Here is a 144179-nt window from a genome sequence, read left to right on the forward strand (position 1 = left end):
CAATGTCATTTTTCTTTGCTATGTTCAAAGCGTTTACCGAAATATATGATCCATGATTGTCGAGGGTCACTAGCTTTTTTCGCTCGGGTGAGGCGCACGAATACTTCACTAAATGGTGAAAGTACTTACAGAATGCCTCTTGTGACATCCACCCGGACGGGTTTGCTCCAGAAGCTGACCCATTTGGACTCCCATTTAGGATGGCCGTATGGAAGTTCTTTCTTGGAAAGACAAAATAAGGCAGTAAGAAATTTCCACTCGCTAACTAAAGGGTCTCGTTCGCCTGAAGTAACTTTGCTGACTATTTTCTGATCTATATCATAGGTCATCAGGATATCCTGGTGATCAAATTATCATGTCTGCCATATTTTGAGAACGGGTGATGATAGGGACTTGGACTTGTTTAAAAGTCTAAGTTGTTTATAGACTTGGGTAATTTTTGCAGGCGTACTTTTGTTTTGTCGTGTTTTCTTAATCTTTTTCTAAGCATTTTTCTCATGTAAAGAAGGTAACAATAAGTTTTAGAGGGTAAACAATGCTATGGTACATAGTGAGTCAGTGGCTCACTATATACCACCTTATGCTGGTGCAATTTGCACCATCCGCCCTTTAGCCACCAAACCAAAATTTGGTGAGACTGGGGCATTATACAAAGGAAGGATGGCGCTATTTACAATGTCTGGTCATCAAGGATTTTTACAAGCCAATAAAAACGTTTCTAGGATCAATCGAACTAAGAGATAAATGCAAAAGTATGGGCACAAAATATTTTCTATGGCGTAGCAAAAACTTTAAAGATAGCTAGCCAAAAGCCAAGGTTGTAAATTATCTCTAAAACTGGATAATTAGGTCAACCACGCTATATACAATATCACCTGGGTTAGGCAAATTGTTTCCACTTGAATATATGGCAGTTAAGGTCAATGGCTCACTATGGACATACGCCAAGCATATATATATATATATATATATATATATATATATATTTCACTACTTAATAAAATCAAGTAGTTGCGGACATCAAGTCATGGCTAATTTTATAAAAAGCCAAGACAGTTAACGGTCACGTACATACGGGGAGGAGGGAGAAGACGTCTAAATTTATGTATGACTATTGCAACTTTCCCAACTTTTGTCTATACTTATTAGCTTAGTTTTTTCTAATTTGCCCGCCCCCCCCCCCTCATAGATTTTGAAAAACATACTTTGCAACCCCCATCGTTTTGAGAATTGGCGACACTGGATGAAATACGTGTCTATTATGTTTTTGAAATGGGATATTGAAAAAGATGTTATAAAGGTAGGTTGAGAAACAGCTAAAGACATAGATAATTGCTGTTCCTGGGAGATGTAGGAAGTAGAATGTACAAGTATGTAGAAAATAGAAAATAAAAATCCTATTGCTCAACTTGAGTAGTATGAATGGACGAGCAAAGTAATCGGAATAACGCTGGAATAAATCCAGGGTACTGGAGAAGGCAGAAATGATTTTAGATAATCATGGCAAGAATCTTGACCACTGAGAAAAATAAGAAAATGTGCTTAGCTCTTCGTGCTACGAAGTCAACCCTAGTATTACCCAGTAGGTTCTCCTTCCTGGGTATGACTGTTTATACATCACTTGCAAGCAATTAAATTGAAAGAAGAAAAAATGTGGTCGCTGCTATGCAAAGGACATCCAATCCATAAGATAGAAACAAGAATTGAGTTAAAAGCATAGTCGTACGCTAGGAGTCAAATTTTGATTACGCAGGAAACGTCGAAAGTCTACACTATGCAAAAGAGACATCAGTGCTTCCCATACGCAAAAGTGATTTTCCTTGTCAATCAAGATGTGGGACTGTAATTCCCTGATAGGGTATTTTTAACCCTGATGAATCAATGGTGCAATTTTCTCTTCGGTCCGACACCATTACTGAGCAGTTTCGGTCTCTTTTTCAAAATTTGTTTCGCAATAAACTTTCTCAAAATGTCTTCTGGTTACTATGGGCCGTTTTCACTCATATAATAAAACTAAATTGTAATGTTCTTTTTGAAATTTAAGTTGCAGGTCAATTTGATTGTTGATGGTATAGAATAATTTGTCGTTGAAAACATGCAGTAAAGCTTGCCGAATGAAATAGTTAAAGTTGTTTTGCAAAAGAGATTTAACAAAATCTGTTGTTCTTTTTATCGAGCGAAGCTCTGTCCCCTATTACTACAATTTAAGCGTTGATTTAATTTCCTTATTAGCGCAAGTGCGGTTTCTTAAATAAACCACTTTTTTTCGTGTTGGCCTCTGATTATAATTATTATCTGTCCAAAAAGTGCAGGTGTCTATTCATTCAGGTAAGACTCTCATTATACTACCCCAATACCATTTTTTGCAAGTATCTCTGTTCACTGGTATCTTATTTTAGTCAGCAGACAATTTATAAAAAATATTAAGGGTCTTGGGAGAGGGAAACGAATTTCCCCAAAGTCGTGGACTATCTAGTAGTGTTGGGCAATATTGAATATCGGTGTATCGCACAAAATAACGATATCGAATATCGAAATGTAGATATCAAAAACGATATTATTTCGATTATCGTTTTTTTAACTCATCTTTGTTCTAAGATCTTACAGCTCGCTGATGTTAACTAAAAGCGTGAAGAACGCCATTATTCTGCCGTATAGAACAATGATGAGAGAACTGATGATATACTGATTGTTCTCAGACCGCTGATCAGAGCAGAATGATGAAAGACGTTTGCATAAAAACGACAAAAGATGTAAGATCTTAGTTCAAAGATTTCACTTTTAAGCGTTTTCTTACATAAGATGCAAGATTGTAGCACATGGATGAGTGAAAAAACGGCCCTATCAAGTGAATTGGTTTTTACGCCAATTCCAGATATATAATATTCATCATGTCTCATGTACCCATCACAAGCCATAGAAGTCTGAGACAATTTTTATAACTTTTGAGGAAGGGCGAAAACGCCCCTAAACAGTCAAAGAATATTAATAAAAATCGCATCATGAGATTAGGCATATCAGAAAACCTTACTGTAAGGGTTTCTAGCTTCCATATGAAAAAGGTGAAATTTTTGCCAGAAGAAAGATCATGTGTGTGTGTGTTTTTTGTTTGTTTGTTGTTTTTTTTGTCAGGGTGATCGTATCGGACCAATGGTCATATAAGATCGGGAGAGGGCCTGTCCAAACGGAAATTACATTTCTGTTTCCCAAAACGATTTTCTGACCAAAACGATTGGCGGGCAGATACCCCTCCCACGCCTATTTTTTCCCAAAGTCATCCGATCAAAATTTTGAGACAGCCACATTGATCAGGATAGTTGAAAAGTCAAGTAATCATGCCTTTGGGCATAACACGGCCCTGCAAGTCCCGGGGGAAAAGGTTGTAAGTTATGAAAAATGTCTAGTGTCTACATTTAGTATTTGTTTTTGGGAAGTAAACAGCCATTTTTTGGGAAAGGGAATTTTCTGCAGAGGAGATTTTTTCATGGGAAGGGAAGTTTCCGGGGTGAACTTTCAAACGGAAACCAAACACAGGGGAATTTACCAGAATTCTTATACTAAATTATTTTTGTTTGACTTGCTTTCTCTTTGCCAATTTAATTTTACATGTGGAGATATACCGAGGAAATTGCCCAGGAAAAATTTTCGAAGGAGTTGAAATTGTCTGAGGGATTTTTCCATAGGGGGGGATTTTTCACGGGAGAGATTCTCTATGGCGAAATTTTACGCGGGAGAAACTTTCCATTGAGACATTGGGAGGGGAGCATTTCCAGGAAACATTTTCTGGCTTTGGGAGGGGAGAATTTCTGGCATGATTTGAAAAACAATTAGAGATTAAAAGAAAAACAAGTCTTTTTTCAAACGAAAGTTGGCTCAAAAGAATTTTCCAGGCGGAATTGCCCGGAAGAAGTTTTCTGGGGGAATGTTCACCAGGGATGGAATTGTTTGGGATGAAGGGAGACCTTACTCGGGAGTAATTTTCTTGGGGGGGGGGGGGTTTCCATGGAGAGAAAAGATGGATTTTCCGGCATTATTTGAAAAACAGTTAAATAAAAAAGCAAATTTTGTCAACTAAAAGTAAGGAGCAACATCCAAAGTTAAGAACCGAAATTGTCTCGTGTATGAGGAGTGGGTCCCTCTCCTCAATACCTCGTTTTTTGCGCTTATTGTAACTTTTTTTTTCCCCAATTATTTAAGAACAACTCCTGAAACAAAAGAGCCCGTTTAATTAGAGTAAGGATATTTTTTAAATACAAAAAGAAATTTTGGCGTGAAGAGTGAGGTATTGAGGAGGGGTTATACCCCTCATACACGGAAAAATTTCTGTTTCTTTTGAGTTATAATGTTGCTCCGTACTTTCAGTGGAAAAACAAATTTGATCGCTGAAAGGCAGAACCAACTCTCGGGGAAAACTATTGACATGCAGCTGACTTTGAATAGCCAAACATAGCCAGTATCTTTTTTTTCCTTATCCTGAGCCCGAGTAATTCCAAATCAGGGTTTTGTAATATTAATTCATGTAATGGAAGTTTGTTTGTATTTTATTCAAAATTTGGAAAACATTACGCAACATACTCTTTAATTACAATTTTTTTTTATTGAATTTTGGTAAAACCTAAAGCTAATCTGAGCAAAAAAACGGGTCAAAAATATCGAAAGTAAAAATATCGATATATCGTTTAATCAAATTATCGCCCATCACTAGCATCTAGATCGTTTTTTGTTTTTTTTACACCGCCAAATGACAGTATCTAGACTTCCACTTCTTGGGAAATTACGCTATTTTAGGGGGAAATAACTTTAGGGTAACTTATTTTGAATCTAGGGACTCGGGTTATCTGCAGTGATTGGCAAGGATTTTTAGGAATATTAAGGAAAGTAATTTTTTTTCAAACAAAGTTTTAAACACTTTCATAGATTGCATATGCTTATTTGTCCTGAAAAAAACTTATGTTGCCTCACTGGTTTACGTTGTGAAGATCAAGGTAAAAAAACAAGCATGGAATATTATGATGTTCAATACGTATGTAGTAACTTAGGTAGCCTAGTATTTAGTTTTTTTTTAAGCAATGATTTTGATTGGTGCAAACTGCCGAATTAAGGGATTATCGGTGTGGTTATACAACAATTGTAGAATAGGAGCATGCACACTTAAAAATTCTTTTAGTCTTCCGGTAAGCTTTTTTTTTAATTTTCCACTGGCATGTAGGCCTATAGTCTTGCTGGATAAGTCGAATAATAGTCTCGCTTTCGATCGTATCCTTTACAGACTATTTAAACCCAATTGTACTTTTCTTTATTTTTTTTTATAGAAAAATTTTTAACCTCGGAAGTGTTTGCCCCTGAAAACGACCACAGTTCACTAAGTTTATTTACTCGAAGATAGAGACTATTCAAAACGGTTGTTACTACTTTGGAACTTACACAGTGTTGCCTGGCAACTGCAACTTCTTAAAGTTTGATTCCTTGAAGCTCAGCCTTTTCTTTAATCTTAACAATCAAATAATTTTTAGTATTCTCCTGTTCTTTGTAACCTCATTCTTCATGAAGAATTTAATTCGAGAATCTTCTCACCCTATAAGAAAAGCTTTTTTGGAATCTTTTCACTATTGTTGTGCAATTACAGGATGTATAGGGTCAAACGTTTTTTAGGAAACCGCTAGGTTGAGCGCAATGATTCATGCAGACGCCATGCAGATTTTCTTTTTGGCAGACAGTAGCTGATTTTTAGGGAAAATGGTGGTGTTCTCCTGGCTGACACCGATTTCTCTTGTTAGGAAAGTGTTCCAATTCTGTTCAAAATACAAAAGTGACATGTCGTTCAAATCTGAATAAATAGACGAGTCTTTTAAAGCACTTTAGAACTCAAAAGGCATGTACTACATAATGACACACATAAATTCGATGAGAAAACAACACAAGCAACAACACTTAAAAATCTGTGGGATCAAGAGTCTTTTCTTCAGACTTTTTAATCTCTGGCTATTCAACGAACGGCAGCGTTCGCTTCCTTCCGTGTCTGTGTTTTCATGATACCTTCCATTAGATACAATGAAACCCAATAATCACAGTGTCATACCTTTCAACACAGTTCGTGTCAGGATAGTGAAGCAGCATCTTTTGTTCTTCGTGTGCAGCAGAACGCAGAAGGAGCTAAAAACTCAGTTTGTTTACAGAAAGAGGAAAAACTACAACAAACAACAAAGTCTTGCAGATGTCTTATATAATTTAAATTAGACCCAGTTTGGAGACCGTAACTAAGGCAAAATTTTACTAATAGAAGCTTTAATGAATGCAAAAGCAAATGGATACTGCTTTATTGCTTGTGCTTCAATGTATGCATAAACAAGTGGATACTGCTTTCTTTTCCCATTCTAGTATGCAAGGGCATGGCAACGGAGGGAGGGAGCATCCCAAACTTTTCGTATTATTAATATTTTTAATAATATTTGGTCCAAATTTAAACTCAATTCGATGAAAAACGGAGTTGTTACAGCGAAATCTCAGCGAGTAAAAACTCTCAATCTGATTTCAATACCAATTCCAAGATCTGGCAGAGAAGGTCCAAAATTCAGTAGTACAATTTATAAATTCCGTGAAGGATCTCTCATAATGATATTTCTAGCTATTACATATAGTTAAAGCCGAATCATAGTCTAAAGTCGTTCCGCAAATTTGAGAAAAAGTTGAAGATTTGGCTGAATTTTGCATAAGATTTTAATCTTATTCCTCTCTTCTCTTTAAAATCCAAGTGAGTTTCTGGAACAGATATAGTAAAATCTAAAATGTGTTAATTTTGCATTTTCGTAGTTTTGCCCATTCAGTTCAATTTAATCTAAAAGTAAAATCGGTTTCTGACCTCAAATAACTTATTTGCTTACTGAATTTACTGTTTTTAGATTGGTTTGACCTATTTTATTATTTTTTAACCGAAGATGAACAGTGAGCAATAAAGCAAAATATGGCGTTGGTTGCAAGATTCAAAACTATACTTTCAACTCACGGCTGCTAAGACATATTCTTAACTTAAAATCGTTGTACTAAGCTAATGTATTCATCTGCATATTAAAACAAAAATGGCGATTGAACGTATTATCCCACCAGTTTTCAATATGCCAAACTTAAAACAATTAAAACTGCAGTGGCTTTTTTAATATTATCATAGAACCAAGCAGTTCAAATTTGTGTTAATACCTGACATTGTAAGGTCATTTTATAAAGGAAGAAAATTTTTACGGAGAAAATCACTTTGTAATTCTTTAAATTTCAAATATTTTGCCACTTGGCGATATACTGAGTTACTTGAAAGTAAGAAGCTGATAATCCTTAATCCTGAGATTAGGATTAAGAAAAATAAAAATCTTTGAAATGAATGCACTGGAAACTATAGCACAGGGATGGAATGGCCGAGAAAATGACAAATTAAGGCTCAAGACGTGAGATAGATTTAAAAAGTAAGTAATCTTAATAGATTTATTAAAGTAAAATAAGATCTGGTATAAGGAAAATTTTTATTGCTGTGGGTCACTTCAAATAAATTATCAAATTATAATACAAGAAATTAAGAGGTGTTCTGCAAGTGAGGGGACAAGCTCTTTAAAAAGAACCAGTGAAATTTCTGGAAGGTAACCACTCTAAATATTCCACTGCTAACTCTGTCTGCAAGGTCTTATTCCCATTTTGTGGTTAGAATTCAATGGTGATAGACTTTTACAAAGTTACTTAGTAGACAAAAATTAATAAACCATTCCAAAAACATAAGGCTGAATATAAACAGACTGACGGCACGCTGCAAAACTTTTTCTCTACGCTGGCGCGTCTTTTATCAGCGGCACGCCGCTAATAAATCGGCTTGATGTCGGGCTCTACATTCATGCTGTAAAAAAGTCTAGAATTGTGAAAAACGCTGGCAATATAGGGATGGTTACTTATTTTATAATGAATTCAAATACTTACAGCCTCAGATAATTCAGTCAAGGTTCTGTCCGTTTTAGATCAAAATACAGTTTATTTGCCTTCAAAATTTAAAATACAGGAAATGTTTATTCAATATCCATAAGAATAGGCATGTTCTGCAAGCAACCACCTCCATATGGAAAAAGAACGGTGCTGCATATAAAATAATTGCAGCTTGGTGAAATTTCCATATTTGGCTAAAATTTTGTGTGACAGCTGGTTTTCGGAAAGAATAGAACCTGCTGGACAGGTGTTTTGGCAGGGCTAGCTTCAACAAGAAACTGAGTAAAAAGTGGATTAATTTTACTGCCAGCCCTTGCAAAAGTAAATGGTACTGCTTTAGTAGCATTTTTGAGATGTACCAAAATAAAGGTAGTTTATTCACTTATTGGAAGCCATGTCTATCAGAAGGGAAGGTGCTTAATAGATATTCTTAAGAAATTTTTAGCAGGTTCAGACTCTAGGCTAATTGGACACAAGAAGCCAGTAGTCAAGCTAATGGTCATGATCAAGTAACCTAAGGCTAGTCACTTTGGTGAAACTGAATTTCTTCAAGTCTAGACAGCCTAGACTGGAGTTAGGCTAAAATCCACTGTTGGCTAGGCTACTCAGCCAATTACTAATCTTGGACAGACATAGCCTACTGATTTAAAAATATTTTTCCCATAGGCTACAGAGAAAACAGGTTCTTTATCTTGAATATTAGGTATTAATGTTTAGATAATTGGGATTGGTCAATAGGCTAGTTAGGACTAGGCTAGGCTGGATTGGCTGTCTACAATCTTAGAAAACTTCTGGTTTTTAACATTTAAACTTAGAAAAATAGTTACCCCTACAGTTCAGTCTATGGTATAGATGTATGAGCAGTCCACCACATAAGGAGACATGATAAGAAAACAATTCTTACTTCATAATATGCACAATAATCCTAGTTCCTATATTTTTCAGTGGGAGAACCTTTATCCTCACTTTTCAGTCAATATATACAAAATCATATTATTGATTTAGGACTAAAGTGAATACACCATTTGATGCCTTTTTTTATGCTGATTACAAATATAATAAGCATTTCTATTGGAAATTAATTTCAGCCCCCCCCCCCTAGAGAGGTCCCTTGAGGGGTAGGTTTGGTATAGCCTCTATAGGGGGGGGGGCTGAAATTCATTTCTGATAGAAATGCTTATTATATTTGTAATCAGAATAAAAAAAGGCATTGAATGGTGTATTCACTTTAGTCCTAACTCAATAATATGATTTTATATATATTGACTCACTTTTCTCTTGTATAAGTGTATGACCAGTCCTGGTCATAAGGAGACATGTTAAGAAAACAAGGCTAATTTTTACCAAATTATATTATTGACTTGCAAATAAAGTAAACATACCACTCAATGCTTTTTTTTATGCTCTTTCCAAATATAATAGGCTAATCATTTTTGTCAGAAATGAATTTTGGTCAATATCTACGAATTCATATTATTGAGGAAGGACAGAAGGTAATACACCATTCCATACCTTTTTTTATGATTATTACGAATATAATAAGCTTTTCTATCGGAAATTAATTTCAGCCCCCCCCCCTAATTATGCCCCTTACGGATTAGGTTAGGTTAGGTATTGCCAATATAGGGGGGGTGGGGGCTGAAATTAATTTCCGATAGAAATGCTTTGGCTATTATATTTGTAATCAGCATAAAAAATGGCATCAAATGGTGTATTCACTTTATTCCTAACTCTATAATATGATTTCATAGATATTGACCTGAATTTTACCCCTACCCCTATTTATACCAATTCAGGGTATATATTTGCACATTAGGGGGTTGGGGTAAATTTTATTTCTGATTTAAATGAGAGGTAAGATTAAACTTTCCCCCACCCCCCTAATGTGCAAATATATACCCTGAATCGGTATATTGGGGTGGGGGCTAAAATTAATTTCCAACAAAAAAGATTATTATATTCATAAAGAGCATAAAAAGGGCATCAAGTGGTATATTCACTTTGTTTGTAAGTTAATAATATGATTTTGTAAAAATTTACTGAAAACAATTCTTGCTTCATAATATAGCCTACCTACTTATCCTAGTTAACATATATTCAAGGGGGGGGGGACCTTTACCCTCACTTCTTTCCCTGTTGTGCATTTTTTTTTTAATTGTGAAAAATTAACAGATTTCACTGTATTTATCTGTTTAAATATTTTGTATATGAAAGTTAAACACCATCATTGCCCATCTATTGAAAAAATATAAATAGGCTAATATTGATAAATTTAGGTTATGTTAGTTTAGGTTAGATAGATGGCTCTTTGGTGGTTTGTTTTAAAACAATTTTCAAGACTCAGAGAATTGACATAAATATTGAAAAAGGTGATTAAAAAACTGGAAAGATAAGGAAAATAGTGAGGATAAGGGTTCTCCCCTGGAAAATGTGGTAACTAGGATTATTATGCATATTATGATGTAAGAATTGTTTTCTTAACATGTCTCCTTATGACCAGGACTGGTCATACACTTCTACTTTCTCTTCTTTTTTTTCAGTTTGTCTAAGAAATTCATGAATTTCTTAGAACCTATATATTAATAGAGTATATACCTCCATGCCCCTAACCCTAATTTGTAAATATATACCCTGAATTGCATTCTGAATCTAAATATAACCTTCATTGCATCACAAATGAACTTTACCCCCACCCCCATGTAAATATATAGACTACCCTGATTTGGATATATTTAGGGGTGGGGGGGGGTGAAATTCATTGTTGATACAAATGAAGGTTATATTTAGATTCAGAATGCCATTCTGGGTATACATTTTCACATTAGACAGGTGGGGCTATATACTCTGTTAATATATAGGTTCTAAGAAATTCATGAATTTCTTAGAAAAAGTGGAAAAACCTGGAAAGAAATGAAGATAAAGGTTTTCCTGCTGCAAAATATATTAATTAGGGTTATGGTGCATACCCTTGCAGGGGGTATGCAAAGGTCCCAAAATTAATTTAGTCTACATCTTTAAATCTTTTTTCTGACTCAGTTCCAACATTTTCCTCAAAATCAGATAACCCATTGTACATAATTTCAGACTCATTTTCAAAACTTTGGCTTTCAGTAACCCGCTAATTTTTCTCCATAGCTGTAAGGTCTTGTTCACTTTTGCTTTCAGTAACCTGCTAATTTTTCTCCATAGTCATAAGGTCTTGATCAGTTCAGTCACAGACAATTTGAACCCAGCAATTTCATTATCTTGTCATCTGTTGAAACACAAAGTTTGTGAATTGTGGTTGAAAACAAAGATAGATGGATTCCTGATCAGGAATAACAAGAAGCCAAATGATGGTACCCCAAACTCAGAACCTGCACCTAAGAAGAAAAAATATGACAAATCATGTTCAGTCAAAGTGTGTCAATATTTGTCAGAATACCTAGGGCTCAAATTTAGTGTGACAAAGTCTGACCCAGTGAATGCAAACTGCATTCTTTGTGGTCAAGTCTTGGCCAACAGCTCCATGAAACCTGCGCATATGAACTGGCATCTCAGTAATATGCACCCTTCTCATGTCGGTAAGCCAATAGAGTTTTTCAAGCATAAACAAGAAGCATTTGCTAGTAACTGTTGGGAAATTGCAAAAGTGGCATCATTTTCTTCCAAGGCTCTCCAGGCTTCATATGCTGTGTCCTATTTAATTGAGAACCTTCTTCCAGCAATTGGTTAAATTGTATGGTACTGCAGAGTACCATCATAGGAGGATCCTCTTCAGGAGGACAACTGCAAAAGGGCAGAAGATCCAGAATTGGCCAACAGCCTTTGTAAGTTGACAGAGAGGACTGGCTTGCCACCATCAATGAATCAGCCAAGAAACCATATCTTTTCAAAATATGAATATGAACACAGGCTCAAAAGATCAAAGTAGAAGTGCTACTGCATCTGGGGAAACCAATGACCTTTGCAATTTGATGCCAATATGGAATGGGAATAATGAATATGAATTTTGCTACTGTGTACAGGGAAGCCAACAACCATCATAGGCCTAGGATGACTCCCAGATGGGATGAGAGTTTAATATTGGCAAAAAACACTCTCAATATTGGTACACTAAATACCCGGACTTTAGCTAAACCTGGCAAAATTGATCTGGTATTGAAAGAGATTGATAGATACAAGTGGGATATAGTCAGTATGTCTGAAATGCACCTTCCTTGAATTGGATATGAAAACATCCTTGGAACCACTTTCCTACTGTCAGGACATACTGATGGTGTTCATTGGCAGGGTGTTGGCTTCATTCTCTCTCTGGCCACCAAAAGGTCATTAATGAACTTTACTCCTGTATCGGAAAGAAAAGCAACCATCTGCCTGAAAGGGCCCATCAAAAATCTCTCAGTCATCCAGATATATGCTCCAGATTCAGCCCAAAGTGAAGAGGAGTGCAACCAATTCTACTTCCAGCTTCAAAGCATCACTGACCAGATCCCAAAGAATGATATACTTATTGTGTTGGGCAACTTTAATGTGATAGTTGGCAGTTGCCATGCTGGTCAAGAAGGTGTCATGGGCCTACACAGACATGGCCGTCTTAATGCAAGGGGAGAATGGCTTATTGACTCCTGCAGGGAGAATGAACTCTACATCACCAATACCACCTTTAAGCACAGACACTGCCAAAAGGTAACATGGAGATCCCCTAATGGAGTTACCAAAAGTATGATCAACTATGTCCTGATATCCAAATGTTGGAAGTCATCTGTAATGGACACTGTTGCACTCCCTGGTGGAGATTTTGACTCGGACCACACACTCCTGATATCCATTTTCTAGCTGAGGTTAAAATGTCTTCCAAAAATCCCAAGATTCCAAACAAAACCCCTCCAAGACCCCACCAAAAAAGCCACATACAACTCAAGCCTGTCTACAAAATTCCATGACATCCTGAGGGCATCCACTCTACTACCAACTCCCAAAAAGATCAATTGCTTGGCTAAACATGCCACCTCAGCAATCCTCAAGACTGCAAGCGATATCCTTGGTAGAAAAGCCAAAGACAAAAAGCCTTGGATCACTGAAGAAATAATTCGATTATGTGACCAGAAACGCCTACATAACAACAAATCTGACCAAAACAGCTGAGATACCTACAAACGTCTCAAACGGAAAGTTGAGCATGAAATCAGGAAGGCATTCTGCAACCATATTGGTGAAAATTGCAAAGACTGTGAAACCCAGTTCATGAAAAGCAACAGCCACAAGCTCTTTAAAACAGTCAGCAAGCTATCCTTCAAAAAAGATCCATCAATGCCTGTAATCCTAGACAAGCAGGGGAACAACATCAATGACGCCAAAATGAAGCTCAAACAATGGAAGGAATACTTTGAGGAGAAACTGAACCCTGAAGTAATGACCAACCCAAATGTCCTAAACTCCTTCCCAATCATAGATTGAGACCCCCTTCACCCCTACTTAGAAGCAAGACAAAAGTGGCCATAGAATCCCTAAAGCAAGGCAAAGCTCCGGGGACAGACAGTGTCACTGCTGAACTGATAAATGTTGGTTCAGAAGATGTCAACCTATACCACAGTCTTGTATCAGCCACCTGGTCTACTGGACATGTCCTGCAGCAGTGGTGCAAGGCAGCAATAGCCCCAATACACAAAAAAGGCTTGAAGAAAGAATTTGAAAATAACTGACCCATCAGCCTCACAACCCACCAAACCAAAATCCTGACCAAGATCCTGCTCTGCAGAATTCAAGCAATCACCACCTCTGTTCTTGGCAAGTATCAAGCTGGCTTTTGATCAGAACAATCAACTATTGACCAGATCTTTACTGTGTGTCAGCTGATGGAATGGTTCATCAAGTTTAACAGAGCTTCCAACAGGCCTTTGACCTAATATGGAGGAAAGGCTTGTGGCATATTCTAAGACACTACAGTGTCCCATATGAAATAGTCAGAATCACTGAGTACATGTACAATCAATTCAAAAGTCAAATACTAACCACTGGTGGGCTCCCTGGTGAATTCCCAACAACTTCTGGAGTCCTGCCAGGATGCATCCTCTTGCCACACTTGTTTAACCTGTTTCTGCGTGCCAACCTCTCCCTGATACCTGTCAAATATGGAACCAGAATTGGAGGAATCCTAATTGACAAACTAGCATATGCAGATGATATTGACCTGATGTCCACTACCACCCAAGAACTCCAGAGTCAGGCTGACTACATCTCCTAAGCAACACAGCCGTTTGTTATGCAGATTAATGCAAACAAGACCAAAATCATGGTCACATCACAACAGGAGACACATCACAACAGGAGATAACAAAGCCCCCCCACAATAGTAATAGATGGTGGACAAGTGGAAACAGTGGATAAATTCCTTTACCTTGGCAGGTTTTTGATGGCTGACAACTGTCGACATTAAACGCCACCTTGGTCTTGCCAGCTCTAGCTTCAAAAGACTATCAAAGATCTGGAAATCTAGCCACCTTTCAAACCATCTTAAAGTGCATCTATTCAACAGTCTGATCATACCCATTGCTCTGTATGGGTGTGAAACCTGGACACTAAAAGCTGAAAACAAGTGCAACCTCCTTGCATTTGAAATGATATGTCTGCACCAGATAGCCAAGATCAGATATACTGACCATGTCACAAATGAAGAAGGCTGAAGTTGCAAGACACTATCCTGATCAAAATCCGAAAACAGCAGCTGCGCTGGTTTGGCCAGGTAAAGCAAATAAATCCGAAGCACCTGCCCAAGATCGCGCTGAAGGGACAACTGAAGGACTTCGACCATGGGGAAGACTGCGCAAAAGGTGGATCAAAAACTTTGACTGACAATGCATTGCCCAACTATCCCAAACTGCGCTTGACAGAACAGCATATCAAGCCCAATAAAGCTGGTAATAAAGCAGCAAATAAAGCTGGTAAATTCATTGAGCATATGACTTCAAATAATAATGAATTAGCTGTTGCTACCCCTCCAAACCTGAATACATATTTCAACCCCAAAAGTGGCAGATTCTCCACAATTGACCTCCAAATTTTGTCATTAATTTTCTTGGGTAAAATTTTCATAGATAAAATTGATAGTCTATGTACTGACCACTTTGCTGTAGTTTGCTCCCTAGATGAACCTTCTGAAACTTTATCTCATACTTCCAAATAAATCAGCACTAAAGCAAATTGGTCTATGTTCCAAAATAAGCTAAATGATGAAATTACAAGTTTCACCCAAATTTCATGCATTTCTAACACAGCAGTTGACAGACATGATGAAACCTTCACATCTTTACTGATAAATACAGCTAATCATGCTAGCCCCAGGACAACACATAAGAAAACATTCACTGAACAAATTCCTAAAGCATTGTGGACAAAGGAGTACCTAAATAAATGGAAAATAAAAAAGGCAGCTAGGACAGAATTCATAAAAAAACCATCACCTACTACATATTTAAAAAAATTGCAAGCAGAATCTAATCTAAAAAGGACTATAATAGATGCTAAATATAAATACTGGAATAATTTTGCAAATAGTCTCTCCAGAGAAACACATGAGCCAATTATACATAAAGTCATAAGCCATATCTGTGGGAAACAGACTTCCCCCGACCCACTCCTGTATGAGCTTATACATAATAATACCCATTATGACAATGATAATGAAAAAGCTAACCTATTTGCAACTCTTTTTGTTAATAAGCTAACATCAAATAATCAGAGCAAACTGTCCAAGATTCCTAAGAATCAAAGTTACCAACCCTTCCCAGGATCCATTTACAAACCTCATTCATGTTCGATACTGGAATTGAATAATGCAATATCTCGTATTAAAGCTAAAACTAGTGGCAGCTATGATAATATACACCCTACATGGAAAAAGAAAATCACACCTTCATACAAACAAGAACTGCTAAATTGTTATAATCACACTTGGGCATCTTCTATGTTCCCCAATATATGGAAATGTTTGTCCCTCCTACCAATCCTAAAGAAAAATAAACCCAAAGATAACCCTGAGTCTTATAGGCCCATAATGATTACTCCTGTGATGGGGAAAATAATGGAGAAAATGATCTATCACAGACTCCTCTGGTTTGTTGAAAAAAATAATATGGTCCCTCACACTCAAACTGGATTCAGGATACACCACTCCTCAACAGATGCTTTTTTTGCGAACAAATGCAATAAATGAATCTTTCTCAAAAAATAATGTCCTAGTTGCAGCTTTCCTAGATTTTGAAGGGCAGATTTTGCAGCTTTCCTTTTAAACAAACTTGCAAACCTTGGAGTACCCCCTAAGCTAGTATCTTTTATTAAATCCTTCATAGAAGTGCGAAGTTTCATCGTTTGTGTTGGTTCAGCCTCTTCACCCCAAAAGACAATAACCAAAGGCCTACCTCAGGGAGCAGTCCTTAGTTGCCTCCTATTTGCCCTATATCTCTCGGATATGAACATACCCCACACGAATCTACAATATGCTAATGATCTGGTGCTATGGTCATCTGGCAACATCTTTCAGATAGCACAGTCAAATATGCAAAAGTCACTTTTCCAGTTTGAAAAATTCTCTCAACATTCAGATTTACCCATTGCACCCACCAAGTCAAAAATAATCCAATTTCACCGGAAGCGAAACCATGTTAATGCAAAACTAACTCTAAATAAAACAACTATTCCAGAAGATAATCATATTAATTACCTAGGTCTCATGCTTGACCAAAAACTTAATTTCCACCTCCACATTTCAAACACAATAAAAATATGCTAGAGAAAAACAAATATACTAAAAAGACTTCTTTCCACTCCCTGGGGTTGTAAGGAGAAAACCTTACTCCAGGTTTATAAATCACATATAAGACCTAATATTGACTATGGGCTCATCATCTATGGTGCATGTGCAAAGACCCAGGTGCAAAAAATTGAAACAATACAAAATGATATAATATGCCTCATATTTGGTCTTAGGAAACCCACAAGCACTAAGTTTCTGCTTATGGAGAGTTGATTAACAACAATAAGGGAGAGACATAGCTTTCTCTTGACAAAACATCTTACAAAAATTGAATCGAATAGCTCACACACACTACATAGTTGGTTAAGAAATCCAGCCATGTATAGAGGCATTGCAGATGAGTATGCCAATATCCAGAAGAAGTTCCCTATACCAGCAAAGTCTATTGCATCCACTTTCCCCCAATCCCCCCCATGGAATTGGCCAAGTCCCATAATAAATAATGACTTCTCAAAGTGGAATAAAGATTTAACCCCCATTGCTTTTGTCCAGAAAAAATTTGCAGAACTTAATACAATTACCTATAAAAATCACTTCCAAATATTTGTTGATGGGTCAAAAATGAATGAGAAGGTTGCCAGTGGTGTTTTCCTTCCTCACCTGAAAATTGCAATGGGCGAGAGATTATTTAATAATTTATCTATAATGTCTGCTGAGTTAAATGCCATAATCATGGCATTAGAACACCTTAAGGTAAACCAACCTTTGATTGCAAATTCAAATAATATTATCATATATTCCGACTCTCTATTAAGCCTTGACTGGCTGGCCTCAGCTCCTCAATTTAAGTTGGACATTGGCACTTATCCTTGTCACAGTATTATAGATAATCGTGCTTCAAGTGGCATAAGAACTTATTTTCAGTACATTCCTAGCCCCTCTGGCATAAGTGGTAATCATCAGGTTGATGAAATAGCAAAAAATGCTATAAATATTGACCAGCCAAGTGGGAGACCAATCCCAATTAGAGATATGTACCGATGGAGGCTATCAGATATTGATTTTAATAACATTAATCCTATCCTTTTACCCTTTCTAAATAAGTATCTTTCTAAAATTTTTCATAGAATTCGTTCTGGAACAAATGGACTAAGTTTTTTTGCATTCTCGTATAAGTTTCCGAATTTTAGTAGTTCATTCCTCCTATGCCGTCTTTGCACGCATTGTAATATGAATAATGAAACAATTGAACATTGCCTATTTGAATGTAATATGCTGACGTCTGCACAATACAGCTTGCTTTGCAAACTGTTAAAATGCTTCAAACACCACAAAATATCACTATCAGCCAAGAGCCTAGCCAACTATACCTGCACACAGAGCACAGAAATCGATATCTATCATCTTATATTTGAACTCCTTGAGTCAAAAGATCTACTGAAAGATATCTGAGAATATCTAATAAATAAGAGACAACCAAGCCAGTAGCTCTGTAGCCCACAGAGTGAAGCAAAAAGAAAAGGGCTAAATAGTACTAACTGAATAGCCCGCCTGCTGTGAATTAGAAGAAGAAAGAAGCCCTAGTTCATCAGATTCTGGAAGGAGTGGCCCCAAGATGTCCCATGAGGATGTATGGGAATTAAGTAAGTAAGTATTAATTTAGTTGCAAAACAAAAAATCTGCACACCATTGCCAAAAGTCTGATATTACCAGCACTAGTGAAAGTGAGTGAAATAATATTTGATACAAAAACTACTACTGCCCTTTAGTCTATGCCTGTGTTGAACAATACTGTTTCAAGAAGGACAGGAGAAGAACTATTCAAGGTGATTGGTAAATTCTTTGCAGAAAGGGGTATCTTGTGGGAATGGTGTCTATCAGTTTGTAGTGATGGGGCTGCCATTCTAACAGGGAAGAATAATTGGCTCATGGCCTGGATAAGGAGAAAAATACAAAGGTGAAGTGGTTGCACTGCATCATCCACAGGCAAGCTCTTGTATCGAAAAGGATGAACGCACATCTGTACAAGAACCTCGACGAGACTGTGAAAGTGATAAACTTCATCAAAGCCCAACCACTGAACTCAAGACTGTCCAAGTTGCTCTGCCAAGAGATGGGTTTAGAACATCAACATTCACTTCTGCACACAGAAGTTTGCTGGCTGTCGTGTGGGAAGATATTAAACAGAGTTTTTGAGCTTTGACAAAAAGTTCATATGTTTCTTCTGGAGCAAAAGTCTGCATTCAGTTCACTTTTTGAAAACCAGGACTGGGTTTGCAGGCTGGCCTATCTTGTGGATGTTTTTGACAAACTGAATGACTTGAATCTCTCAATGCAAGGTTTCCAGATGGACGAACTCTCCCTGATTTCGAAGATGTGTGCTTTTGTCAAGAAATTGGAGTTCTGGCTTAAAAAGGCTCAAAGAAACAGCATTAGTGTCTTCTCTACCCTTGACAAGTTTGTGAACGATAGTGAAATTAATAACCTCAACACAATCTGTGATTGTATTTAGAAACATCTGACAAAGTTGTGAGATGAACTTGTGTCAAATTTCCCATCGATTATGACCCAAGATAGAACCCAGGATTGGATCCAAAATCCATTTATTGGAGACGTGACCTCAAGCTCTGGCCTTAGTGACAAGCTTACAGAGAATCTGATTGAACTTGCCTGTAATGGTGCTGTTGAGCTGAAATTCCAAAATGTAACTGTTTCCCAGTTTTGGATAGAGGTGAAAGCAGAATACAAGGAACTAAGTGAAATCGCCATGTCTGTTTTGTTGCCATTTGGATCCACTTACCTTTGTGAAGTGTCATTTTCGGCAATGTCATTGATCAAAACCAAACACAGAAACAGACTGAGTGTACAAAATGACCTTATAATTGCTGTTAGTGACACCAGGCCAAGGTTTGGTAATATTTAAGGTAAAAAGCAGTCTCAAGTTTCTCATTGATTTTGTACATACTTTTACACATTTGTGCACCATCATATATGACAATAAATCGCGTGTTATTGAAAATCTAATTTTAGTTAAGAGAAAATTTAGTTGAGAAAAACGATTCTCAAGAATGGGGTATGCAACCCTTTTGGGCCTTGATTAGGGGCATGTAGAACGAAAAAGGTTGAAAACCACTGTTCTAGACCTTTCCACAAAAATGAAAAGCTCTAAGACAATGATCAGGTGTTTGACTACTGCAAATTGAGTTTTTAAAGACAAAAAAGAAAATCGATCATCAGGTAAATAGACCAACTGCAATATTTGCAGACTAAAAAACACACTATTACTATCTTTTCTGATTGGTATATATATAAATTTTACAAGAGTTAGAAGAAGATGGCTATTTTTCTTGTCCTTAGCAATTGTTTGGCTGAGTAGACTGTGTCCAATCATGATTAGGCAATTATTACAGTTAAACCCAGCTAATATATTTTTTCTATTTGTGTTTTTCTTTTTACATTAATAAAATTTATCTGATAGTAAGTTTTTATATTGGCATATGTATTTCGGGTACTTGTGTATTATATGCCACTCAAGTTTACCCTGTGTAAAACTCAAGAACAAACCAGTTTCTTTGTTAGTTTCTTTCAGCTTAGTGTGAGACAAGACAAAGAGAAGTGACAGAATAGATTAGAAAATTAAAATTTGGGCTATATATTTGCACATTAGGGGTAGGGGGGGTGTTGGTAAATTATTTGAACAGTTTGAAGTTAGAAAACAATTCTTACTTCATAATATGCAGAATAATTGTACCTAACACATTTTGCATGCAGAGCCACTATACTTTACCCCCTCCCCCTCCATAATGTGCAAATATATAGCCCAAATTTGTTTCTAAAGTATTAGATTTTCATCATATTTTGGGATATTTTATTAGGATTGAGCATCAAAGAAACAGGTTCTAATTAGATGAAGCCCTTTGTGGCATATAATACACAAGTACTGTATTTCCAATTTAGTTTAATAGATGTTTCTGAAAATTCTTTATTTGCCCTTTATATTCCAAAAGAATTATGTTTTTTGTTTTTTTTTAATTGAGGTAGGGCTAGGAAGTACTCAGTAGATTTATCAGGCAGTTAGAGTTTTATGAACTGTAAGTAAGAAGTAACTTAGGCCAAAAGTAACTAAAAAAAAAAAAAAAAAAAAAAAAAAAAAAAAAAAATGATAGCAGTTAAAACATCAAAGAATTGGTTTTTATGCTGACTCCTAATATAAAACTCACCAAGTTTAATGTTACTTATTAAGAGGCACAAGCCAGAGAATATTTGCCTGATTATTAAAAAAGGGGACAAACACCCCTACAATGACAAGCAATTCTGACACCATTAGGTCCAACATATCAGAGAACCCACATGTAGATTTTTTCAGCTCCTATCTGCAAAAATTCAAAATTTTGCTTTATTTTCCCAAAAGAAAGATCATGGATGTATGTTTATTTGTTGTTTTAGTAAAATTCCACTTTAGCTACTTTTTGGTATCTTGGAAAGGGGTTAGATTAGTAAAATGAAACTTTCAGGGATGGGTCTATAGTCTAAAGTATGTCCGGGAAGGTATTTTGAAGTGCCTACCTCCACCCCTTCTCCCACTAGAGGGCCCTTACATTTGATGACCATTAAAAATCTTTGTGTTATAAAAGTGAAACCTTGAAAACAGATCATCTACTTAAACAAAGTACAACAAAAATGTTTTCAGCTTCACAACTTTGCTCAATCCCAATTTATGATGTTTCAAAGATCTGCAAATACATTTCCCAAATTTAGAAAAAAAAACCCATTGATATGGCTTAAAATTCTACCCAAATAACAGGAATTGTATTTTAAGAACTAAAACCAGAGAAAAAGAAACCAATAACTGAAAATTAAGGTAAAATTTTGTTTTGTCAAAGTTTCAACCTGTCAAGTAGGCAAATTTCTATGACTTAGAAATCAGAAGAGAGTTAACATCGAAGCTTGGAAATACTTTCCCAGAGTATGTTTTTAACCCTGGATTCATTACTGAAAGTTTCATTTTCCTAACCTAACCCCTTTCCAAGATAGCGAAAAGTAGCTAAACTAGAATGTTACCAATGTTTTTTTCTCCAAGGGGTGATGGGGTAAAAAAAAAACTATAAACAAACTATAAATGGTCTGAAACTGATCACTTAAATGCCCAGGGTATTGACGTTTGAGAGATAAAACATTTGTTCCTAAAAAGTAATATGAGAGAGAGAGAGTGATAAGCTTTTATTTTCACCAAAATTTTCATTGCACTGCCAAATTTCTTTGGTATAGTCACATTAAGCGAATAGTCATATTAAGCAAATACATTAAAAACACTGATCAACCCTCCTGATTTCCGTTATACATTTTTACAAAACGAGGTATAAAACCTTTTGCTAACTGCTGATGGGCACAGCATGCCAGCTGAAGTTTGTGGATTGGGTGGATCAGAGATTTTCTTCCAGAATCCATGCAGAGTTTCTCTCTTCTTTTTTTTCAGAGTTTGCATTTTAAACTTTGTCAGCAGCTCTTCATACAACATTTCTGCCTGCTTTGATACTATCATTAGAGCTCTTTTCTGAACTCTTTTGAGCCTGGTGCTTTGCTCAGCCGTCAGTCCAAAATGCCATACAGGAGCTGTATATTCTAGAATTACATGAGTAAAAGATGTAAATATTCGGAGGAGGTGATCTGGAGGGGTGCCATGTTTTGACATAAGCTTGAGCATCTGCAGCCCAGCACTACCCCTTTTTACTAGACTCAATGTGTTTGCTTCCTCTTTTGAATCACTGGTAATAATAACTCCCAAGACTTTAATCTTCCTGACTTTAAGAGAATCAGAGATAGTTGGTGGTAAATTTGGTTCCGAAGAATTTAAAAATGCAATAGTTGAAATAGGAGATTTACTGTCATATTTGAACTGGAAGCTTTAGTCTTCATGCTATCAATTAAAATTTGAGCTTTGCTACATTCATTTGCTTCACAAATTTCTCCAAGGGTAAGGTTGTCAACATATTTCCAGCTGTCTTCACAATCATTAGCAATATCATTGATCATAACTAGAAAAAGGATAGGACCCAGAAAGGTAGATTGAGGCACACCAAAAAAAAACTGGCTCAGGTTCAAAGAAAGACTTCCTATATTTTAAACTTTGAAACCTTTTTATTAAAAAACTCTGAATGATTTTCACAACAGCAGGATTCACTCTAAAATCAATCAAAAGCTTAGAAATTAAAATGTTATGATCAATCAAATCGAAACCCTTTTTAAAATCAATTGTTATTAAGTTTAGCCATTTACCAGGTTCATCGACATACTTAAAAATAAAATGTAAAAGACTGACTAAATAATGGAATGTTGATGTATTCTTTTTGCTACCATACTGATGAGGATCAAGGAGGGGTTCAACTTCAGCTTTTGGCCAATTTGCTACAAAACTTTTGTACATTTTGCTGAAGAAGGGGGTCAAAGGGATTGGCTTCACACCATTGAAATTAAGTTCAGTATCTTTTTTAGGGATTGGAGTAACATACCCTGTTTTCCATATCTATGGGTAAACTGAAGAAGTTGAAATGCAATTAAAAATTTGTTTTAGGGTATTAGTCAATTTTTCAGGAAATGCTTTTATAACTTTAATCAGAATATTTATGGGAGTTATACTAATTTGTTCAAGTTTCTTTATTTTACTAAAAACTTGATCCTCAGAAATAGTAGGTAAAGGTACGCCATCATCTGGAATTTTCTGATACTCTTGGTTTGTTTTATTTACATCAAGAGGCAGCAAAGACTGGATTATTCTGGCCAAATGACCATTTAACTGGTTAGCAACTGTTTCATCATTAGAATCATAGGCAGCACAATCGTGCTGCCTAAGTAAAGAACAATGTTGGCACAATGTATTATTTATTTGTTGTTTTTTTTTGTTCTAGACCAGGGCACTTTGTATTGAAGGAGTTGTTGTAGAAACTTCGAAAAGGGGTCATTTGATTGGAAATTGGAATTGCTAGTGCACTTTTTAATAGTTGAAAGTGATTGGAAGGCAACTAATACCCCTACCATACCCACCATTTCCCCAAACACATCCAATCAAAATTTTGAGATAGCCATTTTGTTCAGCATAGTTGATATCCAGATATAAATTAGGGTTTTGAGGAGGACACTCCCCCACAGCCCTCAGGGCAAGGGTTGTAAGTTATGCCCTGGGGGCATATAAGATTTTTATAGAAAGCATTGTTGTAGAAACTTCAAAAAAGGTTCATCCGATTGGAAATTCAAAGGGCTAGTGTCCTTTTTAATAGTCGAAAATGATTGGAGGGCAACTAACCCCCCTCTCATGCCCATCTTTTTCCCAAAGAAATCTAATCAAATTTTTCAGATAACCGTTTTGTTCAACGTAGTTGAAAGTTCTGAAAATTAGGTCTTTGAGGATGACAACCCCCCCCCCCCCCACAGCCCTCAGGGCAAGGGTTATAAGGTTTTGCCCTGGGGGTGTTTAAGGTTTTCATAGAAAGCGTTGTCATAGAAACTTCAAAAGGGGCTCATTTGATTGGAAATTGAAATGGCTAGTGCCCTTTTGGCTAGTCGAAAGGGATTGGAAGGCAACTAATACCCCTTCCACGCCCACCATTTCTCCAAACACATCCAATCAAAATTTTGAGATAGCCATTATGTTTAATGAGTTGAAAGTTCTGGAAATTAGGCCCTTGAGGATGATAACCCCCTCAGAGCCCTCAGGGCAAGGGTTGTAACTTATACCCTGGGGGCATATAAGGTTTTTATTGAAAGTTTTTTTTGTAGAAACTTGAAATGGGCGCATTCGATTGAAAATTCATAGGGCTAGTGTCCTTTTTAATAGTCAAAAGTGATTGGAGGGCAACTACTCATGCCCGCCTTTTTCCCAAACACATGCAATTAAAGTTTTAGATAGCCATTTTGTTCAAAATAGTCGGAAGTTTTGGAAATTGGATCTTTAAAGATGACAACCCCCCCCCTGCCCACACACAGCCCTCAAGGCAAGGGCTGTAAGTTATGCCCTGGGGGCATATAAGGTTTTTATAGAAAGCGATGTCATAGAAACTTCAAAAAGGGCTCATTCCATTGGAAATTGAAATGGCTAGTGGCCTTTTTAATAGTCGAAAGTAATTGGAGGGCAACTAACTCCCCTCTCACGCCCACCATTTCCCCAAACACATAAAATCAAAATTTTGAGACAGCCATTTTTTTCATCATAGTTAAAAGGTCTGGAAATTATGTCTGAGGATGACAACCCCCCACAGCCCTCAGGGCAAGGGTTGTAAGTTATGACCTGAGGGCATATGAGGTTTTTATAGAAAGCATTGTCATAAAACTTCAAAAAGGGCTCATTTAATTGAAAATTGAAAGGGCTAATGCCCTTTTTAACAGTTGAAAGGAATTGGAGGGCAACTAACCCCCCTCTCAATCCCACCTTTCCCAAACACATCCAATCAAAATTTTGAGATATTCATTTTGTTCAACGTAGTTAAAAGTTCTGGAAATTAGCTCTTTTAGGATGACAACCCCCCTCAGAGCCCTCTTGGCAAGGGTTGTAAGTTATATCCTGGAGCCATATAAGGTTTTTATAGAAAGTGTTGTCATAGAAACTTCAAAAAGGGCTCATTTGATTGGAAATTGAAAGGACTAGTGCCATTTTTAATAGTCGAAAGTGAATGGAGAGCAACTAACCCCCCTCTCACGCCCACCATTTTCCCAAACACATTCAATTAAAATTTTAAGATAGCTATTTTGTTCAACGTAGTTGAAAGTTCTGGAAATTGTGATTTTGAGGATGACAAACCCCCCAAACCCCTCAGGGCAAGGGTTGTAAGTTATGCCCTGGGGGCATATAAGGTTTTTATACAAAGCGTTTTAGTAGAGACTTCAAAAAGGGCTCATTCGATTTGAAATTGAAAGGGCTAGTGCCCTTTTTAATAGTCGAAAGTGATTGGAAGGCAACTAGCCCCCCCCCCCCTCTTAAGCTCACCATTTCCCCAAACACATTCAATCAAAATTTTGAGATATTCATTTTGTTCAACGTAGATGAACGTTCTGGAAATTAGGTCTTTGAGGATGACACTCCCCCCAGAGCCCTCAGGGCTAAGATTGTAAGTTATGCCCTGGGTGCATTTAAGGTTATTTATAGAAAATGTTGTTGTAGAAACTTCAAAAAAGACTCATTCAATTGGAAATTCAAAGGGCTAGTGCCCTTTTTAATAGTCAAAAGTGATCGGAGGGCGAATGCCCCCCTCCATACCCATCATTTCCCCAAACACGATCAACATTTTGATATAGCTATTTTGTTGAACGTAGTTGAAGGGTCCAGAAATTATGTTTTTGAGTATAATAACCCCCAACAGCCCTCAGGGCTAGAGTTGTAAGTTATGCCCTGGAGGCATGCTGTCGTAAAAACTTCAAAAAGGGCTCTTTCGATTGGAAATTGGGTGGGCTATTGCCCTTTTTAATTGTCGAAAGTAATCCGAGGGAGAATCGCCCCCCCCCCCCAACGCCCATAATTTCCCCAAACATTTCCCATGACCATTTTGATACGGCCATTTTATTCAACGTAGTTAGAAGGTTTGGATATTATGTATTCTAGGAGGAACACCCTTCCTCCATAGCCTTCATGACAAGGGTTACAAGTAATGCCCTTGGGGCGTAGGACATTTTTATAGAAAATTTAGTCGTAGAGGTTTCAAAAAGGGCTCATTGGATAGGAAATAGAGAGGATTAGTGCCTTTTTTATTAGTCAAAAGGTATCAGAGGGCAAAATTCTTTTAAATGTGTTCACTTATAACTTTAAGAAAACTAAAATTAATTAAGATTTTAAGGAATAAATTTCAGCATATGTATATTAAACTGACAATTCACATTTTTTTCAGTAAAGTACTAATTATATTTTGGCTTTTAGAAAGCATAGGGTTTAGAATCCTACTCAGATTAATATCTGCTCGTTTTGAGTTTTACTTATTTTAATATCTGTTTGTTTGGGTTTCATTTATTTATTGATACTAATTTGTGGTAGTTGTATGCTTGGTAGATTATTTGATTCTATTTTTGTTCATTTTTGGTTTAATGGAGTTCTTTTCTTTTTTTTGAAAAACTTATTTTGTGCAAAAAGTTTTTTTGATTAATCTGAACAAAAATCAACACCACTAGGGGATTTCCCACAAATTCGTTTTATTTTCTTATACCACATGGTAGGCTTTGATTCAAATAGATTATCAATTTTGTGTGGTAATACTCAGCCACAGCTTTTCTTGTCATTTTACGTACTTGTTGTGGAGCATATTAGCATTTACTATTTTCTCTTGTTTTCTTAGTTGAATTTTATACTGAATAAAATCTTTAATTTCTTGGATTATGTAAGGATGATCTCTGTTGCACTGCTTGAAAGTTTTCTCAGTAAAGCATTCTTCATATTTGTTTTTCAATTTATCTTGCAAAAATTTGCATGGTCTGTACAAGATTAATTATTAATATGGATATCTTATCTACCTTAATGCTTGATTTAGCTAAGTTGATTCATGAAATTTTTTAAAAATAAAACTACATTTAATAAGGTGTAATTGTGCACTTGCTATTATAAAGGAGGCACAGTGAGTCATTGTGTAAGCAGTGAGGCAAATGCCTATTTCTAATATTTCTTTTAAAGTTTAAGCAATATTAAATAAAGCTAAAGCTTGAATTAAAGCTAAAAATAAAGCTTGAATTAAAATCAAGTTACCAACAAGCCATGGCTAATTGGAGATAAAGCCAAGACAGATAGTCTGAGCAAGAGGCAAAGCTGGTGCAAGCATTTAACTAAACATTTAACATATGCTCCACATTTAACTAAACTGATTTACTCATATTTCAAGAAGTTTTGTACACGGATTTGCAAGGGCTCATCAGCTATTATGAAGGAGCAACAGTGGGTCATTTTGTAGGCAGGGGCAGATGCTTCAAACAGTTCAATTTAATGCCCAGATATTTTACCTCTCAATAAGCCTCCAGAGAAATATTGAGTAGATTTAGGGGAAGGGAATGAGGTGAAATTGATGTCTATTTTTTCTCGATTCCTAGGACTATTTTCGGTCTATGCCTTTTTTATTGGGGTTAGGGAAGGGGGATAATCATGCCATTTCTATTGCGACAGTTTTTTTTTATGTAGCATAAAACATTTTCATTCAATGCCGAAAAAAAATTGTTAAGAGCCTTAATTTTGAAAAAGAAATTCATATAAGTGACGTCATATTTATGAGCATATTTCAATAGCATAAATACATCATTTCTGCCTCAGCAGGGATTGGATTGTTAATAATATGTAACTCTTCAAAGGATCCTTTTGTTTTATTGTCTCTGCTAAAGATAAATGTGTTGCATCATCGTGCATATGATCAATTGTTTTAACTGGGTTACAGCTACCCTGCAACCATGATAAATGGTAACACTACCCCAGAGAAGCAACTAGTCAAAAGATGCTTGTGTTGTATTCAAAAGATACTTGTATTATATTAGCTTTCAGTTATTACAGACTATTGGTTGTTCTTTACTAGGTTCACATCAGATATCTCTATAATCATGATACCAATAAACCCTACATAATATGAAACTAATTACAACAGGTTGACTTGAACTTCGATTCCCCTTTCCCTCAGGAGAGTCACATAGGCATGTTTAATGTGATATATAGTAATGTTTGACAAGACACATTTTTCAAAGACAATAACAAATGGGATAAAACCTACGGCTTTTCTTAGTTGGATTAGTAAGCAACTATTTCTACTACTACTAACAACTCACAGCTGCACCAAGCCCCCTGAGGTGGCTTGGTATTCCTTTTTTTTTGGTGTTTTTGTAGAAAAATGCCTTATGGGGATTTTTCTAAACAATAAATGCATGAAATATCATATACAAGATTTTTCATAATTATTAATACCTTGTGACCGTACAGGGGATCAGACCTTGTGCCAAACCTAAGGGCACTCAGGTTCAACTCTGACCGTTGTAAGGAGGAACATTAATAATTCCAGTTGTAAATAATTTTTATAATTCATTATTTATAAGTCATTCATAATAATTTGTTGATTTAATTTTGTTTTTATCTTGGTTGTAAAAGATTTTTACCAAACAAAAAAAGAAAATTTAGCGCAAATTACTATTGTTTTTTTTTGTATTTGCTGGATATTAGTTGATAAATTTATATACAGCCTAGTTTTAACAAAAATACCCCCCCCCCAAATTGATTTGTTCTATTTCTGTAATAAAATAGAGCAAATTTGTATGCGGGAAAATTTTGAATTAACTACTAACGAGATTAAAATACATAACCAATTTTGGGTGCTAGTTGGAGGCACCAATAACACTCTCTAACTTTTGAACAATAACTTTTTGACCATCTCATTGAAGAAGTGAAAAATTCAATAAAATTTGAAAACGTTTAATTCAACTCCTAGAATCAAAAGATTTACTGAAAGAAATCTGAGGAGATTCAATAAATAAGAAACAACCAATTCAGTAGCTATTTTCATCTCACAGAGTGAGTGAAGCAAAAGGAAAAGGCCCGAATAGTCTCGACTAAAAAGCCCCGCCTGCTGAAATAGATGAAAAATTACCTCTGAAATTTGCTTCACACAATGTAAGTATAAAATACCAAGTTTCAAACAAAGGTGAAGAAAAACCCTATAAGGACTCCATCAGTTTCTTAATGTGGCACAATAACTTTTAAAAAATGGTAATTTTTTCCTTATGGCAATTTAAATATTCGTACATTTTATTAGTCTAGCACGTTTATCTTAGACAAATTAAACCAGATTCAATTTAGCTAAGACACTTAGGTTTAGAAGACTTGTTTTGCTTAAAACCACTTTATTAATTTCGCACTATAACTTCGAAAGAAAGGGTAATTGCAAAAAATTCCTTATGACACTTTAAATATTTAATCCCTATTTTGTGCCATAATAAGTAAAACCATGCCTACAGGACGACCCAAAAAATACAGATTTATAATTATTAGTATAAAATACCAAGTGAGCAGCCACAGAGAAAGTACAAAATAGGTACCTCAAAATGTGGATCAGATGTCCTAAGGGTAACAAGCCGAATATCAAAAGCAGTTTCAGGACAGACACTGGTTGGTCTCCAGCATTTTTCGACTTAAAAAATAAAACCCTCTATTTCCGATCGAATGAGCATCCTCGGAAGTTCTTACGACCACGAAGGGGAGGTTAAGGATGAAGGAGGGGGCAGCAACTTTCCCTGATATTATACTATTCACTATGTGAGTGAACCTTTAATGCCAATAAAATTTGTATTTTACTCAAGGACAAGTTTTATCTGTAGCTTTTCAAAGACACTGATGGTAAACATTCACCCCAACACTCTCATTAATCTGACAAAATCACATATGTTTTGTTATAAAGTCACAGAGATAAGAAGTAAATCCTTTGTGTAATGCTCTTCCTTAACAATAACTCATGTTGACTTTTTTAGTTTCATCACCTAAGCTAAACAACTGTGTTTTTGTCAGGTTTATTGTATAATTTAAGAAGACAATTGTTTTCTGATGAAAAAGAGCAAATTTGAATATATCTTATACAAGTACTTAAACTACCTGACTCATGATGCATCCCTGTTTGTATAGAATTCTAAATAACTGGTGCTTTTCTAAAAACTTAGCTTCATTGAGTTTTTTAGAGAATTTAGATATGTTAAAGGCTACCAGTATCATTGGTGGTGAACCACTAGCCTATTAAGTGCCTCATAAATCATTCTGCCGGATTGTTAAGGACTTTACTGTTCCTAAGAGGACATCGTGTTTCTTCTGTGGTTTTTGTGTTTTTAGTAAAGTGCTTGTTTTTCAGAATTTGAAAAAATATACGGTCCTTCATTTTTACAATTCAAAACAAGGATTTTGATTACCATATGTGAAAATGAATGCTTTATTATTTTTTTAAACTTTCTGTTTCTTATTTCGTTTTGGTTGGTGAATTTCAGTTATATTAGTAGATACAACCAATGATTTTGTTGGGTGCGTAAAAAAAACACGAACAAATTTACTTTAAGGCCAATATTTACATACTTCAGAACAATCTTGGAAGTAGTCGATAATCCTGTACCCCCCCCCCCCCTACTATTTGTTTACAGGTATGGTTTAGCCTCAAGCTCGTTTTGGCCTATTTCATGCTTGTAAAATAAATCAACGAGTTAGCTCTGCATGATTGCGTGATGTTTGTTGTAAATTTATAACTTACCTTTCCTTTTACTACGAGGTTTTGTATCATTGCATGATGTTTATTGTGAATTTCAAAATTACTTTTCATTTTAGGCCTTTTACTGTAATTACAGTAGTATACGATACTCCCATTCGCTTGTGCTTCAACTAATGTCCATATGCTTTTTACCCACAATGAGAATAATATCAGTATTGAGAATGTAAAAACTTATAACCTGAATAGTTGTAACTAAAAAAGAAGTTTACTAGAAAAACACCTCTTTCTCGGTAGTGGGTTATCAAGACGTCTGCTTACACTTAGAGTAAATTGCTTCTTTCTCTTCTCTGCCTTATAAAGGGGTATAATTTTATTTTCTTTTACTGGTGGATGTGCAGTGGATACGTATTGACTAATAAAAATGCTGAATTGCTTGTCTATGTATATGAAAAGAAAAATTTTATTTGGCAAGAAGCAAGAGAAAGTGGCCATTCTTTTAACACTGTATAAACTGTGCTCAATAAGGAGCTTAAATCGCCTTCTGAATAGACACTCTATTGAAGACCGAAGAATATGGCAAACATACAAGAGAGCAAACTGGCGCTTGTGTCGAAAAAACATCAATGCCATCTATCGTTCGGCGTCCCTTTATATTTTTTTCCGGTGTAATAATAAGAATAATTAGTTTAATTGGTTTTGTTTGTAAAATTAGTGTAGTAATAACTGTCTGATCTCATTTCCTGACAGAAAAAACGATTACAAAGCTTGAAAAATGACAAGAGATGCCAAAATCTAGATGGTGTTTATGTTTTTTGTTCACACTAGCACCAGTTTCCATTCTTATAAGTTACCCATACTCTTTGGTGAAGACTGCAACATTCGCACGGAGCTGGTGGGAAATTACTCCGGGTTAGAAAAAAATGGCCACAGCTTTTTTAATATGGATTTAATAACCGTTAATTAACATTCTGCACATATGAAGATATTATTGTCTCAACAAAATTTCTGTACCCACCCAAGATGAAAGTGTGATAGGATTGTGAAGAATTCATCTTTTGTAATGCTATCAATGCCAAAAGGTACCTAGCCATGCTGAATAGTGAAGCCTGAATAACTATGAATACTTGTGGGCAAAAGCGTATCCAGGGGGGGTACCGGGTTGTGACCCCCCCCTCCCCCCCACAATCTTGGTTGGACTCGTAAAAAAGGCAGCAAAACACTTTTTGTTGTGTCTTGTTTTTTTGGAGCTTCCTGCGAAAAGAATACCCCCCCTCTTCCTTGAGCAAAAATAGTAGATACGCCATTGCGTGTTGGAATATCGATGTTGTATATATATATATATATATATATATATATATATATATATATATATATATATATATATATATATATATATATATATATATATATATATATATATATATATATATATATATATATATGCGACATGCTCCGTGTGATCTTATTAGTGTTCGTGAATGGGTTAATGGCTTTTTCCTGGGAGAAGAAATAAAATTAAAACAATTGACATGTCAATGGCTAAGGCAAGGAAAATAGGGAAGGCCTTTTGATCTTACTTCCGCTCCCGAAGTCTTGTGATTTTTTGCGGTTTTTCATGGTCCGTCTTCTATTTACCATATAATTACGATTCAACCGTTCTTGAAGTGTAAATAATAATGCGAAACAGCAAAATAACCAAATTTATGCACGGTATGTAGCGTGAGGCTATGTCCAGGCTTTTTTTCAGGGGGGGGGGGTCCTGGACGCAATGAGAGCCTGTACTCTTTGTATATACGAGTATCTACTCTCTTTAAACGAGCAATCGTGTATGTATTTATTTATGTATTTTTCTTCTCGAAAACGGCTTCATATTTTTTAAAATGGCCCTCTTAGATTATCTGGCCTAAAAAAAATGATCTATTATTACAAACGATATGTAGGTCATTATTTTGAGAAAATTCGTTTAGAGCCTTAATTAAAAAAAAAAAAACATTTTCGTGTAAATGCCGTCCTAAGGACGACTCAAAAAACCCAAATTAACAATTGCTGAAAATTAGCAACATGGACCATGAAACGTGACAAGATCAGTCCTTACAGCTAAAGCGAAGGCCATGCAAAAAGTGTTGAAGGTAATGATGAAGGCATGGAAAAACCGTTCAAGGTAATAATGAAAGAAAATAAAGCACAAAGAAATATGAGGTTAGAAGACATGCAACAAAGAGTCTCATGATGAATCACAAATGAAAATGAATCACAAAGAAATCTCTGGTTAGAAGACAACTGAAATCGTGAATCGCAACGAATCAAAGCAATAGTACACATTTTGTTAAAATCCTTGTTACATACAAACTACACATACTATTTTGGAACGTTCCCTTTAAGTTAAAACTAGAATGTGTATTACATGAAGGAACTGGATGTTTTCAGTTGATGGTGGTTTTACAACTTTTATAGTTCTCTGAAGCTATTACAAGCATGACGAGACCAAGAGGGCGCAAGTTTATAATTGTTGAAAATGAACAACTTGAACCATCAAACATGACAAGACCAATCTGAATAGCTAAAGCAAAGGTTATTTAAATATGCCTGAGGTAATGATAAACAAAAGTGAAGAACAAAGACATGTGTGATTAGAAGAAGAGCGATAGCGAAAATCGCAACGAATCAAAAACGAAAATGAAGCACAACAAATATTTCGTTAGAAGACATGTGACAACGAGAATCACAACAAGTCAAAACGAAATAGCGCAAACCTTTACCCTGTAGCCTCATATCCCATTCTTAATATGTGTTGGTATCGATATTTGTTCCCTTAATGTCCGTTCTATGGGATATGACCCAGAAAAGCTTATTCATTTAATTAATTAAACTCAGGATTGTACGCCATTTCCTCGTACCCCAATCGTTACCACGTACCTTTATAATTTTGGCCACTAGTAATTTTAAACTACCGTATGTCATTTGGGAAGTTTTGCTTTATTTCAGATATGGATTTGTTTCCTCCGTTCGAGGGTAAGAGGCTAGTTGAGCCAATCCCTCATGACGCCTGGTATCATACCATATACCATGGTACTATTTTCCATTTCTCTCAAATGTAAGTTGGAGAGAACAAGAAAATTTCAAATTTAATCGTGTTATAAGTCCATGATAGTGATCCTATTGTCTCTTTTGATTTTCGCATTTTCCTGGTGGGTTGATAGATATGTAAACTCCTCCCTCAAGAAAGGCGCGAGAATTGCATAGCTATATGTCCCACTGATATATATAAAAATATCTACAATTATGTCCCACTGATAACGTGGATTCCCTTCCTCAAAATTCCTAACCAGGTTGCGATGGTTATACAACCAATTATCCCAATTGTTCTACACTGCAGACATGTTGGACGGTGGTAGGTCCTGTAGTCAAACTGTTCCCTAGCTGTAGTTGAGATTGGCGAGAGATGGAAAATTATTGGGTATTTTCAAATTAGCTTTTTGTGCATTGGGTTTTCTTTTTTGAAATACTGGCCAGTGTGGCGTTGTGGCGGGGATGGCATTTTATCTTTGGGGAAGGTGTTGGGCTCGTGGCCCGAATTATCAAATCAATGTTTTGGATCTCCTTATATATATATATATATATATATATATATATATATATATATATATATATATATATATATATATATATATATATATATATATATATATATATATATATATATATATATATATATATATATATATATATATATATATATATATACAAGGTCAGATATATATATATATATATATATATATATATATATATATATATATATATATATATATACATGCGGATTTAACCTGTGCTGCAAGGTCAGACAATAGGGCCGTTACTTGTCTCTGTAAAAGAGATCAAATTTCTGAAACATGGGTTAGACCCTATTCGGTGTTAGAACTATCGATATATAGGTATATGCAGGGGCGTCACGAGGCTAATTTTATTGGAGGGGGGGGTGATCTTCGTAAATTTTACCGAATTGCTACCTGATTTATGCCGAATTTTCTGCAGAAATCAAGAATTTTGCTAAATTTCTGCCGATTTTACGAAATTATTGCTGAAGTATTCGCCTTTGGCGAAAATTTTACCGAATGCCAAGAAAGTTGGGGGGGCCCTCCTCGCCCCTTGGTATATACATATATATATATATATATATATATATATATATATATATATATATATATATATATATATATATATATATATATATATATATATATATATATATATATATATATATATAGATTGATTATGTGGTTGATATATAGTGATTATGGCCTGAGGTTGTGAAATTACCTACTATTAATTGCTCTTATTTCAGGAAATACTAGTCCTGATGATCGGAAAAAGAAATTGCGACTTTCATTTGGAAGCCCAACAGATGCAAGGAAAACGCCTAGTTTTGGAACTCCAACATCCATTCCATCTGCAGGATCCACTGCCAGTCTTTCTCAACTGTAAGTGTCAAACTTGCAGATTAGGTAGATGTTTTGTCGAAATTGCAAGGGAAAAGGTAAACATAAAGCAAGAGACAAAGTAAAGCGAGGTGTAATAAATTAACAGCATCGAATGTATTTATTTTGAAGTAAACTGCTTTTAACTTTAATCCCTAGCTAATCATAGACTTATATTTTCCGCAGTGTTTATTGAGATGATGCTGTATTTTGCATCAATATTAAAAGTGTAGTTTAAAGTAACATCTGACTTTCACTTAAGAACCCTTTTTTAAGCAAGTGCACGAACTTTTTATTTATTATTGTTGTAAACCAATCAGACCTAACCCACTTTTGTATTTTCCCTCAGAATGAGTCGCAGGTATTTTTTTAACTTTTTATTTATTACTGCTATAAACCAATCAGACCTAATCCACTTTTGTATTTTCCCCCAAAATGAGTCGCAGCTATTTTTTTCTCAAAATAAGGGCTAGTACCGAAAAGTCCCTGATATTTTTGTCACAAAACATAAAGAATATTTTTTTGAGAAATGATTTTGACAAGTTCACTAAAGCACAGCTATGCAAGTTCAAATTGTCTATGCTTTAGGAGATAAGCAAAAAAAGACTTGAATTTTTTACTAATAGATCAAATGGTGACAATCAAACCTAATTTTGAAATTTTCCCTATTTTTTCATAGATTTGGTCAAATGGAACTCTGAAATGTTCATTTGTAATTATCTCAAGGTAATTGATTGTATTTGGAAGCAATAAAAATTAGCACTGTAGTAAACACATGGGCTCGTAAGCTAGAGGGCGCAGGTATTAATTACTCAGAAACTGTATATTCTAACAATTCCGAAAATTGGAAATTACGAAACACAATTTTCAAAAATATAATTGTGGTACCTTTTTGATAAATCTTTCCAAAACTTTACCCATCCCTTGTATGCTCTATTTTTCTGCTTACTCCTTGAACTGAAAGTTTTTGATGAAAAATACTCATAAATACCCATACTCATAAATACCCATATTTGACGTAGATAATTTCGGAGACCACACTGTCTTTCCATGACGATAAAATAAAAGTTCAAAATAGGGATATAATCCTTTCTAATAGACAGTTTATAGAAATTCACAGACAATACAAGATATTTCGGTCACATATACAGTGACCGTCATCAGTAGTAAAACTAGTGATGACGGTCACTGTATATGTGACCGAAATATCTGGTAGTTTTGTGAATTTCTGTACACTGTCTATTAAAAAGGATTTTATCCCTATTTTGAACTTTTATTTTATACCCATATTTGTATATTTATGAAGTTTAGGGATGTGCAAGTTTAAGGGTAAGATATCTTCAAGAAAATTAAGGGAATTGCCTTTCCAATTCTTTTCAAGGAAACATATTTTCAGGTTTTTTTCATCTTCAAGTCTTGTTCAAGTTTGCTCATATATAGCAGTGTATACTTCAAACATTCTTCACACGTAATTTATAATCTAGGTTTTTTATTATTCATGTTAAATATGGCAATTTCTTTCTTTCTCTTTCCTTGAATGATTTGGAAGAGCACCAGCAACCACCGTTAAGCGTAGGATTAACAACCACTGAGGTTGTTGGATTGAGAACAACCACTTACGAGCAGAGGAGTAGAAACAGTTCTTGACGTATTTTCAGAGGCTGTTTTAGGGGGGGGGGCAGATGTGCCACTTGTCCCAGGTGCAGAATTTTTAAGGGAGTACTATTTTAAATAGTACTTTTTATTAAAGTAATTTTTATTAATTTTATTTTTATTAAAGTAATTTTTATTAATTGTATTTTTATTAAAGTAAAATAGAGGGCGTAGTTAATAAATTATTAATTAATTAATAAAATAAAAATAAAGGTACCTGTCTGTTATACCACCTATGTATGTAGAAGCTAAGTAGAACCGGTTTCTTCATTAGTTTTTTTCAGCTTAGCGTGAGACAAGACAAAGAGAAGGGACAGAATAGATGGAAAATATATAATTATGGCTATATATTTGCACATTAGGGGTTCGGGGGGGGGGCGGTTGCGGGGGTAAAGTATTTGGACAGTGTGAAGTTAGAAAACAATTTTGCCTTCATAATATGCAGAATAATTATACCTAACAATTTGGATGCAGACTCGCTATACTCACCCCTCATAATATGCAAATATATAGCCCAAATTTGTTTCTAAAGTATTATATTTCATATTCTCTTTCCGTACAGATCGCAAACTCAATGAAAACCGGTGCGATTTAGCTTCTATATATATAGGCGCTATGACAGATAAGTACCAAAATAAATAATTATAATAAACAAAATAAAATAATTAAACTGAAATAATTAATAATAATTAAATAACTTAAATATTAAATTAAAAAATAGTTACAAAATAAAATATTAATTAATTAATAAATGGAAAACAATTGTGATAATAAACAATTTTTCTTTTATTTGACCTGCAAATTTTTTTTTGGGGGGGGGGGGCTAATCAAGGTCCTACTCTGGGTGCAAGAGAGATCAGAACCGCCACTGCCTCTTTCTGTTTGTGATTGTCTTGCTTGATTTTAGTGACCAGTTAGTGATATCAACGGGTAAATTAAGAATTGAAAATAATGAAGAAGTAGATTTCACATCTGAAGATCTCCTAGACGAAGGGGAAATAGGACGAGGAGCATATGGCACTGTCAACAAAATGACGTATAAGAAAAACGGATTAGCAATGGCTGTTAAGGTAAGAATTTTCTCGTACCTTCGAGGCTAGGGGGCCTAAACATCGGCCTGGGTGAAGTGAGGGCCATATATTTCTATCGAAGGCCCAAGGTGAATTTGTCATTGATAAAAATAAGCTTGTCATTCGATAAGCAGGCTTGTATTATTACAGGAGTCCAACAATGTTTTAAGGTTCAGAATGTTGTTTTTTTTCCTAGGACATGCTTAACCTAGAGCATCCTAAATGTTAGAACATCTTGAAAATATCATGGTTGCTACCTCAGGGGCAAGCCCAGTAAAGAAAGAACTCTAGTAAATAGTAACGTAAAATTTAAAACATATTTGGAATAAAAAAAATTACGAAGTGAAGTGAGGAAGAATTAGGATTTTAAGCATTTGATTCAAAAATGATAAATAGTATTTCAATTAATCTTAATGTTAAGAATTTATTGCGAAAACAAATTTACGGGGATTTGTCTCCTTTTTTATTTCTAAGGAATGAGCAAAGAAATTGCCTTTCTGGTAGTTTTAAGCAACTAAATAATATTGGAGGTTGCATAGAATATGATCAAAGCTGAAAGAAAGTGTCTTATGCAAAGATACATGTTTTTAGTTCTGTATTGGGCAAATTAGGCCCAGTAGTTTTTCTAGAGTGAGAGGCTAAAATTCAAAAAAAACTCAATTTTCATTTTTTTTTTTTTTTTTTGGTTTGATACAAATTCATTATACGCTTGAAATTCTATTTCGAAAATTCGAAATTTGTAGAAAAAAAGAAAAAATAATAGAAAATAAGAAAATATATTAGGAGTCTGAATTTAAGAGGATTAGTAGCAAAATGCCTATCAAATTTCTGAGAATTTACAAAAATAAAGAATAATATATTATTTTTTTTTCTAACCAAGACATTAATTACAATCAATAACAAAAATGCTAGTTCTTATTATCCTCTTAACCAAACCAAAAGGGCTTATCTCACATTTTCATAAATCTGCAGAAATGATTTTTTTTTTGAGGATTTAAATTGAAAAAAAATCATAGGGCTGTAGCTTGTAGCTAGGTATTGTGACTTCATTTTGACCTTGCTGTAATTTAGTTGCTTAAAAGCACCATAGTTTCTTCATTCCTTTGTGCAAAATAAAATGAACAGCAAGTATTATCGTGGACGAACACGAAAACTGGAGTTGGAGGGTATAATTCTTCCCTAAGATTAAGAGGAATAAAAGTGAACTAAAATGCGCCTTTGGGGCTTCAGACTCCTTCCCCACAACGGTTGTTCCCAACAATGAACAAGAATTGAAAATTTGTTCTTTCGTTGAGTCTGAGACTTAGAAAACTAGGAGAAGAAATGTATTACCATGGATAAGGCAATTTTAGTTTGCTAGGCAGTTTGATTATTGGATACAGAGGTTTTTCAATCATTAACTTGTGTGGGAAAGAAGGGTGGATTTTAACTTAAGGTCACTATGTTTGGACGCTTTAAGTAACTTCACTGCTTTGGACAAATAACTATTGGCGTATAGCTGAAAAAAATTACTCATTTTTAACTGCATTTTTGAGTTTTAGCTGTTTATTTTAAACATTCTTTTTGCGAAAAAAGAATTGTAATATATTTTCTAAGTCAGATGTCAGGTTTTGTACAAAAAATAATAAAAAAGAAAATATACTATACTTATTTATATTATTTTTTGATTAGGCTATACTGATTATTTGTAATGCTTTAACGTTAAAAATATATATTTATATTGATATTTTGGTTCGGGGATTTCTTTCCTTGCATAAACTTTTGTTGCGATAAAACTTTTTATCTCTGAAATATAGTTGTTACTTGGAAGAGGAATAAAGCAGTTCTTTGCGTGACTTCTTTCTATTTTGGCAGAATGGTTTCTGTTCATTTCAGCTTTTTAATATTGACGGTAGAAACCAAAGCCTATAGATTATCTTTAAAGCAGAGGAAAAAAACGAGAAATTTTATACCGCTTGATTTTGAGCATGCAGTTGTAAAAAAAGGAAAAAAAAAATTGTTAATGTAGAATATGTTAGAATACAGAAAAATATCAAGTTTTTTGGCATTATTTTCAGACTGAAAAACACCTGATTATTATTGATAACTGAAAAAAAAATGATTATAGCTTATAACTGAAAATAAAAACCGATGATAGCTGATAACTAAAAAAGTTATAAAACTGAAAAATACCGATTATTTTCATTATTTAGGACTTGGGAAGGGAAAAAAAAAACTAAGATATCATTAAACTCGTGATCTGTAATCAGCAGCTATTCACTAAAGGGCTGGACATATGTAGAGTTGCAAAAATTTACACATGCAGACAGTACGCTACCGTTTTCACAGAAAAGGTAGCATATTCTTGGTAAATATTTTTGTTTTATAACATATGGATGTTCAGGGGCGTAGGGAGGGGGGGGCAGCGGCCCCCCTCCTCCTAGACCTTCAAATTTATATTAGATATGGCTGAAAACAGATGGTTGGAAAGGCAGTTGATAAAAGGCCCTCCATCACACTATCGACTGCCCCCCCCCCCTAGACAATATGCTGCCTACGCCCATGTGAATGTTTAGTGCGTTCAGTGCAGGAAGTTGGTTTGGCCATGTTCTCAAGCAGTATATTGACTGAGGTTGCAGGAACTTAAATCTCTAGTAACTTATGGTGAAAACAAAAAGGGAGACACGTCAGTGCTACAAATGCCAAAAAGCGATTTTCCTTGTTGTTCAAGGTGGGTGACTTTAATTCTCCTGTACAAGGTTTTCTAGGTTGCTGATTCTGTTGGTGCGGTTTTGGTTTCAATCAGACGCCAATTTTAAGAGATATTAAGCTTTTTTTCAAAATCACCATAGTTTTTTTTTTTGTTATAAACTTATATTTTTTAGGTAAACGGAAAAAATAGTTACCATTCCTGAATCACTGTCAGATGGTAATTCTTCTTAATTTGGCATCTGTTTTCCAAATGTGTTTTTAACTTTTGGTTACTATGGGCTGATATTCGTCTTTTAATAGGTTGCAGTTGCAGCTGCAACTATGATTTCATAAACAAAGTATTAAGAATATTCAAGCTAACTGAGCTTATCCCTAGCCCTTAATAAGTCAGTGTAAAACATGCGCAAAAATAGCGTTGACCTAGGAATAAATCCTTGTTGGAGAGCTTGCATAAAACCTGTATTTAACATGAAAAGGTTGAATGCATCCAGTCGTTTAGATAGGTAGGCTTCCATTAAGGCTGGCACTGATTACTGCCAAGACTCCTGTTGACAACGTTACAGCGTTTGCTGTCACTTTGAGTATTAAATTTCAAGGGAAGCCGCACGCAGACTAAGCTTTACTATTTTCGTTATCTCATCGCTGCGTAAATCAAAGCCGAAATGAAAGCTTACAAGCAAAGGATAAAGTACAAAAAATGTTATCCATCTCAGGGGCTTGCTCACACAGATGGTTTCAGAGTATAGGAAAGAAAGAACTTTTTCCCATTAGTGTCAGACAAAGCTTGAGGTAGTCTTTAAGAAAGAAAAGAAAAACAGGTAAACTAGTAGCAAACTTATCGTCTTGTAATAAGCAACTATTCACCTAGATTTCCGTCAAGGAAGGCACTAATTAGCCTTAATGTTGCTTTGTGTCCTGACGACGGCATAAACGGTGGCCAAGCCAACTTCAAATACTATACAAATGGCAAAATTATACTATGAAACTAATTTTTCAGTTTGTGTTTGAAAATTTTCTAAAGAAACAGCTTTACTCTAAGTGAAATTACAGAACGTTGTGTAAATTTTAGACCTAGTTAATTGCGATGATTTCTATTCAAATAGTCGCCTTTTCTTCAAAAATTGAAAACCAGCCTAAAAATAGTTATAATCACATTTTGCTAATTGACACTTGATGCTCTTTCATGACAATGGGATATTTTCCATCAAGCTGGGCTCCTTTTTCGTAAAGTACCAAGGACATCAAAATTAAACCTGCTTTTGGTTTACAACATATTTACTTTTAATATATTAGAACTGTTGCAGTCTATCCGTTTCCATGATCCTTCATAGTTGTATTCACGTCCTTTTCACTATGGTTTGTCATCAACAACTATTGGGTGGATAAACAGCATGAGTGTGTTCTACTGCTACTACTACTGCTAACAACTCACTGCAGCACCAAACCGCCTGAGACCAGCACAGCTACGCAGGCTCCTTATTCATCCCAATCTATTCCAAACCTCCCTTTTTACACCCTCCCAAGGAGCTCCTGTTTCCCTTAAATCTCTCCTTATGACATCCTCCCACCCTATTTGAGGACCATCCGCTCTCCGTTTACCTCTAGACGGCTGTCCAACAAGGACACTCTTTGGCAATCTGTCATTCTTCATCAACAGTACATGCCCTAGCCATCTCATCCTTTCTCTCATTATAGCCTTAGAAAGCGGGATCAAACTACATTTTTGATCAGGTTACTATTTGGGATACGGTCAGTCAGTCGGGTACCCAAAAAAAATCCGTAAGTGATTTCTCTGGAAAACATCTAGGAACTCATCTTCCGTTTTTATCCGATTTATTCGCTTGATATTAACCTCCCTGGATGTACTTCATAAAAGAGATCACAACAAATACTTATCTGGCAACTTGTCAACTGAACTCAATTGACAACTAGGGGAGTAAAAACATTAATCACATGCACTCTACTGCAATCATAGTTTATATATATACCCCTGAAGGTGTGCCACATGTCACAATTACTGTCCCTTTTTGTTCTTTGTGTATAGTTTCAAATATTTTTTCCATTTTCGAGAAGATCGAATTTTGTGTATATATGACGTCATTTTCTTAGTAATCCTGCATTTTTCAGGGTTAACTAGAGTGTAACTTATCCGGCAACTAATCCATACCGTTTCAAATAGAAATCCTTCTAACCTCTGACGTCATTCACGTCTCGTGAAACGCTAAATATAAGCAATTGGGTTTGTCGGATACTTGGAATGCTGGAACGCACTACATGACATGAGAGTAAACTTCTGACCAGGGAAACTGATCAACAAGACTGTGAAGAGTGACATTTACTTACCTTCATACTGAAATTTAAGCAGCATGTAGTAATAATCATGTCATATCTTGTACTATATCGCGTTGAGGGAATTAAGGTCGTGTAGCTCAGAACTTTATCAAATGACCCCAAAACTAAAAAAAAAAGGTAAAGAATGCGGCACTAGACCCTTCAAGGTCCAAACCGGCGGTGCTGATCTCCGTCTCAGGGCCCTTTAGCCAGGAAGTGCAATGGGGGTTTGGGGCCAGCCATCCTGTGCTTACGCACACCCTTCCTGCTTCCCTTCCCCAGATTTCTCCCGGTACCCATTTAGAGCTTGGTCGACTCTGGCTGAGCTTGTAGTCACACCACTGACCCCCGTTCCAAACCGAATAACTGGCCACAACAGGAATCAAACCCCCGCCCTTCGGACAAAGGATTCGAAACCCAGTGCGCAAACCCCAAAAGTACCTTTTTATTAAACATTTTTGTTTGCCAAACTCTCAGCAACACTGTTCTGGGACCGACTTCTAGTTACGCAGAAAATATCCAATCCTTTTTTTTTGCTTCATCAAACTTAATTTTGCAAAATATATAAGAATAATAAAAAAAAGATAAATCTTACAAAAAGATGAATATTAAAAGATTTGCGAACGCTGCCATGCTTTGCGAAACAGACGTGTCTTGAAGTTCCTACTTTCCTGGGAAAAGGTATTTCAAAAGCATCTTATTCTATCTAATTAAGATTTGTTTGTTAGTAATTATAAACCATTTCAAAGGAAAATATGAATATTTCGTTAATTAGTAAGGTTGATTGGCTCCTCAACTTCTTTTCCCAACCTTAAGACGGTAACTTCAGACGTATTGGTTAAATGGTTTTCCATACTGTAAAAACGGTAATAAGGAAACGATGCTATGCTTACACAATAATGATAAGCTATTTGAACAGACTGGCAGCTGCAATAGGAAGGGGCGGATCTTCAGCATTTTTATTGGGGGGGGGGGGGCAAGAGGGGTCCCTATCTGGATAGTCAAGGGGTACGGACTATACAATATTTTTTCAATTTATTGAGGTGGGGGGGGGGGCAAATGCCCCCCTACCAATAGCCGTAGGTACATTTTGCATCATAAAATTTAGTTTAATGCTCTTGGGTGGTTTTATGTAGCCTCACTATGTTTTTTTTAATGTTTTCTACCAGAAAGAGTTTAGAAACAGGATAGACAAATGGTCATTTAGCCTTTTAGCAAAAAAAAAACTGTCAATAACGGCATAATTTTTCCAAGCTGAGAAAGTATTTTTACAGGGTTTAAAACAGTATTCTGAATTTTAATAAACTTACCATAAGGTATTAACGAATATACCTCTACAATACTAAGCGACAAATAGGGCACAAGGGTGAGTTTGGGATTTCAGGAGGGTCTATATCGGAATTTTGATTACTCTTTGTTCTCCTTGCTCATCAAATTTGTTGGCTAGAGTTGAATTTTGGTGATAAATTTGTGCAAAACTAAATAAGTCCGGCTGAAAATGTAACTATACTCAAGCGAGGGGAATGAGATACCCAACCCTCTGGATTCACCTGAGATTCAGTTCTATTCATCTACCAAACCCGATTTTTGAAATTTGATGCAACGGGTTTTTTAATTGAAAATCCGCTAACAGTAGTTGAAAAATGGCAGTTTTCATATGTTGTGAGTAAGTTTAGGTCATTATCTAAGAACAATTCGAAGAAATATCATAATTCTGCTTCATTGACTGGATAGATCTGAGACTAATGAACCCAGTGATATAAGTAGCCGATCTTGTCCTTTGGTTTATTTCTAACTGGAGAATGCTTGTCGCAAAATCGCTTGTTTTCGAGGGACCGTATATCTTAAGACTTTGAATTTATTTAAATACTTCTTGCATAATTTTTCAATTAGATTACGGATAAAACCAATCTTCATTAATTATATTTTGATTTGACATTGCTGCCGACCTAGGTTGTTAACGCATATACTAATCCTTGCGGAAGATTCGATAGATTTCATCAAAATTCCCACCAGGAGAATTCCAACTAAAATTTTGACAGCCTGAATTGCTGTCTTGCATGAAGTGTTACCTGTGTCAATCTATGTTTCTTTTTTTAATGTTTTCTTTCTTCTCCCTTTCAGAACGACTTGGGATGAAAATTCGTATAGGCGTTCGCCACTATGTTGATACCAAAATATTACTGGAGTACCACTAATTCGTGAATACTGTTTAAATTTACCAGTTCTACAAGTTAGGTAGGAACTTTTGTCCGTAAAAATGTACTTTTCAAGGCTTATGTGATCTCCCTTCCAAATAAGTGTGATAATCTGGTATATACGAACTTGAAACCTCCTTTAAAAGGTTCTTATATATACTGAATTGGATAATGTAATTTTTAACAAAACTTCCACTTTTCCCTGTTGACTAGTAAAGATTCTTGTAACCATCTTCACAGTATCTCTCATAGTCTTTGATATTTGTAAAACATTTTTGGGGCTTATTTTGGTGAAATTTGGGCATTTAAGACCCCCTCCCCCCCAAAAAAGGCATTTTTGGAAAGTTTACAATTTACATTCGCTTTTTTTTTTTAGCGAATCAGATCAACAGTGGATGAGAAACAGCAGAAGCAACTGAAAATGGACTTAGACGTTGTTATGAACAGCAGTAACTGCCCATACATAGTACAATTTTATGGAGTGCTTTTTAAGGAAGGGGATTGTTGGATATGTATGGAGCTGATGGACTCCTCCTTCGATAAGTTCTATCGCTTTGTCTACGAAAGATTAAAGGAAAGGATTCCTGAAGTTGTTCTGGGCAAAATAGCTCTGGCTGTGAGTCTTAATCCATTTTCAATATCCGTTTTCATTCATTTCCGTTTCATTTGATTCTTTTTTTTTTTGATTTTTTTTGGAGGGTGACGAGGAGATAGAATAGAAGAATAATTTTTGTATTCGGTATTCAGTTAGGTCGTAAAGTTTATTAAAAATTAATTTATGTTGTTTAATTTTATTTATTTATTTTATTATCATTTATCGTTTTTTCATATTTTTTTTCTTTTTTTTGGGGGTGGGGGGGGGGTAGGATGGCTTGTAGTAATTGTGTATGTAGGGTTTTGTAAAGGGTGATGTCTACCCATACAAGCATTATAAACTTCGGATTGTGTTGTTGATGTGTTTTATTTCTTTTAATAAAACCCTTTTTTTTTAAAAAAATAATCAATATAATCAAGATATATGAAAAATGAAATATTTGTACAATAAATATTATGTGTTACAACATCTGTGACAACAAATATTATAATATTGTCATAATCAATGAATGAGTTGTGATAACAAATAGTATTTTCATAGTCGATGATATTGATGTTGAATTTACTGAAATAAATATCTACATACAAGAAAAAATTCAATTTTTGGGGTTCACCCAAAACCAAAAAGTCGTGCATTCAAAACGAGCAATTTCCATGGATTATTATGGAAAAAAGGTTAAAAGTGATCAATAAAAATAATAATTAGAAATGATAAATAAGCATAGTATGATAAAAATAATACAAATAGTAATAACGACAAAACAGTGTCCAGGGGCAACTTGCTACTTACCATGTCTATACTTTGGTGTCCATATTGAATTTTTATTCTTGTCTCCTTAAGAGCAACCTAGTAAAGAATAGGGTCTAACCCTATGTATTTGAATTAAGACACCTCCTGCATAGTGGTTGGCGCCAAGAGCGTTGCAACTTCACTCCTCCAGCTGGACCGAACTGCTGCTATATAAGGGTCTTATCAACGGTAATAGTGGATATTTTTAGGAGCTTCTTTAGACAGTCCTTTTACCTGGTCTCGGCTCTATCTTTCAGGCGCGACCGAGCATGTGATGAGGGGTCGAAGTCGTGAGTAATTCGAGCAGGAGTGGTGGCTGCAGTCTAGCAAATTAAACGGAAAATGCATGAAATAAAGTTTCCTCGAAGAAAAAACAGTAGAACAACAACATTTGTACTTGAGGCCTATTCATAATAACATTTTATTAGTACAGAGATTTGGGCTTGAGCTAATTTCAGCCAATCAGGATTTTTCAGCCAATGAGAAAATTCTATGAAAATTCTGATTGGTCTTAATTAGCGCTAGTTAAATCTTGGTATTAGTAAAATCTTATTTTGAATGGGTCTATACTTTATGATTTTCTTTCAGTTTACATTTAAATTCATAAAATTGATTATTTTCCATTTCATTTTCTTAATTGTTTCTCATTCCCTCGTAAAAGGTGTGTAATAAGAGTCTTAATAAAGTGTCTATAATAAAAGGTGTAGCTTATTCCTTAATAAAAGATGGGTTATTATATTCCTTAACATTGGACGTGATCGTCCCTTACTAGGTTGCTAGCTACCGCTTCAACCCGGAGAACGGGGACGTGGGAGACAATATAATAATTTAATATATAACAGTCATATCTACTCTGTTTAAACGAGGGACTGTGTATTTATTGATATAATTTTTTTCTTGAAAACGGCTCAATATGTTTTTTGTTAAATTGGGACCCTGGGATTTTCTTGTCAGAAAAAACGATCTAGATAGGTGACGATTTTGTGAAAATTTGTTTAGAGCCTTGATTTTGGTAAAAAATTCATGTACAGTAACGTAAAAGGTTAGGTTTACAAAGTAAAGTAACGTCGCGTTTATGTGCATTTCAAGAGCAAAGATTACATCATTTTTCCCCAGGGGTGGTTCGCATCGTTTTTAGTATCTATGACGCATGCAGATTTACTCAAGATGACAAATTATTTTGTACAGCTAAAGAAAAGGGCATGGAACAAGAAACACCTAAAATCACATTGAATTACGAACTGAATCAAGAAACAGCCGAAATCACATTGAATCGTAAACGAAAATGTCGCATGAAGAAATCTCCAGTTGGAAGACAAATTAAATTTCAGTGGAATGAATGAACATGTTAGTTTAAGAGTGTTTGAGTCTGTGTAGGATAGACAGAAAGGAGGAATTGGTTTTCAGTATCTGAACTATGTGCTGAGGTTCATTTTTTACTAGGTTTCAGTGAAACTTACATAGCCCCCATTAATAATGAACTATATCGGTCCTTTATGTAAATAATTCTGAAAACTTTTTCTCGTAATTACAAAGTAATTTTCAGATGAATCCGAATTAAAATTACTATCTTCAAAATAATGTTACATGGGAAATATTTGTCGCTTTTTGTTTTCTTTAGAACCTTTTTTATTTTGGATATTAGGGTGGTTTGTCTTTTTTACTAGACTACAGCTACTGATACAGCAATGATAATTAGCTAGAATCGACTTTCGTAAAAAATGATGAATCAGATCAAAATGAGCTAAGTTAAAATTATTTAATGTACCAGTATGTGATCACAATCCTTAAAGTAAAGAATTATCTCTTTTTGTCATGAAATCGAAGACCAGTTTAGCATAACGGCTTAGTTTGAGCTCACACTTTTTTTCTAATGTCAATTCATCATTGCCAAGACATGCTGGAAGAAAATGATGTCAGTCAAAATTTGAATCCTCAAGGATGAATTCAATGAATGAACAAGCCTCTGATCATGCAATCATTTCTGCAAACGAAACCAATCAGTCCAATCTGTTTCAAACGGACTCTGCTGAAACTGAGCTATCAAATATAAATATCTCAACAGTAGACATTTTTGATGAAAATCCAGCCACAAAGAAGCTGACTAACCAGCTGAAGAAATTACCAGACAAAAAAGAAGAGGACGCAGCAAATAAAAAGAATGAAACATCTTTTCAAAATGATGAGAAACGGTCTATAAGCAATAATCTTGTGAGACACTAGATAGTTCAAACTAATAAACACCAGACCATCCACACCAATGAAAAACCATTTAAGTGTAATACACATAATGAGAGCTTTTTTCAAGACAGTCATCTCGTTCGACACGCGAAGATAGACACCGGTGAAAAGGTGTTCAAGTGTGAGGTATGCAAGCACAGTTTTAATCAGAAGAATACTCTCACCAGACACATGAGAACACACACCGATGAAAAGCCATTCAAGTGTGACGCATGCAAGCACAGTTTTAGTAAGAAGGATACTCTCGCCATACACATAAGAACCCACACCGGTGAAAAGCCGTTCAAGTGTGACCTATGCAAGCGCAGTTTTAATAACAAGAGTAATCTTGCCACTCACTTGAGAACCCACACCGGTGAAAAGCCATTCAAGTGTGACATATGCAAGCACAGTTTTAGTCAGAAGAAAACTCTTGCCATACACATGAGAACCCACACTGGTGAAAAGCCATTTAAGTGTGACGTATGCAAGCACAGTTTTAGTCATAAGAATACTTTCGCCATACACGTGAGAACCCACACCGGTGAAAAGCCATTCAAGTGTAACGTATGCAAGCGCAGTTTTAACGTCAAGAGTAATCTTGCCAGGCACTTGAGAGTCCACACCGGTGGAAAGCCATGCAAGTGTGACGTATGCAAGCACAGTTTTAGTCAGAAGAATACTCTCGCCATACACATGAGAACCCACACCGGTGAAAAGCCATTCAATTGTGACGTATGCAAGCACAGTTTTAGTAAGAAGGATACTCTCGCCATACACATAAGAGTCCACACCGGTGAAAAGCCATTCAAGTGTGACCTATGCAAGCGCCGTCTTAGTCAGAAGAGTAATCTTGCCACTCACATGAGAACCCACACCGGTGAAAAGCCCTTCAAGTGTGACATATGCAAGCGCAGTTTTAGTCAGAAGAAAAATCTTGCCATACACATGAGAATCCACACCAGTGAAAAGCAATTGTAATATATGTGATAAGAGCTTTACTCGAAATAATAATTTCATTCAACATGTGAAGATACACACTGGTATACAAGCACAACTTTTTTTTCGATCGAAGCTAAAAATAACTCGATTCTTTATTAGATTGAAAATTTCATTAGACAAATATTCATCAAATGCTTCCTCAATTAAATTACCACTGGAAATTATATCTTCCGTAAATCGGTTTCATTTATGTCATTTTGTGAAGATTTCCATTTCATACAAGAACTTGAATTAGCTCACTGGAATGTTCAAGGTTTTTCTCAGAGTCCAACGCCTCCTATCAGAGAAAAAAAAATCCCATATTGTCTTTAGTTGAAACCTGGTTGAAGGGTTCTGTATGAGTTGATGGCTATTAATATTTTGGTGCACACAGAAATAGGTAAAAAAAAAAAGGCCAAATTTTTGGAGGTGTATGCATTTTGGAGGTGAAGAAATCTGTCCAAAGAATTAAAAGTGCGTTTGTTAATTTTGTTTGGGTTAGAGTAAAAGTGGCACAATTTCATTTTATTTTTTGTTGGATGTATCTTACACCGAAAAGCTTTTTCGAGCTTTCTTCTTGAGGAAACTTGTGAAGTTAAGAAAAGTTTCCTGCCATTTTTTTATTCTTAGGTGCTTTTACTGGAGTTATGTGACATAGAGAATATAATCATTTTTAACGGGAGGTTGGGGAAGGACAATTCATCGAGGTTTTTACGTATTTTTCGGGCTGATCTCCAAGCTTTATTGATTTATATTATGGTTGTTATGTTTCTCTTACCCCTTTGCAGGGATTTTGAGTTCGATCGATGGCTGGATCTGATCATATGTCCATTGGGGCATCATTAAGGTTGTTCAGTAGGAATTAGGAAAGTCAGAAGTAAAGGTCTTTAAAAGAACCGTTGATCCGATTATGCGGAAGGAGGTGGTAAAAAAAGCGGTAAAGTTAGAACAGGACGGAATGATTAAATTTAAAGAATTTGTTCCATCTGATGAGCTCCGGAAGAAATTGGAACAGGTGGAAAACTATAGCAAAGGAAGGAAAATTGAAGATTCAATTAAGAGAATCACTAGAATTGTGTACATTGGAGGTAAAAAAAAATAGCGAAAAGGCGACCAGAGGAAAAGAAGAGCTTTTGAACGAGGAATTCCCTGTGCAGAGGAAGCGGTTGCAGCTCGCAGCAGAAAAGTTGAAAATTTGATGGCAGAAAGAGAATAGTAAGCTATATAGTGATTTTAAAGGAATGAGAAGAGACTACAAAAGATTGATTAAAAGAAAAAAGTGTTAGCATTTGAAGAGCAGAAAGCAGATCATCTATGTGCAATCCTAGAAAGGGCTTATGCCATATTTGCCTCTCAGCCGGACTATCTGTCTTGACTTTTTCTACAATTAGCCATGGCTTGATGCGCGCGGGAATCAAGCCATGGCTAATTTTAGAAAAAGCCAAGACAGAAATTCCGGGTGAGAGGCAAATCTGGCATAAGCCCTTTTTAGGACTGTATAAAAACGTTGCATTTCACTTATTGATCAGTAAGTCTATCATCCATCCGTCCATACGTCATTACTACTACTGCTACTAACAACTCACCGCAGCACCAAGCCGCCTGAGGGCAACACAGCTACGCACGCTCCTCCTCCATCCTAATCTATTCAAAACCTCCCTTTTTACACCCGCCACGAAGTTCCCATTTCCTTTAAATCTTTCTTTATGACGGCCTCCCACCCCAGAAGGGGACTACCTGCTTTCCTTTTAGCCCTAGATGGTTGGCCGAAAAGAGCAATCTTCGGCAATCTGCCATCCTTCATCCGCACAACGTGCCCTAGCCACCTCAACCTTTCTTTCATTATAGCCCTAGAGAGCGGTATTGAACCACATTTTTTGTATAGCCTATTGTTTGAAATACGGTCAGTCAGCCGGGTACCTAGAACAATCCTTAAGCAATTTCTCTGGAAAACATCTAGCAAATCTTCATCCGCTTTTCAGAGCGTCCATGCTTCAGAGCCATATTTGACCACTGTCATCATTGCAGCTTCTAATACTCTAATCATGGTTTGCAGATTTATCTTCCTATTCTTCCTGACTTTTTTTAACTGTGAAAAACCACCCTGAGCCTTGGCTATTCTACTTTTAACATCTTCACTGCTCCCACCATCTTTACTAATAATACTACCAAGGTAAGTAAAGCTGCCCACCTGATCAATCTTTTTATTACCCAACGTCACCTGTTCATCTCCACTTATTCCTAGCCTTAGTGACTTAGTCTTCCCAACATTAATTTTCAAACTAATTCTAGCACCCTGAACTCGCAAAACCTCTAAAACTTCATTGATTTTGCTCACACTTTCATCTAGGATGCTTAAATCATCAGCATAATCCAAGTCCAGGAGACGTTTTCCTCCCCATTTGATTCCGTGGTCTCCCAATACCTTTCCTGTGCTCCTTAAAACAAAGTCCATCAAAATAATCCACATAAAATGGGATAGAACACAACCCTGCTTAACTCCAGATTTAATATAAAACCAGCTGCTAACCTCATTTCCTACCTTAACCGCAGCAGTGTTATTCTCGTACATAGCACTAATCACTTTAATGTAATTGTCTGGTATACCATACAAGTATAAAAACTTTACTAAAGATCTTCTATCAACAGAATCGACCGCTTGCTCATAATCTATAAAACTGAGGACCAAAGGTGTTTGAAGACTCAGGCACTTCTCAATTATTAGCCTAAGAGTGAAAATTTGGTCGACACATCCTCTACCTTTTCTAAAACCGCACTGCTCTTCTCTTAAAACTTTGTCTACGGCATCTCTCAGTCTAAAAATTATCATATTACTAAGTAATTTACTACCTACAGAGATCTGACTAATGCCTCGATAATTATCACACTCACTTTTATCACCTTTCTTATAAAGTGGCTTAATTAAGGTTTTCCTAAAATCGTGAGGTACTTCCCCTTTTTCAAAAATAATATTCGTAATCTTCAATAACTTATTTCTAACCTCAGAGCCACCGTATTTAAGAAACTCATTTACCACCCTATCAGCACCTGGAGCCTTATTATTTTTTAATCCTTTTAGTACCGTTGCTAATTCCTCCTCACAAAACAAATCTTCTTTCACATCCAAGGTATCACAAACTTTTTCATTTTCCTCTATATTTTTTCCTGCAACTCCTAGGGCAGAACTAAGGTAGATAGTCATAGAACTTAGGAAAGCTTTCTATTCCAGTAATCATCGGGACTTTTGGCAGCTTTGGATATAGTTGGAATACTATCGAAATTTTTTGTACTCATAAAAACTTAATAAAAATGCAAGTAAACTAAATTTTGATGCGTTTTTGAAAGTTTTTTTATTGTACCCCCCCCCCTTCGGAACAAAAATCATGGATGCGCCCTTGATTATGTAACAACGTAATTAAAGCAGTAATAATTACTGGGAAAAAAACTGGAAAAGACGATCACATTATTCTGTGGTTTGAGGACTTGCCATAGCGAGAATCACATATATACAAGCGTGCCGAGTTCCAGGGACCACGTGAAACTTGGTCTCTTAGTACTGCACATTACTAGGTTGCAGCCCTATTATATATATATATATATATATATATATATATATATATATATATATATATATATATATATATATATATATATATATATATATATATATATATATATATATATATATATATATATATATATATATATATATATATATATATATATATATATATATATATATATATATATATATATATATATATATATATATATATATATATATATATATATAAGGCACGCTTTTTAAGTAAATGCCGTTTTGCGATTCCGTTACCACAGCGCTACGATCGGCGTTCTTGCGCGCTGGTTACCTACATCTCTTGTCTACGCACTAACGCCATTACTGTCTGATTTTTCATTGTATACGTTGTTTACTGAGTGTTTAAGATGCCTCCGACAATCCTGAGTCCCGCCGATTGTGAAGTACGGGCTGTTATACGATTTCTTAGTGCTAAAGGCGTAACACCGATATATATTCATCGTGAGATCTGTGAAGTTTACAGACAAAGCATTATGAGTGATGGAATGGTAAGGAAATGGGTGAGAGCATTTAAAGATGGCCGCGCAAATGTGAATAATGAAGAACGGAGTGGGCCTCCTTCGGTCTTTAATGAAGATTTGGTGCAGAAAGTGGAAGAAAAGGTGAGCGAAAACAGACGCATTACAATTTCATCAATATGCGACTGGTTTCCTCAATATTCTCCTAGTGTTTTGTATCGCATTGTGACTGAGAACTAGAATTACCGGAAATTGTGTTCACGTTGGGTTCCAAAAATGTTGACGGACTTGCACAAAACCCAACGTTTAGGCAGTGCATTGACTTTCCTTGAGCGGTACCACAATGAAGATGAAGATTTTTTAGACTAAATTGTTACTGGTGACGAAACTTGGGTGGTCTACGTCACACCAGAATCAAAACAACAATCCATGGTATTGCGACATTCATGGTCACCCAAAAAAGTGAAGTTTAAGCAAACAATATCTGCCCGGAAAATCATTTGCACAGTGTTCTAGGACAAAAAAGGAGTATTGCTACTGGAGTTTCTGCCTCTTAATGAGACAATCAATGCAGCGTCTTATTGCGAGACATTGAACAATCTGCCTCGTGCAATCCAGAACAAAAGACATAGCAAGTTGAGTAAGGGTATCGTTTTGCTGCATGACAATGCCCGTCCACATGTGGCTAATTGGACCAAAGATTTCATCAAATCTTTTAAATGGGAAACTCTAGATCATCCTCCATACAGCCCTGATCTGGCGCCCACCGACTACCATTTGTTCCCGCACTTGAAGAAACACACCGGTGGTCAGCGTCTTCAAGACGATAAAGAAGTAAAAAAAGTTGTGATACAGTGGTTAACAAGTCAGGCGGTAGAATTTTATGAGGAGGGTATTCAAAAACTGGTGCCACGTTATGACAAGTGCCTCAATATTCACGGAAATTATGTAGGAAAGTAGATTCAGGTACAGGCTTTCATGTAAAAATAAAATCATTGCGATATCATTGCACGTCTGTTTATAATTCCAAAACGGTTCTTACTTAAAAAAGATGCCTCGTATATATATATATATATATATATATATATATATATATATATATATATATATATATATATATATATATATATATATATATATATATATATATTATTATTTATTATTATTACGCGTAATTATCATAGATATCATGATTATTATAGTAAAACTTCAGATCTTCAGTCGTCATACAGAATGAGAATGACTCATACTCACCTTATAAAATTGGCACTTTAAAACTAATTCATTTTTTTTTTAATGGAAAGCTGCACAAATTTAAATGAATTTTCTTCTAATAGGAGAATCTGGCTTTGAAACTAACTTTAAAGAAATCTTTTGTCTGCAGTTTATCTAACCCAAGTTAATTAAATATATTGATTTATTCTTCTTCTTCTGTTGGAAAGCGGATCTTTCCGATGCTATCATTGATCTTTTGGACAATGCGAATGAACTTTTAACCGTGAAAAATTGCGTATCATAATTATAATGACAGCAATAACCTAAAAAGTTTAAATAGTGTTTTGCTGCCGTAACGTTATTTTCCCATAATCGCAATTTTGTAGTGGTTTCTCCTAATGAAAAGAAAAAATTAGGAAGTGTGTTTCCATCAACAACTCACAACCTTTTTCAAACCGATAAATGGTCTTCTGACGAAGTACTAAAGCTTTGTTTCATTTTTTTTTTTTTTTTCATTGAGGCTTTTCATAGAAACCTGAATTTATCTTTTAGACTGTGAAGGCACTCCATTATTTAAAAGAGCATTTAGAAATCATTCATCGAGATGTGAAACCGTCTAATATCCTGTTGGACCGTCGAGGTGCTATTAAGCTATGTGATTTTGGTATCAGTGGACAGCTAGTCGACTCAATCGCTAAAACAAGGGATGCTGGCTGTAGACCTTATATGGCTGTAAGTGCTTTTCTTTATTTCTCATTTTCTTTTCTGTCTCTCCATGTTTTGACTTTCTCTAAAACCTTCAAAAACACATATTTATCAAAGAGAGGCTTGAGATTCTTTTGCTCTAAAAATTTCCTCTCTTCTTTTTTCATTATAATAATGTTTTTATCTAATTTGCCTGTCAAGTTAAATTGTAGGCGTTTTGTAGTAAATTGTTTATTTTTAAATCTTCTGGAAATTTGTCAACCTCTGTTGCGACAAAACTGTCTTGTCTCGTTTTTTTTTTTTTTTTTTTTTTTATGTAATGCAAAGGACAAAGAGGGGGGATAAATTACAAAAGTGGAAACTGGTACTAGCGTCGACAAAAAAATTGGCAACACCGTCTAGCGTTGTGCGTTTCTTGGCATCTTTTCAAGCTTCGTAATTGTGTTTTTGTCATAATCTAAGATTAAACACTGATTACACAAATGTCGCCAATTACGTTAATTTTGCTTTATTATTTTACGTTAATTTTTCTTTATTATTTTACGTTAATTATGTTAATTTTGCTTTATTAGTTTACGTTAATTTTGCTTTATTATCTTACGTGAATTACGTTAATTTTGCTTTATTACTTTACGTTAATCACGTTAATTTTGCTTTATTATTTTACGTTAATTTTGCTTTATTATTTTACCTTAATTTTGCTTTGTTATTACGCTGAAAAATGCCAAGAGACGCCTAAAGCTAGATGACGTTGGTGATTCCTTTTTATCGATGCTAGTGCCAGTTTCCATTTTTATAATTTGCCTATACTCTTTGTCAAAGAGAAATTCAGAGTTAATCATGAAAATCAAAGTCTCTTTAACAAAGTTTGTTTTTTAAAAAGTTTGTCTTTAAAAATAATTGCGAAGGAAATCGACTGTCATTACTTAAGTACAGTAACTGTAAAAGTATATTTGTACGGAATATACACATTAGACGTAAAATGGTAGCTTAATGGTTTAACGCATCATAAGTTGCTGTTAAGTTGTTTTTTTGTCGTCTTGAGTTTTACACTTTTTTAAATAACCTTGAATTGAATTATTTCTATTCTAATCCCATTTTTTCATATTAAAAGATTTTGAAAATACCAAAGTAAGAATTATATCTACAGCATGTTATGTGAAGAATTTTGTTTGCACTTTTCTTTATAACTTTAATGGATTCAAGAATGACAGCTGTTGACTGCATTGCTCAGTCCTCGAATTACGTTGCATTTTAATGCCGTGCAAACCATGAATGTCACACTCATGGCCTGCAGGCCCTTTGCAGCCCGCACTGCCAATTTTTGCGACCCCGCTGTAGAAGGAAGTATTGGATTTTTTTATGAACTACATTCACATGTTTGCACATAGTATGTGCCTAGTAAAATTCGATTGGGTTGGTGTAGTCGCATCAACCTTGATGGCAAAGATCATGATAATAGTTTTTAATGGTGTTTTGTGAGATAGACTTTTTTTTTTGTCATTACACCCTTTAGACACCTTACCTGTTTTTTTTATGGGGGGGGGATAAAATGATTCATTCATTATCAGAAACTTATAGAAGAGAACCCCCCCCCAAAAAAAAAAAAAAATCAAACTTTGTTTAAAAATTCATGTTTTGGTATTTAAGCAGCAAGCAGACATTTTCGAAGTAACGAACATTCATCATTCGCATTGCATTATCCATCAAGAAATTATGTGCGTGAAGGCAAGTTCGTATCCAGGGAAGGTGTTACCGGTTTTGAACCCCCCTCCCCCTGAAGTATAAACACATTTTGATACGTTTGGTAATTATTTTCTGTGACTCCCCCCCCCCGCCCTCCCGAACAAAAATCCTGGATACACCCTCGCGTGAAGGTGAGATGGATAACTTCTTGTTGTATTTGAAAAAAAAATTATTAAACATTATCAAATCCTTTGGATTAAATGAGCGATAATTTTCTGCTTTTCTTACCGATTTTTTATACCCCGGGCACTGTTACTACAGTGAGGATTAATTGACTATTATACTAAATATATGAACTTCCTTGAAGTTCATGACTGGGCAAATTGAAGAATGATTTAAATTTATTTCTACTCGGAAAGGAGTAACCTATAGCAAATATGCGGGATAAAATTAACAGATTCAAATGTGAGTTGGTTTTATTTGACAAACTTTTTCGAGAAGAAAATTTGACGCATTTATCTACATGTCATAGGCATAAAGCAAGTTCAGGTAACACTGTATCATATCACAAATACTCTGAAAGTATTTGGAGCCAGATTTGGATATTTAAATTCTTGGACAGGAAAATAACATTATTTTCATCTATTTTTCAATGGATATAGAATTAGTACCTAATGATAAGCAAAGGGAAATAATCTGATTCCGTGGAATTTTGCTTAATAGAACAATTCAAGGAAGTTGGTGTGCCTGAAATTTAGATCTATTTGTAACTCAATTTTGAAGATACTAGAAAATAGTCGTATGAGATTATCTTCATATTTGGAAGTAAATACAGGCACGAGCAGTTATTTCGCTTACGAACGGCAGAAGTCTCCACTCATTACAAATTAATTGCACAAATTAGTCGCCTTGGTTCGGTGTTAATAATAATGGCTGTAAACAGTAGAAATAGAAGACTTGTGGAACTGGATAAAATAGAAAAAGTAGAAGGCATAATGCTACTACTACTAACAACTCACTGCAGCGCCAAACAACCTAAGACCAACGCAACTACGCACACTCCTCCTTCATCTCAATCTGTTTAAAGTCTCCCTCTTCTCGCCCTTCTAGGAAGTTGCATTTTCAATCAAATCCTTCCTTACGACCTCCTCTCACCCCATTCGTGGAAGACCTGCTTTTTGTTGGGCCCTAGATGGTTGGTTGACAAGGACGATCTTTGGACGATTCACAAGGACGATTCACAAAATGTGTCCAATCTATTTTAACTTTTCTCATTAGAGCCCTAGAAATCGGGATAGAACCACATTTTTATTACTGCTTACTGTTTAAAATACGATCAGTCAGACGGGTATCCAAAATAATCCGTAGACAATTATCTCTAGAAAATGTCTAACAAATCCTCCGTCTTTCGGAGCGCCCACGCTTATAAACCCTATTTGACCACTGGCATCACTGTAGCTTCTAATATTCTAATCTCGGTTCTTAGAATTATCTTCCAATTCTTCTAAACTGTTTTCAACTGTGGAAAAACACCCTGGGCCTGGGCTTTTTTACTTTAACATCTTCACGGCACCCACCGTCTTTACTAATAATACTACCTATGTGAGTAAGTGTCTTGCCACTTTATCGATCTTCTCGTTACCCAACACTACGTCTTCACCTTCACTTATTCCCAGTCTTAGCGACTTAGTCATCTTAACATTAATTTCCATATCCATTCTTTCGCCCTGAACTCTTAAAACTTCTAGAATGCATTCATTTTCTATGTTTCATTCATTTTGTATATTACATTTTCATGTGAGTAAGTGTCTTCCCTCTTGATCGAGCGTCTCGTTACCCAACACTACGTCTTCGTCTTCATTTATTCCCAGTCTTAGCGCCTTCCATGTATATTCTTTCGCCCTGAACTCTTAAAACCTCTAAAATGCATTCATTTTCTATTTACCTTGTGGAAGTAAAAATTTGTTCTGAGGCAACTTTGGCAGGGTGTAAGTATTAAAATTACTGCTGGGAGTGAGGAGAACATCCCCTAAAAGTGAAATATTATCATTCGGGTTATTGTAGGGAGGTTTGCAGTAAGGCTCAAACTCACCACCCTGAACCGAGAGACTACTAAACCGGTTTTGAGGTGGGAGGGGAAGAGGTTAACTTTTAAAAGTTGGGGGTAAATTGAGAGAGCCGTGGGTAAAATGTTGCTCTTTTGTAAGGTTTTCTTCTATAAAGAGGGGAAACTATATCTTTTATTTGAATAATCACTAGTAATCAGTGAAGCATTCACTGGTTTATGGTTGGACTTTAAGAACGAAGCTTTAACTGGGCGATGGGATGGAGCGGATAATTTTTGGGGCAGACTATTTATTATAGGATAATTTTCGCATGTGGGACCTCTCAAACCAGAGTCACATTAATAGGGTAGCCAGGGGGGATAAAGCGTAAGGGAAGGGAGAAAGGTTTTCTGGTGATCCGGGAATAAGTCGAATTGGGAGTGTTCTTTATATGGGGGGATGGGAAGGCAAGATGATGCTGGGAGAGGGAAGTACGATGGAGGGTGTCTGAGATGGGAGGGGTCGAGTTTGTTTCGGCAAATAGCGAGTGGAGTCCAGAACCAGTCGGTAACTTCTTGGACGCACGGAGAAAACGGAGTCGAAACGAAATGCATTTTTGGGAGGAATATGAGTGGGGAGGGGGGGTAGAGGATGAATACGGTAGGGGAAATCTGGGGAAAAGAAACGGCGGGGGGCTCCCGAAAAGAAGTCGAGAGCTACTGGCTGGAGATGAAAGGGGTAAACTGGTGCTGGGGTTATCATGTGTATCAACCTTTAAGGAACTGTTTCGAACATAAAAGAATGGTATAATGGTGAAAATAGACGAAGGGAGGGGACATGGTATCGGTTATTGCAATGGTGAGTGAGCAGATATTATTTTTTTAATTCAGATGGGATTTTATGGAAGCAATGATCGCCCAACCATCTAAGGCCAAACGAAAATCAGGTCGTCGCCGAGTGGATTGGGGAGATGCTGCAAGGAAAATTTTAGGGGAAATGGGAACTTCTTGGGAGGCTGTAAAGAAGGAGGCTTTGAATAGATTGGGGTGGAGGTGGAACTTACGTAGCTGTGTTGGCCTCAGGCGGCTTGGTGCTGCGGCGAATTGTTAGTAGTGGTAATGATAGCGGAATAGGAGCTGAATGTCAAGGTGGGAGGAGTTCTGACGAAATCGGTGGAGGTGGATGATGATACAAGAAATAGGGAAAGCGGCGGCACTACAAATTATTCCTGCTTCTCTGACTACCGCCACAAATATTATTCCTATCTGTGTATGTTATACAAAAATCCTGTTGATGTAAGAAGGAATAAAAACTATCGTCTTTGCCATGCCTAAAGATTATATCTTATCATTTTTACGCTTCTCGGATGATTGCGAAAACTGTTTTCTAATCCCTTCTTAAAAGGAGGACCGGCAGAAAATATTTGCTCAGTACGCTTTCATCCTTTTAATCTAAACCGCCCTAGTGAACCTCTCTTTGAGAACGGTTTAGAAAATCGTTTTTGGCAAATATGTCTGAGATGTAAAAACGGTAGATAGGACTTCTAAGCGTGACGTTGACGCTCTATAGAAAAAAAATAGTAAAAGGCGGAAAAAAATGTTCAACAAAAACTTTGTCAGGTTGTGTTTCAATACACCCATTCTCTTTCCTTATTACTGTGTTTCTTTATTCGTTTAGAGAGATCAGTAGCATCTCAACCCCCCAAAAGTAGGATTAAGGATAATCAAGAACTAGAAATTAGAGTATCTAGATATTTGTTTAAAATGTTTTTATAACTACCAGTATTGCATCATAGTTTTATTTTCAGCCGGAGAGGATAGATCCTTTGACAGGCAGTGGTTACGACGTTCGTTCGGATGTTTGGTCCTTAGGTATGACCTTGTATGAGCTGGCTATTGGTCGATTTCCCTATCCCAAATGGAACTCAGTTTTTGAGCAGCTAACTCAAGTAGTGAATGGTCCAGCACCACAACTCCAGAACAATTATAATGGGGTAGAATATACCCACGAGTTTGTAAATTTTGTAAATACCTGGTAAGTAACTACTATTCTCTTTTGCTGAAATAAATAGTTAAAATTCCACTTAGGAAGGATTAGAAATGCAGAAAAATAAACGCAGCCTGATGTCTGAAAAAACACAAGACTGTCCAGTAAACATTGTCAGTCGTGAGTCAATCTGAAAAATTTGGGTCGCTCCTTTGTGATTCTGCTGGGCTTTCCCAAAAGGCAAAACTCAAAATGTTTGAAAACTTAGTCTTTTGTTGTGCCTACAAGTACAGTGGACATTGCCCGTCATGAGTCAACCCAAAAATCTCAGTCACCCCCATTGTAATTCAAGTGGGCTTTGCCCAGTACGCAAAGCTAATATAATATGAACAATCTCAGTCTCCCACTTGGCTGCAAGCCATGTGGACATGATCGGTCATAAATCTTTGAATCATTTTTGGGTCTCCAATTGCCTTCAAATGGTCCTACAGAACTAACAGACTATTTGAAATAATCTTACTCTATGCAAATTTACCTTAGTTCTACCTTAAGATGAATGATAGACCATCATCAAAAAGCGAAAATAATCATTTTCATAGAACTCTAAAAAAGTTAAGCCAGCTGTACCTCTTACAGAGACTACCTGTCTTTGCTTTACTCTAATTAGTCATGACTCTCATGTCTTTTATGACTTTCATCAAGTTGATAATCTCCAGCTCAAGCACGAATGTACAAACAGCAGGGTTATCACCCAAGTAAATCCATTGGTACCACCGTAGCCGATAAATCTATCAAATTCGTCAAAAAAGCACTGCATTCTGCATAGGAACTTAAACTCACGTTCTCCAACAGGAGCATAGCTTCAACCCACTAGAAACATTGAATTATTTAGGATATGTACGTACTATGGCCCTTGAAAGTTGCCACAAGTGGTAAGCCAGTGCCATCGGTGGTAACTTTCATTCAAATGTATTGGTTAATTTCATAAAATCGCAGCATTCAAGTTTTATTTTTGCCATTCCCAAGTTATCGATAACCCTTAAACATCTGAAACCCAGTATGTTTCAGTTCTTTCTCGAATTGAGATTTATTTGGGTTTAGCCAATATATTTCAGCCGTTGATGTGGTAATTTTAAAATATGCGACTTCCTTTTAGAAAAACAGTGAGTCATATATAGTTAGTTTTGTTTAGATTTATTTATAAATAAACAATTTTAAGTTCACAATATTAAGCTCAATTCTTGTTGTTACTTGCTGCAACACCCACAAAAAAAGAAACAAACACACAAAGGTAACCTACTAATTGGTAAACTGATTTATATAAAATGGTGTTATCAATCCTCTTAGTGACTCTTTAAGCGTTAACTAGACTCATTTGTCTCCTGCGAAATTGGAGGGAAGAGATCTGGAATGTGGGAAACCTTTGGGGTTATATTATAAAGCAAGCAAGATTATAAAGATCGATCATCCTCTTAGAAGCCCTCCTCTGTATTTTTTGGATCTGGCTGACATCATTGGGTCTGGCAGTCCTCTTAATAATTCTGTAAGCATTAACTAGACTCGTGTGACACCTGCGAAATGGAGGAAAGAGATTTGGAGTGTGGGAAGTCTTTGGGAATGTAGAAGGCTACATGGGCGCCCATAAGCTGAATTCCAGGGGGGGGGGGGCAAACTTCGTCTAATTGCTACTTTTAATGCTATATAATAGAAATCTCAGAACAAAATATAAAAATAAGGCAGCATCATTCAGCCAGGGGGGGGGGGCAAGAGCCCCCCCCCCATATGGGCGCCCATGGAAGGCTATAAAGATAGATCACCACCTTGGAAGCCCCCCTCTGTATTTTATTTACTTTATGTTCGTCTGTCATATTAATTGAAAACCAAATTGATGAGTTACATATTTTGTGAGGTCAGGGGCGGATCTAGAGCAAAATCTTGGGGGGTCCAATGTGACAAAGGCGCCAATAAGCAAAATCCTGGGCGGGGGGCAATGTGACAAGGTTGTCAATAACTGACCCAATTGATCATTTATTTTAAAAAAAGAGTGAAAAATAGAGAAAAAAAACAAGGATTGAGGGTGCCAGAAAAAAATATTGGGGGCCCAGGGCCCCCTACGGATCCGCCACTGGGTGAGGTCAAACACATAATTTAAATAATATAAGGACATTAAATGGAATAAAAATGACCAGGATAGGAAAAACGTCCCTAGTGAAGTCAAACGCATGTGGATAGGTTTACTGTTCTCAGTTCCAACCAGAAAGTCATCCTGGTTCTTACCGGTTTACACTTATTACTGCAGACTGAGTGTTTGCAACGAAAGTAAGCGATTCGAATATAGTCACAAAACGTAGAAACCTATATATCGACAAATACTTTGGGGGCAAATCGGATGACCTGCCCCCAACCGCGCTTTGTACTCCCGGCCGAAGGCACTTGGTCATCATATGATTTAAAAAAGAAAATAAAAAAAAAGAACTTCACAAGTATTTCGACAATGCTCGTTCGATAATGCAGTTTATCAAAAACGTTAATTTATAAAGACATTCAAAACTTATATTACAAAAACGTCTTCGAGTTTAAACTAAATATGTCAAATCGCCGAGGTTTATAACTATGTATCTAGAAAGAAGCTGCAGAATTCCAAATATTCATCTAGAATTAGAACAACTATTTATCTAGAAAGAAACCGCAACTTCCAATAATTCACAGAATTTACGCTTTTCATTTTGCGGCGGTATCCGTTATAAGGTTTTGAGAGTATTTACACCTAAATGAATTGGAATCGAAATTTGTGAAAATAACATACAAAAACATCAAAAATCCTATTGATTGGGGAATAAGTGGTAGGATGCTTCATGTGTCTTCTGCTTCGTCTTATCTCGTACCTCCATTTTATTTAATTCAAAAATAATTAAGGCTTTATAAAGGTTTTACTTATTTTTTGCAATTCTTCATTTTGTGCTTTTACAGAGCTTTTGGTCTTGCCAAACTTTCTTATTTCTTTTTGTTTCTTTTTTTTTAATTAAGATTACATATTATTATTTTTTATCGTCCTGCCCAATGATAGAAAAAATGAAATTTTCAGTTATGAAGAAAATATCTCATTCAGTTCAGTGACTGTTGATTTTTCTGGTAGTCTGGAATAATTATTTTCCCATTTCTTTGCAATAGAGTAAACAATTGTTTGAAAGTTTTCTATAATATTTCAAAGAATCAAATCAAAATCAAATCCCAAAGTCTCTAGAAATTCCATTCACCTAGCTCAATTCAACCCCTAACCACTTAGTGCATTTTGTCCGTGAAACGATGTTTACCCTATATGGTTGGTATATAGCGCTTTCTTTTTCTTGATATATTCGGCAATCATTAGACCTACTCCGCGTTCAGCAGAGCTATTTGCAATAAGTTGAAATAACTTATTAGAACAAGCGTTATTATTTTGCTCTATTGTGCGCGGTCTGAACTTCAAAATGGATTTCTTGCAAACCCATCGATTTGGCTTTGCCATTTTAAACCTTACCTTACCATTTATTGTTACCCAAATTTAACAATTATTATTCGTACTATTTTGGCACTTTGTGTAGTTTTATTGATAGAATAGAAAATGCCCCCCCCCCCCCCAGATTTTGAAAAAAATGTGCATAACAAATTGAAAAAGAAAAATTTGCCCCTCCCCTTTAATTTTTCGTGAATTGGGTAGAGATTCTAACTAAAGAACCAATTGATATATATTTATTTAATCATTTATCTATATTTCTCTTGAGTAGACTATTGTTTGAGTATCAGCCCTAGCTAACTGAGTAGATTGCAAACCTACCGAACCTTTGAAACTAACAGAAAATATTGTTAGCTTGCTAATAGGTAAATATTCCAAGTTTTCTATCTGCAAAAGGAAGAATCTCAGCTTATTGAACTTCGAAGCGAAATGATCAATTGCAATAGGTTTCAATAAGCATTTTTTAACGCAATTCAATAATCGCAATTCGCTATTTAACGCGAGAAACAACAAAACCAATTGCAATAACTTATTTGTCTATATATGCACATATATAGCGAAATAATTACATATTTAGACACATATATAGCGCTATATATACAGCGAAATAATTAATTGCAATAGGTTTCAATAAGCGTTTTTGAACGCAATTCAACAATCGCAATTCGCTATTTAACGCTAGAAATTACAAAACCAATTGAAATAACTTATTTCTCTATATATGCACATATATAGCGAAATAATTACGTATTTAGGCACATATATAGCGTTATATATATAGCGAAATAATTAATTGCAATATGTTTCAATAAACGTTTTTGAACGCAATTCGCTATTTAACGCTAGATATTACAAAACCAATTGCAATAACTTATTTGTCTATATATGCACATATACAGCGAAATAATTACATATTTAGGCACATATATAGCGCTATATATACAGCGAAATAATTAATTGCAATATGTTTCAATAAGCGTTTTTGAACTCGATTCAATAATCGCAAGTCTCTATTTAATGCTAAAAACTGCAAAACCATTAGCAACAACAAATTTCTATATATCTGCACATATATAGAGAAATAATTGTTTGCAAGAGGTTTCAATGAGTTTTTTTGAACGCGATTCAATAATCGCAATTCGCTATTTAATGCTAGAAACTACAGAACCAATTGAAATAACTTATTTGTCTATATATGCACATAGACAACAACATAATTATTTGCAAGAGGTTTCAATGAGTGATTTTGAACTCGAATCAATACTCTAAAGTCTCTATTGAATTATATATACTACAGATAACATAGCACCGAATAATGTGTCTCTCTATGCAAATATACAGAAAACTAATTAATTGAAAGAATTTTCAATGAGTTTTTTTGAACTAAATTCAATAATCGCAATAACCAATTGCAATAACTTATTTCTCTATATATGCACATATACAGCGAAATAATTAATTGCAATAGGTTTCAATAAGCGTTTTTGAACGCAATTCAATAATCGCAATTCGCTATTTAACGCTAGAAACTACAAAACCAATTGCAATAACTTATTTGTCTATATATGCACATATATAGCGAAATAATTATTTGCAATAGGTTTCAATAAGCGTTTTTGAACGCAATTCAACAATCGCAATTCGCTATTTAACGCTAGAAACTGCAAAACCCATTGAAATAACTTATTTCTCTATATATTCACATATATAGCGAAATAATTATTTGCAATAGGTTTCAATAAGTTTTTTTGAACGCAATTCAATAATCGCAATTCGCTATTTAATGCTAGAAACTACAAAACCAATTGCAATAACTTATTTGTCTATTCAGAATCGTCATATCATAAAAAGAAGTCATTAAAGGAGTTAAGTATCGTTTAGTTGCAAGGAGACGGGAGAAACCTCTGCTCCGTCACTACTAGACAGAGAACGACGTTGCGATGTGAAAACAACGTGACCAATTTTTAATTTGCCTTTTTTTTTAGCTTGATCAAAGAAGAACAGTCTCGACCGAAGTATTCCCAGTTAATTGAACATCCTCTAATAAAGTCCTATGAGGGTAAAGAAGTCGACATTTCCAGATATTTTACGAACATTCTTAATCAAATGGAAGCTCAAGGGTACGCCACATATACCATGAATGATCAGTGGCCATGATTTCAAGGGGGGTGACCATGACTTTTTAAAGAAAGTAGAAGAGACTTTTTGTTATTGATTTCATTCGTGTAATAGATGATTTATTTATTTTTGACAAGTCTCTTTAGTTAACATAGTTAAAGATGAAGTATTTACAAGCTCTTTACTCTCCTTTTTTTAAAGGGTAAGGCAAAGAGTATGGGTAAGTTATAAGAGTGGAAACTGGCGCTAATTAGGACAAAAAATACTTTCAACACCATCTAGCGGTTGGCGACACTTGGCATTTTGTCAAGCTTTGCAATCATTTTTCTGTCTGGAACTGAGATCAAACATTTATTACTGTACTAATTTTACCAACTAAACAAATTAAATATTCCTATTATTACAGTAAAAAAATCTGTGACGCCAAACGCTAGATGGTGTTGAGGTTTTTGTCAATACTAGCGGCACTTCCCACTCTTGTAAGTTATATATTTGCGGTAAGGAGCAAAATGCAAGGAGATACGGAGTCTTACCACAAAGGTCGTAGCCTTACCACCTTTGTGGTAAGGAGCAAAAGGCATGGAAAGGCATTCTTAAATGAGAGATTCAGTTCCCAAATCGATTGGTCGTAAACTAAAGTAGAGATAAGTTGTAAAAGGACATCACTAATTATAGGTTAAATGTGCCAATAGTTATTGGAAAAATTATTCAGTTTGTTTTTCTTGTATGGAGAGCCTGTCATACAAGAAATTACAACTTGTAAAATATATTTTACTTGAATCAAATACGCTACAAGCATTCCGTTAAACCATAGTGTGACACAAGTTCCTTAAAGAAGTGGAAGAGACTTCTTGTTATTTATTTCATTCATATAATATATTATTACTTTTATGTTTCTTTGGTTAACCAAATGCATAACTTGGAAAAAGGCTCCTATTATAAATAATAAAGAAATGTATGAAAAAGAAAATTTAATACAAAAAAGTGGCCAAAATGTCAGCCTCTATTTGAGATCCAAAGCTAGGGTTAAGGAGTTTGATAAAAACAAAATCCTGCATTCCGGGTAAGGAAACCTATTTGACAAATTCTCGTATTGATCAGTGTTTTTGAGAAGAAGGTAATAACTTTCCGATTACTTCCGATTTGACAAAGTCAAATACGTCGGCGAACAACATGACTCATAGGCTTATTTCTTTTTCATGAGATTGTAAATCTCTTAGTAGAAGCTATATCTCTATTTAGATTGTAGCTCTCTATGTTAAATATGGATAGTTTTGCATCTTTCAAACAAGATAAAAAAAATGATGCTCTGCTTCTTCTGGATGGTCACCTTTAGTTACAAATTTTTGATTGATATCAAATTGCAATTCAAATATAATGACAACTATTGACTACCCAGATCACAGCTTATGCCGGAGTTGCAGATTCTTTTTTTTTTGGGGGGGGGGGGGTTCATTTGTGCTCACTTCATTTCAGATAGTATAAATTAAAAGTGCACAAATTTTTCATAACTTAGTCTCACTGACGTACTGAATTTACCGGTTCGTGGGACTAAGTACCACTTCATAAGCATGAAAAAGCGGATCTGATCCCTCAGAACTACTAGGCAGCTCCCAAAATGTAAAAAAGTAACCTTACTGAGCTATTAAAATTTACGACTTCATCCCAAGCCGCTCACCACTTGTTACTTAATTTCGACAAGCCCTGTGGACCAAAATTTTCGTTTTATGGCCCCGACATGTCACCAATTTGCCACTTAGCTGTGGCACGATCTCTCTGATGCTTGAGAAGAGCTGTCAAACTTTCAATTTTCGTTCAAATGATCCCTCTTTAATGATCTACTACCATTGGCTCGATACGATCACTCTTGGTTAAAAAAAAGTCCAATAAAAAAACGCCTATGGCTGTTCTTTTTAGAGAAGTTCTGCATTTTTAAAACCTTTGCTCTGGGTGTCTAGAATATGTTGAATTTGAATGAATGTAATTTTCAGTAAGGTTGAATACTTTTTCTTTCTAAAATTATGCAAGTCTTCCTACAATAATTATTTTTGATGGGTAGGTTTAAAATTAACTAACTCTACATTTCCGAAATCACCATAAAAAGTATATATTTTAAATGCATATGTATTTGTCAAGGCTCCATTTACAGATTTTTTTTTGGTCCTACTGGCAAGGTTCACTCTTATTTTAATTTTTCATTGCGTTGCCTTTTTTTTACAAATACGCTTATGAACATCAAAATTGTCTTTATATACCCTAATTTTCCAAACAAATCTTTTGGTACTAACCAGACTTCCACGTACTGTATTTTTTGGATCAATACTTACCATTTAGAACGAATTGGTCACTATAATAGCAAAGGGAATTAAAAACCTGAAGGCAATTTAATATTTTAATTTATTAGACAACATGACTAAAAACGGTTCACAAAAAAGCTTCATGATACCTCACCAAATACTTTTTTAAAGGATTTTACATCTAATACATGTCCAAATCTAAGGGTAAACAAAAATTTGTATTTATTTGAATATGTTCTCATCCTTATATAAATATCTGTCGACTTATCAGGAAGCTCTTCAATCAATACGACATCATTCACAGGTATAATAATGTCCCGTCGATTTCCAAAAAAAGTCAAGTGGGCTACTCTTAAATTTTCACCAGATTTGTCAATGTACATAAACCCAATAAGCTTTCTAGAAAGTTCACCCATAACGCCAAGCATTCCCAGGGCTATTACGGAAATTATAACAACGTTACTAAGTTCGCTTTCATTTACGAGACCTTGGGCGCTCAATGAATTCACTAGCGGTATAGATGCAATAGTAATACCTGTTTGATATATTTTAAGTCTGCAAATTAAACGAGCTGCCCTTATATATTTAAAATTATAAATTGGTGTATAATTATCCAAGTCCACTGCACCTTGTTTTTCATTAAGGAAAGGGGTTGTTGAAATGGACCTTAGGACATTTTTCACAGTGTAAGAGAGTCTGCAGTAAGCATATCTGGGCCCGAGTGACATCACGAATTTTGAAGTTCAAGAATCTCAGTGTTATCGGCTGACGTGATTGACTCTATGCTAACTTGCCCGTTTGCTTGCAAAGACTCGTATAATTCTTTATATTGCCTATTTTCTGCGTTATTCAGTATTTCTAAGAAAAGATCTTCAACTTCAACTTGAACTTTACTAATTTCTTCTTTTAATTTATTATTTTTGATAATGAGATCTCTTGTCTTTGTTGTAATTTCAAGAAGGCCACTTTTCTTTAAAATGTCTGCTGTCCTTAAAAACCGCTGCCGTCTGTTGTGCTCCCTGTTACCACAGTTAAAATGTGTTTCTGTACTGCTTGATGACTGACTTTGATCAGACATGTCAATTTTCTAATGTGAAAAACACCATATTTTCCTGTAAGAAAGAAATAACTTCATTACAATACTTAAAATAGGTCAACCAAATAAAGATCCATCTAGAAAACTGCCAATATTGCAGCCATGGGTACAGCATGCCTTATTTTCTAAAAAAAAAAACTTCCTTTTAGGCCCTATGGAAGAATTGCATGCAGCATTCCAAGATATGTCCTATTCATCAATCTGACCAGGGGGACATATTTTCAGGGAAAATAGCAGAATTTATAGCCTTATAACTTTCTCACAATAAACTGTAATCAGTTCCAAGAAAAAAAAAAAAAAAAAAAAAAAACAGGACAAATCCGAAGTGTTGTTCCCATAACATAAACAGGAAACACTGTCTTAATGCTCTCTCCTTATTTGTTTTAAGATGGAAAAGCTCTTGATCAATAATGTTCATGGACAAACAACCAAACTGAATAAGAAACTGATAAATCAAACTCGAAAAAAAGAGACTAAAAGCTACAAAATCCTAACCATAGAACTCACAAGGTTAGGAGGGGATACTAACTTACTAAGTAAAAACAGAACAATATCATCCTGTCTCTTTTGTTGATCCAGTACTTGAAGCTACATGAACAAAAATGTCGGCTTTTCCGCTTTAAAACATATCCTTCACTAGCATATAGATGCAGAGACTTCCTAAATGTCTCTGCCTGCAGTAAGTGTTCTGGCAAATGGTGGTAGAGCTTTTAAGTCTATTGATATTACCTTAAATTGCAGTTTAGAACAGGGCGAGTTAAGGATTTCAATCCTTGTGATGACTTCTATAGGAATGATTTTCTTGTCCAGTTACTCATTACTGCGAGGTTAAAAATTCAGCTGCCTCCCAGTTGAACAGGAATTCTTGATATAGCCACTTTTCATTAATTTTGCAGTTAAATGTGTGAGTGGATTCAGCATACACTGTGTCTTCTGAAAGCTGGTTCCGTAGATTGGCAACTCTCTGGCTGAAGAAGTGGCTTTCTTCTCTAGTGCTACAATGTGGCTTTGAAAGTTTCTGTGAATGTTCTCTAGTCACGTGATGCAAGGGGTGGGCAAACAGATTAGGAAGTGTTTTAGGTATACTGAATGGACAAACTGGCTATTATGAAGCATTTCTAGCTGTTCCTGTGTTTGAGCAGATTTTACTGGTGTTTTTACTCAATCCTTATTATCAATTTGTGAAGTGAAAGCTTTGGTATTTTTTCCTCCTGCTTTCTTGAAACTTCAATCCTCTGCAATTAGCCTGGAATAAAGTGCAAGAAGGGAACCCATCCTTGCTCATTTGTTTGTTCTCAGATTAGCATTTATTGCAGCATTAGAGGTAAAGTTGAGAAGAGTTGCTATTAGTAACTCAGAAAGTTGTTTAGCTAGGTGAATACAATTTCAGGAATACATTAGTAGCCCAAATTATATCCCTGACAGCTATTTTCAAGCTCATAAGCCTATCCCTTTCCCTTTCTAAAATTCTGACAGGGTTTTCGACTAGGTAGACATTTATGAAAATAAGCCCAAGTTTAAAAAACTCAAGATTGGCTTAAGTTAAATCCTGGGATAAGCCTTACATTCAAGCATTTGCAAACAACAAAGTGAAACTGCACCAGGAAATGTCGCCTTGAGCAATGACATTGATACGAAAGTGAACTAAACACAAGATTGGCTCGAAAAACGTCCACAATGATGATAAGCGTTGGCTGGACTGAGGCCATCCACTATACTTTCATTACAAATTTGGGAACTTCCCAGTCTAGTTTTCATGATATACTAGACCAATTTGCATCTACACCTTTCTTGAATAAGCTAAGTGATGAAGAAGTAACAGTTGTTTTTATTACTCAGGGACTTCTAAAGTGATTATGTGAATCGCAAAATTGTATATGGGGTTACTGTATATGGTGCTTGTGCAAAGACCCAACTACAAAAAGTTGAAACCTCACAAAGGGATATTCTCCACCTGACATTTGATCTCAGAAAACCAACAATTGATAAGTTTTATAGACAGCAAAATGCCAAAATAAATTTATTTGTTTATTTACAACAAATAAATTAACTATTTGTTTACAATAAATAAATTTATTACCAACAGCAAATAAAAGAAGAAAGTTCCACGTAATTAATTATTTATAAAAAATGAAGTCGACAGCTGACACACCATGCATAATTGGCTAAGAAATGCTTCCATGTATAGAGGCATAGCACATGAGTTTGCCAATATTCAAATGAAACTTCCAGTATCATTCAGGTCTATTGCTCCCACATTCCCTTCATGGACTTCCTCCCTATTATAAATACCAATTTCTCATAATAGACAAAAGAACTAACCCCCATCCAAAACATCCAAAAACAAAAATTTCTGAACTTAATAAAATTACATAAAGATGATATTTATTTATCACTATTGATACATACAGGTACATATTTATCACTGTTGAATTCAAGAAGCCAGTTTGAAATTCATGCCATAAACATATCAGGGTCAATTTGGAGTGTTTTGCAACTGTCAAAATCATCGTATGCTTAGCTTATTATCTTTATGTCAACAGCAGAAAGGCTGATTTTACTTTTTATTTTTTCTTGTACATCATTAATGGGAATGATGAAGGCAGTTGGTGCAAGGACTGTTCCATGGGGTGTGCTGCTCAAGACTCCCATCAGTTCTAACAAATAGATATGCCCTTCTGATCACACAATAATAACAGATTGAATACAGTCATTCAAGAACTCATTATTCCAACTGATGCAGCCTTAATGCACCACACTTAACCCAGAGGAATGCATGACTAACTTTGTCAAAGGGCTTAGCTAGGTGGCAAAGTATTATGTCAACAGGGATGTATTTCTCCAGTAGGGTTGTAACATAATCATAGGCATCTAGCAAGTTTGCTTTGGTTGAATCACAAGCTCTAAATCCATGTTGACCATCATAAATAATCCCATTTACTGTTTGGTTGGTGGTGATTGCTGTGTTTAGGATTGCTCCCATAATTTTCCAGATAACTACCATCAGGCTTATTGGTTGGTAGTTGCATGTTTTATCTTTATTACTCTTTCTGAAAAGAGGAGTAACATGGGCTACTTTCCAATCATTTGACACTATTGAAGTTTATAGTGGGCATTAAAAACATTGGGTGAGAGGTATTGAGATACCTGATTATGTTTCTTTCAGTAGTCTAGGATAAATCCTATCTGGCCCTTTAGCTTTATTAAATAAAAAAAAACAAGTTTTATAAACTGAAAGTAAGGAGCAACATTAAAACTTAAAACGAACAGAAATTATTCCGTATATGAAAGGGGCTGTCCCCTCCTCAACGCCTCGCTCTTTACGCTAAAGTTTGACTTTCTCACGACTCTATTTTTTTTAAACAATGAAAAACTTTAGCGTAAAGAGCGAGGCGTTGAGGAGGGGACAGCCCCTTTCCTATATGGAATAATTTCTGTTCGTTTTAAGTTTTAATGTCGCTCCTTACTTTCAGTTTAAAAAACTTGTTTTTTTAATTTAATTTCTGATCGTTTTTTAAACAATAAAAACTTTAGCGTAAAGAGCCAGGCGCTGAGGAGGGGACAGCCCCTTTCATATACGGAATAATTTCTGTTCGTTTTAAGTTTTAATGTCGCTCCTTACTTTCAGTTTAAAAAACTTGTTTTTTTTTATTTAATTGTTTAAAAAAAATTGAGTTGTGAGAAAGTCAAACTTTAGCGCAAAGAAATAGGCGTTGAGGAGGGGACAGCCCCTTTCATATACGGAATAATTTCTGTTCGTTTTAAGTTTTAACGTTGTTCCTTACTTTCAATTAAAAAAAACTTCTTTTTTTTATTTCATTTGTGAACATTTTTGAATTAATGCAGGTTTTGATTTTGGCTCACCATGCATGAATAATTAAAACAAAATTTGCATATTAATTTTACTTTTATTTGGTTAAATGGCTTTCTCGAAACTTGTTGAATTTCATTTACAAACGTTTTTATTAGTAATAAATATCTGTAACTTACGAATTAACTTACGTAACGAACTTCTTTATTCATAGATTTTTAATAGGTATATTAGGGGATTTGCCCCCTAGTCAATACCTTGCTCTTTAAGCTAAAGTTCGAATTTTGTTCCAATTCTTTAAAAATGACCCCTTAATCACATAGGCCGTTAATTAGAATAAATAGCTCTTATGAAAGTACTAAAAAATCTTTGGCTTAAAGAGCAAGGCATTGACTAGAAGGTGAACCCAATCATATAGCTAATAATTTTTTGTTCGTTTTAAGTTTTGATGTTGCTCCTTACATTCAGTTCAAAAACTTGTTTTTTTATATTTAATTTCTGATTTTTTTTTAAAATAATGATGGGAAATCCGGCTCCCCCTTCATAGCCATGTCCCTTCCCTCACAAAAACTTCTTTCATGAAAAGATCCTCCCATACAAACCCTGACTAACCCCAACCCCCACTACCAGAAAAAATTCCCCCTGAAAACGTCTGTATACTTCCCAATAACCAATACTATATGTAACATTGGGTAAAGTTCATAACTTTCAGCCCTTCCCCTGGGGGCTTTGAGGGATTTAGTCATCCTAAAAGACATAGTTATAATATTTTCAACCATGCTGAACAAAATGGCTATCTCAAAATTTTGATTGGGTGACTTTGGGAAAAAAATGAGCATGGGAGGGGGCCTAGTTGCCCTCTATTTTTTTGGTCACTGAAAAAGGGCACTAGAACTTTTAATTTCAGTTCCAATGAGCCCTTTCACGATATTCTAGGACCACTGGGTTGATACAATCACCCCTGAAAAAAAAAAAAATAAACAAGCATCAGTGATCTTTCTTCTGGCAAAAAATGGAAAATTCCACCTTTTTGTAGATAGGAGCTTGAAACCTCTACAGTAGGGTTCTCTGATACATTGAATATGATGGTGCGATTTTCATTAAGGTTCTATAACTTTTAGGGGGTCTTTCCCCCTTTTTTGGAAATCAGCCAAATTTTCTCAGGCGCATAACTTTTGATGGGTAAGATTAAACTTGATGAAACTTGTATATTTGAAATCAGAATTAAAATGTGATTCTTTTGATGTATCTATTGGTATCAAAATTCCTTTTTTTAGAGTTTTGGTTACCAGTGAGCCAGGTTGCTCCTTACTTACAGTTTGTTACCACAAACTGTTTGATGAGGATTTGAATTCTTCAACCTCTTCAGCTTGCCTTCAGCTTTCTGTTTTAAAATGGACTTCTGTAATCTTGACTTGAAGAAAAATAGTTTTTCCCTGAGTGATTTTTCTTCTTCTTACAAAAAACAGCACCTGGAATCTACAATAGACTCCTTTTGGCTTTGAGGAGGCTTCTTCTAAATACACAATCAATACTTCAAAAATCAATAACAAACATCAGATAAACAAAATGGCTCTTTTTTTCTTTTGTTATCAACATCAACACAATCATTTTACATATATATATATTTTTTTCTATATATCATAAGGCTATATCAGGGACCATTGGGAGGGGGGCACATTGTCAGAAAAGTCACCATATTTGGAAAGAGCATAAAATAGGGAATCTAAGGGTACAACTTTTAGTTTAATAGCATGTTTTCTTTAGAAGGGGTTAACCTCCAAACTGATACCATACAATCATCCCTCAGGAATTAAAACTGTTTGGTATTGTAAAAAACCCATATGCTGACTCCTTTTTTTAAATTAATTTTATATCACACAAGCAACAAGAAGAAAAAAGCTGCACTGTGGAAAATTCATTGGCTTTATATTTCTTAAAATTTATTTCTGATTGCAAGTGAGAGGTAAGTTTAAACTTTATCAAGACCCCTCCCCCTAATGTACAAATATATACCCTGAATTTGTATATATAGGGGTGGGGGTAAAATTAATTTGCAGCAGAAATTATTATTATATTTGGAAAGAGCATAAAAAAGGGCATCAAGCAGTATGTTTACTTTATTTGTAAGTCAATAATATGAACTGCAAAACTTGGTAAATTTCTACCAGATCATATTAGGCCTATTGAGTTAGGAATAAAGTGAATACACCATTTGATGCCTTTTTTTATGCTGATTATAAATATAATAATCATTTCTATCAGAAATCAATTTCAGCCCCCCTTCCTATATATACCAATTCAGGGTTAGGTTGTAGAAATATATACCCTGAATTGGCATATATAGGGGGGGGGCTGAAACTCATTTCCAATAGAAATGATTACTATATTCATAATCAGCATAAAAAAGGCATCAAGTGGTATATTCAATTTATGTGTAAGTCAATAATATGATTTGGTAGAAATTTACCCAAAACTTTACCCAGCATATTACTTCTTCTGCCAGTACTGAGTCAATCAAATCCTGTAGACAAGAAATGATGCAACAAGTCCTGGCAAATAGTTTGGAATACACCTGATCAGTCAGCACACTATCTTCACTGACCAGCAGCTGCATGACCATTCTATCAGTGGCGAATTCGATTTAATGTAATGATATAGCCTATATTCTTTGAATTTTGGAGGACTGAAAGTTAAAGGCTACATTTGTTGGAAGTCAAGACCAGGATTTGGCAAGATTCTTGATCATACAAACACATTAAAAAATAGCAAATTACCGTAATTGCTGCGATTCTAGTCTTTACCTTTTTTCAGATATGACTTTAAACTTAGGGTAGTAAATTAATAAACTAAATAAAGAAATAAATTATAAATAGATTCCGAACCGACATGGTTGCCGACACGGTCAGTTGGAAAATCACAAAAAATTTCAAAATTTGCGTGTTACACATTGGTTTTCGGTGCTACAGTAAAAAAAAAGTTGCGACCTTGCGACACGCGGCGCATAGTCCGTTTAAGCGTACTTGGTTTAGTTTTCGGTCAAATTTTCAATGTTGTTTTGTCTAGTTATTTCCAACTTAGTGCCTATCTTTTGGATCGAACTCGACAAGAAGGAGGTCCAGGTTATATAAGCTTTGCGCCAATCTTTCAAAACAAATACGGGATGAAGGTGATCCAAGCTTTTTGTCAATTCATCTGCCTTTTTTTTAAAAGCCTCATTATTTCGTCCATGACAGCAAGAAAATTGTAGCACGAAATTGCTACTTTTTGTTCATTAAATGTAGTGCGTTCTGCAATTCTACCTATGATGAAATAATGCTAAAATAGCACTTTCGTGCTATAAGTGACAACCCTGTTTTAGAAAGTGTATGAATTAAAGCGTATGATCAATTAGATTAGATGACGTTAGAGCATGAAAAGAAAAACGGGCAACAACAGACACAGTATCCTGTGCACAGCATAAAGATATAGCAGTAAGTTTACCGCAGATAATTTCTGGCTCTTCATTCTCGGTGCGAACAAACAGCCCCTCCCACGTCTTCTTGCATTAGCGCGTACAAACAGCTCCTCTCATTTGATCTGCCATCAGCGGTCCAATTACCCTGGAACGCGTATTTTGGGAGAAACTTTCTCAAAATGCCTTTGAAACCAATTTAAGACTTTGAAACCAACTTTTAATTCCTAAAAACATCTAATAATACCATTGCACAACTAATTACCGATTTTCATATATGTATTGGAATAAACTAATTTAAAATTAGTTTCTTCAAAGTTTAGTGTTCAAACGTTGAAGCCAAGTTTCCTGTTCAAGAGAAACCTGAATTGTCTACCCGTGAAAAGATGTAATGTCGCTTATGTTTCTACGTTCTCTGGAGCACTCGCACCTCGGTCCGGGTTTTAATAATGGGTGAGATAGGGAAAGATCATACTGCCTATAATTTATATACTCTGATCCTGTGGGTCCGAGACAAAGGAAATATCATACAGATGTCCACCTGAGCAATTTTCTGACAACGACTAAATTTGGTACCAGTGATAGTCTGTCTTTATTTTCGTCCAAAAATATTCACATGCACGGTGACAGTCAAACGCAAGCTTTTTCACACCGTTTGATCCTCACAAAAGATTTTGAAGATAATTTAAAATAACTTGTGAAACAATCATACAATTTTTATTATTATTTGTCAGCTATAATCGTATGATCGCCTGAAAAAATCTCAATAAACACGTAAAATTTAATCGTTCAATAGGCATGGCATCATTGATAGGTAAACATACAGTACCATCGCCCCAAAAAGGTTAAGGTTACTCTTGAGGTGATACCCCTTTTTTGACATTGCAGCATAGGCCAACTACACATTTGCATTATATGTCTGTTGCCTGTGTCATATGGTCATGTGACTGTCTTCTTCTGACGCAGAAAGTTACGCACTGTGGATGCAGCAAAAAGTCAGAACTCTGTATCTAATCCATAGTAGTAAAAAAAGATTAAAGGTCAGATCCACGCTATATATTTTATTTGAAAACTAAGCGTGACTCAGGTTTAACGGCAAGATCTGATAAGTGACAACTCAGCCTTATAGAACCTGGTTTTCATTCTTTTTGCACTGCATCAAGATTCATCTCGTATTAGCACTAAATCAGGATTTTCCTCATTTTTGTACCATGTAACCAAAAATTCAGAGGTTGGACTTTAATATTTTTTTGTACCTAATTCTGACTTAACTATTTTTACTTACTTAGTTACTTAGGTCCTCCTGAGCCATCTGGGGCGCATAGGGCATCGACGAAGCCTCGGTAAACGTTACGTATTGGCGCTGCGGCAAGTGCATCCTCTCACTGGGGTTGTAGTGATGTGTGAGCACTGCGTAGATCACGATCATTCGTGCGTCTGAGCGTGTTTCTCTTTCTTTCCCTCTGTCGACGCCCACGCGGCTTCCATTGTTGAACCTGGTTCGGGATTCTTGAGTCCTCCATCCGAAGGACGTGGCCAAGATAGCTCCATCTCTTCTTCTTAACTACTTCAGTAATAAGCGGCTGGCCAGTTCTTCTGCGGACTTCAACGTTGCTGACTCTTTGACCCCAACCGATGTTCAGCACGCGTCTCAAGCACATATTTTCGAGAGCTGTGAGTCTTTTCTCTGTCCCAACATCTAGTTTCCAGCACTCACTGGCATACAATAGCACGGACAAAACGTTGCTATTAAGAAGTCGTAGCTTTAGTGCAAGCGAGTACTTCTTTGTTTAAGAAGTACTCGCTTGCACTTCTTTAACTATTTTTGCATCAAATTATTTCACAGTCGAGACTTTTGAGTAACAGCCAAGATTTTTGAGCCACAATTTGTTTTTCATTCAGTCAGGACTTGGCTCGTTTTCTCGCCAAGTTAGGACTTAGCTTAAACTTCCCAAACCAGTTCGTATATTAATTTACCTCGGTTTTTTATTGACTTGGAACTCAGTTCGTTTTTAAGCAAATAAATTCGCAACTTAAATCACAACAAAGTCGGGGCTGTACTTGTTTTGACACCGTATCGTTTAAATTACGTACCTTGGCTAAGGGAATATTTTCATCGACGTAACGAGTTGGCTTGTCACGAGTCAGCCCTTAATCATTTTGCATAAAATCATTTCTTATCTTGCTTATCTTTTCATTGCTTATGCTTTCACTGAGCATTATTTCGTTGCTAATCTTTGCTAATTTAACAAAATGAGAAATTTATTCGTTTTTACACTGAACCAGTTTGCACCTTATGCTGTGCTTGCTGTTGCCTATGAAACGATCAGAAATAATAAAAAAAACAAAAAAAACAAGTTTACAACTGAAAAAGTTTTCAACTGAAAACTATCCAACATCAAAACTTAACACGAACAGAAACTATTACGTATATCATTGGGTTCGCCCTTAAGTCAATACCTCACTCTTTAAGCTAAAGTTTTTTTAGTACTCTCATAAGATCTATTTATTCTAACTAACGGCCTGTGCGGTTAATGGGTCATTCTTACAGAATTGGAAACAAATTTAACCTCATTGCAAAGTGTGAGGTATTGACTTGGGGGCGAACCCCCATAATATATGTAATAAAAACATATTATTATATAACTTCGTTACGTAAGTTAATTCGTAAGGTACTTATATTTATTAAAAACGTTCGTAAATAAAATTAAACAACTTTCGAGAAAGCTGTTTAGCCAACAAAAAGTAAAATTAATATGCGAATTTTGTTTAATTATTCGTGTACGGTGAGCCAAAATCAAAACCTGCATTAATTCAAAAACATTCAGAAACTAGATTTAAAAAAAAACAAGTGTTTTAAACTGAAAGTAAGGAGTGACATTAAAACTTAAAACGAACAGATAATATTCCGTATATAAAAGGGGCTATCCCCTCCTCAATACCTTGCCTGCGTATTCAGCCTGTCCCAAGCCATGATAAGGAGGGAGGGTTGGGGTGTGGGCTTGTGACCCACACCCGGGACCTCAAGGGCCTGCCCTTGAGGGAAATCCTAACTGCAAAGAAACATCAAGGAAACACCATTATATACAGTGGATCGCAGCAAAAGCGTCAATACGGAGTAGCCCTAATGATGACAAAACAGACTTCCCAAGCTCTTATACAGTGGACACCGGTGTCACCTAGAATCCTGAAAGCCCGCTTCATCGGCGCGCATGTGAAACTGTCAGTAATAGTATGCTACACACCCACCAATGACGCCACCGACGAAGCAAAAGACGAATTTTACAGAGCTCTCAACTCCGTGGCAAACGAAATACCACGGCATGACATGGCATGTTTTCTAGGAGACTTTAACGCGAAAGTAGGGAACGACCGATCGTTTTCCCCTGAGGTTGTCGGAGAGCACGGCCTGGGCCAGCGAAACGAAAACGGAGAACTACTTATCGACTTCGCGCTCCTTAACGACCTAGTAATCAGAGATAACCTATTTTCTCATCGGGATGTACACAAATATTCTTGGATATCTCCCGATGGCCATACCCGAAATCAGATTGACCATTGTCTTTGGAGCAGGAAGTGGAGATCAAGCCTACTTGATATAAGGAGATATAGAGGAGCTGACGTTGGCTCAGATCATAATCTGATGGCAGCAAAAATTCGCCTCAAATTGAAAAGAAATAGAAAAACAAATAAGGCTCCCTTAAACCCAGTCTCTGACTCGGAAAAACTGAGGTTGAGAGAATTCAACCAAGCCTCTAAACTAGAGATGCGGAATAGATTTGAAGCCTTGTCTTTACTAGATGATGCTGATAGCAATCAATACTGGGAAAGCATAAAGTTGTGCTTTCACAATGCCGCGAAAGCCACCATTGGGTACCGCAAGAGCCCAAAAGACCAGTGGCTATCTGACCAAACATGGGAACATTTTTTCATTGAGACAAGGAAAAAAGTAAAAGCATCACTTATCCAAAGACAAACCCCCAACCAACAGATCCTCAGAAACGATGAATACAGAGCCGCGGATAAAGAGGTAAAGAAGAGTGCCAGAAAAGACCAGAGAAACCTGCTGGAGCGAAAAGCAGCGCAGGCAGAAGAGGCGGTGGAGAGAGGTGATTCAAGAGCCGTGTATAAAATCACTAATGAGATTATTGGAAAGAAATCCTCTATACAACATGGACCAGTAACAGACCCCTCGGGCATCCTGATAACTCAGCAGTCTGACGTAAACGAAATTTGGGCCAGTCACTTCGAGAAGCTGTTGAATGGATCCACCAGAGGATCCCCCAGAGATCCAAGCAACAACACTGTTTTTCTTAGATATCAGCACGGATCCGCCGTCATCCACTGAAATTATAGCAGCAGCAAAGAAGCTGAAAAATTGGAAGTCGCCTGGCGAAGACAGGATATCTGCGGAAATGATCAAAGCGATTGTTATGACCTGCATCAAGTTCTGGACAGCGTTGTTCGCAGTAATCTGGACAACCGCCAAAATACCTTCAGATCGGAAACGCAGCACGCTTTTGAGGATCTTTAAGAAAGGCGATACGTCCTTCCCAGGCAACTGGCGAGAAATCTGCATGCTTTACAACCTAGCAAATTGCTGACGCACATTTTACTGCAGAGAATCAGCTCGCAGCTCGACAGACACCTTCGCGACGAGCAAAATGGATTCAGACCGAACCGTTCATGTGCAGACTTGATATTCACCCTACGGCTACTAATGGAAGAAAGCAGAGAATGGCGCTCCAAAATCTATATGATAGTCATCGATTTTGAGAAGGCATTTGACTCAGTAGACCGCCAAAGTCTGTGGAAGATCCTGCTGCATTACGGAATCCCTGAAAAGATAGTTTCACTGATTGTTGCGTTTTATGAAGATAGCGAGTGCTGCGTAAAGACACCAGATGGCCAAACCCGTTTCTTCCGCATTATGTCAGGAGTTAAGCAAGGTTGTGTCTTGTCACCGCTACTTTTCGTAATCGTCATTGATTACATACTGCAAAGTACAAGCACAGACGGAATCCAGCTGAATCCAGAAACACGCCTCAGTGATGTAGACTTCGCTGATGACATCGCCGTCCTAGAATCATGCAAGCAAAGACTCCAAGAACTCCTTGACAAAGTGAGGGAGAGAGGCAGCCATGTCGGCCTAAAAATAAATGATGAGAAAAAAAAATGCATGGCTACCACAGACTCACCGCTGAGCATCACTTGCGGAGACCAACACATAGAGCAAGTCGTCCATTTCAAATACCTAGGAAGCATAATAGAAAGTACCGGATTGACCACAAAAGAAGTGCTCACAAGAATCGACCAAGCCGATGGGGCCTTCAATAGATTACGGAAAGTATGGTGGTCCCAAAGCTTCTCTATACGGCTAAAGTTATGACTCTTCAATAGCAATGTTATGCCAGTGCTGCTTTACGCAGCCGAAACCTGGCACCTGAACCAGGAACAAGAGAGAAGAATACTTGCTTTCGAAAACACATGTCTCAGAAGAATTCTCAACATCCGTTGACTGCAGAGAATAACAAACCAATCCATCCGTGACAAGACTGGCCAGCCTCTTGTGACACAAATCATAAGAGTCCGCCGATGGAGATACCTTGGCCATGTACTACGTATGGACAATCTCCGACTACCAAATGCAGCGCTCCATTGGCAGCCATCGGGTCCACGCCGCAGGGGCAGACCAAGAAACACCCTACGTCGAACGTACCAGACAGATCTCCGTAACCTGCACACATCAATCCAACCAAAGTGGGAGGACATACTTGCAGCAGCAAACCGGCGGGAAGATTGGCGGCTCCTTCTTGATGCCCTGGGTGCCTCTGGAGGCACAGGCGGATCTAAGGTAAGGGTCCCCTCCTCAACGCCTCGTTCTTTAAGGCTGGATGGAATGAAAACCGAAAATTAGCTATGCAAAAGAGATTTTACTCTGCGAAAATGGGGCGGTTACCTTTGTTGAATGCAAACGGGTTTAGAAGGCGGTCCTTAACTGGACTCTGCAAAATTTGAATAGCAGGGTTTCAAGCTCTCACCTGATCTTAAAAGACAAAATCGCAAAAAAGTAAAAAGTGGACAAGTATGTAGAATCTTGTTTCCCTCTCAGCATTAGCCTTTAGTAAAATTGAGAAAAGACTAGACATTTAAAAAAGAAGAAGGATCAATTAAAGAAAAACGTAAGGACGTTTGATAATATATTGACAGAAAAGAATACACTCATTTAGCAAGGGCACTGACGGAAAATTTTCCAGGGGGGGGGGGCAGAAGCCAAAACAGCAGTGGTGGTTGGGGGACAGGGAATATATTTCAGGATATTTATTTTTGTAGGAATAAGTTTATTTATAAATACTTTTACTGAAAAACTCAAATGAAAAGAGCAATTAAATTGCATTCAAAATGAAACAAAATACAGTATATTTTAAACAACAAGGATTCCTGGCAAAAAGATCGCTTTATTTAATCAATAATATGAATAATTATTAAGCATTTAATCTGAAAAGGAAGTCAGATTGAAACCAAACATATTGAAAGATTTATTGCTTGCATAGATTATAACAGATGTAGAGTTGTCTTTATGCAATTTCCTACTCCTTAGAATAGTTTGCACAAAAAGCAAAGATACTCAAAAATCATCCTGCCTGCATAGATACCACGTCTTGATTTTATACCGGCCATGTAAAATGTCAAAAAAACAAACAAAGATAGACATCTCAGTGAAAAAAAAAGAACGACAAACGAGACTGCGGCCAGTGGAGAGAAAAGAAACGACAAATGCAAAATAACGCGGATGTTTTGCCTATATCCAAACAAAGCATCTTCAGCACGAGAGAAACAGAAGAGGAACAAGATAAAAAAAAAAAAAAAAAAAACAAGCTAAAACTAAAAAAACAATAAAACCACCACCAAAAAAAAAAAAATATATACCATTGGCGCAAACTGATCCACGTAGGGAAAAGATGCTATTATAGAGCAACTTTTTTTCTCTATAATAGCATCTTTTCCCTACGTGGATAAGTTTGCGCCAATTGTATATATATATATTTTTTTTGTAGTGGTTTTATTGGTTTTCTAGTTTTAGCTTGTTTTTTTTTTATCTTGTTCCTCTTCCGTTTCTCTCATGCTGAAGACACCTTGTTTGGATACAGGCGAAATATCCGCGTTGTTTTGCATTTGTCGTTTCTTTTCTCTCCACTGGCCGCAGTCTCGTTTTTTTTTTTTTTTCACTGAGATTTTTCTCTTTGTTTGGTTTTTTGTCATGGCTGGCCAGTTCGGCTTAAGATCTTTCATGTAAAATGTACCTCTTTCATAACAGGACAATTCTCCACCTCGAACTTAAATCCCTTTTATACAAAATTTACAGAACAGCGAAAGAAAAAACTAAATTTAAACTTACTATCCAGCTGTCAAATTGATCATCTTTCTTTGTATTAGCCTATTCAACTAGATAAAATGAGCAGGTTGAAAAAAAAATTTGTCACAGGAGAATCTTATCAAATAGTTCGTGATAAAAAAAAACTGGATAAAAAAAGTGACTTGGGCCAACATCCACCAAAACTAAAAAAGGAATTCTCTTGACAATTGCTAGGCCAACTGTATTGGCTTTTTATGCTGATTCCAAATCTATAAAATTATTTCAGTTTTTTGTTACCCACCCACTACTAAAAATTTGAGAAAATTTGGCTAGTTTTTGAAAAAAGGGGAACACCCCCCGAAACGTGAGCGATCTAATTGAAAATCCCTTAACAAAAAAATCATATCAGAAAACTCTACGATAGAAGTTTCAAGCTCCAATCTTTAAAATGTGGAGTTTCGCATATTTTTTCAGAATAAACATCTTCGATGCATGTTTGTTTGTTTTGCTTTTTCCCAGGGGTGATTGTATCAAAGTGAGTGTCCAAGATAATTGGGAGGGAGCTCATTCAAACGTAAATTGAACGCTCTTTTTTAAATGACCATACACGCTGGGCCAGAGGAAAGTCTAGCTTTCTGCCATTTTATGGCACCAAACTACCACTTTACTCTAAAGAGGACGAATTTGCAATCAACTTAAAATTATGAGAATTTCATTGGTTTAAAAGTACCAATAGCTATATTTTATGCTTCCCAGTTGCAATAGAAGTAATGCTAAACGGTGGCAGTACTGGCTTCGACCAGGTTGATTCACTTTATTTGTAATAAAATTAGGCTACGTTTGGTGATCTGTAATTGCGTATCAGCTACAATAAAGGGGGGGGGTGAGTCATTCTTTAGGTGGGGATAGGGTAGATTCCTAAAAAAGTACATATTAATGGACACACTGCTTAGTCTTCGTGAGGCTTCAGATAAATGTTGAAAGAGGTAGAGAGGAGTCGGAATTAATTAAAATGTTTCTCTATACAGCTAAAATATTAAATTTCCATATCTACCAGCACAAAGGGGGGAAAAGGCAAGGCAGGCCATCATTCTTTGGGGTCAGTAAATTTCTTTGGGGTGGCAAATACTGCTAGAAACTTAGTTTTCAACAGTTTCAAATGGTATTATTTTTCTTGTTCTATTTATATGAATTACTTCAATGTATTTAAACAAATAAATGCAATGTATTTATCGATAAGAAAATCCTATTACAGAGCTTGTCATGGTTCCAGTTATGTATAAGATCAAAAGTCTATCTCATTCTTAACTCCTTACTCTTTACTGTGAAGTTTTGCTTTTGTTCAAATTCTTAAAGAAAATTTGCAACTGGAAAAAAAAGATTTTTCAAAGCACAAAAAAACTTTCGTTTAATGAGCAGGGCTTTGGAAAGGGGGCAGTCCCTCTAATATACGAAGTAATTTCAATTTGTTTTGAGTTTTAAACTTGCTCCTTACTTGAGTTGAAAAATCTTTTCTATTTGTTTAATTGCATTTCATGAGATTGAGGAGACTTATGAATGCAATACTTTTGGTAACGCAGAAAAAAGATCAATGTTTCATTGATCTCTGTTTGGATTTTGATGTTAATCAAATAGTTCATGATAACTGACGGCAAGTAAGGGAAAATTATAACGTATATGAGGGGATTTGCCCCCTCCTCAACATCTCGCTCCTTAAATTTTGTCCCAATTCTTTAAAAACTACTTCTGAAACACAAAGGTCGCTTAATTAGAGCATTACATACCTTTTTTTTAAGTGCCGAAAAACCTTAGCATGAAAATCGAGGTGTTGAAGAGGGGGCAACCCTACTCACACAGGCCTACATAATAATTTCAGGTTGGACGGATATTTTTTTTAACAATATCGACAGTTTTGAATTTGGTTATCAAACACCAAAACATATAATACCTTTAGACTACTCAATGTTTATAAAAAGTAACGCATTATCAAAGTAGTTTGGTCAAAGTAAAACGCCAAAACTAACATTAAGAAAATCAAATAAAATTTTTTATTAGATCTTTTCGATTTAATTTTGAATACCAAAAACCAATATATTAGACAAATTTATACTTCATAACCGTAGAAAATTAAATCATTTTCAAAGTGGCAATTAGGTAAATACAATCACTCTTGGAAAAAACCAAAAAACGTATCCGTTCAGGGGGAAAAATTCCCAGCATTCCGTTTAGGGGAAACATTTCTGATTATGGTGGCTTCATATATCAGCTCCTGGGTACTCTTGCGATGCAAGCAAAAGTTGACAGCATATTTTTACCGAAATTACCCCATATTAAGTTGTTTACTATAACAGTACGAACTTTCTTGTGTACTAATAACTGCATTAATTACTTATTAGCAAATACATATTTAGGATCACCATAAGAAGCTGATTCTTTGATTTAATGCTATCAATAGTTAGGCTCTTATACTTTCGTTATTGACAAGGATCGTTATTTACTTACCATTCAATACTATGAAGCATTTGATTATTTTTTGTTGTTGTTGTTGCTCGAACCAAATCATATAGCAAAAATGTTTCTGGAAAACTAGAAAAGGGTCACTCAGTCACAAATTAGAACTTGTGTTTTCCTTATTAAGGGTCAAAATATTTTGGCAGGCAGCCAATAATGGAGCAGTACACATTTTTTCCATGGTTTTTCTTCTTCTTTTCTTTTTCTTTTTTACAGGCTTCACAGCTCCGTCACAAATGATGATTTGCCGCTAGTCCTGGTACTTACCTCATTTTCTAATACTGAGGCACTTTCTATACCTTCTCTTGGATGCGTCAAGGGAAGGATTTTTCGTGATTACCTCTGCCTGCAATCTATTCCATGTGGCAACCGATCGCCGGGCGAAACTCGTTTTCAGATATTCTTGGCGGGGAGTACCCTGCTCAACGTAGTCCTGACGAGTTGTACTTCGGCGAGTTGATCGTAAGGTCTTTGCTTTATCAGGAACGAACTTTGATAGCTCCTCTATTGTGCTCTCTTTCCTTTGGTTTCCTTATAATTACTTTATAGTACCAAATTTCCCGGGGGGGGGCATGGCCCCCCTGCCGGTTCCCATATTATTTAGGGTAAATTATTTGACAATTTATAGATTGTTCAATTTTTTTATTGTTTACACAGGATTTGTCATTAGGAAAGGGAAAAATGTTCGAACCTGGTTGTGTCACAAAATAGTAAGGGTCTAAATATGAAACTTACACTAAACATTTAACCTAGACACTTTACCAGCAAAATTCTTATAACCGTTTGAAAACTTATGTATTGAATTTTAGACTTGCTTCCAATTTAACTTTGTCCAAAGAAATGTGAAAAATAGGGGTACACAAGCATTCTACAGTTGAAAACATCCCAACAGAGTTAGCTTTGGGAAAACATTTGTGTAACTATAAGTATTCAGCAAAAACATGCTTTATGAATGATGATGAATTAGAAGAATCGTTCCTCTCCAAGGGCACAAGTTTTTTCCATTCTTAGCCTTCTTGAAATCTTTGCCTTTCAGGAGATGTCAGTGACTCCTGAGGTAATTTCTGTAAACGTCCTCAAGCAGGACCTAGCTATTATGTTTATCCTCTTTTCATACTAAGGATCAGGGTAATCAAACAGCTCGTGATAACGAACTGTAAGTAAGGCCAAGTCCTTGTAAGTAAGGATGTAAGTGACCCGGCTCAATGGTAACCGAAACTCTAAAAAACGAAATTTTGATACCAATAGATACATAAAAAGTATCATATTTTAATGCTGATTTCAAATATATAAGTTTTATCAAGTTTAGTCTTACCCATCAAAAGTTACGCGCCTGAGAAAATTTGGCTGATTTTAGAAAAAAGGGGCAAAGACCCCCTAAAAAAATATAGAACTTTAATGAAAATCACACCATCATATTCAGCGTATTAGAGAACCTTAGTGTAGGGGTTTCAAGCACCTATCTACAAAAATGTGGAATTTTGCATTTTTTGCCAGAAGAAAGATCACGCATGTGTGTTTATTTGTTTTTTTTTCCAGGGGTGATGGTATCGACTCAATGGTCCTAGAATACCGTGGGATGGCTCATTGGAACGGAAATCAAAAGTTCTAGTGCCCTTTTTAAGTGACCAAAAAACAGAGGGCAACTAGACCCTCTCCCACGCTCATTTTTTCCCAAAAATTTTGAGATAGCCATTTTGTTCAGCATGGTCGAAAATATGATAACTATGTCTTTAAGGATGACTAAATTCCCCGAAGTTCCCAGGGGGAGGGCTGAACGTTATGAACTTTACCCAATGTTAACATATAATATTGGTTATTGGGAAGTATACAGACGTTTTCAGGGGGATTTTTTCTGGTAGGTGGGGGGGGGGGGTCGGGGGTTATATGGGAGGATATTTTTATGAAGGAAGCTTTCATAGGGGAAGGAACATTGCTATGAAGGGGGCGCCGGATTTCCCAGCATTATTGAAGAAAAAGATCAGAAATTAAATAAAAAAAACAAGTTTTTCAACTGAAAGTAAGGAGCAACATCAAAACTTAAAACGAACAGAAATGTTACGTATATGATTGGGTTCGCCCCCTAGTCAATACCTCGCTCTTTAAGCCAAAGATTTTTTAGTACTTTCATAAGAGCTATTTATTCTAATTAACGGCCTTTGTGATTAAGGGGTCATATTTAAAGAATTGGAACAAAATTCGAACTTCAGCTTAAAGAGCAAAGTATTGACTAGGGGACGAACCCCCTAATATACGTATTAAAAATCTTTTGAGTTCGTTACGTAAGTTAATTCGTAAGTTACGTATATTTATTACTAATAAAAACGTTCGTAAATAAAATTAAACAAGTTTTGAAAAAGCCATTTAACCAAATAAAAGTAAAATTAATATGCAAATTTTGTTTTAATTGTTCATGTATGGTGAGCTTAAATCAAAACCTGCATTCATTCAAAAACGTTCAAAATTAAATAAAAAAAAACAAGTTTTTTTAACTGAAAGTAAGGAACGATGTTAAAACTAAAAACGAACAGAAATTATTCCGTATATGAAAGGGGCTTTCCCCCTCCTCAACGCCTCGCTCTTTACGCCAAAGTTTGACTTTCTCACAACTCTATTTTTTGAAAAATTAAAAACTTTAGCGCAAAGAGCGAGGCGTTGAGGAGGGGACAGCCCCTTTCATATACGGAATAATTTCTGTTCGTTTTAAGTTTTAACGTCGTTCCTTACTTTCAGTTAAAAAAAAACTTGTTTTTTTTTTATTTAATAAAAACTAAGATGTCAAAGTTTGTTACTAAGTTCGGTTGGCTATTAGGTTGAAACTTTCAGGGCATGATGAGGGGGATGTTCAACTGATACAAAGGCAATTCTTACATACACTACACTGAAAGAAAAATTGTTTGAGATTAAAAAATTGTTTGTTATGTTTATCAACAAAAATCACACAAGCGTTATTGGTATTAGTTGGAAAAACATTAGATACAGAGGGTAACACATATGTTGAGTATTCGCATTTTTAGGAATAGGGAAGCAGCCTCACAAATTTTATACCTAGGAAAAATCACCAAATAAATGTATTACGAAACAAAATAGACTATTAAAGTCTTATACAAATATAATATTTGTAGACAATTTTTGCGTACTCATTTTCTAGACGTTTAAATTAAAATTTATTCAACCCAATCAACCCCAATTTTATACTCTTTCTTTTACTCAAAAAGACAATTAGCTTTTCTGTTTTTTTTCTGTCGAAATTAGTTTTTTCTGTCGTAATTCCAACCTTTGATTTGCTTTACTATATGACATACTACTTTAAATGTCACCTTAGTCAAATTCAATATGATATTCAAGAAAATTTGATCTAGCATACAAATCCAAACAATATTGATTAATAAAGTCTTTTTTCGTTTGGAATTACATTTTTTCTGCTGAAAACCACATAAATCTTACTAATTTCAAAAATTTGACGGAATTGATGTTGTGATTTTCATTAAAATTCTATGATTTCGAATGGCTCTTTCCCCCTTTTTTGAAAATCAGACAAATTTTCCCAGGCTCGTAGCTTTTGATAGGTAAAGTTAACTTAATGAAGCTTATATATTTGGAATCAGCATAATAAGCCAATTCTTTTGATGTATCAATTGGTATCAGAATTCAGTTTTTAGAGTTTCGGTTACTATTGAGCCGGGTCGCTCCGTACTTACAGTTAATTACCACGAACTGTTTAAATACTCATCAAAATCCAAAATTAGATCATTGAAATATTGATCGTTTTTTCTGCGTTACCATAAGTACTGTATTCATAAGCTTTACAGTTTCATGAAATGTAACTAAACAAATAGGAAAGAATTTTCATCAAAAGTAAAGTCCAAGTTTAAAACTTAAAGCGAAAATAAATTACTTTCTATGAAAGCGGGACTGCCCCCTTCCCAACTCCTTGCTTATTAAAAAAAGTATTTTTAGTGCTTTGAAAAATCTTATCTTTCCAATTGCAAATTTTCTTTAAAATTTGGAAAAAAAGGCCAAACTTCACAGTAAAGAGTAAGGAGCTAAGGAGGAGACAGTCCGCTTCATATAAAGAATAGTCTTTTCAAAATATTGATCGTTTTTTCTGCGTTACCAAAAGTACTGTATTCATAAACTATACAGTTTCATGAAACGTAATTAAACAAATAGGAAAGAATTTTCAACTAAAGTAAGGACCAAGTTTAAAACTTAAAGCAAATATAAATTACTTTATATGTAAGTGGGACTGCCCCCTTCTCAAATCCTTGCTTATTAAAAAAAAAAGTATTTTTAGTGCTTTGAAAATCTTATCTTTCCAATTGCAAATTTTCTTTGAAATTTGGAAAAAAAGGCCAAGCTTCACAGTAAAGATTAAGGAGCTGAGAAGGAGACAGCCCGCTTCCTATAAAGAATAATCTTTTCAAAATATTGATCGTTTTTTTCTGCGTTACCAAAAGTACTGTATTCATAAACTTTACAGTTTCATAAAATTTAACTAAACAAATAGGAAAGAATTTTCATCTAAAGTAAGGTACAAGTTGAAAACGTAAAACAAATATAAATTACTCTCTATATAAGGGGGACTGCCCCCTTCTCAACACCTTGCTCATTAAAGAAAATTATTTTTAGTGCTTTGAAAATCTTATATTTCTAATTACAAATTTTCTTTTAAAATTTGGAACAAAGCCAAACATCACAGTAAAGAGTGAGGAGCTAAGGAGGAGACATCCCCCTTCATGTAAATAATAATCTTTTCAAATAGGTTTACAATTTGTTCCTTACTTCCAGTTGGAAAGCTCTTTTTTTATTTGACTTGGGATTGTTTTGCGAATCATACCCAGGCCAAACCAAGATATAATTTAAGGTACCTGTCCCTTAAATCCCTTCCTAATTGCTTTTAAAATGTGTAATTCATAATTTTACGTGTATTAGTACCGTTCTACGTTTAAGTTTTTAATTTCAATTTTGGATAAAATTTGAATATAGGCTACTTAAAAAATTAGCGATGAATAGTAATTTCGGTAAGAAGTCCTTGTTGATATTGCTACAAAATAATTTTGGTTGGAAGAGCAGAAGTATTATTATTTGTATGGATGGAAATTCTGTCAGAATTTTGATCTTCAACATTACTGAAGCCATCACAACCTCTAAAATAAGATTTTCTTATCGGTAAATTCATTACTTAGATTTGTTTCAATACGTTGAAGTACTTCATAGAACTAGAAAAAGAAAATAACACCATTTAAAATTGCTGAAAAAAAGTTCCTTGCAGTATTTGCCACCCCAAAGAAATATCCTGGTGGGGCTGATGATTACCTGCCCTCCTATCCATCTTTGTGCTGGTAGAAATGGGAAAGTAACATTTTTGCTGTATAGCAAAACAATTTAATTAATTCCTACTCCTCCTACCTCTTTCAAAATTTATCTGAAACCTCGTGAAGAGTAAGCAGTTTGTCTATTAAAATTTACTTTTTAGGAATCTACCCTGACCCCACCTAAACAAAGACTGACCCCCCTCGTTATAGCTGATCCGCAATTACAGATCGCCAAATGTAGCCTAATTTCATTACAAATAAAGCGAATCAACTTGGTTGAATCCAGTACTGCCACCGTGTGGCATTGCTTCTTTTATAACTGGAAAGCCTAAAATATAGTTATTCATAATTTTAAATCAATTAGCTTCTCAGAAATTGAATTTTCTCTGATATGACGTACCTAATGAAGAGCTTTTCAATAAGATCGCTTGATTTTTTTGGGTTCCTTTTTTTCAAAAATCATGCTAATTTCCTCAGATTTTTTGGTTTTGGGTGGGTAAAAATAAACTAAAAGAACTCTAAATATTTAGAATTAGCATTAAAAGCTAATACTGCCGGTGTAGCAATTGTCACGATAATAAGATTTTTAGTTTTGGTGAATGTTGATCCGCGTCACTCTTTACTTCCAGTTTTTTTCACAAACTATTTGATTCTCTTGTGACGAAAATGTTTTTGAACTTGTTCATTTTTTTATTTGAACAGATCAATAAAAAGAAAGAAGGTCAATTTGATAGCTGGATAGTAAGTTTAAATCTTGTTTTTCTTTCGCTATTCTATTTTTTTCTTAATGTATGAATATATAACGGATTTAAGTTTGAGGGGAAGAATTGTACTGTTATGAAAGAGGTATATTTTACACGGCCGTTATAAAATCAAAACGTGTGATGGCAGGATGATTTTTGAACATCTCTACTCCTTGTGTAGAGAGCTTAAAGGCGTAGGAAATGGTACAAAGGCAAATCTTTCGTATAATCTACGAAAGCAATCTTTATGTAATTTTGGTTTGAGTTTGATTTTCTTTTAAAATTAAATGCATAATAATTAAATATATTATTGACAAAACAAAGTGATACTTTTACCAGAAATCCTTGCGGTTTAAAATCTGCTGTAGCCTATTTTGTTTCATTTTGCAGGCAATTTAGTTGCTCTTTTTATTTGAGCGTTCTTTTCTATAAGTATTTAAAAATAAACTTATACCCACGACAAAAGATTTCTGAATATATTCCATGTTACCCAACCTTACCACTGATATTTTTGCGTTTGCCCCCCCTCCGGAAATTTTTCTGCCGGCGCCCTTGTATTTCAAAAAGCATTTTTGTGAACTAACTAGGCCAAGTTCTTCTTTAATTGCCTTTCTCTTCTTTCAAAATCTTGGACTGCAACCTAATTTGACGGAGCATTTCCATTTGCATAATATGTTGAAAAATTCACTTATCATGCCAGCCGAGACAAGTTGAAACCCTGTCCGTTTATCACCTGAAGACTGGTAGTTATGCCCGCCTATTGAAACTAGATACGCAACAGCTCAAGAGTTTCTAATATAAAACTGATGGCGAGGCCGTATCCAGGGGGGGGGGGGTTACCCGGTTTGAACCCCCCCCCCCCCGAAATGTTTGACCGAGTCGAAAATAAGTCGAAAATTAGTAAAACCTAGGTAAAAATCAGTATAATTAGTGGAAAACTGAGTCAAAAATTAGTCAAATCCCCCCGAAAAAGTCAAAAATTAGTAAACCCCCCACCCCCCCGAAAAAAAATACTGAATCCACCCTTGACTGATGGTAACAACTTTTAGTAGAAACAAATAAACTTATGAAAATGTCCGCTTTGAATTAATTATGAAAACAAATTAAAAGTCAAGTTGTTCCTTTCAAAATCCTGTACAAATCTATGTTAATTTTATTAAAATTGTACGTATCATTCTTTTAGACAAGTTGAAATGGAATTTGCACGAAAAAGCCTAATTTAGAAGGCCCAGAAAAAAATAAATAAAAAATAGCAAACTCAGATTATGTTGCTAGATCACGGGAACAGATAGAAACCAAAATTGATGCCTTTAAGAATAGACAGAATTTGGAGCCATCGCCCTTGGGTTTTAGTGGGTCTCCCCCGTTTTTGCAGGCATGTTTTCAGATTTTTTTGAACAATTTTCAGAGAAACCGCGATTTCAAGTTATTCAAAGCCATTGGAAATAACGCAGTGTGTGGGGGAAATAAAGGGTCAAAGAAAGGCTGCCTTGTGATCACTTTTGACCCTTGAAAAGGCAAATGAACTTTCAATTTCCAAACAAATTATTTCCTCCCAATTTTCTACAATCACCACTGTATACGAAGCAGCAGGAGTAAAATAAATTGGGGACACATTGCTATTTGTTAAGTTTATGAAACTGCATTGACTCTGAAACTTCAATAAATGTTTTATTTAATTTTTAATGCTATGAAAAAGAATTAAGGGGATTAAAACAAATTAATAAGGTAGTAAGGGGAGCGAGGGAGTAGCAGTCACGCTTCTATTCCTCATAATTTCTGCTAGTCTTAGGTCTAATTTTTTCACTCTTATTAATTTATGTTCGTTTTAACTTTGACTCGATAATTTAATGCGTTAAGGACTAACACTATTGCTTACGTATTCCTTTATCAGTGGAGTTTAGCACGGTAACGGCAAAAAGGGAAATTAAAAAAAAATAAAATAATAATAAACCCGCAAGGGGATCCTTAAATGAAGAAGGAAAGCACTCATGAAGTTGACAAAATTCCAAATAGTTTTCAAGGTAAAACTAGAAATCTCTTTTTTAGCCCATCAAAAATTATAAATAATAAGCAAAACGAAACTGACCTAAATTCAAGAGCAAACTTCTTAAAGATCTTTTTACTTCAGACTCGTGTACAGCGTAGGAGTTTCTTCTTTAGCATTGAAGTTGGAATTTTCTGTCTCCTCTAGATTTCTAAGAAATTATTTTGGGGAAGCCTCAACTAGGAAATCCCAAATTCTTGCTTTTTTTTAATCTTTGTCTGCAGCCCAGTAATGGCAGATTGAGTTAGGAATTTTTTCTGGTAATGGGATTCGCGAACGAAGAAGGAAAGTTCTCCAAAGTCTGAAGTGTTTTTGGTTTTTTAAGGAAAATAAAAATCCCTTTGGGAACCCAATGTAACCTCTTCGGCAGAGAAAAAAAGGTCATAGACTAAATGCAATCATAGCAATAACAAGAAGTTTTTTTTTCAATTTCAATCAAACATATCCAGATGTAAAGTTTCATGCACTATATCCGCTTTTTTTGAAAACTGGCTATTCAATTTTTTTGGGGAAGGAAAAATCATGACCTTATATATACTGTCGTTACAATGCATTTCAGAAACCGAACTTTCGAAGGAAAGTTCAGTTTGGCTAGCCGATACTTACCTCGTACGTTGGTACATCTATTAACAAAAGCTTTCTTCAGTTTTACAATGCAAAGACGGGGTCAAGACACCACAATTCCACCGAAAACAAACATTTCCACAGCGATCCAGCCCCTCTCCATAACTAATTCAATTCAGTTTCTATTTTGAACTAAATCCCTTATAATTCCTTAACTCTCAATGAGCGAGGAGGAGGGAGGGACTCTATCTACCAACGTATGAGGTAAGTATCGGCTAGCCAAAGTGAACTTTCCTTCGAAAGTTCGGTTTTGGCGTCGCCATTACCTCATACGTTGGTACATCTATTAACAAAAGCTTAGATTCCAACCTATTTGGTGGTGGGTTCATAAACCAACTAATATAAAATATTAGTTTCAAACTCAAGTATTCAAATGTATAAACTATAGAACTGTCTGAACCGCAACAAAATGTTGAGCATCGGTTCGATCTTCTATTTCATGAAGATAGTGTTGTCTGGGAGAAGACTCCGAAGACCAGCCAGCAGTACTCATTATATCAGCAAGTGGTACTGATTTTGATAGCGCCCATGACGCCGTCATGGATCTTGTGTCATGTGCTTTCCTTTTTCTACACTCTTCTTTCGCTGCCTCATATGCCATAGTTATGGCCTGCTTTATCCAAGAAGAAATGGTTCCAGCTGCCACCTCTCGTGGTGCTGTTTTAGAAAAAGGAATGAAGAACCTTTTTCTCCCTTTTCTGACCGCCACGTTAGCTGTTCTCTGTGCGTAGGCCGATAGTATTATCACTGGACGCAACGCTGGATGTACATCTAGCGCGGGAAGACGGATAGGAGAAGGTATCTCACGAGGCTTCAAGGTTTCGGGTCTAAACAAAGGGAGAAACCTGAGAGTTACTGAATTATCCGAAAATTGTGCTGTACTGAAAGAAAAGGCATGTATTTCACTCCTTCGACGACCAGATGCGATGGCAGTAATGAATACCGTCTTAAGAGTAACATCCTTCATATCAATATTCCACAAGTCAAGAAATCGTGAAGTTCTAAAAAGCTTAGAACAAGGCCATGACCCCAGGCAGGAATATCATGTTGTGTCCGCGGTTACTCGTGCCAAAATTCTGTACTATTTTCGTCAAACAAGTATCTTTGCTGATATCTGTTCCTGTAGCTAGAGCTAGCGTTCTGCCTATTGCTGCTTTACACCCTTCTATCGTTGATGGTGCGAGGTTTCGACCAGTCTTTAGATATATCATGAATTCCGCAACTGTCTTAGTACTGGTTGTCAGAGGATTAATCTTCCTTTCACTACACCAACCTACGAACACTTGCCATTTTCCATTGAACAATTCAATGGTAGATCGTCACTGGACCGGGCAATTGCGCGGGCTGATTCTTTAGAAAAACCTCTCTTTTCGAGTCCACGCTCGATATCTTCCAGCCGTCTAAATTTAGATTCCTTAGTGCTGGGTGGTGAAGTCGACCCTGCTGGAGGAGATTGGACTAATCTCAGAGGGGTGTAGGCAAGACTACTAGCAGGCTGAGAAGATTCGTGTACCAAGCTTGGCGAGATCCTCGCGGAACAATTAGCATTATTCGGCAGTTCACAGACTTTCGAACCTTTTCCAGAACCTTTGGGATCAGAGCAAATGGAGGGAAGGCATAGCCGTGTTTGTTCGACCAATCGTGGACAAGGGCATCTGTGCCGATCGCAAGAAATTCAAATTCAAATTCAAATTAATTTATTTAGCATAAAAATAATACAAACAAATTTACAGCGGCCATCTACAAAAACCCGAAGGTTTGTTTACGATGGCTGCAAATCCATTATTATAAAGCTCTACATCCACATAAAAACTATCTCTTTACGGGGAAAAGTTAGCACCTGAACTAAATCAACATAAAGAACATCTCCTACTCTAAAAGGATTACACTCTAGAAATCGCAAGTGAGAAATATCACAAATCATCCTTAAAACATCCACTCAAAAAAAAAAAAAAAAAAAAAAAAAAAAAAAAAAAAAGAGAGATACATCTAACTAAATCAACTATGACAAAATCAATAAGTATCAGCTAGGCTATAGAGCCGACTTAGCGCCGACTTAGCTTCCGGTTCAATCGAGTCGCGAATAGATCGATTTCTGACAGTCCATACTCTTTTGGCAGGGCTCTGAAGACACTGTCGTTGAGACTCCATTCCGTGGGCAGACCTTTTTCTTCTCGTGACAGTGTGCCGGCTACTAGATTGAGTGACCCGGCGATGTGTCTTGCCCTCAAGTGAACGTTCAGGGCCATCGTAATCTCGAAGAGCTTTATGGGTTCCTCCTCTAAGGAGAAAGAACAGGTTCCGCCCTCTTTGTTTATGTAATTGACTACAGTCGAGTTGTCCGTCGATATTATGACTACCTCGTTTCTTAGCTCCTCTGCAAAGGCTTTGATTGTGTTGGCAACGGCTCTCATCTCGAGGCAATTTTTATGAAGAGGTTTCTCTTCTGGAGACCAAGTCTCCGAAGTGTCTTGATGTGGGTCCTCTAGATAGTCACCTCGCCCGTAGGTTGAGCTGTCGGTGAATATTGTTTTGGAAACAATAGGGGGCTTGAGAGGAAGGCCTTGACTCAGCCAATCTTTGTTCAGCCACTGTGAAAATGCCTCTTTCATCTCTGTCGTAATTAGGATGTTTAAATCTATGTTGCTCCAAGACTTGTCCCACAATCTGAGCATTAGTAACTGACATTTCCTGAGATGTTGAAAGGAATTGCTCTTGAGCCCGCATTGATGAGTCTAATCAGCTTCATCAGTTGCCTTATTGAGGCATGCGATTTTTCCAGAGCTGCCTTGATTGCATGTATCAAGTTTTGAATCTTTTCTGGGGTTTGGTACACCCTCTTTACCTCCAGGTCTAGCAGAAAACCCGAGAAATATGATCCGTCGCATAGGTTGCAATTTTGATTTCTTGCTCGCCTGAACCCGAGTCTGTGCAGGATAATCATCTGATTTCTGGCTCAGCATGAACCCCAGTATGAGCTGGAGAAATCATAATGGTCTTTACAATGTTCTGTACTAATGACTTTTGGTAATTGTGCAGAATTTATTTGTTCATGTAAGCAAGCCATTGGATGGTTTGAAGATGGCCATAACTCACGATGGCACTTTGAACTGATGTATTTTATTTTTGAAAGTGAACCCTAACCTCATTCTGTGAGTTAGGTCCTTAAAGTAGGCGGAAATATGATATCCTTTCCAGAGATAATAATTTTGAGTATGCTCTAGAAAGAATATTTGAAAGATGCTGCTGACATCTATGAACAGAATCCAAGAACTTTATCAGTTTTCGGGATAGTGTCAGGAGAGACGTTCTCTGCCTTTAACATCTTTATGACACTACCTAACATGAGGTCACTGTATGATAGCATGCTCAGAATCACTCGTGTAGAAGAATCTAAGGCCAAGAATGACTTTCTGTCAACTGATATGAACTTTATGTCCTCTACTTATCCAGTTGATGGTAACAAATGAACTTTGGGTTTATGCGTGGTGCATGTGAAGCTGAAAAAGCGTCTTGACACTTGTAAGCCCTCGCTCGGTCCGGGATGCCGAAAGGGTCGAAGAAGTACTACGTTTTGAACGATATTTTCTTCAATATTCTAATTATATACTGTTATCCAGCTAGCATTATGACCTTATGTAATGAGGGTCTGTGCTCCCAAGGCGTTATGACCTTATGTAAAGGCGGCCTGTACACCCAAGCTGTTATTATCATATGTAATGCCGGTCTGTACGCCCAAGGCGTTATGACCTTATTTAATGACGGTCTGTACACCCAAGGTGATTTGACCTTATGCAATGACGTCATGTACACCCAAGGTGTTGTAACCCTATGTAATGACGGTCTGTACACCCAAGGTGCTATGAGCTTATGTAATGGTAGTCTGTACACCCAATGGTGTTATGACCTTGTGTAATTCCGGTCTGTAGGCCCAAGGCGTTATGACCTTATATAATGACGGCCTTTATACTCTTTATGTAATGAGTAATATACCATACCATAAATATTGGGTTTAATACACCCAAATGATTAAAATACAAATAATTACAACTAAGACACAAACATTCACTTCTGTAATATTCTGTTTCATGATTTCTGCATACCATCAGGGTTGCCAGCTGCCAATATCTAAAAAGGGGTAAAATTGAGGAAAAGAGGGGAAATTTTACTCAAAGAGTGAAAGTCCGTGCTTTCGCTCGGCCCAGTATGTCAAGAGGATCAAAGGAATTATCACGTTCTGAGAGTGGCTTATTCTGTATAGTTGACTGCAGTTCTTCTGAGCGCTGCTTGATGAAGTTTTTCAGCATTGGGGAGAAAGGTAACTTGATAAGCTGTTTTCGTTTGAATGGCTCAATTGCCAAAACCAGCTCTGCCACCAAGCGAGGCTGTTGGATTGTAATGGTAGGCCTGGGGCAAATGGTGTCACCCAGTACTTCGTATACAAGGTCCAGCGACTCTGCCAAAGAGACCATGTCATCTGTTCCGGGATCGGTGCCTAATTTTAACCAACTATAAAATCTTTATAATTAGATGCTGGGCCTAATCTGAGCTGCAATCTCAAGACCAACTTATCCCTTGCCAGAAGGCCTATACGCCATAGGCGTTATAACATTGTGTTATGGCGGTCTGTACTCCCTAGACGTTTTTACTTTCTGTAGTACGGTTCTTTACGTCATAGGCAGTATGACCTTATGTTATGACGGCCTGTAAAACGTAGGCATTATGATCTTATGTTAAAACGGCCTATACGCCCTAGGTGTTATGACTTTATGTAACGACGGCCTGTACGGCCGAGACGTTATGACTTTTTGTAAAGACTGCCTATACACCCTAGGCGTTATGACCTTATGTAATAACGGCCTGTACGCCCTAGGCGTTATGACCTTATGCTATGACGGCCTATACGCCCTAGGTGTTATGACCTTATTTAATGATGGCCTATACGCCCTAGGCGTTATGACCTTATGTAATAACAGCCTGTACGCCCTAGGTGTTATGACCTTATGTTATGACGGCCTATACACCCTAGGCGTTATGACCTTGTGTAATAACGGCCTGTACGCCCTAGGCGTTATGATCTTATGTTATGACGGCCTATATGCCCCAGGCGTTATGACCTTATGTAATGACGGCCTGTACGCCCTAGTCGTTATAACCTTATGTAAAGACGGCCTATACGTCCTAGGCGTTATGACCTTATGTAATAACGGCCTTTACGCCCTAGGCATTATGACCTTATGCTGTGACGGCCTATACGCCCTAGGCGTTATGGCCTTATGTAATAACGGCCTGTACGCCCTAGGCGTTATGACCTTATGTTATGACGGCCTATACGCCTTAGAAGTTATGACCTTATGTAATGACGGCCTGTACGCCCTAGGCGTTATGGACCTTATATAAACTTATAAAATATAACCTATGAAAGGTATTATCCATACCCAGATACTGGATTTACCGCAGCTAAACCATTAAATACAAATAATTATCCGGCCTACTAAACACCATGCCTAGAATAAAAGTAGATATTTATATAAATATAGATAAATATGTTAAAAATGTGTATGTGTTTCCTATCGTAGGAAACATAAGAGAAACATTTCTGAAGTGCATCAATGCATTTTAAAAACGCATAAGAATTTAAAATGAAAAAGGTTGCAAAATTTACATAATATGGTTTTTCAACATTTTAATTAACCACTTTAGTGGCACAAAAATGAACAAAAGAAAGACTCGTGGAACAGTCTTTTAAGGTACAAAAATTCAAATCATTATTTGAATTTTTATATACAATATCGCAATAGTGTCCTTGATATTAATCATTATCAAACATTAGACATACTCCCAAAAAGATGTTGTGAATAACTGTGCAATATTCATGCTGGGAGGGTAGGAAGTTCCTCTCCTATTACACAAATATTTTGAGTATTAACTCATTTTCCTTTTTTTTACTAATAAAAATGTTTAATTTAAACCAAGAACAACCCTGGCTAGTGTCTATCCTTGTGACCCCTTACACCACAAAATAGAAACTGAATTGAATTAGTTATGGAGAGGGGCTGGATCAGTGTAGAAACGTTTGTTTTCGGTGGAATTGTGGTGTCTTGACCCCGTCTTTGCATTGCAAAACCGAAGAAAGCTTTTGTTAATTGATGTACCAACGTATGAGGTAAGGGCGACGCCAAACGGGTAGTTGGATTAAAAAGTTCGTGGTAACGAACTGTAAGTAAGGAGTGACCCGGCTCAATAGTAACCGAAACTCTAAAAAGCGGAATTTTGATACCAATAGATACATCAAAAGAATCAGATTTATATGCTGATTTCAAATATATAATTTCAAAAATTTCATTAAGTTTAGCCTTTCCCATCAAGAAGGTACGAGCCTGAGAAAATGAGCCTTATTTTCAAAAAAGGAGAAAAGAACCCTGAAAAGTCATATAATCTTAATGAAAATCACACCATCAGATTCAGCTTATTAGAGAACCCTATAGTAGAAGTTTCAAGCTCCTATCTGCAAAAATGTGGAATTTTTGTATTTTTTGCTAGAAGGCAGATCACGAATGCCTGTTTATTTGTTTGTTTGTTTTTTTCCCCAGGGGTGATCTTATCGACCCAGTGGTCCTAGAATATCTTGAGAGGGCTTATTCAAAAGTAAATTAAAAGTTCTAGTGCCCTTTTAAGTGACCAACAAAATGGAGGGCAACTTGGGCCCCTCCCACGCTCCTTTTTTCTCAAAGTCACCCGATCAAAATTTTGAGATACTCATTTTGTTCAACTATGTCGTTAAGGATGACTTAATTCCCCCAGAGTTCCCGGGGGACGGGTTGCAAGTTATAAACTTTGCCCAATGTTTACATATAGTATGGGTTATTGGGAAGTATACAGAAGTTTTCAGGGGGGAGTTTTTATGGTAGTGGGGGGGGGGGGTCGGGGGTTACTTGGGAGGAGTAGCGGGGGCATTTAAGGTTCAATCAGAGCCCACCCCCGTTGAATCCCGATCAGGACACTTTTTTGAACTTGTAGATATTAGGCTATTCCCTGGCACTCATAGGGAAAATAAAACAGAGGAATTAACATAGGATTGCTGGATGTTGTTTGTTGGTTATATTGTTTGATGTTTGTTGGTTTTGTTGGTTGTTGTTTGTTGGTTGATGTTTGTTGATGGTTATGTTTGTTATTTATGTTATGTTTGATGTTTGTAGGTTATGTTGGGTGTTGTTTGAAGGTTTTGAATGTTGTTTATGTTATCTTGGTTATCTGGTTTGTTGGTTGTTGGTTAAGTTGATGTTGTATGATGGTTATCTTAGTTATGTTGTTTGATGGTTATGATGGTTGTTGTTTGATGGTTATGTGGTTTGATGGCTATGAGTATATCTATGGAATTCTATGGGGCCCCTAGGAATTCCCATGCTATTCTACGGGTCCTCTACACCTTTTCAAAGAGAGTGAGTATCCTCTCACATGGCCTTAAACTTCTATGGATGCCCTAGGAAAACATTTCTATGGAAGCTATACACCTTTTCAAAGAGAGTGAGTAGAACTTGATTGGTGATTGGGATTTGAATAAAAGGAATGGTTTTCACTACAATTCATATTAGTAAGAGAATTGAATTCAAAGAGAATAGTCTATTTGAGTGGATATTAGTAGAGAAAAATGAGTGGTGCATTTACATTATTGGAGATTAATTATGGAACCGGCAGCAGCAGCAGCAACGATATACGAGTACCCAATGTGGCTGTGGAAATAGCCAGAGGCTGTAGACTATGCCTCGAATGGAAAGATATGTATGCTCAATATGTGATATCATTAAGAAAATTTAAGCAAATGGAGCAGCTACGGTTTGCTCAAAAAGTTAATATTCTTCTTATAAATAAACTTTAGTCTTCATGAGACCTCCTCTTAAAATGTATTGACGAGAACAAAATTCATCAGTGAATATTATTATTGTTGTATTTGTGCTCAATAAAATTGTTTCTAAATCAAAGGTATTTTTCTTTCTAAAGTAGACTAGCGTATATTTTTTAGTGTAGAAAAAGAAATTCTTGATAGTCTGTAGTTGGTTGTGGGAGAGTTAAGACTCTAAAAAAAATGGATAGATTTGAGAAAGAGCGAATCATGAGGAATCTAGTGCTTATGGAAAAACGTTTGATTCTAGATGATGATTTTCTAGAGCTGTCTATTCAAAGGAATATATTTTCTCGGGGAATGCTTGTCGATATAATGAAAACTGATTCTCCATCATTAGACTATTGTATCAAGCTTCTACGTCGTGGTCCAAATGCATTTACACAATTTATTGATATATTGATCAAGACAAGGAAAAATGATATTGTGTATATGCTTTTAAACATTAGTTTAGAAATTTAGGACTTTTATTTTTAATGAGAAAGATGGTGCTCAAGGATAATTTACTCTTCTCTCTCTCTCGGACAATTTTTATTATTGCTAGCTCAGTTTCATTTTGACAGTGAGAGGGTCAAAACATAACAAAATGTTCAATATATGCTCCCTCTGTATGTACACACTGGGCAGCAGGTCATCATGTGAGAATTACACAATGATCGATGAGTATGATGAAAGGTGTAGATTATGCAACCCGTTTAAATTGCATAAAGGATATGCTGTACAAATTAAAAGTTGTACTTCATGTCTTGAAGAGGTGTGTGACTCTCATCCTAGTGGACATCTATGCTCCAATTGCTATTACGATAAATATAATCAGTGGGAGAATACATATCCAGGTATGATTGGAAAGAATCCTAACCGTGATTTTAGTTTATTGCTACGAGATTGGTATCGTCGTGGTTTTAGATTGTTCTGGGAGGAGGAGCCGGGTCAACGATTCAACTGTTGGAAAAACAAAAGAATATGGTTTATACGTCATCGTTGTGAAGACAATGGGTTTTGTGATTACAAACCAACTGGTTTTTATTTGGCTGTGAAGGAGTGTGATTTGCCTCTTGAGGATCCTTTTTATGAAATTACATCAAATAGACAAATTGAAACAATTGAATTTTGTAGAATGATTGAGAATAGTATCATTGACTATACAAAGAGATATGGCAAGAGTGAAGTTACACTCTATTGTAGAAAATATGATCCTGACATTGCAGTACATCAGGATTAGTACCCTGTGAATTCAGATGATCTACATAAACTATTTATTGTCTACAAATACCTATACCTAGTAGAAAATGCAATCTGAAAAGTAAAAAAAGTTATTTTACCAAGTATATAAATTTTTATCATTTATTAATAAACAATTTCACATACATTCTTATAATATTTTATTCCTGGGGCACTAAAATCAATATTAAATACGCTTGTAAGTATATTTTCCAATAGAAAGTCGTTCAATCGAGGTAAGTCAACGTAGATGTCGAGAAACTGCTATTAGGTATAGCCACGACATCTGAACATGACAAAGTGTAGTGCATGAAAGCCACATGTCTTATTTGTTAAATCTTGTACTCTTCGTTGATTTTGAATAATGGTTTTCCCACTGCTTTCAATAAAGTTGCTGATGTATGGAGTGTAAAATTTATACAATAGGCCAAGAGGATCAAAAAATTCAATATTCTTCGCTGTTTGAAAGATGCAGAGCCAATGGCCGGTCTTCAAAGTCGATGGACTGCTATTAACAATGATTAGGGTATTGTTAACACTTGGAATTTTTTCATTGAAGTCCGAAGGTATGCAATAAGGACTTGTACTGGGACATTTATGGATCCATTCTAAATACATTGATTATTTGGTTTCTGCTCATGGTGCTAGGTCTAGCAGAACACTGCCGTCGGGTGTGATTTCCCAATAGGTTTCAAATTGACTCAATGATATTAGCGTGATACTCTCAGTCAAAGCATCGGCAAATGTACACTCTAAATGTACATTCGCTGTTCTTACTATGCTCATGTCCTGAGTCCCTGAAAAGTCCAAAACAATTACCTCATGATTTTTTGAAAATATTGATTCTGTTATTCCATTTTTAAATAGTTGAGAGTCATGATCCAGGGATTGTATGGTCAACCCGTACAGAGTTCTATATGATTTTTTGTCAAATGATAGAGTGTATAGTGGATTACTATTCACTTTGCACACAAGGCTAGATAGACCAAAAAAAAAATAAAAATGGGGGGATTCAGTCCAGGATCCAACGGCACTGCCTCTTTTTACAAAGGCCAAAGCCACTGTTGATTGAATTTCTCCATTTATAAATGATGAATCTATATAGTTACGAGAGTCGGTGGCAATGTGATGTTGAGTGGTGATCTTCTGGGGGACAAGAAGTTTAATGTTGTTGCCATTGGCTCTTAGCTTTTCCACTGCCAATGCAACAGAGCTCATAACCTGTTGCTTTCGGACGAGGAGAATTGCCGATGTGATAATGACATTTGCATCGGGTGCTGCTGGAAGTGTTTTTCTCAAAATGAAATTCAATGGGGCCAGCTGTAACTTTATGTCAATCTTGACATTGGGGGGTAACCATTGGGATATATTGAATATCTCATGATTTAATTTTTCAGCCAGATGATTCTTCTGGCTCACTGCAGTAGTCAACTCACCGTCAGTATCAACGCCTTTACGAAGTTAATAATCTAAAATCTTCCTCTCCATCTTCTTGTATAGCTTTTGTTTCACCAGCACACACTGTATGTAGGTCGTGTAGTTTGTCAACTGATTACGAGCACTTCTCCGAGCATCGTTAATGGATACATTACTTGGTCCTAATATGTTGTGTCAAATACACTTCTCATATGAGAGACCATCGCCAGCATTTGGAGTTGTATTATCTGACTTTTTCTTCACCGCAACATTTAAATCAATAAATGTTGATGACAAATCAATGAAATAGTCTTCATTGGAAAATATTTGAAAGTGTATATTTTCTGAGAAGGGGTTGTTGGGGATGAAATTGTTCATAGTAGCCATACTTGACACTAGCATCAACATTTTCAGCATTGAATAGGTTCAATGAGTAAAAAATTGATGGATATCCGTCCGTGTGGGGGAGATAAGTCATCTTAAGAGAAGAAACCCTTCTTTCATCTAACAATCTTTTTCTTCTTCTTCTGCTTTTTGGTTTTCCTTGTTTTATTCCTCAGTCCTTGTCGGTGTCCTTCGCTTCCTGCCTGGGTGAAGACTGATGAATGAATGACGCTCACGCATTCTTTTTAAATCCTCCCCATTTTTCCCAGATTTTAATTGTTCACCAATGGCTCCGGCTGAAGATCTGATTTTTCTTTAACACTCTCCTTGAAATTCTTGCCCGACCCCCAGTCCTGTACTGTGGAGGCACCAAAATTTGATGCAGCAGGCACAAGATATTTTCTGGCAAGGGGTAGTGCAGAACGAAATAGCCTAGCAAACCAGCTACCAAGACCATAACTAGACATTGCAGTACGACCCTTGTAGTATCCAATCTGTTTCTTATTTGATGTGGAATCAAAGCACCTACATAGCAATGGATATCAGGGCAGACAAATGGAATTCTTTTATTGTTCATTTTAGTTGATTGTTCTGCCGCTGACAATGGGTCAAAAACGACATGTAATCACTGCTAAGCCTTTTGTTATTGCTAGAGGATCACTCACTTCGCTTCTTAGTGTAAACTGACAGAGTTCCAAATATGAAGGGTTTGCAGGAACATACTGAAGATGCTTTAAATTATAGTGGTGAATAAATTCAAGGGATGTTTTTCTCTCAAGGGAAAGTAGGAGGGGAGCATTTGAATTACCAACCCTCGATGTTTCCACAAAGGTAGCATAGAGAAATATGCAAGAGTCCAAGGCGAAACCAGGTGGATAATCAGCAAAAATAACTTGATCCATCCCGTAAACGGTGCCAGGATTATCCCCATTGATTATATTCTTCTTAAAAGCAAGAATATCTCTCAGATTATTATTGATAATAATTATTTAAGTGTCGACAGTTGAGGTGATGTAAAAGTTATAATGTGTAAATGAATAATTAGAAAGGAATGTAATAGTTATGTGATATGAAGTTTTTATTTGCACGATGAGGAACAAATCACCCATATTATCATATTCAATATGTTTCAATTTAACATGGGGATATTTGCTATATTTAAGTGCTTTAACCCATGCGTAGCCGACAAAGAGTATACAATCAAAAGGTATAACTTTTATATCATACACACGATCCTTTCTCAGGATGTCATGTGTATTTCTGAGAATACATTCGACAAGAGCCACTTAATATGCACTGTCAAATTTGATGATAGGGGAGAGTTTTGTCCAAAATCACTTGTAATATTCAAGTAGTTGCAGAGAGGATCGGAAACATTGGATATAAAAGATACATAAAAATAATTGGGCATTGTCAATATCTTCAACACTGATCCAAGAATCAAACTCAGAGTTGTATCCTAGCCACCGAACAAGTAACTGTTTCCTACCCCTGCGAGTACGTGTCTTTAATATATTTTCAATTTGATAGATTTCAATATTATTTTTAACTTTTTGTAGTTCATAGTCATAAAAGCCGTCGAGAATCTCTTCATAATTTGTATCACGCAAACGATAAGTTATGGGTTTAGAGTCTAGGATTTTTGCCACTTTATAAAGTACTGTGGACCACAATTAATTCGCCTTTTCAAAACATTATTTGTTCTATTAATTATAATAGTAACACCAACAATTAATTTATTTTTATTCTTAAAAGTTGTTTGTTTTGAATACTTTCTAAGAATAATTTGAAGTGCAACCTTTCAAGAATGACAACTTTACATTGGTATTGAACTGGACATTGATCGATGAGTTCGTTTATTATCAATCGATATGATTTTATGTAAATCTATAATATAATTTACTGTATTGTTTAAAGTACAATGTCTTAAAATTGAAAGTCGAATTGGTTATCAATCGTTCGGCCAATGCAGCCTTTATAGGACTATGACTGTGATAGAGCAGTGTACTATATTTCACTAGTGCGTTTGCAACATGTGGATTAACAAATTCACTACCACGACCCGTTTGAATTTTTTTATATGAATCCTGTTCGATAATACTTTCTATGGCCTGAACAACTTCAACGCCTCTCTTTGATCGCGATGGGATTGCATACGCATTGCGACTGAAAACACTGATTGCAAGTAGAATGAACTTGTGCGGTGTATTGTGACGTCTTTGAATCTCATCTAGAGTTGGGAGATCTGCTTGCATTATATGCAATTGGAAAAAGGCTTTAGTTTTCGATATTGATTAGCACGAAGTCTATGATTTCTATGCAGAGTGTAACTTGATTCATTTTGTAGATAGTCGTATACACTTTTAGTGTGAACACCAGTGACTTTGGAAAGAGTGGTGGGTGACCTTAAACTCCCCGCCTCATAAATATTTTTATAAGGACCTTTCAGAACTTCAATGAAATTGAGAAAAAAGACATTGAGTAACCTCCACTACCCTTTTGTATACTTGTTATGGTTGGTGACATTGTACGTTTTCGCTTTTTACTCGCTACCATTGCCAAGTTTCCACTCGGCGTTCTAGTATTTTCCAAGATTGATTTAATATCTTCTTCTTCTTCTTCTTCTTCTTCCTCTTCATATTTAATGGTGTTGTTGTTGTTGTTGTTGTTGTTGTTGATGCATGTTCATTTAATTTTTTTAGAATTTGTCTGTTGCTAATAAGACTTTTGGCGAAAGTTTAATGTATTTAGAAAGTTGTATAGATGAGCGTCAAATGATAATAGTCCTTTACGATTTGTAACCATGTCATAGATTAAATCAAGTAGATTATAGCTCTTGCCCTGAATTATAATCCCTTTCCCATTGCTCTCAACTTGAATATGATCTTGACCACTTTCCATCGGCATTAGATTTCCAATTTTCAATAAAAATGAGTACAAATCTTCCCTCTTTAATGTTGGTCCAGCAGCAGAATGCTTATTAGATAATTCTTTTTGATTAGCAGTTCCAGCAGTGGCCTCTATACAAGAGGGCTTAAGTTCGCTTGTTCAGCGAAGCTTAATACGATATATAAGCAGTTTTTCATAGTTTTAAGCATTCTCATTGTCAAGGAATCTAATCAGAATGCCTTCAAGGTGCTTCACGAGTGGGTAAGTAAGTTCTATTGGAGTCAATTTATAGGGTTTTGCCATCTAGAGAAAACTGTTTACAAGTCCTGCAGTTATTGGCAGTATACGTATGAAAAAGCTGATCCCCGCCTGAAGAAGACGTTTCTTTTTAAAATTATTTCCTTTGTTTTTAAAGGCCAATGTACGTACAATGGAACGATGTTGCTTCGCCTGTTGCTTAACTACTTCTTGCAGTTGAAGATTACCCTCGGCAAAATTAAAACAAAGTTCAGATATTAGATTAATGAAATCACTGTCGATACTAATTTTTTGCAGAAATTTCCAAAACAGAGGTTTTGAAATGCTTAGAACTGAAAACATATTTATATTTACATATAACTTGTTCACTGTCATGATAGCGACTAATAGGTCTTTTTAGTGTTCACAGGGAGATATACTGTAATTTCATTGTCGAAAATATCTGTAACTGCGCGCGGATCCTCAGGTGTATTTTGATTAAGATCCAATAGGATATAGCAGTAGGGTTTATTAGTTGCTCGATTGTATGCTGAGAGCATACTTTCAGAGGTGCTTGGATATATTTGTTTATTGGGAGTGATTAACCCACTGGAATCACGAACAATTCTATAGATGATAGAGTAGGTGCATTTCAATTCAATTTTTCGCATACATTATCTCTTATAAAGGAGAATGTGTAGAACCAGAGTAACGGAAATCTAGTCATGATGAGAGCGAACGGTGAATAATTGCAGCATTTCCTGGGACCATTGTTCAATAGATTCAGCCAGATTCTCAATAATCAGCCAAGAGTTTGCTTCAATAATGTTGAAAACATCAAGTCCCTGTATGAATTGTATCTGCACCAATGCCGTCGTGGCAATTGCTTTTATTTTATCGTATGACTCCTGCCAAGTACTGTAATAATAGTAAATTTTTTTCGGCTTTTCCACGAATATTTTATCGATATTTCTTATTATTTTATTTAAGATTGTTGTTTTGCCCAACATTAACGGCCCACAAAGAAACAATCTGAATGGTATTTTAAATTGATACATGATCCGTTCAACAATTCACTTGGACACCTAACTGTAGACCGTATCTGTCTAATGACTAAATCATTTCCCTATTACTGCTACTCCTCCGTTCAAGAACAAAACCAGTAAAGAATCATATTTCTTGTATTATAAACAGCACTTTACAGAAAACAAAGAAAAAAAATACACTAGAACAAAGAAAACAAAGAAAAAATGCACTATAAAAAGCATTTAAAATAATATCACATTTTTTTCAATGCAACATGTACAAAAACACAAAAAAAATCTACTCTAAGTAAAAAAAAGATAAATTTGGTAGTGGCGGGGCGCCCCCCGCTGGCGACCCCCCCCCCCCGGGCCGCGAGTCCCCCCCCCCCCAAGGTTTTGGGAAAAATCTATTGGACTTTATTCAAACCGAGACTTTCCCTATGGTTAGCAGAGTCGGTCCAGTCCGATGTTCAGTAGTGCCCATGAGGAAAGGTGGCCACTCGGTATTGAAAAACATATACTTTGTTAGAAACGGAACTCAGGGCAATTTTTTTTACAATTACAGTTCAGTTCCTGCAGTTTAGAGGACAAATTGCCTGCAGTATGGCTCGGGGAATTGTATTTTGAACAATACAATTCCTATATATATCCATGTCGAAATTCTTATCCACATAGCGCGTGGGCACCCCTTTGCAATGGTATTTAATTTCCTCGTTGTGTGTCTGTATAAAGTACATCTTTTGAGTTAGAAACACACCATGGGAAATCATGTCGCATCCAGGTTCTGACTTGAAAAATAGAAGCTCATTTGGCGCCCGATGTTTCACTAGCTTCGGGTAAAGCCCACTCCAATTGGTGTAGTCCATCCGTGAGCTGATAATTTCACCATGCGCCAAATCATCAATTAGATTTGGGGTTTTTACTTTTAACAGTAGAGAATCTGTGTCCCCGTAGCAGACCTCTACTTGCCCCTTTTCCGGCCACTGTACCCTAGCCACATTGTAGTAGAATTCCAACATGAGCTTTTTAGAGATCTCCAAGATCGCACTGCCTGCAGCAATATTCTTATTCAGGACAATGCTTCTTTTTTCTATTCAATAGTACCATGTCCGGGCCAATGATCGTGAAGGAAGCGTAATTTGGATCAGCAATAATTCGAGCACATTGTTTGGGATCGGTCATGACGTCACAACGATTCCTATTGCGAACACTCTCACACATTTCGCCAACAGCCGAATTCAAAATGAGTTTATAAATCTCTTTTTCGGCTTTCGTTTGTGCTTCAGAACGTTTCTTGAAAAAAGTGTCAACAAACGTTTTCAGATATGGTTTTTGGCTAAACTGCAGCGCTCTATGAACCTTTGTGACGTTGAAACCGTTGTTGCACATCCATTTTAAAGTCACATAGTTTACAAAAATATTTTTTTTCAGCAGAAAGTCAGCAATAAGCTTTTGTTTTGGAGGTAGCCAAAGCAATCCTTCCAATCTGACTAAACACCCAGTGCGGGGGATCAATGAATTCTTAATCACTGGTCTTTTGATGCATGGAAAAACAAAATTTTTTACTGATTCGCAAAGCTCAACTGGTGTCTTCCAATCAATTTAAAAAAAACCACGCAGCCTGTCCAGTCTCCTCAACACTGTCAATTTTGGTAAAATGGCGATCTTGGGGGTCATTCAGCTATTTATAGTCAATGCAATGTGGCACAAACTGGAAAGTGGTCAAAAGCTGGATATAATTCAAATCAAGAGAAACTGCATCCGGTTTTTTCCCCGTCTTCTCTCCAGTTGGATCAGTTTGCAATATAAGATCCCTATGAAAAACGTATCCACCCCTCATTGATATCCCAATGACCAACGAGTGATCAATTTCTTTAATCAACTCATTTTTTTCCCCACGAATTCTAAGGATGAGGTCCATCACCAAATGAAAAGATGAAAAATAATACCCCAAATCAAGATTAAATTCCCCATAGATTTTGTCCGTATTTTTACACATAATGTCTAACAAAGTTTTAAAATAAGAATACGTATGGTTAAGATACATCTGATTTATTAAAAGAAAATGATCATTTAAGAAAGTTTAGTTTGAATTTTGATTAATAAGAATGCACTCGGTTAGGGTATATTAGATAATTTAAGAAAGTTGGTTTTTTTTCTAATTAACAAGAATACATATTTATTTTTGGTTATTAAAAAAATATTTGATCATTTAAGAAACTAGGGTTTTATTTTCTTTTTTTTTACAAATCTACTATTTGTAATAGCAATAAAGTAAAAATGCTCACATTTCCAAATTCAGACTGTAGTTGAGTGCCGTATGGTCCTGGCAAAGCATGATGGGGCATAGATGTGGTGGCGGCTGTGATGTCACTGGATTGGGGGGTTGGAGCAGCGGGGCTCACCATCATGTGAGCAACCATCCATTCTCTTTTCAGCTTTCTACCTGGCTGCATGGGGGCTGGCATGGGTGGGTCTTGGGCAGGCAGCGCCGGTCTGGATTGGATGTGAGTGGCTCCCAATGGGCCACCTATCTCCACTTGTTTCATTGGAGTAACGCCATTAGTCTTAGCTCTCTTTTCCGGGGGGAGTAATTGTACGAATCTTCATTCTTAAAAAGAAGACACAATTTAGCATGGAAAAAACGATTCCCTTTATTTACAGAAGAAAAAATTAGTCTGCACAAAGAATCCCCCTCTAACCACACGGAATCAGGCAACTGAGTCTCACAAACCCCGTAAAGCTCTTTTAAAAGATAAAAAAACTACTTATTTAGAAAAAAAATTTCTCTTTTAATGGGCACCAATTAAAGAAAAAACACACGGAATCAGGCAATATAGTTTCTAAAACCCCGTAAAGTTCTTTTAAAAGGTGCAAGAACTACTTATTGTACACAAAAATTTTGTTATTATTGGTCATGAGTTACCAGAACACAAAAAGGACTCAGGCACCCGAGTCTCTCAAACCCCGTAACGATCATTTAAAATAAACAAACACAACTTATTTAAGAATAAAATTTCTTTTGTATTGGGCACCAAGTAAAGAAAAACAACACGGAATCAGGCAACCGAGTCTCTCAAACCCCGTAAAGCTCTTTTAAAAGATACAGGAACTACTTATTTAACACAACAATTTTCGTTTTTAATGGGCACCAAGTAAAGAAAAACCGTGTTAGAATTGATACATTGCTCCCTTCCACGCCTTATATTCTTATAAGAGCATCTTAATCATCTATTAAACCCATTTGCTTTCATCAAATACATTGAAAATAGAATATCTCATTTAATTTGACAAAAAAAACAAACTCTTTGTCAACGAGTCTTGAATCGCACATTTCAATCCCGATAAGACGCATGCCAATATTGTTTTGAAATCATCCCTCTTGGTAACAGTATTATAAACACGGATAGTTTTATTTAAACCGGAAAAAGACAGCACATTTTAAAAGCATGAAGGGGAAAATGAAATTTTTTGAACGAAAAGAACTATTTCAAAACAACTACAATCGTAAGCAAAGGAGGGGGGAGGAGGGATGTTATTTACATAATGGAAAAAAAGCGTAAAGTGCGTTTTCTAGCGAGTATACTCATCATATTTTAAGGTTTGTATTGATGGAGGGGGAGGGGGGCTAAGTCCCCCTGAAATTTGAATTTACTGGTAAAATGCTTTTTATTTGGAAATAAATTAAGAAATTCAGTAAACTTTTCTCACGTTGAAATAGAAATATCCATTGTTTCAAAGTTAATAATATTCAGTGTACTATGTATGATATGTTAAGTCATAATGAAAATTAAATTGTAATGTATGAACATTTTATACAGAATTTCAAGGACGAATAAAAACGGATGTTGGCTCGAAAAACACTCTGGTTGAGTTACATAATTTCGTGCATGCTCCCAAAACATGTTGGGCTACTTTATACCATACCAGTTTTTTAAGAAAAAAAAATTGTGCACGTGAACTCACGACGTACATTCTTATGAAATTCTTATTAATAACAAAAAACCTGTCTGCTTAAGTTATATAATTACGACCATACTCTCAAAACATGTTTGACCACATTATATCTTACCAACTTTAAAAAAAAAATGTCTATGTCAAACTGTGTGAGGGAGTTCTGACTCTCTTTGAAAAGGTGTAGAGGTCCCGTAGAATAGCATGGGAATTCCTAGGGGCCCCATAGAATTCCATAGATACACCCTACTGCTATGTTGGTTATGTTGTTTATTTGTTTTGTTGGTTATGTTGTTTTTTGGTAATGTCGTTTGATGGTTATGATGTTAATGTTGTTTGGTGGTTATGTTGTTTGTTGATTATGTTGCCTGATGGTTATTTTTGTAGGATATATTCGAAATAAATGGTGTTACTAGGCAAAATCCTGGCTTGTTTCTAGGCAAAATCATGTCTAGACGCGTTCCCAGGTGCTAAAAGCCATTTTATACATTCCCCTTTTTTGCCCAAAACCCCCAAGAATTTTTTTTATTAACTTAATGGCGGTACACACTTTATGTAAGGTCAGTGCATCTTACACATTGACGGTGCATCCATTACTCCCTGATAATACCATTTGAACGTTTTTCGCACAAAAGCCTCAAGGCATTTAAAAGCCTCAAGGCATTTTTGTTTTTCGACGTTTCATTTTTCGCTCGAAACACCTTTCATATTTTTTCTTTTTTTTGTTTTTCTATAGTTCTTGACCCCACCAGAACTTGCAAGGTCATTCTCTTCTAATCAAACGCGCTCTAACCGAGAGAACTGAGACGACATTCCTAATGTTCTGTATTAGAGAAATACTTTCAGAAAAGAACACAAGCCCTCCGAAGTCATGGAAGCCACAAGGAAAAAGTATTGGATTTCAAATGCACAAGTAGGAGAATTAATACAGGGAAATGAACATAGGGAAGTGGCAATAAGATTCTACAACAGCCCTCTGACGTCAAGGAAACCATAGGAAAACCAGCAATGGATATCAAGCACACATGTAGGGGAATTAACACAGGGAAACTAACATAAGGAAATTGCATTGGATTTCAAAACAGACAGGTATGGAAGTTAACATAGGGAAAATAGCATTGGGTTTCAAAAGCACAGGTAGGGAAATTAACGCAGGGAAATTAGCATAGGGAAATTAATAAGGAATTTCCGGAAGTCACACAAGTAGAGCTACCAACCCCTCAAGCCCTCGCACCTTTGCAATGTGGTTACCGGTTCTATTAGAGAAGACACAGTAGCCAAGAATCAACGACACACCCCTCTGGACTGCAATGACGTCATGACACATCCCGTTTCAAACAGAGAGGACTACTATGCTTGACACAATTTTATGCAACCATGCATCAGCAACCCATGGGGGATCCCCGCATGTAACGTAACGACAGCACACACCTTACGTAATTATTATGCAACAGTGTCACGTAATACTTTTTTTCGCCCGAAACCCCCAAAGTGTTTTTGCTTCTTCATTAACTTAAAGGCGGTACAAACTTCATTTAAGGTCAGCACATCTTCTGCATGGACGGTGCATCCATCACTGCTTAATAATACCGTTTCGACATTTTTCACCCAAAAACCTCAAGACATTTTGTTTTTCCGGAGTTTCATTTATCACTCGAAACACCTTTCATATTTTTTCTCATTTTTCTTTTTCAATAGCTCTTTAACTTTAGATTTTCAGTTTAGTTTTAGTTTAGATTTATTTTAGAGATATAGTTTAGTTTTAGTTAAAAGTTTTAGTCTAGAGTTTAGAGTCGTAGCATAGAATTTTAGTTAGAGTTATAGTTAAGTTTAGTTTTAGTTAAGAGTTTTAGTTTAGAGTTGTAGTTTAGTTTTAGTTAAGAGTTTTAGTTTATAGTTTAGAGCTTTAGTTTAGAGTCTTAGCTTATAGTTTTAGTTAAATTTCTAGTTTATAGTCTTAGCTTAGCGTTTTAGTTAGAGTTTTAGTTTAGTTTAGTTTAGTTTTAGTTAAGAATTTTAGTTTAGAGTTGTACTTTAGTTTTAGTTAAGAGTATTAGTTTATAGTTTAGAGCTTTAGTTTAGAGTCTTAGCTTAGAGTTTTAGTTAAAGTTTTAGTTTAGAGTCTTACTTTAGCATTTTAGTTAGAGTTTTAGTTTAGTTTAGTTCTAGTTAAGAGTTTTAGTTAAGAGTTGTACTGTTTTAGTTAAGTGTTTTAGTTTATAGTTTAGAGTTTTAGTTCAGACTTCTGGTTTAGTTTAGTTTTAGTTTTTAGTTCTAATTTAGAGTTATAGTTTAGTTTAGAGTTTTAGTTTGCAGTTTTAATGTAGAATTTTAGCTTAGAATTTAGTTAGAGTTATAGTTTAGTTTAGTTTTAGTTAAGAGTTTTATTTTAATTTTAGTTAAGAGTTTTGGTTTAGAGTTTAAAGTTTTAGTTCAGAGTCTTAGCTTTGAGTTTTAGTTAGAATAATAGTTTAAGAGTTTTTAGTTTAGAGTTTAGAGTTTTAGTTTAGAGTCTTAGCTTAGAGTTTTAGTTAGAGTTATAGTTTAGTCTAGTTATAGTTAAGAGTTGTACTGGTTCAATTAGAGAGGATACAGTAGCCAAGAGTCAACGAAACACCCCTCTGGGCTGCAATGACGTCATGACACACCCCGTTTCAAACGGAGAGGACTAATATGCTTGACACAATTTTATGCAACCATGCATCAGGAGCCCATGGGGGAATCCCCGCATGTAACGTAACGACAGCGCACACCTTACGTAATTATTATGCAACACTTTCACGTAATACTTTTTTTCGCCCGAAACCCCCAAAGTGTTTTTTCTTCTTCATTAACTTAAAGGCGGTACAAACTTCATTTAAGGTCAGCACATCTTCTGCATGAACGGTGCATCCATCAATGCCTAGTAATACCATTTTGACATTTTTCACCCAAAAGCCTCAAGACATTTTGTTTTTCCGGCGTTTCATTTTTCGCTCGAAACACCTTTCATATTTTTCCTCTTTTTTCTATGGCAAGATTCGACACGTCCAGGCAAAATTTGACGCGTGCAGGCATGATTCCCACCCTTGGCAAGTCCTGGGATGTTTCAGTTACTTGGAGTGGTGTAGGGATAAAGGGGAAATCAACAAGGGGAGCTCCTAACCCCTGGCACCTGTAAAATGCGGTCAGCAATCGGAATGCTCTGAGGTCACGACAAAGATATGGAAAAAATAACAAAGAAAACAGGTTCCGTTGAAAGCAGTATGGTAGGTTTTGGTCACGATGACCCACTAGCTACTTAATGTCTCTGAGAGGTAAAACATTAGATTGAAAAGAAACTCACCTCTTCAGATTCTCGCAGGGCTAGACTCTGCTCTCTGGACGGCCCTGGCATTGCATAATGTGCAGCAACCTCACGATCTTTCAGAGGTGGGGCAGTGATGTCACGGGCTTGGGGGATTGGTGCAGTGGGGCTCGGCATCGTGTGAGAAGCCACCCATTCTCTTTTCAATTTCCTTATAGTCTGCAGAGGGGCTTGCGATGCTTGCATGGCAGCTCGATGGCTTGGATCTTGGGCCGGCAGCGTATCAGCTCGATGGCTGGAAGCTTGAGCCGGCAGCAGGGTAGCTCGATGGCTGGGAGCTTGAGCCTTCAGCGTGGCTTCTTGATCAGCATGCGGCTCGGAAGGGCCGGAATATTTAATGACTGATGGTCTTACAGGGAAAGACCATCAGGTTTCTTTTCTAGAAACCTCTAGAAAAGAAGAGAAATTTTTAGCATAAAACAACATTCCCCTTTTACAGAAGAAAAAAAAATTAGTAGCACCTACAAAAGTCATACAAAACAGAATAGTTTTTCATGCTATAAATATTCAAACATTGTCCAGCTTTTATGTAAGTACCTTTCTTTTCAAGAAAGCACAAAATAGACTTAGAGATCAAGTTATCAAATAATAGGCAATAGCAATCGTGCCTTTATACACAGAAAATTTAAAAATCTAAGAATTCATAATTAAGACCATTTAATTAGACCCCGCTCTCAAAATATCCACCCTGTCTCATTCCTCTCAAGAAAGACAAAAAAGTAGCATAAACTAAAATTTTTGATAAATATACTAGGGAAATTGCATACCCTTCTAGAAGCCATAGTTTTGTTAAAAGGCATCTGCCATTGCCCTAAGAAGCCCCTTTCCGCCTTTAAATAAGTCACCCCTTTTCAGCAAAGCATAAAGTAAATTTTGTGAGAAATACACCCCCAGTCAGTAAGCGTAGAAATAACTGTTACACAATTTCCATGTCCTAAAATATCTCTATTATGCATTAATTTTGCAGAGAAAATAGGACTTCAGACAGTCTAGAATTTTGTAACCCGTCATACCAAGCAAGCCTAATTAACCATTCTGTGAGATTGTTTACAAGAACACCCTTATTCAAATATGCCATTGTTTAGACCACAAATGAAAGTGTCAAATTTAGTGGTTTCAGTGCATAATGGAAAAAAGACACTATTTTGAGTAAAAAAGAATTAATTGGTAATGAATTGAGGGAGGTAGGGTTTTTTAAATGGTAAAAAGAGCATACTTTGTGCTTTAAATGATTATAAACAAAGCATAGTGGAAGATTTTTTGGGGGGAAGGGGTATAAGGAAAAACCCAGAGACAGGAATTAAAATTCTAATAGAGAAAGGCACTTACTTCTTGATTGGAGTTATCTATTTTTTTTATTAGAGTTCTAGCACGTTTGAGATTTAAATGATTACTAATGATGATATTGACTTTACCCTGCCTATATATAGCGTAAAGATTGACGCAAGTTAGATATCAGTGTATTTCTCATATTTAGTGCATGTTCTACTGCAGGGTATATTTTGATATTTAGTGCATGTTCTACTTCAAGGTATATCTTGATATTTGTTGCTTTAAGATTTGTTTTTCTGGGTTCTTTTCTATTCAAGCTAGTGGGTCATCATGACCAAAACATACCAGACCGCTTGCAACGGAACCAGTTTTCTATTTTATTTTTTCCATATCTTTGTCGTGACCTCAGAGCATTCCGATTGCTGACCGCATTGTACAGGTGCCAGGGGTTAAGAGCTCCCCTTGTTGATTTCCCCTTTGTCCCGACACCACTCAAAGTAATTGAAACATCCCAGGACTTGCCACGGGTGGGAATCATGCCTGGAAGCGCCAAATTTTGCCTAGACATGTCGAATCTTGTCTGGACATGTCAAATCATACATAGAAACAGGGGGCGAGGCCAGGGGCTAGGAGCTCTCCATATTATTAAAACTTGTATATTATACCGTCCCCACTCCAAGTAATCAACTCTGGACTCTTGCCAAGGATGAGAATTTTTCCAGAAAGAAACAGGTTCGAGGGGCTAGGAGCTCCACTTGTTAATTTCCCTGTGTTAATTTCCCTATGTTTGTCACAGAATCTATGGAGGGTGTGTCATGACGTCAGAGGGCTTGTCACAGAAATTCACCTAGCCTGACCTAACCCAACCTAACCGAAAAGCGCATTGAACTCTTGCAAAAGACGGGAAGATATTGAAATCTTGCCGAGGATGGAAATCTTGCCACCTGGGAACAGTTGTGAGGGGCTAGGAACTTCACTTGTTAATTTCCCTGTGGTAATTTTCCAATTACGCCTCTTGAAATAATTAATAGCACACTACTGTTTGTCCCCTAGCCAATACCTCGCTCTTTACGCTAAAGTTTTTTTAGTACTTTCATAAGAGCTATTTATTGTAATTAACGGTCTTTGGGATTAGTGCGAAATGCGAGTAATACCTTCCAGCGAGCTAATATGCTCTAATTATTTTCCTATGTTCACACAACATCTAGTGATGAAATTTTACCACCGCCATCGGAATTCCGTGACCCTTTGACGGAGAATGAACGCGATGGGGTTTTAAGTGCTGGGGCTATTCAGGATAGTGTAGAGTTCCCTGATATTGGCTTTAACATCATAGTGCGGGATCTTGGCCTCTGCAATGGCTTTTTGGAGAGTATTCTAGAACAACTGCCGTCTAGCGAGGTCGAGACAGTACTAACCATTGACAGTGATTTGGGGGAACAAAGTGGAGCTGGCTCGTCCCCAGTGTTGGTGATCCGTGTATAGAGCCGAGTTTGGTGATCCATTCAATTCCCTTACAAGAGGTAGTATTCAAACGGATCCTATAGACACGGCACCCTCCTATGTCAGCATGATTCCGGAACTTTTCGAAAAACACAAACGAGAGGCGAGAGGACGGGACTCTTTAAAAGCATCCATCACGTTTAAAATTATTTTTTAATGCATGTTTGGGTGTTTGCATGAACATCACATACAAACAAGAATGCTGACGCTGCACCCTGACTTGCATAATTTTGAGTTTGTGTTTTCGGATTGGGTGGGGGAAATTTTTAATAGGATGGAAGGGTACAATGAGAACGGGAGTGGGTATTAGAACTTAACATTGCTAAATTTGAAAAGGAATTTACTTTAAGACTTGGTGTGGGGAGAGGGGTTGCAAGATATAATAGTAATTTAATAGGTACTAAAGGTGTACAACGCTTTCGTTTCGTTTGGAGTATTTCAAGTATTCAGTCCTTGTAGCAGGACATAAACCATTGAAGATGAATGGTATTAGTAAGAAAATGTTGGATGATGGGGCAGTAAATAGTGGCGGGGAGGGTTGTGAATTTCCAAAAGTAGATTTTACTTGTTTAAAGGGACAATATACAGTTAAACTTAAGGGGATTGATATTTTTGACAGGCTAATGAACATTTAAAATTTGGGGTTACATTTTTACAGTTTGATGAAGAGTATGAAGATGGGGAACTAAGTGCTAAAAAAGGTGTAATTAATCCCGTGAGAGCACCGTTCATTTGAATCAGTGAAACACTGGGTATGGTTTCTTTACGAACCTGCTAAAGATCCTGAATCAATTGGGAATTTCTTTCCGTTCCCCCATATTAGCAGGGTTTAAGTGAGGGTATAAGTCGGGATGGGACCTGATATTACTGTCCAAAGTTTCTTTCAAGATTCCGCAGTGAGTTAAAATTAAATAATCATTTGAGACACTGCAAGCGTCATGGGTACCAGTCTGTGGAAACGGTTTCAGGGGACAATGCTACCTTATGGTTTAAAAGCTTTCAGAATACACTGTTGCAGAGCAACAAGGTATCATTGGACATTGAAGCTGCGCTCATAGATGTGTCGGATCCATCAAATTTGAATCATGTGAAAAAACATAAAGCCAGTGCGATATCTTTAGCGCATACATGGAGAGATTCAAGTAATACCATGCAATTAGTAGATTTTATTGAGACATTGGGTGGCGAAGATTGTGTTGGCACAGCTAGGGTTGCTCTTATTAAAATAGCGAATGAGGAAATTTCATGGCTGCGCCATACACATTATCCAATGAATCTATCTCCAAAAGACGAGTTGGCTATTAAAAATAAGAAAATTTGTTGAGTTTGCAAGACAAAAATTAATGAAGAGGAAGTGAAAGCCAGGGACCATGATCATTTATGGCAGGAAAATTCATCAAGGGGAAGTAAATTTCGGGGATTTGCGCACAAATTGTGTAATTTAAATGTTAGACAGCAATACTTTTTACCGGTTTACATGCACAATTCCAACTATGATTTAAAATTTATATTACCAGCGTTGGCACGATTGCAAAAAGGTGAAGTTGTAGATGGTGCATGGGTAGGTGGTTCTTTTTCATATAACATCATAGCGAAATCATCTGAGAAGCTACTAGTCTTAGAATTTAAATGGCAAGCAATTGATAATGGTAAGGCGTACTTGAATAAAGTCTGTTTTCTTGATTCCTTTAGTTAATCTTAGAATTTAAATGGCAAGCTATTGATAATGGTAAAGTGTTCTTGAATAAAATCCGTTCCCTTGATTCCTTTAGTATTTTCCCCAAATCTCTATGACAACTCATTCAAGTACAGAAAAGCGACGATTTTGACTGTTTTCCCCTCCTCAAACAGTACTTTCCAGATGAAGAACTGTATGATTTATTAAAGTATAAGGGAATAGACCCGTACGAGTACTACAGCTCGGCCTCGAAGCTAAGTGAGAAATATTAGCGCCCTTAGCAGAGTTTTATGATTCACTTCTTGAACGTCAATGCACCACTGCCGATTTTGAACTTGCCAAGAAGGTTTAGGAAAAGGCAGGGTGTAAAAATGGGTAGGATTATTGTAAAATGTACCTGGCTAGTTATGTGGCTAGTAATATGTACCTAGTTATGTGGCTAGTTATGTACCTGGCTAGTAATAAAAAAAAACATGGAAAACTGGCAAGATTTAACAAAATGAAGAAATGCTAAAAGTATTTGTTATAGGGAGGTATGCATACGTTTTCGGGTTGGGGGGGCGAATTTTCTGCTTAGGGGTTTTCCACAGGAAGAATTTTCCATGGAGAGGGAAGTTTACAGGGGGTGAAGTTTTCAGAGAAAGTTTCATACTAGGGGAACTTGCCAGAATTCTACCACGACTCAATTTTACATGTGGAGATGTTCCGAGGAAATAGTCCAAGGGAAACTTTCAGTAGGGTTGGAAGTATACAGTTGTTTTCAGGGGAATTTTTCGTGGGGGGAGGGGGGTGGGCGGTAGTTACGTGGGGGAAGGGACATCGTCATGAAGGAGGCGCCGAATTTCCCAGCATTATAAAAAACGATCAGAAATTAAATAAAAAAACAATTTTTCAACTAAAAAACTTTTCAACATCAAAAATTAAAACAAACAGAAACTATTACGTATATGACTGGTTTTGCCTCCTAGTCAATACCTAGCTCTTTACGCTAAAGTTTCTTAGTACTTTCATCAGAGTTATTTATTCTAATTAACGGTCTTTGGGACTAGTGTGAAATTGGGTTAATTTTAGTCATAATTCTTAGCACATTTATGTTAGTTCTTTTTTTGGAGCTGGTTAATTTTTTTTTAGAAAAGCAAAAATAGCAAGACTTCAGTCTGGTATTGTATATAGAGGCACTTAAATATTTACGCGTTTGTATCTGAATAAAAAACTCAAGGAATACGAGGTTATCAGTGTTTATAAGACATTTCAATGAAAAATAAGGGATTCGGAGTTTCAATTAAATACTGGAAATTAAAATTAAAAAATTAGATAATTCCTGGAGATGATCCTATACTAAATGCAATGACCAAACTACAGCCAATTTGGCCTATCTAGTTATAGTGCAGTTATCTTTATTAAAAAACTTAAGTCTTATTTTCTATTTCAGTGATTTCTTTTTCATTCAGGAAATAATATTCACTGTATCATTCTTGAATGATACCTACTCATTCATGAATGATTCCATTTCTGTCCTATTTACAGATATAGAGGATGTATTTATTTCCACGTTTGAAAGTGTTAAAACAAGAAAATCCAATCTTGAATTGATATATTTTAGCAAGTAAAAGCATCTGAAATATTACAGTAAAAAATTGACCTGAGCAAATGTTGTGGAAGAGGAAGCATAGAACAGTTTCAATTTTGCCATTAGCTAGGTGGTAACATCACCATGAAGTTGATTTAAAGTGAAAGACGCGAACAAAATTATGTAGAGAGACTGAAAATCAAGAAACGGGCTAGTTGGGTTAGTTGTAGAACAATTTGTTTCCTGTATAAGCCTCCCTGCCTTATCATATAACTTAGAAAGTGGTTTAAAAAAAATAGAGAGAGTTGACATCCATATTGTAAGGCAATGAGAGACGTAGGACTGAACTAAGCAATGGAACAGAATTTTAAAAACTGATCCAGGAAAAATGCGTTTTACCTTCCTCAAATTTCAAGACTCTTTGAGACCTTCATGTTAATTAGTCCAATATGATGCTTGAATGAAAGGTTTTTATCGAGAAGAATACCGAAAAATAGGACTTATCGATCCTTAGGTCTACTGAGAGAGCCCCTTGAAAGCTGTATATTAGTTAACTCAGGGCATGCCAGATAAATACGGGAAAAATTAAAAACTTGACTTAGCAACATTTAGGGAAAGGCAATTTGCATCAAGCCAAAGAAAGACTCTCTTAAAAAGGTCAAATAATTCAGGAGGCATCTCAGACTCAGTTCCCACGGCAGTACCAATTGTACTGTCACCAAAGAAACGAGAGTGTCCACATCCTGCGAAAACGATGGATTTTTTTTAGCATTGAAAGATTCAGGATGACATAGGCGACAGTAAACTGTAGGTTTTTGTTTCTTAATCGCAACTATAAGGTCATTAACATAAATCAGACCAGAAACGGCCCAAAAACAGAGCCTTGAGGAACACCAAACTCAACTTCAGACGAAAAGCGGGAAAGGGAATCTACGGAGATAGTTCTACCTGACAAATAGGAATCAAACCAAGTATGAGCCTGTCCTCTTACACCATTGTGTGATAGCTTATACAGCAGAATCTCATGAGTTAAAGAGGCAAAAGCCTTACGGATATCTAGGAATATAGTAGCAGGAATCAAACCAGAGTCAAGCGCAGTGTGGAGAAAATTTAAAAGAGTTACACACGGATGCTCCGTCGAATGTTTAGGTCAGAAGCCAGACTGAAAATCATGAGAATTCTTTTTAGCCTCTAGAAAAGCAAGTAAACGGGAAAGCACGGTCTTTTCAAAAACTTTGCTAAAGACAGATAGCAAAGATATAGGACGATAATTGGCTGGATCATTTAAAGAACTGGGGAAAATCCCATTTTCAAAAGAAAGATTTATAAGCTTCGTCAATGGATAAATAATTATAGGAAGAATGAACTTAACTACCATAGTTGAAATACAGTAAGGGCCAGACGTCGAAGAACCCTTCAAGCTATTTACAATCCTGGCTACTTCAACATCAGAAGCTGGATATAACACCATCGATTTGAGACAAGGCGGGCCAAGATAAGATTTTTAATATGGTTGTAACGAGGGATAGAAGGAGCCGGAGAAAAACGTTTGAGGACGGAATTGATCACTTGCCAAGTTTTTCGAATATATTTCCCACAATCCGAGAATTTTTTGGAATGATAAAGGAATTTGGCCTTCCGGCATAAAGAATAAAAAACATTCATGTAGAGTTTGAATCGCTGAAGATGTGCAGCATTCAGAGATGGCTTTGCTGACTTTAAAGCTTTCTAAAGATTATTTTTTCTTCTCCAACTCTTTAGAAGACCAGGGGTCATCCATGGATTAAGAGGAATAGATCTATTTGACCTTGAAGTAGAGGGGGACAGAGCACATACGTCAAAAATAGACTCCTTCACTTACTCATAAAAGGAATCAAACTTTGAACAAAAATTATTATCCTCACCAAAAAAATTCCATATGTTCTGACCAAACCTAAAAGAAGCTGAAGAAGATGCTGGAGTGTCCCTACTCAATGTTTTTTCAAGGTTAAAACTAGAAAGTACAGGAAAACGGTCTGAAATATCACTCACTACAACAGAATCCCGAACCAAATTAGGAGACGAAACAATGTTATCAATTAAATGTTATCAATTAAACAGCAGCGAGCATATTTGAGAGAAAATCCACCGTAGTAGAGGAAGCCATATCCATTAGATTTAAGTTAAAGTCTACCATTTTTACAAGTTCACATGGACTTCTGTCTATTAAATCCAACACGTCAGTAAGGACATAAAGTAAAGAAGGGACAAATCCACTGGGAGATCTATAAACATTACCAATTATCAAATTCTTATTTCGTAATTTGATTTCAATAAACTGGGATTCAAAAACTCCTTCATCATTCCTTCACAGATCACTCCGAACAGTACAAGAAAGAACATCAGAAATATACATTACTAGACCACCCTTTGCCATCCTTCTGCGATTTAGTCGCTCCATTTTGTAACCGGGTATATCATTGCTAGAATTAAGGAAGGTCTCACATAATCCGATAACATCGGGTCGCCCATCAAAAACAATGTGCCTCAACAGATCGATCGATGAACGTAGACCCTGAGTTGAAGGATCGAAAAATGATCATCTCGTCTAGTAGCCCACTTTAAATCGGAAACATACTTACTAGTAATTTTTTCGGAAATACTTACGGAATTTCTTTAAATTTGACCAATAGAATTATTAATGATACTCAAAACATCTAATGGGTTACTTTGCAATTAAAGTAAACGCCCATCAAGGGAGTAAACATCCCCAGAGCCTGAGATGGAAATATGCACAAAACTTAAAGAGATTGTTGATCAAACCTGCGTCACAACACACACACACAAACATATATATATATATATATATATATATATATATATATATATATACATATAACGCTTAAGCTCCACTGCATTAATGTACCCATGAGACTAATGCAAGTAAAATCATGATCAAGATAAAAAAGGATTAAAATCCCAAACTGACGCAATGACTTGTGAGAACAGGCATGTAACAAAAAAGAATAATTATTGAAATCTATACTTTTCATTGAAGTTAATTGGAACGAAAGTATATATATATATATATATATATATATATATATATATATATATATATATATATATATATATATATATATATATATATATATATATATATATATATATATATATATATATATATATATATATATATATATATATATATATATATATATATATATATATATATATATATATATATATATATATATATATATATAACGCTTAAGCTCCACTGCATTAATGGACCCATGAGACCAATGCAAGTAAAATCATGATCAAGATAAAAAAGGATTAAAATCCTAAACTGACGCAATGACTTGTGAGAACAGGCATGTAACAAAAAAGAATAATTATTGAAATCTATAATTTTCATTGAAGTTAATTGGAACGAAAGTAAATCCTTAGAAAGATACGCACAAAGAAAAAAAACAAAAAATAAATAAAATAAACCGAATATATGAATGGCAAGATACTAAACATATCTAAAAAAAAGCAAAAACAAACAAAAAACTTTTTTATAGACACAGTCGGCTAGGGTACGAGTTTTTCTGGTGACACTTTCACCGTTAAGCCTTGCCAAAATTTGCCCACGATCAGTCCAAACATTTCTATGGCCGAATTTTCCGATAGGAAAATTTCCGATTGGAAAGCTTCCGATAGGAAAATTCCACTTGTAGCTAACCTGGCTTTTGCTTTGAAGACTTTTTTCGCTGTATCACTGTTCACAAATTTAACTAAAACAGGAGGGGCTTTTTTGCTTAGGGAGGCATTTGTTAAGGCATGAGATATTTTGAATCTGTTGTTATTCCCAATTTGGGCAGCATTTATTTCAGTCAGGTTAATTTTGGTTACGAAAACTTGCAGGATTGTCAATTGGAGGTGAGATCCCGACTGCTGCTTAACACCATGCAAAATTAGCGAGTCAAGCAGCAGTTCTTGTTCAAATGTTTCTAGTTTCATCTCAATTTTCACAATTTTCTCTTCTTGAATTAAAATCTGGTTGCGAAGAGTTTTAAGCGACATTTCGATTTTTTCAAATTTTGGTTAATAATCGAGAGTAATCGCGTCATATACTTGACAAATAATGTCGTTGGATACCTGACGGAATGAATCAGCATCTGACAACCTCTCATTAACCTTCTGAGATATATTTTGCATTAACTCTCGCTTAGTTTTTTCTAGGTTAAGTTCCGCAGAAGTGATGTTATCCATCAACAAAGCACATTCTCCTGTATTACATTCCTTAATTGTAAATGCATTATGTGCCTTGAAAAGGGAGTTATAAATATCGGGCGAATTTTTCAATTCCTCGAAATCAGCCTTTACACCTGCAGTATGTTTTGTTGAAGTTCGGCTAACGCTTAGATTATATTCTGACAAGTTGACTTCAACAAGTCTGTATTCATCATGTGTCCCATAGCAAAATACCAAAAATGATGGCTTTCCTTTGCTATCCTTGGCCACTTTTAGTATCTTTACTGGCCAATGAGGATCATTTTTGAATTTAGCTAACACGATATCAAACTCTTTAAATGCAGGCATTTCTTATTAAAGAGAGGAAAAAATTAATAGCAACTTATCTTTAGGTAAGGTAAGAACCTCAGTGGAAAATCAATCCAAAATATTCTATATAATCCACTGATAACAGTCTATTTCAATACCAATTAGCTTGACAAAAAAGGTGCCAAGGTAGGTCAATTCACTCACAGTATGTTTACTCAATGAAAACTGGTTCAGTACTGAAATTTTGAGATTTTCTGAACTTGATGATTATAAATCTTGAGCTAGTTTTCAGATCCAAAATCAAAAGAATTTGATCAAATTTTCACAAATAGCGATGAAAATCTATCAGAGTTAATCTTAAGAGCTTTTACTTTCAGCTAGAAAGTTTCTGAGCTTGCTGATTATTATTTAATTCCAACCAAAGTTTTGATTTTAGTCTCCAATCTAACTTATTGCCAATCGAAGCCTAAATTTTGGGTTTAATTTATTTATTGATGGTGATTTGTGGCAGTTTTATGCTTGGAAGATTATGTGACGGTAGGGGAAGAGGTACAATTTCTACCAGTACAAGATTACACAACCATTTCTAGGTCAATCAGAGGCCTTGAATCTACGTAATATGCTTGTCGAAACTACGCATTATCTGTTTTGTTATGATTCCGACCGTATAAGTTGTTCACGCTTCAAGCCTATTGTATCAGTTCTTTTGAGACAATTGAGGAATAAACACCAGATAAAATGGAGAATATTGATGTTATTGCTAGGCTAATTTATATCGTAAGTTTTATTTTATAAAAAACTAATAAAAAAATAATTAATTGAGAGATTCGCATTATATTTTAGCATTTTAGGCCTATAAGCTGTATTTCTGTGTTAACGAACTTTTTTTCTAATTATAGGTCTATATAGTGGGAACGAGCTATCAAGCCTAAATTTTTAGAGTTTATAACATTTCGAAGGTTTTATAATTGGGGAGTCTATAGCATAGCATAGACTAACAATGAAATTTATCCCTACTTAATCCTGTTTTTAGAAACATAATTTCTTTAATGCATATTGACTGTCTCATAATGGTTAATGACCAAAAAATCTTTATTTGAACTTATTTCAGTTTTACACCTAATATCCAATAGTATATGAATGGCTTCTTTCAACTTTGATAAACTCGTTATTATCCAAAAACAAAAAAATTGTTTTATACATAGCCCTTGAATTCTAAAAACATCACCGTATTTTAATAACAAAGTGTCTTATGCTTGAACCGTACAAGATGTCAAAATATTTATTTTACACCCCATAATCTAAGAATAGTTATCATCGTTAGAGAGAGAATGACTTTTAAAACCAGTTCACCCTATTGAACTTCGTTTTCATTAGAATAGAATTTTTTTGCATTAATATAGGAGATGGAGAGGGGCTGTGTAAAGGGGGTGGGGGGGGGGCGAGTTTTTTTTTCACCACAAAAAAAACAAAAAAACTATAATTTTATTTCTTTTTAAGGATAATTTTGAAGAATATGCCCCTCCCACTGAAAAGAAGCCTCGGATTGAAGATGGAAATTGGTTACGCCCTTCAGTAATTAAATACGCAGCACGTTCTACGTCTTATATACATGGCAAGAATACAAGACCCTATATAGAAGAAAGCGAACTACCAATAAAGCTGATGACCACACAGGAAGCAGTTAATGTAAGTCAAATTTACTAATATTTCCACTAACAGTTTATTCACCCAAAATAAATAAAACGCAATCCTTTGACATTAATACTTCAGGCTGATTTAATCACCTCGGTAAACAGATTGTAATTGGGGGAGGGCAGGTGTTGCTTATGATAAATATTTTCACATGGTAATTGCTTTTCATTATGAGTAGATTAAGATGTAACTATGATGTGATTTTCATTATTTTAGTATGGACAGCGCAAGCGCTGCTATATTTATTATTTTTCTTTCCATAAGATTATTTGCTAAAAAAACTAAGATACTATATTGAATATTGCAAATTTACTATATTATATTTACAATATTATATTGCTAAGTAGTGCTGCCATTAAGTATGTTGCATGGTTAAAATGAAACTATGGTGTGATTTTCATTGTTTTAGCATTTCATTGTTTAGTAAATTTCATTGTTTTAGTATATTGAATGTTGCAAATTTATGACTATTATATTGCTAAATTGTGCTGCTATTAATTATGTTGTATGGTTAAGATGAAACTATGGTGTCTGATTTTCATTGTTTTAGTATGGGTAGCAGCATATAATGCACTGCTATATTTGTCAGTTTTCTTTCTAGTAGATAATTTCCGAAGAAAACCAAGAAGGTATAATGAATATGCCAAATTTATGAGTACTATAATTTAGTATAGACAGCGCAAGCACTGCTATATTTATTATTTTTCTTTCCATTAGATTATTTGCTAAGAAAACTAAGATACTATATTGAATATCACAAATTTATGACTAATATATTGCTAAGTAGTGCTGCCATTAAGTATGTTGCATGGTTAAGATGAAACTATGGTGCGTGATTTTCATTGTTTTAGCATGGGTAGCAGCACATTATGCGCTGCTATATTTATCATTTTTCTTTTTAGTAGATAGTTTGCGAAGAAAGCTAAGAAGGTATAATGAAAATGACAAATTTAAGAGTATTATAATTTAATATGGACAGCAGCACATTATGCGCTGCTATATTCATTATTTTTCTTTCCACTAGATTATTTGCTAAGCAAACTAATATACTATATTGAATATTGCAAATTTATGAGTATTATAATTTAGTATGGGCAGCAGCACATTATAAACTGCAACATTTATTATTTTTTCTTTCCACTTGATTATTATTAAACAACAACTGTGTGTGTGTGTAGGGGGTGATATAACATCTACACTTCATTGAACATAGCTCATAAATTATACAATCTACCGTAGTTTTAATAATATATTATATTACAGTGGGAGAGGTGATGTGGTGGAAAGGGGGGGGAAGTAAGATCCTGGGTTTTTCTGAAACAGATTAAGAGTATTAAGATGAAATTTTCAGGGAATGTTGGACAAAATAAAAACCTGCTATGTTCATTTAGATCGTGAATATGATATAACAGGAATACATAGGGAGTATTGAATTGAAACTTTCAGTTTATATGTAGAGTGGTTAGGGGGGGCAGTGAACTAACCGAATGACACTATGTGATGTGGTGTGGACACTATAGGTGATGTGGTGGAAGGGGGGAAGTAAGATCCTGGGTTTTTCTGAAACAGATTAAGAGTATTAAGATGAAATTTTCAGGGAATGTTGGACAAAATAAAAACCTGCTATGTTCATTTAGATCGTGAATATGATATAACAGGAATACATAGGGAGTATTGAATTGAAACTTTCAGGTTATATGTAGAGTGGTTAGGGGGGGCAGTGAACTAACCGAATGACACTATATGCACACAGAAATTGCTACTGCTACTACGTGTGTTTTTTATTTGTTTTATTACATATGTTTTAAATGATTTGAAAATATACGTCACTATTAATCCAATTTTCGATTTTTTTAAAAAAATAGGATGATTTATACACTTTGAAAATAAGTGTCTATTTTTCTTATAGGTTAGAACGGATGTCATATCATCCCTACCTCCCCCTCCACCTGAAGAATCAAGCCATAAATTATGTGACCTCATTGACGGGACGACTTTAATTGAAGCCCCAGTGGAATTTCGTAATATTCAGATTGCTGGAACACCATCTATCGATGAACGATACGGTAAATTTTTACGGGAGCGTGATGGTAGTGTTAATTTAGATGATATACCTTCTGACATTATTGACGACACTGATTGTGCAGATAATTTATTAGAAAAGTGTGTTAGTGTTGGTAATAGTTCTTTAGATGTAGACGCTAGCACAGTTGAACAAAGCAATGAAATTACTTCAGATCAAGATATGCTAGAGAGCAATTTACCTTGGCTGAGTCCTAACACCATACAAATTCTAGATAATTTTAATCACGAGTAAAATGAGATCCATCCCCCCACAGATTAATACACTAATGGCGGAAAATATTATATGCGACCCCATAAATATTATCCATGCATATGTGGAGAAGATTCGAACACTTCTTGAGCACCAAATTCTCTTTGGGGGGACGAGACAGCACAAAGGCCTCAATTGTTTTAGAAATATTCTATTTAAATAAAATTCCTGGTGAACTCTATGATCATTATGTGCACACTGAAATGTTGGTGCTGCACCCAAATTTGGGAAATTACGAAAATGTTTTCATGCAATGGATTGACAATAGTGTCACACATCTGGACTATTACAATGAGAAGGGTAGTGGTTCAGTGGTTTTATTTGTTTAAAATTTAAGCGTAAATATATGTAAATTTAAAAAAGGTTGTATTTTAAGCGGGGGGCGGGGGCCGAGGGCTAATGAATTAAAATCCCAATTTCGTAGCGAAATAAATCTAGATAATCACATGTTTCACTGCAAACGACAAGGCTATCAATCGGTGGAGACTTTTGCTGGTGACAGGGCAATTTTAAGTTTTAGAAATTTCCAGAATACACTTATGCAAAGTGATAAAATAAGTTTGAACTGTGAGGCTAAACTCACAGATGTGAACGACCCTAAATATCCAAATCGTATCAAAAAACATCAAGCTATTGCAGTTTCCTATGCACATGCGCAAAGAGATAGCAGTGAGACTATGCGACTGTTAGAAATAGTTGAGACATTGAACGAGGAAGATTGTATGGTCAAAGGATTGACTAAATTCATTGTCACAGCGAATAGTACAATCTCCCGATTTGGATATACACAGTCCCCAATGACTCTATCAGCAGAGGATTGTTTAGCAATTAAAAATAGGAAAATATGTTGTGCATGTAAGGGGTGATTTGTAGAGGGAACTAAGGGGAAAGAGACTAGGGGAAAATAGACTAAGGGGAGGGAGGGGAAAGTCCGTGACCATGATCTTTATGGCAGGAAATATCATCAGGGGGTAGAAATTTTCATGGCGAAGCACATCAGTCGTGCAATGTGAATGTGAGCCAGCAGTTCTTTATATCAGTTTTCATTCACAATTCAAATTATAATTTGAAATTTATTTTACCGGCATTGCCACGTCTGCACAGGGAAGGAGCTGCAGATAGCGCATGGTTAGATAACTCATTTACACATAATATTATAACCAAATCAGCCGTGAAGTTGTTGCTTTTAGAATTCAAGTGGCAAACAGTGGATAATGGACATACTTGTTGGAATAAAATCCGTTTTTTAGATTCTTATAGTTTTACCTCAAAGCTCTCAGCCAACTCATTCAAGTGCAGAAAAGAGACAATTTCGATAGTTTCTCTCTGCTTAAACAGCGCTTTCCCGACAATGAAATATATGACTTACTAACTTGTAAGGACATATATGCATATGATTATTACAACTCTGGCGCAAAGTTAAGTGAGGAGAAACTCCCTCCCATCGTAATATTCTATAATTCACTTACCGATATTGAATGCACTGCCGAAGACTATGAATTTGCCAAGAGGGTATGGGCTAAGGGAGGCTGTGCAAATGGTTTGGACTATTGTAGAATTTACTTGGCAAGCGATGTGTTAACTCTTTTAGATATTGTCTGCAAGAACACAGACCAAATATATTCGGATTTCGGCCAAGACATTGGTTATTATTTTTCAACACCACACCTGGTAATGGATTTAATTCTAAAAATCAGTAGGGAGGAAAAAGGTCTAATCACCGATCTGGACCGTGACTTGTCATATATTTACTATCATAAGCAAACAACGATGTGGGCGACAATGTATTATTGTTCTCCATACCCGGCACTTCGTATCGAAGGAGTTGTCGTAAAAACTTCGAAAAGGGCTCATTCGATTGGAAATTGGAGTGGCTAGTGCTCTTTTTAATAGTCGAAAGTCATTGGACGGCAACTAGCCCCCCTCCCACGCCCATCATTCCCCCAAACACATCCAATAAACATTTTGAGATTGTCATTTTTTTCAGCGTAGTTGATTTCAAGATAGAACATAACTTTTTGAGGAGAACTCTCCCCAGCAACCCTCGGGGCAAAGGTTCTAAGTTATGCCCTGGGGGCATATAAGGTTTTTGTAGAAGGTGTTGTCGTAGAAACTTCAAAAAAGGCTCAGTCGATTGAAAATTAAAGGGCTATTGCCCTTTTTAATAGTCTCAAAGTGATTTGAGGGCACATAGCCCCCCCCCCCGCGACACCCATCATACCCACAAACACATCCAATCAAAATTTTGAGATAACCATTTTGTTTAGCGTAGTTGATTTCCAGATAGAAAATATGTTTTTGAGGAGGACACTCCCCCACAACCCTCGGGAAAAGGGGTTAATGTTATGCCCTTATGGCATATAAGAACAATGTTGGCACAATGGCACAATAAGCTGTTGTATAATCTTCGAAATGGGATCATTCAATTGGAAATTGGAGTGGCTTGTGCACTTTTTAATAGTCAAAAGTGATTGGAAGGCAACTAACACCCCTTGCACGCCCACCATTTCCCGAAGCACATCCATTGAAAATTTTGAGATAGCTAGTTTGTTCAGTGTAGTTGATTTCCAGATAGAAATTACGTTTTTGAGGAGGACAGTCCCCCACAACCTTCAGGGCAAGGGCTGTAAGTTATTCCCTAGGGGGATATAAGGTTTTTATAGAAGGCGTTGTCGTAGAAACTTCAAAAAAGGCTCATTCGATTGGAAATTCAAAGGGCTAGAGCCCTTTTTAGTAGTCGAAAGTGATTGGAGGGCAGGTTTCCCCCCCCCCCCCCACACACACACATCATTCCCCCAAGCACATCCAATCAAAATTTTGAGATAGCCATTTTGTTCAGTGTAGTTGATTTCCAGATAGAAATTGTTTTTTGAGGAGGACGCTCCCGCACAGCCTTCAGGGCAAGGGTTGTAAATTATGGCCTGGGGGCATATAAGGTTTTTATAGAAGAGGTTGTCGTAGAAACTTCAAAAAAAGCTCATTCGATTGGAAATTCAAAGGGCTAGTGTCCTTTTTAATAGTCGAAAGTGATTGAAGGGCAACTAACCCGCTCTCAGGCCCATCTTTTCCCCAAACACATCCAATCAAAATTTTGAGATAGCCATTTTATTCAACGTAGTTTTACGTTCTGTAAATTAGGTCTTTAAGGATGACAACCACCTCACAGCCCTCAGGACAATAGTTGTAAGTTATGCCCTGGGTGCATATAAAGTTTTTATAGAAAGTGTTGTCTTAGAAACGTCAAACAGGGCTCTCTCGAGTAGAAATTGAAACGGCTAGTGCACTTTTTAATAGTCGAAAGTAATTGGAAGGCAACTAACACCCCTTCCACGCCCACCATTTCCCCAAAATCATCAAATCAAAATTTTGAGATAGCCATTTTGTTCCACACAGTTAAATTTCAGGAAGTTATACCTTTGAGCAGGACACACCCCCACAGCCTTAAGGGCAAGGGTTATAAGTTATGCCTTAGGGGCATATAAGTTTTTATTGAAATCTTTGTCGTAGAAACTTGAAGTAGGGCTCATTCGATTGGAAACTCAAAGGTCTAGTGCCCTTTTTAATAGTCGAAAGTGATTTGAGGGCAACTAGTCCCCCTCTATCGCCCACCTTTTCCCCAAACACATCCAATCAAAGTTTTTAGATAGCCATTTTGTTCAGTGTTGTGGATTTTCAGATAGAAATTATGGGACACTCCCCAACAGCCTTTAAGGCAAGGCTTGTAAGTTATGCCCTGGGGGCATATGAGGCTATTATGGAACGCTTCGTCGTAGAAACTTCAAAAAGGGTTCATTTGATTGGAAATCAAAATCACTAGTGCCCTTATTAATAGTCGATAGTGATTGAAAGGCAACTACCAGCCCTTCCACGAACACCATTTCCCCAAACATATCCAATCAAAATTTTAAGATAAATATTTTTACTTTAATAACTTTATTAAATCAAATAATATTAACATTTTGATTACTAACTATCAGTAAAGGTATAGTAAACTGACAATGCATATTCATTTGTATTTTTTTCAGTAGAGTGCAAATTATGTTCAACAATATATGTAAAGTGCAACATACTGTAAAGTGCAACAATATATGTTGGGAAGGCATAGGGGTTTTGAGCCCAACTTATGCTAATTTCTGCTCGTTTTGAGTTTGACTCGGTTATTTATTGTAATTTCTGTTTGTTTTGGGTTTAATTTATTTATCGATGCTGATTTGTGGTAGTTTCGCACTTGGTAGATTATTTGATTTAATTTTTGCTCATTTTTTGTTTAATGGAGTTCTTTACTTTTCTCTGAAAAACTTATTTTGTGGAAAAAGTTTTTTTTTATTATTTGTAGAAAGATGTATGAGGGGGGGGGTTATGTTTTTCAAGGGAATAGCGTCTTAACAACTGATCCAACTGGCCAGAACTCTGTTGACGGTGTAAAGTCCAATGTTGTTTTTCTGGACATGAATTCATTATATCCCTCGGTAAGGTCTAACATCAGTTTCCCGAGTGGCAATTACAAATGGCTTGAAAATCCTTGTGCCTTAGATTTCCCTGACATTCACACTGTCGAGGAAAATGGTCCCCAAGGATGGTTTATTGAAATTGACGATCACATACCAATGGAACTCCATGACCCCGTCAAAGATTTTGTTTTTCCATGTGTAAATAGACCGATGACCAAGGACTCTTTGAGTCCATACAATTTGTCTTTGTTCTAGGATATGGGTATGCATTGGACCCCCTCCAAGCAGAAACTAATTGCAGATCTGGACCCGAAACAGAATACTGTTGTTCACCAAGTGCTATTGCGGTGAATGGTGACCAACAGTTTCAGGGTTGCAAAGATACACAGAGCCCTACAATTCGACCAGAAACCCTATTTGAAAACGTTTATTGACACGTTTGTCAGTAAACGTTCACAGGCAAAAAGTAAAGTTGAAAAAAAATCTATAAACTTTATTTTAATTTCAGCATTTGGAAAAATATGTGAAAGCATACGAAACAGATCTTGTTGTGACGTCGTAACCTGCCCCCGAGAATGCGCTCGTATTGTCACTGATCTCTACTTCACAGCATTCACTGTCATAGACTCGAATATGGTTCTTCAGAAGAGAAACCAAAGAAATTTCATTCTGAACAAGAATATTGTGGTAGGGAGTTCATTACTAGAAATTTCCAAGAAAATCATACTGTGATTCTTTTACGATGTGTCTAGGTACAATGACCAAGGGAGGGGGTAGTTCAAGTGTACTATGGAGACACAGATTCTTTATTGTTAAATGTTAAAACCGAGAATTTATTGAAAGATTTGGAAAATGTTACGCATATCAGCTCTCGGATGGATTACACGAATTGGAATGAGAGCATCTACCCCGAGCTGGTGAAACGTCAGGCCCCCAATCAACTGTAAATGTTAAACTCAGAGACGGGGAGCGATTTAATATCCAATGGGGTGTTCCCCGGTCCGAAAGTATACTGTTTGGAAACACACAATAAGGATATAAAACAAGCGTGCAAAGGGGTGCCTACACACTTTGTAAAAAATAATTTAGACATGAATGTTTACAGAAACTGTGCTGAAAGTAGTTTAGTGCCAAGAGAAAAAGTAATGGCAGTTCGATATCTACAATTAAAAAATTATACCGTTAGAGTGGAAAAAAATGTCATGTCTTGCATATCCGACAAGGTCTATGTAATTGAGGATGGTGTGAAAGTACTCCCCCACGGTCACTATCTTATTTCAGATCGAGTTGAATGTATGGACTATCGAAAACAACTCGCTCTGGATAAATTAACTTAAATTCAAAATAGTACTACTACTTGGTGGGTGTTTTTTTAGGACACTAATTTCCCTATAATATACATTCTATTTTGCCATGGGGAATTCTCATATTTTAAATGTTGTAAATACTGTTTTATGTTCTATTTTTTCTTAGTCTACAAATATGTTCTACTGCGCTGTTGCTATTGCTACTGAAATGTATACATTGTTTAAAATAGATGTTGTTTTTGTTGTTCTTGTCGTTGTCAATAAATGAAAAATATTAAATTGTTGTTTTTCTATTATCTTGCTATTATTGATTGTTGTACAAAAAGTGTTACTAATAAAAAAAAAATTATGTTTTTGTTGTTCTTGTTGCTATAGATGCTGCTGCTGCTTTAGTCTAGAGGAAATTATTATTATTATTTATTCATTAGAAAAGTATGGTTTACAGTTAGTTGTAGTCTAACTGCTGTCAACAGCAGTATTTATCAATTTAAGACACCATTCAGATCGTTTCTCTGTGGTCTGTCAATGTCGAAGAAAACGACACTTTTAGCTAAAATAATTAAAAATTGTAATAAAACGTTTTTGGAAAAACCGAAAAAAATTTACTATTGCTATAGTATTTGGCAAGAGTCATAGGACGAAATAAAAGCTATTGCTGCTGCTACATCCATGCCAATACAATCCATACGAGGACTTGATGTTTTCAAAAGTATTGATCCAAACTCATGGTTGATTATTGATGATTTAGCTGAATCCATTGAACAATTCTCACAGGAAATGCTATAACTGTTTACTGTTCGCTCTCATTATGAACACATTTCCATAACCCTAGTTCTACACAATCTGTTTCATCAGAGCAAGTGTATGAGGACCCTTGCTTTGAACTGCACCTACTATATTATCTATCGAGTTGTTCGTGATTCAAGCTCTCTAATTCCTTTCAATAAGCTAATATTTCCCGGTGCCCCCAAATTTCTACTTTCAGCGTACAGTCAGGCTACAAATAAGCCCTATGGGTACATTTTGTTGGATCTTAATCAGAATACAACCGAGGATTTGCGTGTTGTCACAGATATTTTCAACAATGAAATCACTGTATATCTTCCGGTGAACAGTAGAAAGGACTATTAGTTGCCATCATGACAGTGATAAAACTACACGAAAATAGACACTTATTTTCCGTTGTAAACACTTCAAAATCACCACTCACGAAGGCCATATTCAAACATGGTGTTGACAAAGCATCTATTAATCTAATATCTGAACTTTGTTTAAATTTAACCGAGGGCAATGTACAGTTGCCAGAAGGTGTTAGACAACAGACAAAGCAACATCGTTCCACTTTAGATGCCTTGGCTTGCAAAAAAAGTGAAAGATTTTAAAGAAAACGTCTCCTTCAAGCGGGCGAATGCTTTTTTACACTTTTACTGCCAATAATCGCAGGACTTTTAAACACTTTTCTCTAGATGGCTAAACCCTACAAATTGACTCCAATAGAACTCTTCCTTTCACCAATTGAACACGTTGAGGACAATCTAAGCAAATTCATTAATGATGAGAATATAGCCGATGATAAAAATCTAGTTTTACTTCAATATGCACTTCATCGCGTGCAGAAACATAGACCATATCGTGAGAGACCCGCCTACAATGTAAGCGTTATTAACCCCCCCCCAAAAAAAAAGAAATATCACCTCCAGATTGTGCAACAACAACAGCACAATCAAAGGAAAACGAATTGAATTCAATAGTGCATCAATTGGAAACATACTGCCATACAAATATCGGGAGCAGAGTAAAAGAGTATTAACATATTTCAAGTCGGTAAGTGGTGATGATCATCATTAAGTTCAAGTCGATAGCACAGGGAAACGAATTATAAATCAGGGAAAAAGTTATTTAGTTTGTGATATGGTTACAAATCGTAAAAGACTTTTATCATTTAACAATAATCTATACAGCTTTCTAAAAACAGCAAACTGCCCCGAAAGTCTTACTGGAAATAAGCAAATTCTAAAGAAATTAAATGAATATAGTAGAGGTGCCAGCCCTCTAACAACACCGCCAACAACAACACCATTTAAAAAAGAAGAAGAAGAAGATTTTAAATCAGTTTTGGAAAATACTAGCACTCCTAGTAGCAGCAGCAGCAATGATTTGATAATACCGACGATGGTGATGGCTAGAAAAAAGCAAAGACGTATTGATATCAACTCATCGTCACAGGCATCACCCTCCAGTGTGCAAAATGGTAGCGGGCATTACACTACGTGTTTGCGTTATAAATGGATGAAGTTTTAAAACATGTTTATGAAAATATTGGTGAAGTGGGAGTTCTAATTTCCCCCACAACACTCTAAAGTTGCCTCTGACAGCAGTGGCGGTGTCAACAGCACTTTGAAAAATTCAAAGACTAGAAAATCTAGATTTCAAGTATCTAGATAGAAGTATCTAGAAAATGAACCGAGTTACTCTATATCGAAATCATAGGCTTCCTGGTAAACAATATCGAAAAACTAAAGCCTTTTTCCCACTGCATATAACGCAAGCAGATCTTTTAACTCTAGATGAGATTCAAAGACGTCAGAATACACCCTACATATATATTCTAGTGGCAATCAGTGTCTTTAGTCGCAATACATATGCTTTTTCTTTGCGATCAAAGAGAGGTGTTGAAGTTGCTCAGGCTTTAGAAATTATTCTTGAACAAGATAACTATAGAAACATTCATAGTGATCGTGGAAGCAAATTTGTTAATCCACATGTGCAAAAGGTTGTATTCAAATATAATACAAAGCTCTATCATAGTCACAATCCGATAAAGGCTGCATTGGCTGAACGATTGATAAGAACGATTCGTCTTTTAATTTCGAGGTATTATACAAAAAAAATGCTGCTTTTATTCATGACTTAGATAAAATCTTGCAAATATATAACCAACGACCCCATCGATCTCTGTCCAATGTTAGCCCTCAGGAATTTCATTGCAGTGAAAATACATTTGACACTTTTCTTAAACAATATTCCAGTTAAAAAAAAATGTGAAGAAAAAATTCAATGTTGGCGATACTGTTCGAATTAATAGAACCAGCAATATTTTTGAAAAGGGGAATTATTTATGGTCCACTGAACTTTTTAAAGTGTCAAAAATCCTAGACACCGAACCCAATTAATATATCAATAAATGTAGTAAATGCATTTGAGTCACGTCGTAAAAGCCTCATACAATAGTCCAACGGTGGGGATTCAGTTTTCATTATATTGTCAAGTGTTCCCTGAGAAAATATCTTCCGTTGAAGAGATAACTCGAAAAAATCGTCATCTAGAATCATACGTTTTCCATAATCACTAGATTCAACCTAATTCTCTCTTTCTCAAATTCATCCATTTTTCAATCTTAACACTTTCACTACTGACCATTTTATGGTCCACTGAACTTTTTAAAGTGTCAAAAATCCTAGACACCGAACCCCCGACATATCGTCTTAGAGACACCAAAGAGGATGAGATTCTCGGCGGTTTTTATGATTATGAATACAAAAAGTTAGAAACAGTAGTGAAATTTATCAAATTGAAAAGATATTAAAGAGCCGTACTCGCAGGGGCAAGAAACAGTTGCTTGCTCGTTGGCTAGGATACAGCTCTGATTTTGATTCTCGGGATACAGTTGAAGACATTAACAATGCCCAATGATTTCTATGTGACATTCATGTCCAATGTCTCCGACCTTCTCTACAATGATTTAATTAAAACAAGTGATTTTTGTACGAAACTCTCTCCCACCATCAAATTCGACGGCGCGTATGAAGTGGCTCTTGTCGACTGTATTCTCAAAAATACCTATGATATCCTGAGAAAAGATCGCATATATGATATAAAAATTAGACCCTATGATTGGCCACCACCCGTTAGCGAACATTATAAAATTCAAAAGATCAATTGGTTGGATTATCCATATGTTGAATTGCCGTAGGAGGAACTGACTTGTATGAATGATTTATGTCGTTCTATCAATAAAAGAATTTCCTCTCGTAAAAAAGAAGCCTTTCATTTCAACTATTCAAAGGAAGAGAGTAAGATCTATACCCATTACCCATGGGTGAACTACATTAGTTCACCAATTGCCAATGAAAAGGTTATTCTCAATGACAATCTAAAAGATGTTCTTGGCTTTAAACTTAATATAATCAATAGTAAAAGTGCCGGAAATACTAATGTTATTTTTCTGACTACCAACCTGCCTTCTCCTCGGACACTTGTATTTTTCTTTATGCTTCATTTGTTGAAACATCCAGAGTTGGCAATAGCAACGTTCCCCTCCTACGAGTTCTTGAACGAAAAGCCAATCAAGATCATATTCATCATTACAATATAAAGCATCTTCACTATATCCCCGCAAACACTTCCTATTTGAAACTCTGTCGGTTAACACTAAAAACTGAATTAGGTGATCCTCTAGCAATATCAAAAGGTTTGGCTGTGATTACATGCCATTTTCGATCCATCGTTGTCAGTGTTCAAAAACAAGATGTCTAATAGAAAAGTGGTATTCATTTGTCCTGATATTTACTGCTATGTTAACACTCTTGGACCAAAACAACTGGGCAATGGAATTGACTATTACAAAGGTCGTTCATCAATGTCTTGTTATGGTCTTGACAGTTGGTTTGCTAAGCTGTTTCGCTCTGCACTACCTCTGGCTAAAAAATATATTGTACCGGCTGCGACAGATTTCGCCTCCTCCACACTATACGATTGGAGCTCTGGCAAGGATTTAAAAAAAAAGTGCTTCGGAAAACCTTATGTCCAGTGCGTGAACTCTTGGCGACCAATTGAAATCTCAACAAAATGAAAAAGGCTTTAAAAAGGATGAGAAACAATGCATCACTCATCAGTCTCTACTCAGGTCAGAAACAAGAGACATCACTCCTGTCAAAGAAAAGAAGGAAAAAAAACGACAAGTACAATAAGCAGTAGAAGAAGAAGAAGAAGCCCAAGGAAGAAAATTGTAAGATC

The 144179-nt window shown here is 36.0% G+C and overlaps 4 protein-coding genes across 6 annotated transcripts; 2 read left to right on the top strand and 2 right to left on the bottom strand.

Annotated features, from left to right (window-relative positions):
- The first annotated feature begins 8178 nt into the window (after positions 1–8178).
- Positions 8179–67316, top strand: LOC148956253 (dual specificity mitogen-activated protein kinase kinase 4-like). The gene is made up of 7 exons (XM_089100828.1): positions 8179–8328; positions 35219–35354; positions 37912–38074; positions 45671–45910; positions 55706–55885; positions 61397–61623; positions 67057–67316. Exons 1-7 carry the CDS (start codon positions 8313–8315, stop codon positions 67226–67228), a joined length of 1134 nt encoding a protein of 377 aa, XP_088956954.1. The 5' UTR covers positions 8179–8312; the 3' UTR covers positions 67229–67316.
- On the top strand, positions 48620–49879 carry LOC148956254 (uncharacterized). The gene is made up of 2 exons (XM_089097584.1): positions 48620–48889; positions 49070–49879. Exons 1-2 carry the CDS (start codon positions 48620–48622, stop codon positions 49877–49879), a joined length of 1080 nt encoding a protein of 359 aa, XP_088953710.1.
- Positions 67317–69568: 2252 nt separating the features above from the next.
- On the bottom strand, positions 69569–119199 carry LOC148956255 (uncharacterized). 3 transcript variants are annotated; one of them, XM_089094745.1, is made up of 2 exons: positions 118802–119199; positions 69569–70598 (listed from the first exon to the last, which is right to left on the bottom strand). In XM_089094745.1, exons 1-2 carry the CDS (start codon positions 119006–119008, stop codon positions 70566–70568), a joined length of 240 nt encoding a protein of 79 aa, XP_088950871.1. In that variant the 5' UTR covers positions 119009–119199; the 3' UTR covers positions 69569–70565. The 3 variants fall into 3 exon arrangements, with proteins under 3 accessions (XP_088950871.1, XP_088950861.1, XP_088950851.1); XM_089094735.1 differs by lacking the exon at positions 118802–119199 and adding an exon at positions 77198–77292; XM_089094725.1 differs by lacking the exon at positions 118802–119199 and adding an exon at positions 77171–77276.
- LOC148956256 (transmembrane protein 186) lies at positions 69627–70214 on the bottom strand. Its single transcript, XM_089090067.1, has one exon. It carries the CDS (start codon positions 70212–70214, stop codon positions 69627–69629), a length of 588 nt encoding a protein of 195 aa, XP_088946193.1.
- Positions 119200–144179: the final 24980 nt, after the last annotated feature.

The sequence above is a fragment of the Artemia sp. Qi Xiang Cuo genome, chromosome 1 (assembly GCF_049724085.1).
Source record: "Artemia sp. Qi Xiang Cuo chromosome 1, ASM4972408v1, whole genome shotgun sequence".
NCBI lineage: Eukaryota > Metazoa > Arthropoda > Branchiopoda > Anostraca > Artemiidae > Artemia > Artemia sp. Qi Xiang Cuo.

Excerpts from the sequence above, each read along its gene's own strand:
- LOC148956253 (XM_089100828.1), top strand. Across the intron at positions 35,355-37,911 it reads ACTGCCAGTCTTTCTCAACT|TGACCAGTTAGTGATATCAA; the intron begins GTAAGTGTCAAA and ends GCTTGATTTTAG. Across the intron at positions 45,911-55,705 it reads TGGGCAAAATAGCTCTGGCT|ACTGTGAAGGCACTCCATTA; the intron begins GTGAGTCTTAAT and ends TTTATCTTTTAG.
- LOC148956256 (XM_089090067.1), bottom strand. The coding sequence starts at position 70,214 with ATGTCACTCGGGCCCAGATATGCTTACTGCAGACTCTCTTACACTGTG.
- LOC148956255 (XM_089094735.1), bottom strand. The coding sequence starts at position 70,564 with ATGTCTGATCAAAGTCAGTCATCAAGCAGTACAGAAACACATTTTAAC.
- LOC148956254 (XM_089097584.1), top strand. The coding sequence starts at position 48,620 with ATGAATTCAATGAATGAACAAGCCTCTGATCATGCAATCATTTCTGCA. Across the intron at positions 48,890-49,069 it reads GGTCTATAAGCAATAATCTT|AAGAATACTCTCACCAGACA; the intron begins GTGAGACACTAG and ends AGTTTTAATCAG.